This window comes from Gallinula chloropus (genome assembly GCF_964237585.1).
Source record: "Gallinula chloropus genome assembly, chromosome: 15".
NCBI classification, from domain to species: domain Eukaryota; kingdom Metazoa; phylum Chordata; class Aves; order Gruiformes; family Rallidae; genus Gallinula; species Gallinula chloropus.
The window spans coordinates 13,929,616-14,070,813 of record NC_140100.1 but is presented as its reverse complement, the minus strand read 5'-3'; the positions used below and the strand labels follow the sequence as shown (position 1 = coordinate 14,070,813).

General features: G+C 49.7%; 5 protein-coding genes across 5 annotated transcripts; 2 read left to right on the top strand and 3 right to left on the bottom strand.

Moving 5' to 3' along the window:
- Positions 1-99: 99 nt before the first annotated feature.
- LOC311197223 (lipopolysaccharide-induced tumor necrosis factor-alpha factor homolog) lies at positions 100-4,295 on the bottom strand (the record flags this gene model as incomplete). Its single annotated transcript, XM_084270952.1, has 4 exons — positions 100-208; positions 685-844; positions 2,004-2,069; positions 4,190-4,295. 4 exons carry the CDS (start codon positions 4,293-4,295, stop codon positions 100-102), a joined length of 441 nt encoding a protein of 146 aa, XP_084127078.1.
- Positions 4,296-54,501: 50,206 nt separating this feature from the next.
- CARHSP1 (calcium regulated heat stable protein 1) lies at positions 54,502-72,605 on the top strand. The gene is made up of 4 exons (XM_084270996.1): positions 54,502-54,549; positions 58,929-59,121; positions 61,729-61,851; positions 71,295-72,605. Exons 2-4 carry the CDS (start codon positions 58,949-58,951, stop codon positions 71,455-71,457), a joined length of 459 nt encoding a protein of 152 aa, XP_084127122.1. The 5' UTR covers positions 54,502-54,549; positions 58,929-58,948; the 3' UTR covers positions 71,458-72,605.
- A 1,438-nt stretch (positions 72,606-74,043) lies between these two features.
- On the bottom strand, positions 74,044-80,322 carry PMM2 (phosphomannomutase 2). Its single transcript, XM_084270869.1, has 8 exons — positions 80,246-80,322; positions 80,027-80,138; positions 79,499-79,575; positions 78,643-78,734; positions 77,297-77,396; positions 76,344-76,419; positions 75,328-75,443; positions 74,044-74,832 (listed from the first exon to the last, which is right to left on the bottom strand). The coding sequence occupies exons 1-8, from the start codon at positions 80,312-80,314 to the stop codon at positions 74,719-74,721; spliced, it is 756 nt and encodes a 251-aa protein (XP_084126995.1). The 5' UTR covers positions 80,315-80,322; the 3' UTR covers positions 74,044-74,718.
- Positions 80,313-81,841, top strand: TMEM186 (transmembrane protein 186; the record flags this gene model as incomplete). Its single annotated transcript, XM_084270951.1, has 3 exons — positions 80,313-80,425; positions 80,665-80,823; positions 80,968-81,841. 3 exons carry the CDS (start codon positions 80,313-80,315, stop codon positions 81,680-81,682), a joined length of 987 nt encoding a protein of 328 aa, XP_084127077.1. The 3' UTR covers positions 81,683-81,841.
- A 3,364-nt stretch (positions 81,842-85,205) lies between these two features.
- Positions 85,206-116,555, bottom strand: ABAT (4-aminobutyrate aminotransferase). Its single transcript, XM_084270843.1, has 15 exons — positions 116,426-116,555; positions 105,481-105,578; positions 104,698-104,727; positions 104,022-104,139; positions 99,264-99,313; positions 95,002-95,082; positions 94,105-94,197; positions 93,643-93,705; positions 92,808-92,871; positions 91,992-92,140; positions 89,399-89,536; positions 87,888-88,055; positions 87,073-87,219; positions 85,954-86,065; positions 85,206-85,496 (listed from the first exon to the last, which is right to left on the bottom strand). Exons 1-15 carry the CDS (start codon positions 116,493-116,495, stop codon positions 85,375-85,377), a joined length of 1,503 nt encoding a protein of 500 aa, XP_084126969.1. The 5' UTR covers positions 116,496-116,555; the 3' UTR covers positions 85,206-85,374.
- Positions 116,556-141,198: the final 24,643 nt, after the last annotated feature.

Sequence of the window (141,198 nt, the reverse complement as noted above, 5' to 3'; positions counted from 1 at the left end):
AAGCCTACTCTTACATGTTTTCTAGCAGTAGTTTTACATGTAGAATCTTACGTCATTAGCAGACAGACTTGATACCATCTGGTGACATGAGCTTTGTTTCTATAGTCTTTTGTATCTATAAATATGAAATTGGCAGCATGGGCAGTAGTGGTCTGCATCCTTGAACATCTTCACAAAGAAAGGTATGAAGCAGCATCCAAAACAGCACCTACAGCCAAAGAGGAGATGGACAGGCATGGAGTGATTTACTGACTCTTCTTCCTGCTGGCTGCCTCTGTGCTGTTTCTCTGCTTTATTCTCTCTGCCTTCTCACTGCATGGATCCACTTCTATCCCAAGTGTCTAAATGTTGAAGTCTCCCAAAGAGTTAATCATCTTCACTGCTAAAATCTGATTAGTATTAGTCTGATTCTGAGCCTGATTCTAAATTATGGTAGGGAAGTAGACAATGTTGCACTAATTTTTGCTTGTCTTACAAGAAGTAGTAACATACTTGGTTAAATTTAGCAGCTAGCTTGCATCCCCTGTAGCCACAATGGATGTATCTAGTGTGGACAGACTGACTGGATACCAAGTAGAAGAGAAGGACAAACTGCCTACGTAACCACAAGCTAGAATGTTATTTTTTAATGACTGTTTTAACCTTCTGCTATGAAGAACCCCTACAGAATATATGAAAGCTTACCCAACCATACACATGCTGGTGCACAGAAGGAAAGACAGCCTGCCCAGCCTGTAGGTGACCTGTGTGGTGATGTGCTGGCGGCAGGAAGGGCATATTGTGGATGTTGGTTTGCTTGAGAAGATTCCTGCTACGATGATCGGAGGCTGAGACACCAAGTAAACTGAGTTTTGAGAGGAAATGGGAAGCAGGGAAATTAGAAGCACAGGAAATCTTTTACAATTTATAAAGCTGTAATTGGAGAATGTGGCTCTTAATGTAGCTGAATGATCTGCTCTTAATGTGGCTGGTCTAGAGGCACTTACATGACTGTTAGTGATTTTGAGTCTGTTCTTGAGAAGCCCTGTACTGCTTTGCTCTGTGTATCCCAGTACACTGCTCTGCCCAGCAGCTGGCATTTACAGATGTATACAGGGAATTAAGTTGATGGGATAATCCCCACAGCCAGGCAGGCTCTGCCACATGCTGCTGGATGCACTCTGACATTGAGAACTTCTCTTCCAATATTTAAAATAATATGAAAATTCATCTTCTCCTCGAAGAAGAGATTTGGAGGATGTAGAGGAGCTTTCTGGGTCAACTTTTCAGTAGTTACTGAAATGGATGTTCCTTAATGTGTGTCACTAGATTCTAACAGGCAGATGCCAACAGTCAGACGGTGGTGCTGTCCCAGTAAAGGCTGTGGCTTCCCTCTTGTTTTTCAGCCCGGACCCGACTGTCATGCTGCCTGAGGGCTGTGCCCCTTGAAGGTACATGGAGGGTATTTTTCAGAAATATTTCCAGTGAAAAACACCATTTTAAGTATCCTAAAACAAGTTCAGAGAGCGTTCAAGTTGTAGCCTGCAGCAAAGCTCCTGGAGTGGGGAGGTACTGTCTGTTAGACAGGATATAGCATAGCTGGGTTTCATTGCCTCTGGTCCTAGAGGGTTTTAAAAATTAATGTCCCTGCTACTGTAAGAGATGTTACTTGACTTCTTTGAAGCCTTTGCTCAGTGTCTCCTTTGAGCATCTCTGCTGCTGTAAAGGTGGCTAGACCAGGAATAGCAAAACACACTAGACTTGGGTGATTTCTTTTGCAACTCCTACCTCCTGGCTGGTTTAAAAAGAAAAAAAAAAGCCTTCTGTAGATTGGCTAATGCTGGAAAAATGAGTCCCAGTCTCTGTGTTTATCTTCCAACATTTCTCAAGAAGTCTTTCAGCCCCTTAGAGTGGGGCTTTCTGACCCAATCACATCTTCTGTTGTTTTTAAAACTAAAACCATTTCACTCTTGTTGGCACATCAGCCAACACACGGATGTCAGGAGCAGAGTCCCAGCACTTACCTGGCTGCTCAATGGTGGTGGTTTCCGTGCAGGAGTATGGAGGGGGAGAAGGGTACTCGTAACCCCCTGTGTAAAGAAAAGCAGAGAGAAACATCCACGTGCTTACAGCTTGTGCCTCCTGAAAGCCCCGCTGGAGCCCAAAGAGAAGCTGCTGGGGAGGTGCCCCCCGGGGTGGGGGGGGGCTGGCATGGCTCAGTGATGTAAAGCACAGGGAAAAGTGCAGCTGGGTTGATTCATGGAGTTTTAAAGCCAGAAGAGCCCACAGTGCCTAGCTACTCTCACTTTCTGTACAACAGCAGAAGAGAAACCAGATTGTTGTTCCAACACAAAGGCAGGAACTGCATCTCTTCCAGCAAAACACTGGGACAATACTTGGTCTTAATGCAAGGACTCTGTTGGTGAAGGATCCACGGTGCCTCTAACTAGTTTCAGTAACTACTCTTGTTATTTATTATTCTAGTTTGAATTTTATCTGCCTTCAGCTTCCAGCCAAGGAATTCCATCCTACCCTTTATTCTAGACAATAGTTAAAGATCTTTTTCCTTTTATTGTAGATAAGGGAGAAGGGAAGCTGGTGACTAAGGCATCTCGTGCATTTTTAGTTCTTCTCCTGAGCTTGCAGGCTAAGAATGCAGGCAGCCTACCTGTGTGTGAAATAAGGCAGTGTGTTAGAAGTTACAGTCATGAATGCATTCAAAATAAATCCACATACAAAATTTTGCCACCAACTACCAGACTGGTCTGCAGCAAGAGGACAGTCCCTCTGGAAATCTTTGGTCAAGCCCAGTGTCAGAGCAGCCCTGACACGGAGTCCAGCCCGTACCGCTGAGCTTTTCAGAAACAACCTGAGTCCCAGCAGGGAATAAGCCCACAGGGATACAAAATGGGATGCAGAACTGGCGTTTTCTAGAGTGAGACAAAATGCAATGGCAAAGTTGAAAAGCTGGTAGTGCTGTTCCCTTGGCTGGAGTGCCAGAAGTGGGAGGTGTTGGCAGTGGCATCTGGGCTTAAGGGGGGCATGGGGATGGTGGGGTTTTGGTTGCTTTTTAATTCTATTTTTGGAGGGGAGTTATTTGTAGAAAAACAAATAGGTAAAAAAAAATAAAATAAAGAATTTGCTTTCTATCCAGGAGCAGAATGTGCTTAGGACAAGTGAGTTATCACACTGCTTTTGTGAAGGAGCTGCTTCCTGCACAAGGACAAGAAGCTGAAACGCAGCGTTACAGGTGTTGGGTGCCTGTCCCTTGGTTGAGCAGCTCACAGGTGAGACCTTTTTCTCCTCAACCTCTTCCAAGCTCTTCTGAGTTTAGAAGGAGGCCAGAGAGATCTTGGAATACAAAAATATTTATAGAGTGTGCTGTAAAAACATCAGAAAATGAGTTTAGAGACCCAGTACTGACATGTGCAGCCTTATCATCACCTCCTGACCTCCCAGTCTGCGTTCTGCTCCAGCACTGGCTGTTGAATGGTGATTTCCTCAATGGCAGGAAGGTGACAGAGGTGAAGTCACTGGTATCTCCATGTGTCTTTCAATGAGTGTGGGCTTAAACAGGTGGAAGACAATGGAGTGCTGTGAGGTACTTGAATATAGATGTATGCTCATGTGGGTGTGAGAGCAATGTCTCATTCCCAGGGGAAGAGTGAGCCCAGCAGAGCAGCAGCTGCTGGTACCTGCTCACAGTCCTTGAGCTGAATCACCAGCGCTTTGAATGTGGAGTTTCCCCATAAGACAGCAACAGGGAGGTGTGGCTGGTCCCTGTAGCACCTGGCTGCCTAACCCAGCAGCTCTGGGAAGGAGGAGCACTTGGGAAAAGGCCACTCTGCTGGAAAACTAAATTACAGTCAGAGCAAGACATAGCTCAGCCATGTACAAAGTTTGCTGGTTGAACATGTTCTCATTAAGAACTTGAGATTGTTGTAGAGACAGAACTGCAGTTCCCTTTCCAATGGAGCATGTGTACTTGGAAAAGCTATCAACTAAACCAACAAAAATACCTTTTTGCCATGTCAAGCAGTGTTTGTGCTAGGAGCTTGTACCCTTTGCCTACCCCAGCTCTGGGTTCCACCCATCTGGCAAAGCTGGGCCCCTTAGGACCTGGCTGGGGAGTGCTCTGGGAAACAACCATGGATGTTTACCACACCATGACCAAGAGGCTGCTCTCTGCACCCCTGTGAAGCTTGCTTACCCTGTTGGCTGCAGTACTCTGGTGCAGAGGGTTCTTGCATGTAGGATTCCTGATGTGGTTCGTACATGATCATAGGGATTTCCACACGCCCCTTCTCGTTCGCCATCTCAGCGCTCTGCCTGCCAAAGGTAGGGTGAAATAAAGTCAGCTGCCAGTGGCTTCCTGTGCCCTACATTTGCCAGCTCCTGCTTCTGTAACTCCTGGGTCTCAGATTTGACTTGAAGAAAAATTAGCTGTGCTCATAGTCAGTTCCTGTTACGCTTCATGATGAGGAAGATGGTCAGGGAGAGCAGAAAATGCCATGTTTACATATTTCTTCATGCTGGGAAGCTGAAACTGTTCACACAGCAAAGGCACTACTCAAAGTGTGTAAAGTCATGACTGGAAGTGTGACCTCTGCAGAAAAGCTAACCTAATTTTTTCCTAGGAATTGTCAAAATACTCAAGGCTGGGAAGAGCATACTTGGGAGCATCTGTGAAAAACCTTTTTGTGTCATTAAGCCAGAGCCTGCAACAGGGCAACCAGATCTGTCTTTCATCAGGTTGTTGTGCAACCTTACAATCATTACCATGACCAGTTCTGTGCCATGAAACTATTGTCTCATCCCTAGTGTGACAGGCTTTTGTTGGGCAAGATCATTATTAAATATGACTGCGCTGCCTGAGGCTCTGAACAAGACCAGGCCACGAGATACGTGTGTTTTGCAGGTGTTAGCATGAACTGTTCCTAGCAGTACAGGAGAGTGGGAGGAAGAGGATGCAGCTGGAGATGTTTGTGTTACTGTAAATGGAATGGGTTTAATTATCCCTAGCTGTCCCTTGAACCACTGTTAACTGGTTGATTTCCTCCTAACGTTAAGCATAGGTGCCCTTTGCAGAAGTTGGTCTTTCACCCAAGTCAGCAAGGAAGGGCAGTTTGGGAGAAAAAGGGAAAGAAAGTGTTTGTGAGGATCTGCAGGATGAGCCTGGTGCAGGTTTACTGGCTGCTCAGGTGACTCTACTTAGCTCCTCACAGTCCCACTGAACATCCTGCCTGTGTGCAGACACCTTGGTTAGGGTCAGGAGGACTCCTGTCTCACTGCTCACAGGTGATGCAGAAGTGAGGGGCTGTGTTGTTGGGAGACACTTGGATAAACAAATAGAGACTGAGAAATGCAACGTTCAGCAAGTCAGCACAAGCTGTCTGAGGTCAAACGAGAGGAGGGTAGAAACTGCTGAACAAGGCAAAGTGGTCTCAACAGGTCTGTTTGTGAGGTGTGTTGGAGGACAGTTTTGGGGGGGGCAAAAGAGGAGTAAGTAGTGCTGAAATAAAGCATCAGGCCTTTTAGGGAGCAAGAAAAGGAGTGATTAGAAAATATCACTGGGGGGGAAGTGATGTAAACTTCACAAACCTGGGTGAATGGGAAGTGATATGGAAAACAGTAGCAGAATGAATAATAAAGAGAAAAGATAGCATGGATGGTGTAAAGAGAAAACCCAGAAATACAGCACTGGCATTGGTCAGGGATGATGGAAACTGCTAATATAGGGGTTGTAGAGGAGGGGCCAGTGAAGGTGCATCTCCGTGTCTTTGCAGACAGAGAAGAAGCATGTCAGTAGTGCCTGTAGGTGCAGGAGTGTGATGATAGATGATACTGCATTAGCCAGTGTTGACCAAGTGCTGTTGTCCTGGGACAAAATTACAGGGAGCCTTCAAGTTTTTGGCTTACTGCTATCTTGGAGCCTAAACGCCACACACTAAATACTGGGTGGTGTCAGTTCTGGTGACATTTCTGCTGAATCCATCTCACTTACTGTGAAACTGATGAAATCCCAAAGCCTTTTCCTCGTTTTCCTGTTTGACAAGCAAAAGGCCTGTCATGAGGCACAGAGTAGGAGGGAATAATAATGGCTAATGTAGTGAGAGCATTGCAAGTTAACAGCTGAATGCCAGCAAACACTTACTAATCCTTGCTCCACCCAGTGAGGTATTGGTATATCACCAGTTAAGTGTATAGGACAGGAGATGCTGAAGTGAATCAGCAGCAGAGCCAGGAATAGTGTGTGAGCCCCACTGGATGCCAGATTTGTGTTTGATCTGCTAGAGCTGTCAGGCACAGAAGCTGTGGGCTGAAGGCTGTTGATAAAGTTGATGTTGTTTTGCTTTCAGTGTCTTTTTAGGTGCTTCCGAAAGTGCTGCTGGTAGTGCTGTGTTGTGATGGAGGATGTACCCCAGAGCAGGTGAGCTGGGACAACTGGATGGGCTGCAGCTTCTGTAAGGAGCTTCTTCAGCTTATCTCCTCCTTCAGGGCCCTTGATACCCTCTGGGCCTGAATGCTGCAGGTGCAGGAAAGGCATTCCCTAGGGCATTTTATGCAGCTCAGTAGACCCTTTCAAGTGGCATGTAACTGGTTACTCTCAGTTCTTGATTGCAACCATGCCTGTGATGCCTGAGAGCTTTCTGGGGCTGTGACCCTAAACCTGTGAGTGCTGTTGCCATAGATTAGTGCTAGACACTTTCCTCTATCAGATGTGATCATCTGCTGGAGAGGTGTAGGAGAGGACAGTGTTAGCAGCCCTGTGGGAAAAGTTCTAAAGAGAAGACAGTCATGAGTTCCTGAAGAGTAGAAAAATGTCCTATAAAGAACCAGTAACATCTAAGAGGCCCAAGCTTAATGTAAGTTGTCTTCTCTACAGTCATGTGGAACAAACCCAGCTCTCTGCAAGGGCAGAGCAGATCACACAATCAGAGAATATCCTGAGTTGGAAGAGACCCAGAGGGTCGTCAGGTCCAACCCCTGGCTCCACACAGACCCGGCCAAGTCAGAGCACGGGACTGAGGGCATCATCCAGGTGCTTCTTGACCTCAGTCATGCTGGGTGCTGTGACCCCTTCCCTGGGGAGCTGATCCTTGTGCACTCCTGAGCTGGGGGGTTGGTTTGTCTGAAGCCAAGTCAACTCTAGCAACTGCAAACTGCTTGATTTGCAGGCAGAAATGGATAGTTGCAGGGACATGGAAACAAGCCTGTGCCTTCTCTCCTCTGAAGTCTCAGTCTCCACTGCATAGAGTATAGTCACTTTGCAGTGGAAAACAAAGGTCCCTTCAAGTCCTGTGGAAACTAATATTTAAAAAAGCACAAAACCCAAATCACACCCTGAGGCACATACACAAAGAGCCAGGAAGGACATATCCCAGGGGAAAACGGGCATTGGCAGTTTCCATCATCTTCCTCTGGATTCAGTCCAGTCACTGGTGTTCTGGTATGGAGAGCAGCCATCCTGCAGCCAAGTAAAGTTGCTGAAATTCCAGGGCAGGGTCCATTTCTCTGGCTCCCATCCACACCTCTGCTGTACCTTCTCAATGTCTCTACTGGCTAAACCATGAGGATAGTTTGACATAGGCCTGCAGGGAGGCTCAGGTGTGGTCATTTGTGCTTTTAAAGGGGAAACTGAGACATGCAGCCCTTACAGAGTTGTCATTTGGCCTCCCAGATATGGTTCAAATAGTTGTGAAGAGAAGGATGACTTTCCTCCCTCTTTGTGGTATAATTTCAGGAAGGTTCTTGGGTGCTGCATGGCTGGAGTGGTGGGCAGAGAGACAGCCCTGTTATATGCAGATCACTCTTCACCTCTCAGAAATACTGTTTCCAGTTTGATTCTGAGGTGGTTGGAAGCCAGCCTTTCCCACCAACACTTCCTCACAGATGGCACTGTGGTATTTGACACAGAAGTGTTCATGAGCTGGGAGAGTTCTCTGGTGTTTGTGTCCGATTCAACCTCCATGTACAACTCAGCAGGACACAAATCAGGAGCTACCTGACAGTGATTTCAGGAATCTCATTACCTGAGTGCTGATGCATCTTTATTTTAGTCTTACAAGCCTATGGCAACAAAGTATTTGTGGTTTCATTTAAAAATGGAAACTCACTGCAGTACTAATTCTTCTCCATTCAGATGCAGAAATTACTCTCTGAAGAGGAGAGGAGGCCAGTAGGATTTGGCAGGGGCACGTGTGTGAGAGTCCAGGTAAGATTTCCTTTTGCTTGGTGTTTTGTTTTGTTGCAGTTCTTCCTCAGGAGCAGATTGACCCAGTTGAAAAACTTATGTAGAACTTCCTGGGAAAGCTGACCAAGATTTACTCACCTTTTAAAAATGTTTTTTATTTAACTGAGGCTTTTTTAGTGAGAAGGTGAATCATTGGTCTCCTACTGCAGACTCCAGATGAAGTTTCTAAAAGGCTTTCAGAAGTGCTTGGCTCTGGCCTGTCTCTACTGCACCTGAAGCAGTGGAGCAGCTCCCAGGGCCCAGGCATGGCTGGAACAGCACAAAATACTTAGTGCTTCTGGGAGTGGAGGAGAAAGGGGAGTGACATCTCTGATATGTGAGAGAGGGACTGAAGTTCCCAAGGGCTGTCTGTCTCTGTGCCCTGTCTCTGCTACAGCTGGCAGGAAGAGCTGGAGCAGTATCGTGGCATCAGCAGGAGGTTGTCATGTTTGCCCATCACATCATGTATCAGGATGGCACCCAGAATCAGGCAGGACAGGAGGCAGGGGCTGGGTAAGCAGAGTGTTTAATCTCAGTTCCAGCTCCAGCTGCTGTCAGTGTGGGATTTGCCATTGACTCTGGTGGGTTCAGAGACAAAACCCATGGAGTTTGGGAGGAAATACCACCTGATTTGTGCATTTGAAGAAGACAAGGCAATACATTCAAAAGTCTTGTATTTTGGAAGATTGACAATAAAACATTCTAGTTAAGTGATCTTTGGATTTCCTGGTCGTGTGGAGGTACAGCTGTTTTCACCAGTGATCTGTTGGATTGCAGGATGCTGGTTGGAAGGCTTTCAGTTTGCTGTAATGTTCTCCTGCCATAACTAGTTTAATGCTTTCTTGGGGTTTTAGCCCTTCCAGATGCATTTATGAGACAATATCAATTTTTGTTATTTTAAAGAGTGACCATTGCTGCTATGCAGTGGCATCTGTGGCTTCAAGAATACTGTGTGCCTCTGTTTTACTTTATTGAAACAGTTAATTTGAGTTTTCAGCTAGGAATGGGACACTGAATTCCTCAGTGGAGAGATCTTGTCCCTTTAGCCCAGACTTGGTCATTTATGGTAATATTCACTATGTGCTGAGGCTTTTCAGATGTTCAGGAAGGAATAGTTGCAGCTCTAATACAGATAAACAAAGAGTTCAGGAGCAGCACTCAGGTATTTGTTTATTCTTATTCTTAAAATAGAAGCTAAGAGAGAGGGGTTTTAATTTGCTGTTAAAAGTTGGACATGAAAAAGTATTGGGGATGTCTGAGGTAGACAAACTCCTTCAGTGAGATGAAGGATGCTCTGCCAATTCCTTGTTCTTTACTCACAACTATAATTTTTAATCTGAACAGTTTTGTCTTTTAAGCCTTTATTCAGCCACCAGCTTCCTCTCTCAAATGGAGGGAATGCAGCTGTGGGGAATTCAGCTGAATCTGACCTGTATTTCTTGTTGCAAACTCTTCACCTGGTTCTCTTGACTCACCAGGCAGTGAGGTGACTGCCTGTAGTGGTCAGGGGTAGAACTTGGTTGTTCCTTGTTGAAGTCACCAGGAGGTTTTTGGCATTGAGCCAGGGAGCTGGGCAGCACCCAGAAATTCACTGTGCAGTTAATGCTGCTCCCCCTCCCATGTGGAGATAGAATCAGAGAATATCCTGAGCTGGCAGGGACCCATAAGGGTCATTGAGTCCAACTCCTGGCTCCACACAGCCCCAGCCCAGCCAGAGCACGGCACTGAGGGCATCATCCAGATGCTTCTGGACCTCAGCCCAGCTCAGGGCTGTGACCACTTCCCTGGGGAGCCTGTCCCAGTGCCTGACCCCAGTCTCAGTACAGAACCTCTTCCTAATATCCAACCTAAACCTCCCCTGTCTCAGCTTCATGCCACTCCCTCAGGTTCTGTCCCTGGTCCCCCAAGAGAGGAGATCGGCGCCTGTCCCTTCTCTCCCCCTCATCAGGAAGCCACAGACCCCCATGAGGTCTCCCCTCAGCCTCCTTTTCTCCAGGCTGAACAAACCAAGGGACTTCAGCCTCTCCTCATAAGCCTTCCCCTCCAGACCCTTCCCCATCCTCACTGCCCTCCCCTGGACACTCTCCAACAGTTTCCTGTCCCTCTTGTCCTGTGGTGCCCAGAACTGCACCCAGGGCTCGAGGTGCGGCTGCACCAGCGCAGTGAGGAGCAGGACAGACCCCTCCCTGGACTGGCCATGCCGTGCTTGATGCACCCCAGGGTGCAGTTGGCACACATACTTATCTGTGATCCAAGTCCCCATGGGTTACATGGCACTTTGGAGTAAGATGAGAATAAACATTGTTCAGGAAATGGGGAAGCACAGAGCAAAGAGTGAGATGTTGGGGAACTGAGCTGTACTGGGAAAGAGCTTTTTCTGGTTATAGAGGACTTTTTCTCCTTCATGGTTTAAATGGTGACATGGACATGAAGATATTTGGAAGGGTTTGGAATTCTGTTTTGTTGTTTTAAAAAGCACAACCCCACGTTCTCTTGCTGTGCTGTGTGCCCAGAGGGCTGTTCACCTGTTACTGGGCTTGTGCAGGCAGCTGCAGCTTCTGCATGCAGATCTGCAGCCAAGTCCTGCCTACCTGGCCTCACAAGGCTGCAGGGTTGGCAGGGGCTCCCTGGATTTTTCAGTCCTGTCTTAGGTCTAAAACAAAGGAATAACCTAACCTATGTTAGGTTTTGGAATGGTAAGGAAATTTTATGGAAAGGAATAATCTACCATAGGTTATTGTGAAGCAAGCTTCGGTCTGTAATTTAGTACATCTACTGCTCCTGTTGCTGTCACCTATAAACCAGCTCAAAATCCTGTGAACTTTCACAAGCCATCTAGCCTAGAATTATTCACAGTAGTTTATTCCTGTTTGTTACTGTTCCAGGATTGTGCTTTTATAGAAACACTTTCTCCCCTTGATACAGCCCAGAGAATATCCCTGTCTCTGCAGCCTTTCCTTCACAGGGCTAACGCAGCTTTTGAGTTTTGCTTGTTTCTGTACAGTGGATTCATCCTTCTTGGCCATGAGTGGCCTCTCCTCACCCTGTACAATGGTACAAATGCCATCTTAGATTTAATGGAAATTCTGGCTTTAGAATAATCACAGAATCACCTGGTTGGAAAAGACCTTTAAGAGCATCAAGTCCAACCGTTCCCATCCTGAGCTAAACCAGATCCCTGAGCACCTCATCTCCCCTCTGTTAAACACACCCAGGGAAGGGGACTCAGCCCCTCCCTGGGCAGCCTGGGCCAGGCCCTGACAACTCTGCCAGGGAAGAACTTTTCCCTCCCATCTGCTCTGACCCTGCCCTGGCACAGCTTGAGCCCATTGCCCCTTGTCCCAGCTCCTGTCCCCTGGCTGAAGAGACCATCGCCCACCTCTCTGCACCCTCCTGGCAGGGCAGGGGAGGTGGGGAGAAGGTCTCCCCTCAGCCTCCTCTTCTCCAGGCTGAACACCCCCAGCTCCCTCAGCTGCTCCTCATGGGATTTGCCCTCCAGCCCCTTCCCCAGCCTGGTTGCCCTTCTCTGGGCTTGCTCCAGGACCTCAATGTCCTTCTTACGGTGAGGAGCCCAGAACTGGGCAGTACTTTTCGCTTTCCTACAGCTGCTGGTCTGTATTTATGCTGTCATTAACCAGCAGTGGGTTGTCCCTCCTCTGATGTCACTTTGTGCTGATGAACTCACAGTTTGTGGCTGAAATTCCTGGTATAATTTGCTAAATGCACTGTGTTGTAGCACTGTAATACCCAGGGATTCTGGCACAGCAGTTCTCTAGGGTTTCTCATTCTGTGTCATAGATTTTTCTGATTCCATAATTTGTTTCTTCATTCATACATTTTATTAGCCACTCCTATATTTCTGCCAAGGTTACTGAAATACTGAGCAAGATCCATCACTGATTTCTGCATTAACTGTTGATGAAACCAGATGCATCTCTTAAATCTTGTTCCTGAATTTACTATTTGAGAACAATCCCTTGCTTCCTTCAGGTGAGTACACTGACATTTAGGGGGCCCTTGTTCTGAAGGATGAGCAGAGCTGAGCCCTGGGATTGCCCTAGAACATGCCCCTCCCTAATTACCATTCCAAAAATAGAGTAGTAACCCCTGAAAGGAAGTATTGTGCAGTGGCTTGTGCATTAACCTGGGCTGAGGGAGAGGGGGAAGACAGGCACAGTTCCTGTTCTGCAACAGTGCTGAAGGGCAAAGCAGTTAGTCTTGGGTTTGCTTAGTTCTGTTCTCTGTGGTATTGGGGAGGCACTGTGACATGGTCCCCACTGTCCACGCTGGGGAGGACTGCAGTGGCACGGTCCACATTTGGCTATGCCTTGTCTTAAAACCTGGGCAAACAGCAGAAGAGAGGAAGTGCTGACTTCAGGTTCAGCCTCTGTCCCCTGTTGGCACAATTTTGTCTTTCACATTCCTTTCTTGCTGCCACAATTGATGGCAGCCTTACATAATTGTTTCCAGCACTTCACTGTTACCTTAAAACTTGATGTTTGCCATCTTTTAATTTAATTATTTTAATGATGAATATTAGTATTTCCTTACCCACAGCATTGAAAGATAGGCAGCCAGCACTGAATTTATGCCTACCTAAAAATAATGTCCATGGCTTGTCCTTCAACTGAAAGCTGATAGAACAGCTCAGCTGTGATGTAGCATCTGGACCTGGCTTAGGAACTCTTAGGAAGTTGTTATGAATAAACATACATTGGAAGAAGGCAGGTGTGTGCCCTGCTGTTACCAGTGAGCTAAGGCCTGTCTTATGGTGATTAGTTTGATTTTCCATTCTTATTATTGTTCTCTTCACCGTATCAGAAGGCTCATCATCCTCTTCACATCTCTGATCTGTTCTAGGAGAAAGCTAAAATACCCTGAGAAACATCTTTGCTGCCAGGAACGTGAGAGGGAGGGCTTGCTGATACTGAAAGCCTCACAATTTAATCACAAAGAGTTAATATTTACAAATGAGAGCTACAGGTGTTCCCCACCTTGAGCTCACTGCCTGTCTGAGTCCTTGCCCCCTCCTTTCCCTTGCTTCCTAAGGAGAACATGTAGCATTGATCCCAAGTGATCTGAAAGCTCTTACCTTTAGGCAGCTCTGGGAAATCCAGACAGCAGCAACACCTCAAGAGTTTATCTCTTAATCCATGTCTCTGCGATGCGACTGTGTCTAGGAAAGCCAGCAGCACCCATGACCAGTGTCAGGAGCTGCCCTCATGCCTCAGCAGGATATCCAGTTGAAGATGTGAGCTAGTCAGGCTGGTACACAGTATATAATTACTGCAGTTTGCCCACAGCCTCAGCCTACTGCTCACACCGGCTCTGCAGCACAAGGAATGTGGTGTGACAGGATTGCACCCCAGCTTTTTCACGGGTAGTTTTCTAATATCCCAGAAATGTTACTTTGTGCTACTCTGAAAGCTGGATGGAGACAATTCCAGGAGCAACACAGGAATAACCTGAGACCAGTGGAGAGAAAATCTATATCCTAACCCATAGCACTCCTATACAAAGCCTCACAGAGAATGATGAAAAGCCTAAAGTGTAATTTTATGAGACCCTCAGATGTTTTCATATTGAAGTCAGGGATCAGTGACTTTCTGACCAGTTCAGTGATTGTGCTTAGATTGGCAAAGATACCTGTGCTGGGTGGTAACCATTGCCTATATATATTCATATATAACCAAATATAACCATAGCTATATTTGGATTGGGATATTCTTGGTCACCAGGTTTGTGCCTGAACTGGACTTTCTGTTAAATGGATGTGTTGTCTCTCTGATGAGTTAGTCTTGGCTGTCAGATGCTTTTAGTCTCCTCAGCATGATGGGGGGTGAAAATAATGTGGCAGTGTTCTTTGAGATCAGTTCAGGGAAATCACTTACCAATCACCATCATAGGCAAAACAGACTCAAGTTGGCAATGTGGCTTTGCACAGGTGGGTTTTGGTGGAGGAGGGGGCTGCAGGGGTGGCTTCTGCAAGAAGCAGCCAGAAGCTTCCCCCAGGCCCCACAGAGTAAACACCAGCTGGGCTCAAGTCTGGACCCATCACTGGCCAAGGCTGAGCCCATCAGCCACAGTCACAGCACCTCTGGGAATCACATTTAGGAGGAAAAAAAAAATGCAGGCAGGGGCATTTTGCCCCCAGAGAAGGAGTGAGAAGATGTAAGAAACTGTGCAGACACCAAGGCCAGTGAAGAATGGGAGGAGCCTTGCTCCAGGCACCAGAGGAGAGAGATTTCCCTGCAGCTTGTGCATGGTGAAGCAGGTGTCACCCCACAGCCCATGGAAGATGATGGGGAGCAGAGACCCCACCTGCAGCCTGTGCAGAGGCCCCACGCTGGAGCAAGTGGAGATACATAGAAGATGCTGTGACCCGTGTTGGAGCAAGCTCCTGGCAGGACCTGCAGCCATGGAGAGAGACAGAGGGAGAAAGGCCCAGGCCAGAGCAGGTTTGTTGGGCCTAAGAGACATTCTGTGATTGATGGCTGCACCCATAGCAGTGACCCACGCTGGGGCAGCTGGGGAAGAGCTGAAGCCCTGTGGGAAAGGACTCAGGTTGGAGAAGTTCATGGAGGACTGGCTGCTGTGGGTGGGACCCCACGGTGCAGCAGGGGGAGGGGGGTGAGGAATTAATTCTGCCCCCTCACCCTCCAGCTAAGAAAGAAAAAACTCATGAGGAACCGACCAAAACCTCATCCCCCCCTTCCCAGCTGTGCCACCTTGTCGGGGAGAAGGGAGCGAAATCCTGACTGAAGTGCAGTCTGCTGAGAAGGGAGGGGTGGGGGGAGCTGCTTTAGGATCTGGTCACACTTCTCATCCCCGACTCTGGTGTCACTGGGGGTGCAGGGCAGGGCCATCAATCAGAGAGTTTCCTTTCCTTTCTTCTGTGCTGAGTCTGTTCTGCCCGTGACACTGATTGTGGAATGATCTCTCCCTGCCCTTATCTCACTCCTGAGCCTCTTGATATCTATTTTCTCCCCTGTTCTGCTGAAAAGGGGAGTGATAGGCCAACTTTGGTGGGTGTCTGGCCTCCAGCCAGGCTCAAATCACCACATTTGGGGACAATTAATTGAATTTATTGCCAATGAAAATGTATTTGGATTGTGGGAAACAAAGACAAAAACTAAAACACCTCCTTGGATGCCACAGATGTGACAGCTTGAGTATAATGGTGACTATGTGAAGTTCTTAGTAAGGATCACTCTTGCTTCATCCACACCCACTGCAAAGACTGTTCTCCACACAGGAGCCCATCCTCAGTGCTCCCACCAAGGCTGGAGTATGATGCATTTGTTTTGCTGGTGGAACTCACATTGCCAATCCAAAACATGCTGTTTGCTTAGCTCCTGGGCAGACAGAGCCTTATTCATGAAAGGGTTTCAGCAGTGCAGGAGGCCCCCCACCTTGACAGGTCAGGATTACAGAATAACGAGCAAAATAGTAAAGTATGGCTGAGAAACTGCCAATGGGGAGAGGAAGAGGACAGCAAAGAGTTAAGCACTTCGTTTTCATGCCCCTTTTGTCACCATAACTTGGGAACTATTTGAAGCAGATGTTTGTTGTTAATGCATGGATTGGGCTTACTGGTGGCAGCGCATCGCCTGCCTCTCACCCACGCTGGAAGGGCCAGGTACAGAGCACTGGCTCAGATTTGCCTCCCTGGCAGGAATGGAGGCTTAGTGCTTTGTACACTGCACACCAGCAGTGATTCACATTTGACAGCTGTTAAAGAAGTGAGGGGCTTCCCTGACAAGAGCCACATCTCCAGGCTGAACTAAAGGTAGGAAAGGATGGCTGCCAGTGACTGTGGCTGATCCTAATTTTTGCATTTCAAATCCTTGCTCTTTCACAGGTTCCCTGTGTGATGCTGGGCAAGTTATTCACTCCTCTGGAATCTCTTTGTGTAAAGGGGATAATAGACTGATCATATTATTATTACACAACCTAATTTCATTAGAGATGTTAAAATGCTGCTTTAATTGAAGCTGAAATGCTTTTAGGAGAAACATTATTTTGAACAACATTTTCTCTGGAAAGGTTTGATTTCTCAGGGTTCACTGGTCATTTCTAATGAGGGATGAAGAGGATCCCTCCCATGTGGATGTCTAGATTTGGTAGAGTATGAAGGATATTTAATGAGGTTAAAAATCAAAAGGGTATAGCTATGGTGTATAAATACAACAGGTAGTAAGAGGGTATTGAAGAAGGGGAAATATAGGATAAGTAAAAGGAATGAGACCAGATTGGGTAGTGTGAGGAGGAAGGAGTGGCAGAGGAGCTGTTATGGTCTGACCACAGCACCCCATCCCCCTGCACTGCTTGGAATACATAGAGGAGTCAGGAGAGGATGGGTGAAACAGAGCCTGGAAGATGGGGGAGGAAAGGTAGTGTGATCATTTTTGTCTTTTTGTTTCTCACTGCCTGGAATTATTTATTTTAACTAGCAAAAACTAAAGTTAATTCTCCTTGAGTCTGGTTTGCTCATGATGGCAGTCAGTAAGTGAGCCCCTGTCTGTATCTTGACCCATGAGCTTTCTCATTCCTGTTACTCCTGATTTCTCTCCCTGTCCTGCAGCCAGTGGCTGGGGGGAGTTTTGATTTAGGAAAGGTTAATGCACCCCAAACTCTGTGTCTTTATTCATTCTTGCAGATGCAGTCATTAACAATTCATGGTTTATGTGAGATACAAACATCATCACAGAATCACCTGGGTTGGAAGAGACCCAACCACAGCCTAACCCTGACTAGTCCACCTGTAGATCACATCCTTAAGGGCTTCATCTATAGGCCTTTTAAATACCTCCAGGGATGGTGACTCCCTGGGCAGCCTGTTCCAATGCCTGACAACCCTTCCAGTACAGAAATTCTTCCTGATATCTGACCTAAACCTCCCCTGGTGCAATTTCAAGCCATTCCCTCCCTGTCACACAGCGAGACAGCGATAAGGTCTCCCCTCAGCCTCCTTTTTCTCAATTCTAAACAGCCCCCAGTTCCCTCAGCCCTTCCTCACAGCACTTGTGCTCAAGACCCTTCCCCAGCTCTGTCACCCTCGTCTGGATGTGCTCCAGCATCTCAACATCCTTCCTGTGGTTTCAGTCAATAGTTGCCTCAAATTCTTCAACAAGCCTGTCTGTACAAATCTGCTGTTAGCATGTTAGAGATACTTGTCAGTTTTTCTTGGCAACATCTTACCTGTGTTCATTCATGACATGTTTGCACTGGTGAGAACCAAGGATGAAGAGCAATGTTGAAAATAACTGAATGAAGATGGAAAGGGTAGTGAGCCTGCTGTGAATGAACGTGGCACTCAGAGGAAGCCCCAGAACATGTCAGAATATCTCTCTGGGTGTTCTGACCTGTGCCAGTGAATCTTCTGCTGGCACTAGTGAAGCACATAATGGGCTCTGAATTTTTTTAGGGGTTCCATAGTAGGATGAAACTGTCACTATAGACAGAAGCTGGATCAGCTTTAGTCATTGCATGTTTGAAGGTCTAGTAAAGCATTCTGTGCTGAAGAAACATGAGAGAGAAGTGTGAAAACAGTAGCATCTGTAGAACAACATGAAGTCAAGGACAGTCTCCTTGTATTTCTATTATTTATCTATACATATGGTAGCTAAATGCTTGTGAGAGAGTCCCCTGGGGTCTGAACTCCAGCAGTAAGTTTCTGAGCATGTGTGTGTCTGTGGTGGACAAAAAAGCCACAGGTGCCACAAAGTGCCTGTGTTTCTGGTTTCAAATTAGGTGTCCATAGTGTGTGGACTGGGGAAGGGGGATGGCTCCCCAGGTGTGTGCTGTCTGCTCAGGACAGCCTCCCTCCCCGTCCTGCTCTCGCTGAGCTCTGCAGGGAACCAGCTGGATACTTGTCACAGGCTGGATTTTCTTTTGGTCATGGAAACATTTTATAAGACAGGTTAAAGACAGGATGGTTGTGGTTGCATAGTTAATTAATAGTTCTTTGTGGCAGGGTATTATGAGACTATAATGGGTTTTTTTCTGAATGTATAATGAACAATTTAGACTCTGCCACAGTTCCCCTTCCCACGTTGTCATATAAACATGTTAACTTAGTAATTATATATATTCTTTTTGTTTATGTTGTGATGCTGGTAATCCCTAGCACTGAAATCTTTCATGCCTTGCTTTTCAGTGACTGTAACTTGGCAATCAGAGGCACAAGGCAGGAGATGAATCTGTGAGAGAAAAGGCTCATTTGGCCAGGTTGGATGCAACCTTGTGTAGCTCCAGGCCTGGAGGTTGGTGGCCCTGCCTGTGGCAGGGGGTTGGAGCTCTGTGATCCTTGGGGTCCCTTCCAACCCAGACCATTTTATGAGTTTATGATTCTTTGGGCAGGGGTGTCACCACAAGTACAACCAAAAGTGCTCATGCACAAGAAATTCTTACTGTGATAGATGTGGCTTAAGGTGGTTTAAGTGCTTAAGTATTTAGAACAGCTTTAATGTGCTTAACATACCACCAGGCTGACGCTGGTGACAGAACCTGTGGCTGTTTGAGCTCCCAGGGCTGTGGGCAGGCATGCAGGAGCCAGGCACATGCTGGGGACCTGTTCACCTCTTCCAAGCGGCACCGGCTGGCACGACCGTGTTCTCACATCTGCAGCCTTTAGTGTAGGTGAGGTGAGAGGACACAAAGTTCCTCCTGTCTCCTGCCATAGATGCTCCCTTCCCTGCTGTGGTCATGCACCAGCTTTGCCAACTTGATTCCTCAGCCCACAGGGAGTGAGGGACTTTAAACTCTGTTTACCTGCGTATCGCTGGCTTTCTGTTGCAATCTTAATTATGCTGTTTGCTCTGAGAGGAATGGGGTGATACTTAGCAAAGAGAGAGATTATATCAATCCCTGGAATAATTATATCAATCCCTTGAATATCATTTATGCTATCAGAGACAAGGAAGGGTGTCATAATCATTGTGAATGAGCCCATCAGAGCTGATTGCTTTTCCCATCGTCACAAAAGACGTCCTCTTGTACGTAGGAGCTACACTGATGATTATTTGAGGGCTTCTCTCCTCTCACCTCATGTGATGGGATGGCTGGATTAAAGACTTTTCTTTCCCTTGTGTGTGGTGGATTGCCCTAGTTCTGACTGTGGATGTTGTAACCGTGGAGTGAAGGAAGGATCAGTGTGTATGATACAGGCTGTAAAACCTCACCCCAGGATTCCCGTATCTCTCCCGGTGGAACCAGAGCACTTGTGGGTATTGAGCCCATTGCAGGCCTGTATGTAAGGCAGTATCATGGGGAAGCTGCCCCAGTGAAAGCTCTGGGAGGTGTGGAGCCTGGCCCAGGATTAAGAGCATCCAGAGGAAGCACACAGGACAGAACAAGCTGCAGTGCAGCCAGCCCCTGCTAGGGCAGGCAGCCTTTGCCCTTGGCCAGGGCTTGTTCACACCACAGGGTGTGTGAGGGTGCAGTGAAGTGAGGTGGTTTTCTGTATCTCTCCACTGACTTTAGGAGAACCTCAGCCAACTGGCTTGTGCTGTGCTCATCACTTGGAGGTGAATGGAATCATGAGCTGTGTTCCTCCCTTTGTTCCCTTCTGAACAGTTTGTATGTTCTTTGAAGCACAATTGTCCCTTGCTTCTGTGTTCAGGGTCTAGCAGAGTTGACTGAAACCCTTCTTAAAGCATGACAAAAATTAAGCTGAATTTAGATCTTATTACAGATAGCCCATATTTTGATACAGCTCCTCTGCTACTGGAAAATGAACAACGAATAAAAGGTCCTTTCTTCATGAAGCTTGGAGAAAAATCTGAGCCATCTTTCCAGTTATAAAAAGCTTATGCATAGGATTCCCCTCCTGCTTACACCAGCAGGTATTTGTTTGCAGTCTGTGGTACCTGGAGCTGGAAGTGTTTTGTAATTCAAGGGATCTCAATGTCTGTGAATATCCCTACTGCTGCCTACCACAAATGTAGTGCAGGGAGAAGAAATTCCTCTTCCAATTAAAGTGGGGCTTCACTATTGCTGAGCATACATCCTATGGACTGAAAGCTTGTCTGTCCTGTTTGGGATCTGAGTGCAGCATATTTCTTAGAACACTGATTACACAAGAAGGATAAGAGTGACTCAAATATGAAACATAATTCTTTTCAGATGAGATCTAGAGATGAGTGGCTTTAATATGCAAAGTAAATATTTGAATAACATGTGGCATATAGCTCAAAACACAGCAGAAACCACTTAGATGCAATGGTTTCCACATGAAAAATTAATAAGAAAAAGTCTACACAGATGTTTTCTAGTAATTTGTCCATTAAAATAGAGAACAAACCACATGCCATGCAGGAATCTGAAACATCACTGTGTGCTCTGCAACTAATCCAGTCTGAAAACACAGCTCTAGCTGGATGGTGTGACTCGGCACAGTGGGCACCACTGTTTGGTCTTGGTAGTGCTGCAGAAGTACTGCTGTTACTTTCTTGTTTCTCTTCCTTTTGACATGATGGTTCTAAAAGCTCTGAGCATGGTGTCAAAAAATGGTTGTAGCATTCACATTGCTCATTTGATGGTGTGAGGCAGAAAAAGCCCAACAGTTTAATTCAGAGTGAACATTTGCCTTGGTTTGCAAGGAAAACCCATGTTTTGTTGTTTTATTTGGATGTTGAAAAATATCTACAACCCTAACTCGATATTTGAATATATTTTTTTAAACAATGCATGGAAAAAGCCACTGAGAATGTTTCAAAATTGATGGAGAAGTTAATTAAAGTTTATTGTTATCTTTTGCTCTTTTCAACCAGCTTGGCTGGTACTAGTTTTCAAGGGGAGACTCTGTCCTGTTAGCTGAGACATCACATCCTCACGTTCACAACAAATTCTACTTGGTGCTAATCCATCTCTGTGACCAACAGTAATATCTGTGCTTCCAGCCTGGCACCTCATGGTTTGGCTTAGACAAGGCAGGCAAGGCTCCAGGAAGCCAGCTGGGTGCTGCAAGATGACTATGGGGCTCTTCAAGCCTGGGAATAAAGGACCACAGCATGAAACACTACAACAGAGAAACCCTGCTATTGGAATGAAATTGCACCTGCTAGTTATTCTCACACCTTAACAACTGCTAGAGCCAGAACCACAAAGGAGCAGCTCACAGACTGGAGAAAATACAGAATGGAGACATTTCATGCAGGGAGGATGAAGCCCATTCTTCTGGCATGATCGTGGTGCTGACACCAGGATTCTACAACAGGAGCTGTGTTTGGCATGCCCAAGAGTTGTACAATTATCTCCTTGAATTAATAGTTTCTGACTTTTCTAGACAATGGGAATCAACAGGATCAGCATGCCTCTAGACCATCTATCTGCTGATAGATCACTGTGGGGTGACCTCTCCCTGCCCTTATCTCACTCCTGAGCCTCTCAATAGACACTTTCTCCCCTGTCCAGCTGAAAAGGGGAGAGATAGAGCAACTTGGTGGGCGTCTGGCCTCCAGCATCAAACCACCACAAGATCAAAACCTAAAAGACATACTAGTGATGCGTTAATCACAAGAATGTGTATCGAAAAGTCAGGCTGTGGTGGTGCAGGAACAAAGCTCTGCCGTGTAGGACACGGACTCACACCCAGCAAGGCCCATCCAGACTCTGGGGCTCGTCTGGGTTACTAGGTGCTGCCACCTGCCGCCCGCCGCAGGTGGACCCGCAGTCCTGCTTCGCTGACAGGGCAAGGGCAAACCTGGCAAGTGTCTGTAGGAGCCCCGGGTTTAACTGTATCCAGATTTGCAGTCCTGAAATGTCTGCTTTGACAGAATCACAGACTGATTTGGGGTGGAAGGGACCTCAAAGATCCTCTAGTTCCAAGCCCCTGTAATGGGCAGGGACACCCTCCACTAGTCCAGGTTGCCTAGATCCCATCAAACTTGGCCTTGGACACTTAGAGGGCTTCCACTGCCTCTCTGAGCATCCTATGCCAGGGCCTCACCACCCACATAGTAAAGAATTTCTTCCTAACATCTAATCCAAACCTGCCCTCTTTCAATTTGAAGCTATTCCCCCTTGTCCTGTCGCCCCCTGATGAACAGTCCCTCTCTCACTTTCTTGTAGGACTGTTTAAGTACTGTTAGGTCTCCCCAGAACCTTCTCCAGGCTGAACAATGCCAACTCTCACATCCTGTCTTCACAGGAGAGGTGCTCCAGCCCCCAATCAGCTTTGTGGTCTCCTCTGGACTTGCTCCAACAGTTCCATGTCTTTCCTGTACTGGGGACCCCAGAGCTGGAAGCAGCACTCCAGATGGGGTCTCACCAGAGCAGAGCAGAGGGGCAGAATCACCTCCCTTGACCTGCTGGCCATGCTGTTCTTGATGCAGCCCAGGACGCAGTTGGCTTTCTGAGTTGCTGGCACACACTCCTAGATCATGCTGAGCTTGTCATCGGTCAGTACTCCTGAATCCTTCTCCTCAGGGCTGCTCTCAATCTATTCTCCTCCCAGCCTGTAGTTGTGCTTGGGACTGCGCTGACCCACATGCAGTTCACTGCACTTGCTGTTGTTGAACTTCATGCAGTCACATGGGCCCATCTCTCCAGCCTGTCCAGGTCCCTCTGGATGGCATCCCTTCCCTCCACCGTGTCAACCTCACCACAGCTTGGTGTCAGTGGCAAACTTGCTGAGGGTGCACCTCATCACACTGCCTGTGTCGCTGACAAAGGTGTTGAACAGTGCTGGTCCCAGTACTGACCCCTGAGGAACACCACTTGTCAGGGATCTCCACGTAGACATTGAGCTGTTGACCTCAACTCTTTGAGTGCAACCATCCAGCCAGTTCCTTATCCACAGACTGTCCCATCTGTCAAATCCACATGTCTCCAATTCAGAGGCAAGGGGTCATGTGGGACAGTGTAAAATGCCTTGCACATGTCCAGGAAGATGATGTCTTTCACCTTTACCTTGTCCACCAGCTCTGTTACCTCATCATAGAAGGTGACATATGGAAACACTGCATCAGTCAGTGCCCAAACACCGACACTGGCTCCCCATGGATGTGCCGTGTCAGTGTCCAGGTCCTCAAAGCCCAAAACCTCTTCCAGCACGACCAGGTTGTGCAGAAGCAGCAGGACATCCCTTACCTACATGGCAGCCTCCACAGCACCACCTTCAGGCCCAGTGCCCACACACTTCGACAGCCCTGAGGCCACACTCCTGCCAGAGGAGCCCTGTGAGACCCTGGGCACACACATCCACACAGTGACAGCAGCCACACAGCAGCCACAAACTGAAATACAGGCAGCTCCACCTCAGGGTTGTACAAAGCTTCTTTATTTATAGGGAGGTCAGGCCCTCAAACAGGTTGCCTGGAGTGGTTCTGGAAACCAAGGCACCATTCCTCTTGTTGGCAGGTTGTGCTGCCAGGCCATGTACCTGCCAGGGCTGTGGGACTGGTGCCTGGATCAGCTCCTTGCTGCCAGGCCCTTGTTGGGAGGAATTGTGACCTCACCACTAATGATGTTCTCTTCTCACGGAAGAAGCTGGGATGTCCCATATTCCAGGCTGAGAGCTCAATCTTCATCCCACTTGCTCCTCTGCCACTTGTGCTCAGGCCCCAGAGCTGTGGGAGCTCTGCTGGGATTGGGTCCTTGCTGGGGAGGTCAGGACATCCCTCTGGGGCCTTAGAGCTTGGCCCTCAGTGCCATCCCTCCTCCTCTACTGCTGCTGTCTCACAAAGGAGTTGCAGGCCGGGGCCTGTGCAACTCCTGGCCTCGCCTGGGGAACCTGCTCTGTTGCCTGTCCTGGGCATGGGGACACTCCCTGGTCCTGCTCTGCTGAGTGCTGTAGTGGCCTGTGTGTGCTCTGAGTTGGCTTGGCCTTGTGTACCGTGGGACCTCTGCCAGGATCGACTCCCTGTCAGGAACTGGTCCCTGTAGGATTCTGGTAATGAACCAGAATGACAAAAACAAACAACTTCCTCCCCCACCCCCCCCCCCCGCCCCAACCCCTCCAAACCCCAGAGCTATCTACTCAAATCATCCCTTACCGTCCTTTCCACCAAGAATCACAGACTGTGTTACATTGGAAGGGACCTTTAGAGGTCATCCAGTCCAATGCCCTGCAGTGAACAGGGACACCTTTAACTAGATGAGATTGCTCAGAGCTTCATCAAGCCTGACCTTGAATATGAGGAGAAACAATATTGCCTGTTAGTGGCCACTCACAGTCAAATAGGGGCACAAAGCTATTGGAGAGTGTCCAGGGGAGGGCAGTGGGGCTGGTGAAGGGTCTGGAGCAGGAGTCCTACAAGGAGAGGCTGAAGGCCCTCGGTTTGTGCATCTGGAGAAAAGGAGGCTGAGGGTGAGACCTCATCACAGTCTGTGGCTTCCTGATGAGGGGAGCACAGGGGCAGGTGCCAATCCCCTCTCTTTAGTGGCCAGCAATAGAACATGAGGGAACAGCATGAAGCTGTGCCAGGGGAGGTTTAGATTGGGTGTTAGGAAGAGGTTCTGTTCTGAGAGGGGGTTCAGGCACTGGCACAAGCTCCCCAGGGAAGTGGTCACAGCCCTGAGCTGGGATTAGGGCAAGAAGCATCTAGATGATACCCTCAGTCTCATGCTCTGACTGGGCTGACCCTGTGTAGAGCTCAATGATCCTTACGGGTCCCTTCCAACTCAGCATATTCTATGATTCTATGATTCAATTCAGTATCTCTTTTTGCTGTGTGTCACATGAAGACTACCATGTAAAGGCTAGAGATCAAAACTGGCCATTTGAAGATCTGTATCGGGATAGGATGAGGGTTTTTTTCTGTAATTGACATTCAGGCCAGAACCTACAGTTCTTCATACTCCTGTTCCTCACAATTTAGGTAACTTTAAAGTTATTTTTGGACTTGCTCCCAGAGCCCTCTCACACCTGAATGACCCTATTGTTGAGCCTTGAGCTGTGGCTGAGGTATCAAGTTCTTGCTAATTAAAATGATCCCATCTACTTTATATGCAGTGCTTTTCTTGACAGAAACAGAAGACAGGCTAGGTCACTGTGGAGGAAGTTCAGTCCTCTGCCTGCAACCATTTCCTGAAGCTGTTGTCCAGCAATGACACAATGTTTATTGGTGTATCTGGAACTATGCCAAGAGGGACTTGGCAGAGAGTTAAAGGTCTGCAGTGGTTGTGTAGATCAGAGTGGAAATTACCCTAAAATCAGCTGTAAGTAGGCTGCTTGTTAAGGTGCTTACTGTCCTGCTTAATGCTCTCCTGTCAGGCTGTGAACACACATCCTGTTGGTATACTTCCCCTCTGAATTCACAAGTCATTTGTGCTCCTTGAAGTAGTTCAAAGCAATTTGCTGCTATTTTGGGTTTCAGTCCTATTTAACTATTGAAATTGTACCCTTTTTAATGCAGGCCTTATTCTGCAGGCACTGTGACATGGAAAAGCAGTCACATACCCTGGACAAGCTGCTAGCTCTGATCACTGTGGTCAAGTGAACACCAGTCTGAGCCACTTTGGTTTTAGTGGCACAAAGTTGGAAGTATTCTGTTTGTGCTTTATTTAGTTAATTATTTTTTTAAGACTTGTGTTTTGCAAGTTTAGTTTTAGGTAGTGCTGTGAGGAGCTGGGAGTTGGACTTGATCTTTATGGGTCCTTTCCAACTTGAGAGATGATTACTGACAGGGTGTGGTGGTTTGGCCCTGGCTGGAGGCCAGACACCCACCAAGGTGGCTCTATCACTGCCCTTTTCAGCTGGACAAGGGACACCCCCCTTCTCAGCATTCACTCAGGATTTTGCTCCCTTCTGCCCCCCATTGTGGCACAGGGAGGGGCAGGGACTGGGAAATGGGGGTTCAGTCAGTTCCTCATGAGTAGTTTTACTTCTTAGCTGGGGTGGGGGGGATTCATTTCACACCCCCTTCCCCTGCTGCACCATGGGGTCCCACCCACAGCAGCCAGTCCTTCATGAACTTCTCCAACCTGAGTCCTTTCCCACAGGGCTTCAGCTCTTCCCCAGCTGTCCCAGCGTGGGTCACTGCTATGGGTGCAGCCATCAATCACAGAATGCCTCTCAGTCTCTCAGGCCCAGACTGCTCCAGCCTGGTCCTCCATGGGGTCACAAGCCTCCTCAGCAAACCTGCTCTGGCCTGGGCCTCTCTCTCTCACTCATCTCTGTGTCTCTGTCTCTCCCCATGGGCTGTAAGTGCTGGCACAGGCTTGCTCCAATGTGGGTCACAGCATCATCTCCTGTCTGTCTCCCCCTGCTCCAGTGTGGGGCCTTTCCACGGGCTGCAGGTGGGGTTTCACCTTTCCCATGGGCTGCCAGGGGCCACCCGCTCCACCACGGGTTTCTCCAGGGGCTGAAGGGGCATCTTTCTCTCCAGCACCTGGGGTACCTCTCCCACCCCTCCCCAGCCTTGGTGTCTGCACAGTTTCTTACATCTTCTCACTCCCTTCTCTGGGGGCAAAAAGCAGCTGCTTGAGGTTTTTTCTCCTCACTCTGTCGGGTCTGCGGGGGCCTTCCAGCATCTTCTTGCAGAAGTCACCCCTGCAGCCCTTCCTTGCCATGCCCACTTACAACCACTGGGACAATAAACTGTTGTGGTTGCTGAGAGAGAGCCATTAAACTCCCTGTGTTTGGTGATGGTAAAATACTTGGAAACCACCACCCAAAGACCAGCAATTATACACCCTTAAACATTGACCAGGCTAGTTAGTCCAGTAAGTGCAGGAACTGGTGATCACCCTGGCTGTCTGGGTGAGTGTGTGCATTTGTATAGAAGGAAAAAGAGAAGACAAAAAATAGTCAGAGTATCTAAACTCCTTGGTTCTTTTCTGGAAGGTCCCTTGAACATTGGGCCCAGCAGATGGATATAATTCTGGCATAGCACAACGAAAGCTAATTGGTCTGTGTGAATGCTGTCAGGAGGCAGCACTGGAGAGATTAAGATGTCTTTGTGCCAGCACAGGGTATCTCAGACAAAAGCTGAATGCCCTGTTATGCAGTTCAGTTTACTTTTTAAGTCTCAGAAACTCTGTGATGCCATTTTTACTTTTTAAGTGGTTTTGAGTCATGTGAGGCTGGAGAAAGAAAATACAGGGCTTCATGCTTCAGCATGAACCTTAGATGTGAGTCAGCAGCAGCAAGGTGTGCTGTGCTGGAGGTTGAAGCTGTTGCTCAGCTTCAGGAGTGTTTTGAGTTGAAGCAGAGTCCTGAGAAGTGTTCCCTAGCTTTGTGCAACTGCTGAGCAGGTCAGTCCTACTCCCAGCACCTGTCTTTAGTGCACTTCTGATTCCTCATCACAGGAAGATAAACCTGCTTGTGATGGTCCCAGTAAATACACACTCCTCCTACTTTAACTGGGAAGTAGGTATGTGGTGGTTTGACCCTGGCTGGAGGCCAGACACCTATCCAAGTCACTCTCTCTCTCCCCTTCTCAGTTGGAAAGAAGAGAAAATACCTATTGAGAGGCTCAGGAGTGAGATAAGGGCAGGGAGAGATCATTCCACAATCAGTGTCATGGGCAGAACAGACTCAGCACAGAAGAAAGTAAAGGAAACTCTCTGATTGATGGCCCTGCCCTGCACCCCCAGTGACAGCAGAGTTGGGGGATGAGAAGTGTGACCAGATCTTAAAGCAGCTCCCCCCACCCCTCCCTTCTCAGCAGGCCTCACTTTGCAGGACTTACCCCTTCTTTCAAGGAGAAACCACAAGCACTCGGTCACCGTGTTGTTGCTGTGACATTGTGGCATCAAGTGTTCCCTGAGCACAGCCAGCCTCACCCCTCCCCAGCTCCTGCCTGGCTTTGGCACTGTTTTGAGGAGGATTTCCCTGCTGTACCTGAGGTGTTCTGTTCGCTGCTGAGGTACTTCTGACAGACAAGACACCCAGTGATTGTGTACTGAAGGGTCTGGTGCTCTTGCACCAGATGGTTCCACTGAGAGCATTGAGAAATTCATGCAAAAGACCTATCAGCGAGCCGGTCAGTATGAACACCACATGCTTCCCTCCAGCAGCCCTGGTGAGAGGAGGAATCAAATAATAATCACATAGGAGAGAGTTAGATAATGTACTTCTGGAAATTCTGCTTTGTGTCTCATTAACTCTTGCAAAAATACTGGTCAGAGCAATATTTTGGAGCACATCTGTTTCATGGCACCTCTATCAATTAGGAACAAAGACATAATGCAAGACACTGCAGAACCATGAAACCTTTCTTGGCTGAATCTAGTTTGTTTGCCCAACCTATTTGTCCCTGGCATCAAATTTCTTTTATTTCTTGTGAGAGGGTTAATTCTTAGAGATCAGCCCCTGTGGTGTTGTGCAATAGATACTTGTATTTGCTCTACAGAAAAGCCCTATTTCTCTCTCCTGCTGTTGTATCAGTGCTGCTCTCAGTGCCTTACAGCAAAGTGGCTGATTGTGGAGACTGGTGATGGGCAACACGCAATTCAATATGCATTTTAGGTGAAGCCATTTCTTGGGTGAAATCACACAGATTATAGACATTTGTTACTGCAAACGTGGCAAGCTAAAAACCTGCTAATTGGTTACACACACTGTTCACACCACACTGGTTAGTGATTATAATGAGCTCTGATAAACATATCTTATAGCTAAATATCCTTAGTTTACCTTTGATGCCTAAAAGCATCCACACACCAGCTGTTTTGACCATCTTATTATGGCTGGTTCTTAACATGTTCCGTTACTCCCAAGTACCTTCCCTTAACTACTTCTTGGTTTAGGGCAGTCTGTGCCCCTGTCATCAAGGCCGCTGTGTTTTGAGAATGTGATTATTAAAATCCTCTCAGCATGAGGAACTTTTCCTGTCTCAGGGGAACACGAGGACATTGTCAGGGCCTAAGTCTTGGGAGAAGAGAGCCAGGCTGCCAGCAGGGCTGCTGGCTTCCCCCACAGCTGATGGTTCCCAGCGGCACCCAGATCAGATCAGTGTTTTGGGAAGGGCAGAAATGCTACTTTTGTTTTATCCTCCCCCCCTCTGTCAGCTGAGTGACACTTTCCCATCTGCCCACCCAACCTGTGGTTGGGTTGTTCTAACAGCATTAGCCAGCAGAATTGACAAAGCCCACATTACCTGACTGACAGCAGAGAAAGACCCAGATGTTACCTCATCAGTTCCACATTCTGCCTGACCTCGTCAGCTCACCACCCTGCTCTCAGTGTCCCTGCACTGGGGCTGAGTGTGGGGCTTGGCTGACCCTGGAGAGCAGGAACAGGGAAAGAAGGACTGAGAAAACCAAGAGTAGCTTTACAGGTCCAAACAGCTTACTGTCACATCTCCCTCTGCATGGTTTAGGAAGGTGCTCTGGGTATTTCAGCTGCTGTGTGAGGGAGGAGACGCCTGAGCAGGAATCGGAGAGTTCAGATGTGGATCCTCCCTCTCATTGTGTCTTACAGAGAGGATGGAGTGACTTCAGTTGGAAGGAGATGTGTTTGTGGCATGTGTCCATCTCTGCAACATGCCCTTTGAGAGGAAGCAGGGAAACTGAAGTAACACATATTCACACAATGGTGAAAAATCCATATCCTTCTCAGTTAACCTGGATGGATAGTTCATCAGCATGCTGTCCTGCTGACATCCCCTACGGAGAGAGGCTGAGGGAGCTGGGTCAGCCTGGAGAAGAGAAGAGAAGGCTGTGGGGGGACCTCATTGCAGCCTTCCAGTCCCTGAAGGGAGCAGAGAAACAGGAGGGAATCAGCTTGTTCAAAGGGCAGAGACTGGCAGGACAAGGGGGATGGAGTGAAGCTGAAGGAGGGGAGGGTTAGATGAGATATTAGAGGGAAGTTCTTTCCAGAGAGAGTGGTGAGGGGCTGGAACAGGCTGCCCAGAGAGGGGATGGGTGCCCCATCCCTGGGGGTGTTCAGGGCCAGGTTGGATGGGGCCCTGGGCAACCTTGTGTAGCTCCAGGCCTGGAGGTTGGTGTCCCTGCCTGTGGCAGGGGGGTTGGAGCTCTGTGATCCTTGGGGTCCCTTCCAACCCAGATCAGTCTGGGATTCTATGATTCCTAGTGTTAAAGAACAGGTACTGCTGGGGTATCTGAACACTGCCAAGGTGAAAAACCTGTACTTGCAAGTCACTTTGTCAGCACATTTTCCTCTGTTATGAAAGCACCTGAGTAAATCATCTTAACCTTGAAAATGTAATTAATCTGTTGTGGGTTTTTTTTCTTTTTGACATAAACAGATTGTGAATAACTTCAAACAAGAGTGAGATCTGAGACTGGCCAATTTCTTCAAAAGAATAACCCAGTCTCTAGTCATTGCTGAACAGTTTGGTACCTGGCAACAGAGTGGGAAGGCTGAAGGATGTTTTTTACAATTGCATGGCCACAGTGAGAAGTTAAAAACAATTTAACTTTGAATCAGCTCAAAACATCAACTGATTTGAGAAATATGAATAGCACCAAGTGGCACCTTGCGTTTGGCATAAAGCATCCCTGCAGTGATGTGGAATTTAAGATGTTCACAAACAAATAAAAATAATTAAACTGAGCTGCCTCTATTCTGAGATAGTTTTGCCAGAGGCTGTTTAATTGGCAGAATTGCAGCAGCTTTAATGTCAGAGCAGGGAATCCCCTTGTAGCTCACTGGAAGGATGTCAGAGAGCACTTGTTTCTGTGTCAGAGAGCACTTGTTTCTATGTCAGCCTTAAGATTGTCTTTCTCTCATGCCCACTGAAACATTTCTGTGCCTGGGCTGAGTATTGCACCACGTAACAAAGATGGACAGGATTCACAGAAGCATCCTTCATGTGCAAATTCTGGTCTGTCTGTCTGGAGTTTGAGGCTGCAAGTGTAAAATGTAAATTAATGTAAAAACATTTGTATGCTGCTCTTATAGGAGGAGATTTTGAAAAGAGGCAAGGAGGGGTACACATCTGATCCATGGAGAAATCCTAGAGGAGAACCAGAGCCCTCTTCTTTCTTTGGTGCTTGTTACATGTGACGTCCATTGTCCTGGTTAGAACACTCCTACTTCCTTCAGCTGGAGCTGGAGTCAGTCCTGCCATCATCTTAATCTGTAGCTGAACTCAATACAGTCTCATTGTGCACAAATGACATCTGGTAAGTATTTCTGCTTTGTGTGTATTTCCTGTTTCCAAGAAGCTTAAGGATGTGAAGCATCTCTCACGCTGTCTTTGCTGTTAATATGTATAAAACTGAGTATGTGTGCCTGTGGGGTTATTGTTCTGGAGCGTGGGTGTACAGGAGGGGCTCTGTACTCTTACTGTGAAGCCTTTTCCAGACTGTCAAAAGATTTTTAGAGATGAACAGAAAGGAATTCCACACCTGAAGGCAGCTACATGGCTGTGAAGTGAGGGATGGATGAGGTGGGAACTGACCTGATGAACTAGTAGGAGTGACTCGATTTATTTCCTTTTGAAAAATAGAATTGAATTCAAACAATGTACCTGGGAATTTCTAATGCTTTCCTGCTTTCCCACTGTTCCCCCTGCCCCCACCCCAACAAAATATGACTGGTGGAGAATAAGGAGAATAAGCATAGAAAATTCCCTGATCACAACACTGTTACCTTGGCCTTTTCCTTGTCAGATGCTGTGATATTGGCATAAAAAAATTGCAGTATTTCCTAATACAACAAAGTGGCATTTCTGCACCACAGTTCCCAGCTTCCTGAAGCTCAAAATAAGCAGAAACCACAACCATTTTTTTTGGCTACCATCTCTATGCAGAGATCTTTCTTATACTCATTTTCTGTCTCATACAGTAGTGTGATACAAACACAAAATCCTTCCCATATCTTCCAAATTATCTGAAAACAACAGGAAATTGTTGGACTGCATAAAATTCTTGGATTCTTTGGGTTTAGGTTTTGTTTGTTTTTTTTTAAATACAGGCCCAGCAGTTAACTCTCCTGAAATAACTAATGGAATCAGACACCTGGAATTGTCAGTTTAATGAGGAAAAAAAAAAAAGATGCCTCTTTGTGCCCAGTTCCCACTGCCAAAGGATCCCAGGCTGTCGCTACAGAGAGAATATTCATGAACCTTTTCTCTGTGCTCTGAAAAGCAGCTACAATGAAGGAGGAAAGGTGGTATGGAAAAGCAGCAGCTGTAGGGAATGCTGCTGTTTTAACCCTCCTTTTGCTCCTGCCCTTTCCCCCACCATGAGAGTAGGAGGAGTCAGAAGCCAGTGAGGCCCTGAAGGCTCAAGCTGCCTGTGTCAGTGAAACTTGAACTTATAAAGCAGCAATTTTCTTACACTGTTCTCTCCCAAAATAGGCCAAGGCAGGAAGCAGTGATCTGGCTGGCAAAAGACTGGGAGCAAGGTAGCTCAGTATTTCCTGTTTGCTTTATCTGTTTGAACCCAAGGGCTTGGAAAGTATTTCCTCTTCTTGATGAGGTCACTGTTGGGAACTGTGGTATGTTCAACATCATCCCAAGGGCCTCTCTGGCTAATGGGAGTGGAGAAGCACTGCGAGCAGCCCACGCTGCTGGGAAGTATTCTAGGAGCTCAGTGGTGCTCTAAGAGCTTCTGCAGAGACAAGGTCACGCTAACATGGTGCAGCTTTGTGAGTATTGCCCTTAGCAGGCACCAATCCAAGGAGCTGGTTGTCTTCCTGGATGAACTACAGCATGCTCACAGTTGTTCTAGATCTTTCCTGCAGCAGTGACTACACAGCAGTCTCAATGCACATTCATCTCATGGGGATGGCACTGCCTGAGAAGTTCACATCTTATTTGCTTCTTGACTCAGCCCCTCCCTGGGCAGCCTGGGCCAGGCCCTGACAACTCTGACAGGGAAGAACTTTTCCCTCCCATCTGCTCTGACCCTGCCCTGGCACAGCTTGAGCCCATTGCCCCTTGTCCCAGCTCCTGTCCCCTGGCTGAAGAGACCATCGCCCACCTCTCTGCACCCTCCTTTCACAAGAACATGACTGCTAATGTCCCCATGCATCCTCTATTCCAGTAAACTAATGCCTACTTTCTTACCAGGCATCTGATAATAAAAGCACTTTCTGAGAACTGTACAATCATAGTTAAGCACATTCACCTTTATCAGCTCATCCTACTCATCTCACTGCTAGAAGATGACATCAGTTGTCACTGCCCTGGGCTTAACCCAAAGGACTGTCCAATAGTCTTTAGTGTACAGCCCTTTGAAATGAAGCACAGCTCCATGTTTTTCCTAGTCTGTTCTGTAGTGCAGTAGAGGAAAATAAAGTGCCATAAAAAGGACCTGTGAACATTGTGGAAAGTGTAAATGAGCTGCTTTCGTAAGGGCAAGCTGCAGCTGAAGAAACCCAACAGCATCACTGCTTATTGGGTGGGTACAATAAGCCAGATCAAGCCTGTTGTGCAGTCAGAACATCTGTCCTTGTGTACATCATTCCTCCTGCTGTAAACCGGGATTCTCACCGAATCTCTTTCAAACCATTTTGATGCCTTTTGAGTCATCCCGTAACAAATCCCTTCCCTTGTCTAGACAGGAGTATTTGCATCATGATCTAAGTGTCAAGTGCAGATTATAAAGCTCTGGGCCCAAAGGAGAGCTGTGCTAATGATCTTTCACCGTTACACTTACATCCACGGGGCCCATGAGAGAAGTGCAAGGGCAGGAGGCACTACTATCTGTTAACATCACCATCCCCACAATGCCTTTCTCCTGCTCCTGGATGCATCAGGAGCCTTGCTTGACTCGCACTGGGAGGCAATAGAGATTTTATTATTGGCTTCAGTTAGAGCAAAATCATTCCCTAGGAACCATTCTCTGCAATAAAAGATGTTGTAAAACTCAATCCTTCCCCAAAGATATGGGAGAAGTGGGGTTTGGTCTATTCTTCTGTCTGCATGGATTTAGGCTTACATCTGGCATGCCTGTCTCTTGTGGATATATGTGGTCTTCAGGCTTGGAGCTCTTTGTTGATGCAGTTCCTTCTGCTAAGAATAGCCCAATTTCTATTAGTCCAGAATGACAGTGTCATCTACTGGTGAGGGGTATCTTCTGAGTGAGGACAGTCCAGTACTCAAGACCCTCTCTTAGATGTTCTTCTGCATGTGTGGAATTTATACCTGCCCATCGCATTCTAAGAAAGGATGTTGCCTACTTCAACTTTGTAAAAGTTTCCATGTCATTTAATTCCATGTGAAAAAATGCAACCAACATGAAGGAGCAAAAGAAAAGACTTTATAAAAGACAATATTTCAAGGCAACCTACCCATTTTATGACTTTTCTGTGCCTCAAATGGAACAGGGCAGAGAACTCTGCCTCCCCTATTAATTTCCTAGCAACTGTAGCCATTTACTGTTTGGTGTGAGAAGCCTCTGCATGTCTCCAGCACTGCCTGATTGCACTTTCTGAGACTCTTCAGACTTGTATCTAAAAAAAAAAGGATTGTTTAGGAGCGTGAATGCCATGTCTGATCATCAAATATTTAAACCTGGCAGGCTTTCAGGAGAGTTTGCCAGCCTGTGGAAACACCCTTACTTTGCCAGATCTAACTTGCCATTGTTGGGTTTCAGAAGACTTGAAGTAATGTGTACATGGTATTTTATATTGTGTGTTTTAAGAGAAAATGAGAACAGAGATGCAAATAAGGAGCCTGCCTTAGATTGGAACAAGTGTCAAGAAATGTAGTTAGGAGAATGGCAGAAGGATGGATGCCTGTACTGGGCATTGGTGAGGCTGCACCTCGAGTGCTGGGTCCAGTTCTGGGCTCCTCATTGTAAGGAGGACTTCAAGGTCCTTGAAAGAGTCCAGAGAAGGGCAACCAGGCTGGGGAAGGGGCTGGAGGGTAAATCCTCTGAGGAGCAGCTGAGGGAGCTGGGGGTGTTCAGCCTGGAGAAGAGGAGGCTGAGGGGAGACCTTCTCCCCACCTCCCCTGCCCTGCCAGGAGGGTGCAGAGAGGTGGGCGATGGTCTCTTCAGCCAGGGGACAGGAGCTGGGACAAGGGGCAATGGGCTCAAGCTGTGCCAGGGCAGGGTCAGAGCAGATGGGAGGGAAAAGTTCTTCCCTGTCAGAGTTGTCAGGGCCTGGCCCAGGCTGCCCAGGGAGGGGCTGAGTCCCCTTCCCTGGGTGTGTTTAACAGACGGGGAGATGAGGTGCTCAGGGATCTGGTTTAGCTTAGGATGGGAATGGTTGGACTAGATGATCTTAAAGGTCTTTTCCAACCTGGTGATGCTGTGATTCTGTGATGCATTTTTATCTCCTTGGTGTGGGAGTAAAAATATTAATAGGATCAATGCTCCAAGTAAACCAAACAGAAATACTGTGACCCATATATAACCTCCACCACAAGCACAAGAATTTGTATCTTGTTACCTGGACTGTGAATACATTTTCTGCTGTGGAGCTCTGGACTCAGAATAAAGAGAATCCTCTGGATGCTTAGACACTGGAGCCTTGCAATGATTTCTCTTTATTGTTTTCTCTCACTTCATGGTTCTAGCACCATGGCAATTTTTATCTAATCTTTTTTTCAAGGAAGAAAATTCCAGTTGTTGATGGATGTTTCTTGCTGTGCAGGATGCTGCATTTACCAACAGTTTTGAAGAACGTAGCTGTCCAGTCACTGCATACTACTGGTAAGAGGCAGTCTTTTCCCAAAAGAGATAGTGATCCTAGCCCTGGGGCTGTAAAGATATTTATAGCAGTTTAACTGCAGCCATCACAAAGAATCAATGGATAATGAACAGAGCTCTTTGCAAGATGTAAAGCTTAAGCACAGAAGACATGACCTCTGTGTGTAGTTTGGGATCTAAACAGAATAGAAGAGGGAAAAGAGAGCATGGTACATACTCTAAACTAGCCAGATAGTGAGGGAGTGAGGAATGTCTTACTTTCTAGTGATGCTGCTCTCTACACACCTTGTGTTTGCAGTGTTCCTCCAGGCAGTTGCCATCTACTGAGGCAGGTCATAAACACAACCCAACCCACTTGTGTTGCAGGATTCTTTTGTATGCTCCTTTTCACAAGAAATACCTTGCTGTGCATTCGTTTGGACAGAGTGTGGCTTCCCTTTTGGGGATGTTTTGCTATAAGTTAACTATCAGCATGTCATCATTCTGAATTATTGGATCATTACCCAGCATTATTCACTGTTGTGAATTACAAGTGTTGCCATCCAATGTGTGGTAAGACACATGCATTTAAATAACTGCAGATAATATGACATATATGCTACATTTGTCAAAGACTCACTGAGTAGCCTGGATGGTTAACTAGAAGCCATCTTTTCATTGACATCTGTCAGAACGAGTAAAATATGAGTCAGTTTGATCTCTGTTCCAGTATAAAGTTGGAAATCTGTATAAAGGCCACAGTAATTGTCCTGGATTTGGCTAGCATAGGCTTTAATTTTCTTTCTAGCAGCAGGTGGGATGCTGTGTTTGGGAGTTGGGATGATCAGTGCTGAGAGCACACGGATGGGTTAGTTGTTGTCAGGGAATTCTCAGTTGTTCATCCTGCCCTGCTAAGGTGGGGGACACCCAGGAAGCTGGGGACACACAGCCAGGACAGGGTCTGGCCAAAGAGGGTATTCCATGACTGTCATATCATGCTCAGCATAAAGGGGGAGGAGGGGAGGAGGGCACAGCTCAGGACATGCAGTTTTTGGGACAGTCTAGCTTCAGGATGGCTCTGAGCTGTTGGTTCAGTGGGTAACTCCATTGCATATCACCAGCTTTGTATATTTTGCTATAAAGTCCTATTATTGTTACTTCTCTCTCCCTGCTGCCCCAGTAAACTCCCTTACCCCAACCCCTGAGGCTGACCTTTGCTTTTCTTTTCCCCTCTCCCCGCAGAGAGAGTGGCTGTGTGGTGCTCAGCTCCTGGCTGGGGCAAAACCAGGACAGTAATGTTTCTTGAGCAGATGCTTTTATATTCTGTATTCCAAAAGGTAGTCTCCTAACTTAATGCTATATACTAGTAAGGCATGGTATGGTAGCCTCTGGTGACGTGCTGGTTACACTCAGGAGGATAACTGATGTGCAGTGCCTAGTGATTGCTTGGTGCCCTGCTTTGCTCATGTTACTTCTCTGTAATACACCTTAGGAAGGAAACTTCAGCTGGGATGCTGCTCTTGTCTTCAAATGTTAATGTCCTTTGCCTATCAGCTCTTGGCCTGACTCTCCAGCATGCATAATGCAAAACTCAGTGGGAGTTCACCACAAAGGATGGAAATCAAACGGGCTTCCTGACTTCTTACAGAGAGTTCACAGCAAACAGCTCTGATGGTGAAGGCAATGCTGACTCTGCTTGGGCATCAGCTAATGGTGCAGGTGAAGCATTCAGCCAGCCCCTTCCCTGAGAAACACCAAGAACAGCTGGGCCGGTTCAGCCTGGAGAAGAGAAGGCTGTGGGGGGACCTCATTGCAGCCTGCCAGTCCCTGAAGGGAGCAGAGGAACAGGAGGGAATCAGCTTGTTCAAAGGGCAGAGACTGGCAGGACAAGGGGGATGGAGTGAAGCTAAAGGAAGGAAGGTTTAAATTAGGTTTAAGGGGAAGCTCTTTCCAGAGAGAGTGGTGAGGGGCTGGAACAGGCTGCCCAAAGAGGGGATGGATGCCCTGTCCCTGGGGATGTTCAAGGCCAGGTTGGATGGGGCCCTGGGCAACCTTGTGTAGCTCCAGGCCTGGAGGTTGGTGTCCCTGCCTGTGGCAGGGGGGTTGGAGCTCTGTGATCCTTGGGGTCCCTTCCAACCCAGACCAGTCTGGGATTCTATGATTCTATGATAAGGGCTGAGTGAGCTTGAGAATGTGAATCTCTACAAAGCAACGGGACGAAGAGACTGGCCAGTGAGGCCACTGGTGGTAATGATGGTGGGGAAATATAAGCAGCAGGAGGAAGGGATGGAAGATCACTGAAGAGGGAGCTGGGGAGAATATTTTATTCTGACAGGTAGTCAGCATTTACAAAATAAAAAGCAGATTGCAGAGTAAACAGTTCTTCTTTAAGGCTGTGTTTTGCTACTAGAATGGGGTGTAGGTTATTTTAAGGATGCCTGTTGCATGTGAAGTAAAAACATGGATAAGACAAGAAATACGATATTAAAACCCCATAATTTCCCTGGAGCTTACTTTGCTGAAAAATCTCAGCTTTACCGTGCTTCTACTTTAGCACAATCTGTTATTTTTCCTGATGTAAAAAACCCTGTGTCCTCCTGTCTGTGAAGAAAAGTGACCTGAAAGAGCAGGTTTGAGACCTAATCATGAAGGTCACTGCCTTGGGATGAATGGACAGGCAACCTGACTGATCCTAAAATATCTGATAGCTTTATAGATTCTGCCTGTTTTCATGCATTTTAAGTCTTCTGCTCATGGTAAACATAATCTCTCTTTAGAAGGAGTGGAGCCTGAAGACATGCTAGCCAAGAGGAAAGATGATCTGCAGCAACTGGATGGATTATGGCTCCTGCTGAGCTGTTTGCTGAGGACTCCTGCACTGGTATGAGGCCCCTTGCTTCCTAATAAATGCAACTGAATTCCACCTACATGCAAATCATGGGAGGAAGAGCATGGAGCTGTTTTAGTCTAAGAAAAGGAAGGAGAAGACAAGCCTGCTAAAGGCTAGCTCATACCAGCTCTCACCATTTCATAGCCAAGTGAAATAGCCAACTGGGTGCTTTGCGTAGCTGAGGCTGTTCTGCCTGTGATGCTGATTGTGGAATGCTCTCTCCCTGGCCTTATCTCCACTCCTCAGCCTCTCAATATTCCTCCCCTGTCCAGCTGAGAAGGGCAGTGATAGACCGACTTTGGTGGGTGTCTGGCCTCCAGGCAGGGTCAAACCACCACACTGGGAAATGAAGAGATAAGCAATACCTGTTTGGTAGGGTTTGGTACACTTCCCAGGGATACAAATGGGAGGTGATGACAGCTTGGAGCTCACTTACTCCTTGTCCGTGACATAGTGTCCTAAATTTGGCTGTGAGACTCTGGAACTTGTTTCTCACCCTGCATTAAGAATTCTCTGGATTTGGTAACTAAGTTTGGGGGATAAATCCCTCCCTGTGGGGGAAAGGTGGAAAGACGTTTGACTAAGTTCTTGCTGAGACAGTTGTGTTAAGGCTACTGCACTGTCATTGATGGCTCTACAGGGATTTGGGGCCTTGCTTGTGTTATTTCAAATATCTGTAAACAATTTACAAGGTTATTAACTGAATTCTAAGCCCTGACCATAGAGGGAGATGTGTTTCTGGCCCTTTGGTCTTGCTGCTGTGATTTATCTAGAAGAGCAAAGATGTCCCCAGTTCCTACACTTTGCAAATTGAACATAACTCATCTGAAGCATGATTCAAAGTTACAGATGATTAAGGCAGTAAGAGCACACAATAGCTTGTCAGATACCTGGTATGAAAAAAACCAGTGTTCTAAAATACCATTACTGTATCCTCCTGTATAGTAAACAGCTTTAAGTGAAAGGCTGATCATCTGCCTTTGGTTTGGCACATTGGTGTTGCATTGCTCAATATCCAGTCAGTATTGCAACTGGACATGAGACCATAAAGTGCAATGTAACACTTGACTGAAGCATATTTAACATATTCACAGAGTTAAGTGTATTTTTCCTCCTATTATTCTGTACTACGATCTAATCAATCATTAAGAGCCTGCTTCTGACTTCTAGGTACAATTCATTCACGTCCAGCCTACACTGTTTGTGCTTGTGCCATGTGTTTTAGATTAAATAGTTCCAAAAAACCAGCCCAGAAGCCAGAGCTGGAAATCAGGGTTGCCTTTGGGATGCATGGAGCTGTCCCACTTCATGCCTTTCTAACAGAGGTGGGCAGCATTCAACCTGTGTTGAGTGTCAGCACCCATCTAATTATTTGAGAGCTCTTGAAGCCACCTCATCCTTGCTGCTGTGCAGGGATGTATATCACCCACCTTTATAATGAATCACATTAGCTGATACATCTCCCCCTACACACTCCTTTCCTTGACTCAAAACTGTGAGGATGAATAGCTCCTTTGACTACTTCAAATGAATGAAAAGCAGTGTGGTGATGCTGTGCGATCAAGAAACCCTTCTGCTTTTTCCTGTTGCTGAGGGGAGAGCTCAGTCCCTGCAGCAGCCTAGAGCTGTGTCTCAATGAGCAGGAAAGGAGAGAGGCCAGAGAGCCCTGCAGCTCTGGACCACTTCCTGCCCTTTGGGCACCTCCCTAACTGGGAGGTGTCCCTTGCTGTCCCAGGCTGACAGTGGGACAGTGGCCTTTGGGGGGAAGGGGGGGTGCCAGCCCTGCCTGCATCCTGAGAAGGAGCCTGCACGTGCTGCCAGCCCCCTGTGCCAGGGACAGAGAACAAGGCAGGATGTTCTGAAGGTGATGTTAGTATGTGTACTGAGGGGAAAGAGAAGGGGAGAGAGACACATTAGAGTTTCTGGGCAAGCTGCAACCTCTCTTGTCTCCAGCAGCTGGTGGAAAAAGCAGGAGGCAGAAGCACATTTCCTAACTGAGAGCTGGGACTCATGTGCGCGCACACACACACACACACACACAGGCCCCCAAACCCCAGTCCAGTACTGGAACTCAAACTCATGGCTGTGGACATGCATCTCCCTCCCAGAGGTTGTGCATTTCTGCTGGGGAAGAGGAGGGGGAGAGGGGGAAGGAAGAGGGATGAGTCAGGAGTGCTCAGCTTCTGAGGAAAGCACAGCTGTAATCCCAGGCCATTTGGCACCGGAGATTGCTCTGTACAATGCTTACTTAGGTCACGCTTTCCCATCATCCTCCTCACCTCCAAAAAAACCCCAGTTTTGCCTCACAAAGCAACAGAGAAAAGATTTCCAGGAATAAAAAGAATGTGTAATGCAAGGGAAGTCACCAGTCACATTACTACGTATCTTACAAAGAGGTAAAATCTTGCATGGAACAGGAGTGAACAGAGAGGTAAGACAACCATGTGGTTGACGTAGGAAGCTGGTTACTTCATATTGTGCAGCCTCCTCTAAACTCCCTGTCTCAGATCACTGTATGGTGTAGGACTTCTGTTTGGTTTTCCTCATGAGAAAAAGCCCTGTTAAAATCTGTTTGTGGCAGTTTTATCAGAAGCTGCACACTCCTGTTTCTTAGGAGGTTGTTGTTGACTGAAAGAGTGCATGCTTCTATCTCCTGTAAATCTTACCTTTGCTAGGAGGATGTGCTTTGCCTGGGATCTCTAAGATCCAGAGAAGAATACAGTTCCTAAGCTATCTTTTTTTTTTAAAAAACCCAATTTCTAAAAGCCTGTGGCTTATTATCAGCTAGGAAGATTGTGCATGCATGAAAGCACAGCTGGATGCTGGGTGGAAATGTCTCTCTCCACCCAAATAAATGTCTTTCAGTGATTCTTGTGTTCTTGGCACTGTCTGTGACGAGTAGCTGAGAGTTTGTCCCAACTGCTGTTCTGCACCATCTCAGCAGCTGTCCTGCTGCAGCTTCCACCTCAGGGCCTGGTGTGGCAGCTCTGGTATGCAGGAGATGCCAGACACATGCAGATGATGCTGCCAGGGAGCACCTGTGTGAGCTGGCTCATCACCTCCTCCTTCCTCATTGTGTAATTCTGGACAGTTTACCGTGATTGTTATTCTGTACCTTCAGCTGGTTTCACTGATCTCTCTGGCCATCTCTCTTTAGCTCCATTTTCACTCCTGTCTCTTGCTTTGTGACACAGGGGCTCCGGGCTGAGTGTGGTGGTCTCAGCAGCTGTTACCAGAAAAAAGCCCCGGGTGTACCAAGGGGCACTGCACACCTGCCCACCCTGGGAATCACAGAACCTTAGGAGTTGGAAGGGACCTTGAAAGATCATCTAGTCCAACCCCCCTGCCAGAGCAGCATCACCTAGATTAGGTCATGGAGGAATGTGTCCAGGCCGGGTCTGAATGTCTCCAGAGGAGACTCCCCAACCTGTCTGGGCAGCCTGTCCCAGGGCTCTGTCACCCTCACAGGGAAAAAGTTTCTTCTTGTCTTCACGTGGAACTTCCTCTGCCCCAGCTTGCACCCATGGCCCTTTGTCCTGTCGCTGCCACCACTGACTCAGTCCTCCCGACTCTCACCCTTCACATATTTATAAACATTAATGAGGTCACCCCTCAGTCTCCTCCAGGCTAAAGAGCCCCAGCTCCCTCAGCCTCTCCTCATCAGGAAGGGGTTCCACTCCCTCCATCACCTTTGTGCCCCTGTGCTGTGCTCTTTCAAGGAGTTCTGTGTCCTTCTTGAGCTGAGGGGCCCAGAACTGGACACAATATTCCAGGTGGGGTCTCACCAGGGCAGAGCAGAGCGGGAGGAGACCCTCTCTCCAGCTGCTAACCACCCCCCTTCTAACACACCCCAAGATGCTATTGGCCTTCTTGGCCACGAGGGCACATTGTTGGTCATGGGCATCCTGCTGTCCCCCAGGACCCCCAGGACCCTCTCCCCTACGCTGCTCTCCAACAGGCCAGTCCCCAACCTAGACTGGTACCTGGGGCTGTTCTTCCCCAGGTGCCAGACCTGACACTTGCCCTTGCTCACTGTGGTTACTCTCCCAGCTCCCCAGCCAGCCCCCGTCCCGCTGGATGGAAGCGGCATTAATGGTTACACAGCAGAGCTCGGGGTCTGGCCAGACGCATCCGGGCACACCCCGCGCTGGCGGCGGGGCGGAGCGGGGCTGAGCGGGGCTGCTGGCCCGGCCCACCCGCCTTATAGCGCCGGTAGCGCCTGGCCCCTCGCGCCTGCCTTTCCTGCCTGAGGTGAGTGGGGCTTGGTCGGGGTCGCCTGCCAGCAGCTGGGGTGGGGGGCGAGCTGCGGGCAGGCTGCGGTGCTGTCGGGTAAGGGGAGGGGGCTTTCCTGAGCGGCGGGCGGGGCTGGGGTGAGGCCGGGAGGGTCCTTTCGCCGGGCGCGGGGCGGGCGGCTCTTCCCGGGCCGGCTCCGGCTGCCTCGGGTCTGTCAGCCGCGGGTCTGCCTCCCGCGGGGCTCCGGCCGCGGTCCCGTTCCAGGAGTCGGGGCTCGTTCGCCTTCAACTTGCGTGCGGGTTTCCTTTCGCGCTGCGGGGACGGGCCGTTGTTACCCTCAGGATTGCTTATTTTAATGCAGTTACGATAAAGACCGAGCCTGCGGAGCGAGGTCTCTTCCCCGCTGGGAAGCAGGCGGTCTGGCAGCGCCGGGGGTCGGTGGGATGGCGCTGGACTTCCCCAAGCCGCTGCTGGGGCGCGGCTGGGTCCCCCCGCAGCCAGCCCCTCTTTACACTGAGCCGGGAGGCGCAGCCCTCGCGTCGGGTTCTGTGCGCGCTGGGTGTGTGTTCGTGTCGCTTCTTGCCCTCGCAGAGAAGCCTCTGAGCTGGATTCTTGGATCTGTGCCTCCGGATTCGGCGTCCTGGGAGGGGATTGGAAGTTGTTTCCTGACGCTGTTTTTGCTGGAACTGCAGAGCTGCTTCTGAGGAACGATTGTAAAACCCCCTGTGATGCTGGGTTTGCTTTCTCGGAGCATCCCAGAAACTTTTAAGGCTGCTCTGGCGTGACATATCCCACCCCCACCCCCCGAGTTTTGTGAGGTTTTGCAAGGGCTTTTTTTGGTTGCTGTTCTTTATCTTCACCTTCTGATCGTTACTCTGTGCTTGGCAGAAGCAGCTTGTTCCTCTCGGTTATTAATAATGGAGCATAACGAGCCCCGTACGCGTCCCGCGAAGGGCTCGCACTTCCGTGCCTGCAGCTTGGTGCCTCGTCAAGCCCAAAGAGGTTTGGCTGACACAGAGCAAGGGTGCCGGAGGGGGTTTTTAAAGCTCTGTGTGCATGAAGACTCTTCGTGTTTATAGGAAAAAGTTGTGTCCGTGGAGGGAAGCCCAGGCCCCGTGTGGCTGTTGTCTGGCAGCGTGTTCACGTGCTGTGTAGGGGTGTGAAAGGGGTGAAAACACCCTCCTTGCAATCAGCCCTTTGCAGAGGCGAAGCTGGGGCTGGTGCTCATCCCGCAGCCCTGCACAGCTCACCCACGGGTGACACGACCTGCTGCGTGGCTGTGCTGCCTCCTTGTCCCTCCTTGTCCTTTGCGGTCACTTCTGGCCGCAGCTGCCCTCCCCGCTGCCCTGCGCTGCTGTGGTTTGCACAGGGCTCCTGCGAGTGTTTGGACCGGCACCACCCCCCCTGTACTCGGCTGCACGGAAGCACAGAAACATTTGCATACGAGTAACTCGACAGCAGCCGGATACCACCCGGTAGTGCTGACTTCTGCCTTCTCTTGCAGCTGTTGCTTTTTGGGTATGGTGTACGTGGGGTGAACCCAGCCTCCGTGCGCCTGTGAGGCGTTAGGTGCATCTTACACCAGGCTGTGTTGGTACCACACCACGCAAAATGTGTTTCTGTGGGTGAGATGTGTCATGGGGGTTGTTTCTGGGTGACAGAACTGGCAGGCAAAGGTCAGGGTTGTTCTTGGTGCTAAGCCTGGCATGGGAGATCCCACCCCTGCTTCGCTGGGAGCAGGCTGTGGGGTGCAGGAGTAGACAGGACCTTTTACTTATGGTAGGGTGGCTTTAGGGTGAAAGTTGTTACTGATTTCACCCTTTTGTCTACTTCTGTCTCAAGTTTCCATCAGGAGCCATTTTTGGATCCCTGGCCATGGGGTGGGCTCAGCACCCCATGATTAATAGTAACTGCTTAAAGCCTGGGAGAAGGCCGTTGAGAGTCATCATTAGCCAAACTTAATGAGGTTGTGACTGTGCCAGTCTGTGTTGATCAGTGTTCTGGTTGGTGGTGGTTAGGGTTGATGGTTCTTGTGCCCCTCATCTGGAAAGTTTTTGGCAGAGAATAAGAGGAATTGAGTTTGGAAAGTGCAAAAGCCCCACCTGCCTTGGAGCTGCATGGGCAGAGAGTCCCTGGGGCTGGGAGCTGCACGCTGCAGCGCTGTGGGCTTGGAGGAGGAAAAAGGAAATGGCATGTTTGGCTTTTATTCTGCACAGTGGTTTAAAACCAAACCAAGGCACCAGAATTCAAATCCTGCTTTTGTGGAGACCCAAACAGAAAGGCAGCTGAAGCTCTGTGTGGAGAGAAAAAGCAGGGACTTGGGTTTGCATGATGCAGCACTCCCCAGGGGAGTTCAGATAAAAGGGAAAACAGGTGGCATCCACCTGACTGCTTTCTCTTTCCTTTCAGCCTGGGGCGCAGGCTGTTGTTTGCTCCCTTTTATCACAGTCTGGTTTTGCCTTTCCCTGTGTCTGAGGCAGTGTGCTGCACAGAGCAGTGTCTGCCTCCTGTTTGGGGTCACTGCTGCCTCTGTAAGTGGTCTTGGGGGGCTGTGTGGACAGTTCTTTGCCCCAGCAAAGTAGCTGTAGCTCTTGCACTGCTCTTGGCTTCAGGAAGTTTGTTCCTCTGAGCCCCCCTCTGCTGGCTCGGTGGCAGTTCAGGGATTTTTCTTTGTTCCTGCTCTGCTTTCTCATGACATGGGTGCAGAGGCAGCTTGTGCAATGTCGCTGGGCTTACCAGGAAGAGCACCAAGTGAGGCAGTGGTGCCTGTGCTGCTGACAGGCAGTGTTGTGTACGTGGTGCTGAGCTCTCCTTGCTGCAGCGCTGTCCTGCACGCTCCCCCCTTTCTGAGACCAAACAGCTGCCCTGGTTTCCGCAAACAGGTGTGAGTGAGACCACCTTGGAGGAAGGCTTTGGGTTTTTTCCCCTCAGCAGGTACTAAGAACAGAGCAAGCTGCAGAGAAGGGGACTGCTCTGATATGGGGTGGCACCTCCAATCACCATCCCCACCTTGGTGGGAGCTGCAAAGTGCATCTGGAGAGAAGCCAAGCCAATGCTACCTTTGTCTCTGTGGTGCAGAGACACTTAGCTTTAATTTCTGTCATTTTGGGGGCATGTAGAACACACTGAAGTGATGCTTCTGTTGTTTACTCTCCCCCAAGGAAGCTGTAAAATGCCATGCGAGTCAAGTCACATCTTCCCTGTCCTGGCTGTTAAGGGTAAATGGGGTTCTGCTAATGGATGGGGCTGCTGTAGCCTGGAAAAAACCCTTCTGCTTTGGTTAAATCAGATTTCCTTTGTGTGATTCCTACAGTCTTAATGTCTGACTTCAAAGGTTGGCTGAATCTTTATTTGCCTTTAGTTTGAGGCTACTGCCTGGCTGCTTTTTTCACTGGGTCGATTGAAAATATAGATAAGTAATGAAACAGCCTACGGAAAGCTCTTCAAATAACAATTGAGCATGTTGGGGTAATGACACTCACATTAAGAGGTTCCTGCATTATTAATGCAATTTGGAAACCGAACAGTAGTTCAAGGGAAGGGGAGGTTAAATTTTTGACTCGTTATCAGTGGTGTGTGTGAGGCTCTGCAGGCTAATCAAGCAATGGCCTTGAATTGTGCATTCATCTGGAGAGGAGCTGGGGATCAGGCAAAGGTCTCAACAGATGTTTAAATATTGGGCTGTCTCAAGGATGGCAAATGCGAATGTAGCCTTCAGGATCCTGACAGGCTGTTGGGGTGATAGGGCTGTTCAGAGCCCTGTGCCAGCACCCTTCAGCTGGCAACAGGGTCTGAAAGGGTGAATGTGGGGTTGAGCTGCAGCCTTCCTCTGAGAGGTGATGAGAGGGTGGAGGGAAAAACAGCCCAAGTGTGTGTGTGCTGTGTGGCATGGCTGCATTCCCTACCCAGGTGGCTCTGTGCCTGATCTGATCACAGGCTGCTGTGTGTGGGACAAAGGGAAACTGAGAACCTTGACCCAGGAGTTTCTCTTGAATATTAAACCGTGCTGATCAGTCGCCATGCCTCATGAGCAGCGTATGGCTTCGAGTGGCAGAGCACCAGGAGCTATGGCTGATGCCAGGGGGGGAAGCAGAGTATGTGTTGGTGCTCCTTGGAGCAGGAGCTCATGGGTTGACATGGTGGGGACTGCTGCGGAGCCGGGCTGGGCCGAGCCCCGGTGCTGGGCCGCGGAGCCGGGCTGGGCCGAGCCCCGGTGCTGGGCTGCAGTGCCGGGCTGGGCCGAGCCCTGGTGCTGGGCCGCAGTGCCGGGCTGGGCCGAGCCCTGGTGCTGGGCCGCGGAGCCAGGCTGGGCCGAGCCCTGGTGCTGGGCCGCGGAGCCAGGCTGGGCCGAGCCCTGGTGCTGGGCCGCAGTGCCGGGCTGGGCCGAGCCCCGGTGCTGCTGTAGCCATGAGGAGCAGGTGAGCGGCAGGAGCGTGCAGCGATGGTGCTGTGCCTTGCCTGGCCGCAGGCAGCGTGCTGTGTGACGTACGGAAATAGACTCTATAACTCGAGAGTTATACAGTAGGTATGTTTATTGCACGCAGATGCACGGGGGATCGCTCCACCACAGACGTGCACACCTAGTGTAACAAACCCGTCCCATATTTATACAATGAAACAATGAATATTCAATTAACGTCAATACATATTCATTACCTAACCCCCGCCCACTCTCGCTTCTTATGCTAATTAGCTTATCAGTCCTTTGCGATTGCGCAGTTTCTTCCAAAAATTGTGGGCAAGGGTCTTTGGTGGTCCTTGGGAGGAAGGCCCCGAGTCCTCCTCATGATGTACTTTTCACCTCTCGCCTGGAATGTGCTGATCTTGCAAGCTTGCAGTGTTCTTATCAGTCTGAACTAATTTATGGCCTTGTTAACTATCCGCTTTCCTCCAGTACCGAGGTCTACGAACACAATTTGCATCCTTTATCAGCCACCTGTTTTCTTTAATAAGGAGGTAACGGGATGGACATTATTCCATCTTAGAGTTCTCACTCTTTTATCTTCTCCTCGAGATAGTACAAGGCCTTCAGAAGTAATCCCTTTGCTAAGGAAAAACAAAAAGACTCCCCTTCTTCACAAGCCATTCCACATAATTATCTAGCTGAGCAAGAGTTGCTCTCCATAATTATACTGCACACTACATATATGATCGTGATTCTATACCCTCAGATCAGTGTGGCACATGGCAGTGGTGTGTGCCCCACGCTGCAGGACAGGCTGTGGTTGGTGTGGAGACACGCTGCCTGCTGCAGTGGCAGCTTTCAGATGACTAACAGTGAGGAATAAAACCGCCCCACAACAAACCCTCTATGAATCAGAGGGTGAACTTCTGCTTTACAGAGGCTGCTTGCGCAGTGAGCTGTGCAGTAGACAGGCTTGTGGCAGGCCCAGCAGGCCTTCGCCCTGCCCTCCCCACGTGGGCTGGGGGGCAGGTGTGTTCTGCAGCGGATGCTGCTTGCATGGGCACAGCTCTGCTGCCTACAGCCCTGCACGAGCAACGCCTTTCCTGAGCTTTCAGGCTCTTTGCCACTTGCTTTTCAGAGGCTGTTGGACAGAAGTAGTCTGTGTGCAGGAAACAAGCTCTTCATTCTGCCTGCCCAGCTGGGAAGGTTTCTCTCTTTATGTTGGCACTTGTTCGTGCTGCACAGCCAGCTGACTGTGCCTGGTGATAGGCTTGATATTATTTTGAGCTCCTACCTTCTCAGTGATTAAGGTCTGGTGCCTTTCTCCTCGTGGTGGGATTTCAGAAGGCTGGTCAAAGACATTTACTTGTCTTCAGTTACATCAGTCACTTGATTAGAGCAAACCACAGTCATTGTTGTAAGCTCTTGACAATTACTTAGAGGTAAATGAAACTGCCAAAAAGTAAGGTGAAATAATTTCCTACTTACTCCTCAGCAGCTGTTGTATATAAATTATGTGGATTTTTCATCCAGCTCAGTAAGGCAGTGTGTGTCTGCAGTGACCTGTCCAGGCCAGGAACCCTGCTGATGGTACCCATGAGAGGCACAATTTACTTGCCTATGCAGACTGCCTCTTTCCTGCAGTGTTTAGAGAATATCTGCTTACAGGGATTGCAAAGCATGGTGATGGCCTCTTCCTAAAGGAAGAGGTGATGGAAACTGGTAGGAGGAGTTCTGAAGTATTTCAGAATATTTCACATAGTGAAATTTCAGTTTATTGATAGGGGAGAGAATGGCTATCTGTGTCACTTTCTGCTTTATGGTGCTATGGAAAGTGTGTCTGAAAAGTGATATCACGTGAGTCTCAGTTTCTGAATAAACATGTGTTGTGTTTCCATGCAGAAAGCTCCTTTCCCCCCCTGCCCCTCCTGTGGACTCTGGCAGGGATCCTAAAATCATTCTCACTGATGCATAGAATGCCAGTTCTGGAGGAGAAGGCCTGTCTCTGTGCATACTTGTGCAGCTACACTGTCTTCTGATACATTAATTTTAAAATATTTGTTTTTATTTTCCCTTGTCCCAGGGAAGAAAGGTCTCTTTCCTTGAGGGCATGTGCTGCAGTGTCTTTCCCCTGCAGTAGCAGGGACTTCAGGAGAGGAACTTGCTGCTGGAACAGTCCTGTTTCTGCTGGACACTTGCTAGGCTGGTCTAATTGTGGTCTGGGATGCTACTCAGATTTGTCCTTAAGCTTTTGAGAGTGGCTGAGCTGCAGAGCTGCACCGTGCTGGCACAGCTCCTAACGATGAGCCCTCTCTGGTCACTGCCCGTGTGAGCTGCGCAGCCTCAGCTCTCCTGGCTGCCAGACCAGGGCAAACCCCCGGGCACACAAGCACTGCTCCCTGTGCCCTGACATGACTTGTTCTGGGCTCAGGCCTTGCTTGTTGCTCTTGAATATCTCTGTTGTGAGTTGGTTCCAACTTGATGCTGCTGGTGGGCTGTGACCCTGGTGGCAGGACTGTCCCCGTGCTGTGTGCAGGGCTGTGTCAGGGAGGAGCATCCCCAGCGGGACTCCCGTCTGCCTTTGGCAGGGGAGGCTGGGGGTCCCAGCACGCAGGGATGGTGCTGGGCTGCGAGCCTTGGTTGAGTGAGTGTGCTTCCCCAGGGAGCCCTGTGTACTGTGCTGAAGATGTGCTGCCATCCTTGCAGCATCCCATGGCACAGTGTGGGCCTCATTCCCCCTGGGACTGTTTGCATTGCACTTCAAGAGTCTGTGGTGGGCAGAAGCTCAACTTGCTGCTGGGCTTCATCCATCCTGCCAAGGCAGCCAGCTGTCAGTGTCCCCCTGCCTGCACCCTGCCCTGCTGTGGACTGCTTTCTAGGCCTGGCCTGCTCTTTCCAGCAGGCTTGGTACAGGAGCCCTGCAGCTGGCAGGCCTGGTGACCCTGGTCTGCTGCACGTACCAGGGATGCTGCTGTTGGGTCCTGGCAAGCAAAGCTACCAGTTAAGGTTGTGTAACAACTAGTGCATAGCCAAATAGGTAAATTGAAACAGAATAATCTTCCAGGAAGGCATTTGCCACCATTGCTCTGTGTGATGGTCTCTGCTTCTGTGTTGTGTTTGCAGTTGAAGTGGATACAGGTGTTTACACAGTGATGCTGTAATCCAATGCTTCATATGATTTTCTATTAAACAGGTGCTTCTATACTGATTCTTAGTTTTATACCTGAAGATTGTATGTGCCTCAGGATTTGTCTGCTTTCCCCAGCTATCCTGGTGGATTTTACCTTCCCTGAACAGCTCCCCTTGCCTGCCTCTTTGCTCTGGTCTGTGTGGGCTTTTGAGCATTAGCACAGTGGACATAAATGACAATGACAGCATCTGCGCTTCTGGACTGCTCTGTCCTGTTCCCTGGGCTTCCAGCACACTGTGGGAGCCACAGCTCTCAATCACAGCCTGGTAAATAGCTTTGTTGCTGTGTAAGGAGACAGGAAATCCCAGCTGAGGGTGTGCCTGTGCTGGCACTGGCTCTGCAGGCACAGCACAGCACGGCTCCTTTTGCTGTTTGGCTGGTGGCAGAGGGAGGATGTGCTGGGCAAGGGAGACTGGTCTGTGTGTGTGGGGTCATTGAGGAAAGCAACCAAACTCCCTGATCATCTGTTTTCCTACCAGCTGGCTGAGACCGCTGCTGGCAGTGAGCTTGCTGTGATGTTGGCATTGTTAAGCCATTGCTGAGGTTAAAAAGTATTTTTTCCACCTCAAAGTCTAAAGTACATCATCAGAGAATGTTTTGTGAACTGGGAGATGGACCAGGATGATGTGATGAAGGGTTTGCATGGTGTGTAGCTCCTCTGGGGCTCAGTGTTCTCAGAGGAGGCTGTTTTCCTTGAAGTGGTTGTGGGGGCTGTGAGTGGCAGGGTGTGCTTTGGCTGTGTTATTGTTGCCAATGTGAGGACACTGTGTCATCAGCATTATCCACACAGGATACCATGTATATCTCCAGTGTGGTGGGGACAGCTGTGTGGCAGGGCTGAGCTGAGGAGGGGTCTGACCAGACCTGTGGTGGGACAGCAGCACCTTCTGTACCAGGTCATTTGGTGTTTGTAAGAGAGAATAGAGAACAGGGAGCCTGGTCATCTAAGGAAAACAGATTTCTGCAGTGTTTAGGCTTGCATAGTGCTCATCCTGTAGAGTTTAGTTTATTTGGGACAACTTCAGCTTGAGTTGAGAGCTGAGTGTTGCTTTATGGTGGTGTCAGTGCAGCCCTTGCCTGTGCAGCCTCCACGTGTGAGCTGTGCTCACAAACAGTGTGTGAGATCCGTTGTGTTGGGCTCTGTTCCTCCAAAAGCAGGTGGAACTCTTGGTGGGAGGGTTCAGGGTTGGCACCCACACCTTGGCAGCAGATGGGCAGTGTCCCTGGTGTGCTGGGTGTGGGATGGGCTTGGCAGTGATAAAGGCTGTAGACAAGGGCTGGGGAGTCACAGCGTGGCTGCCTGCTGGGGAGGAGGCCTGGGGGAGCATCACCCCCCTCAGTTAACAGGTGTGCAGGGAGTCTGTCTGCAGGTCTTGCTCCTCTCCAGCAGTGTGATGTGACTGGAGTGTGGCTGTCCTGGGCTCCAGCAGGATGCTCAGGCTGTTGTCAGCCAGGTGAATCTCCACACCCAAGGGCAGGGCTGAGGCTGGTTCTGGTAGTGCTGAGGAGCAGGAGGTTGTGATCTCTGCTCAGAGCTGAGGAGACCTCAGGGTTACAAGTGTGGGGCTGTACACAGCATGGTGAGATGCTGTGAATCGGACTGGGATGGGTGGTGAAAGGGATGGGAAGGGCAAAGGCAGCTGTTAGTGATCACCAGCCCACCCAAGTGTGTACATATAAAGGTGAATGCTCTCCATGAAGGTTCAGGTCTGCCACCCCATCTCCCATCTGAAGGGGGGGTGTGTGTAAGTGTTTGTTCCCTTTTGCTTGATTTCAGTGGTGTGTGTGGTCCTACACCAGAGTGCTCTGCCTGTTGCTGCAGCCTGGAGGGGTTTCAATGTGAAGCCTGTTGCAAACCTTCTGTAGCTTCAGAATTTCACTGTGGTAGAGAGACCTGCTGTGGGAGCAGCTGGTGTGGGGAGGGGCTCTACTGCTGGGTGGGGGACTGGGATGGGACGGGATGGAGAGGCTTTGATGGGAATCAAGGGCATGTCTTGGTTTTCTTCAGTCTTGTCAGATACAGAGGTTTTTCTGTTCCCTAAAGTATTTCAGTAAATTGTCTGTCTGTTGGTCATTAATTGATATTGCTGCAGGTTCCTAATGATGTTGGAACCATAAACACTTTGTTTACTGATCTCTGAGAGATCTAATTGAAATACACTCAGGTTGTTAGACTGGGATGCTTGAAAAGCATGTGCAGGAGGTGTTGGTTTGAGTGGGGGGTGGCCTGTGTGTTTGGGACAGCCAAAAAAGGGTCTGGGGATGCCAGTGAAGGAAGAAGTTAATTCTGAGTGGCTGCCAGCTCTGTACCTGCCCTCCCACTTGGGCTGCGGTGCTGGGGGATGGCTTTTGCCTTTGCCAGTGGGTGGAATTTCCATGGTGTTAGATCTTTGTCACAGGAACTGCTTTCCCCTCCTGAAAATGTTGACTGCAGAGGAGACACAGTGAGCAAATTGTCCTGAGTAGTGTCTGAGCCATGTAAATATGTTGGGGCCTTTCAGGAGCCTTAAAAGGGCCAAGGTTGTACATGAACAGACTTACCTGTAGTTGTGGCTGATGTTCTCTGGGATAGGAGACTGAAAATGGGAGAAAGTCTCCAAGGTGCCTGGGGATTTACATATCTATAACTCTTCTTTTTGGTGTTGTAACACTGTGGAAGCCATTTGCCTTGGAGGTGAGGACTAAGGTGTGAGGGCTAAAGTGCTCAGGCATGAGATACATGAGATTTCTCCTGTTTTGGTACAAATATTTCCTGCCAAAATGAAATAAATTCTGAGATTAAACTCAGGATGTGCCAGGATGGAGATGGGGGCAGAGGGAGAGCTCCAGATGTGCAAAAGCACCAAGGGAGGAGGGAAGAGTAATAGCAGCCAGTCAAGTGACAAATGGGACAGTGATTTAGAAATATGGTTTTAAAAAGTGTAAGGGTTTTCTTTTGTCCTTGGAAGTGTAAAAGGTGGGGACACACCAGAACAAACCTTGTAGCTCCTCTTGCTCCCTGTCCCACTTAGGTCACTTCTGGTGGAAAATGTAAGGTTTGATTTGTGAACAGGTTTGCACATCTCCCTGTGTCCCCTCCAAGATGCTGCTGCTTTACCATTCGGTCCCCTGCAGAATACACAGAATCAGAGAATGTTTGGGGTTGGCAGGGACCTCTGGAGATCATCCAGTCCAACCCCCTGCCAGGGCAGGATCACCTTGAGCAGCTGCACAGCACAGTGTCCAGGTGGGTTCTGAGTGTCTCCAGAGATGGAGACTCCCCAACCTCTCCAGGCAGCCTGTCCGAGGGCTCTGCCACTCTCCTAGTAAAGAAGTTTAGGAGGAACTTCCTGTGTTCCAGTCTGTGCCCATTGTCTCTTGTCCTGTCCCTGGGTGCCACTGAAAAGAGTGACCCAGGCATTGATAACATCCCACCCATCAGTCTTCTCTGCTCAAGGCTAAAAAGTCCCAAGTCCCTCAGCCTCTCTCCCTAAGAGAGATGGTCTATTCCCCTCAGCATCTCTGCAGATCTTTTTTGTACCCTCTCCAGTAGGTCCCTCTTGTCCTTGACCCTGGGAACCCAGCACTGCCCACAGTATCCCCAGTGAGACCTCCCCAGGGCAGAGCAGAGGGGCAGGAGAACCTCCCTTGACCTGCTGGCCAGGCTTTTCTTGATACACCCCAGGATGTTGTTAGTTTTCTTGTCCATGAGGGCACATTGCTGGTCATGGTCAACCTGTTGTCTACCAGGACTCCCAGTTCTTTTTCCACAGAGCTGCTTCCCAGCAGGTCACCCCTAACCTGTACTGGTGCTGGGTGTTATTCCTCCTGAGGTAAAGCTGCCCTTGTTGTGCAGACAAGCCATGGGAATGTCCCTTGTACTTCACTTTGTCATGAGGCTTTTACTGGGCCTGGGGACAGTCAGGTGATGCCCTGGCCACCACTAGCCTTGGTGTGTGGCCACTGCTCTGCAGGCTCTGGCAGCACGAGGGTTGTGCCATAACCCTTTGTGCTGATAACATCGTGTGTGTTGCAACTGCTCTGAGCTCCACTGGGAACTGCAGTGCCAGTGTTAGTTTGGGGTATTTAGTCCTGCAAGCTGAGCTGAAGAGCTGAGTGTCCTGAAGGAGCTGGTTTGTAATGGGGTGAGTTTTGTAAGCACTCCACTCTGTGACGTGGGGGAGGACCCAGGATGCTCTGTGGTGGTGTGGCCCTTGTGTGTGCTGGGGTCCAAACACCAGCAAACACTTGGAGGGAACCTGCATGTGGGGCCACTGCTCTGGCCTGATGCTTGGGGCAGGGAGGTGCTTGGGGGCCCCAGGGGGCTGGGACCTGCTGTGGAGCTGCTGGGGCAGCCTTGGGAGCTGAGCACCCCAGTGCCCTGTAAGGTACTGCAGGGAGTGGGGCTCTGGTGCCCTTGCTGTCTCAGCAGATGAGAGCAGGGGATGTGCTCTGGGAAGGGCTGGTCACTGTGCTATTGGCATCAGTGTGCCATTAACAACTTCTCCTGCTGACCAAAGCTGGGACCTGTCAGCAGAGCCAGCACAGCTTGGCTGCTCTGCACCTCAGAAGGAAAGGAGGAAACACAGCTGTGTGGAAACCAGGACGTTTACAAGTGAGTTAAAGTGCTCTTGGCATTGTTTCTAAAGCCAGGAAAGCTTTCAGATGTCCACATTTCTCCTGGAGACTGAAATGGAAGAGCTTCCAGCAAAGCCTGTCTGTGAGCAGTTGCCTCCAGGCTGCAGAGACCTGTCTGTATCTCTGGCAAGACTGAAACTCCAGACAGTGTGGCCAGAGGTGGTTCTGGGCTCAGGAGGCCAGGCAGGCTCTTCCTCTGTGCCCGAGCCCTGAGTGCTGCTCCTGGGATGCACTCTGAGCCTGCTGGAGCTGCTGGAGTGTCTCTTGTGTGGCACAGGAACTGTGCATGGGCAAAGAGGCTTCCTGGCCTCTCTCCCCCTGCCCTGTCTGCTTTGACTCCTTCCCAGGGGTTTCCCTCAGCTAGAAGGGAGCCTGGATTTCCATGGTGGTGCTGCACTTGTCAGGATGGGCATCTCCCAACACTGCTACTGGTAGATGTGTGGGCTAGACTTGACTAGAAGAGGAACATACAGAGAAATGATGGGGGTACTTACAGACCCCAAACCTTAATGGCTTCAACAGGTTTTTGGACAGTGTTTTGTGGAGAAGTTCAGGAACTCCTCCTGTAAGTATTGCACGCTGGCCTTTGTAGGTCACCTGTTACCAATAACATTTTTGGGGGCTCTTTGTCTACACACTTGCCAATTGTTCTGAAAACAAGTATGGAAAAAAAATACCTTTGCTTTGAAGTGTTAAATTAGTCTCCATGATGCTTCTGTGATCTCTGTCTTAGCTTGGTACCTATCAGCAGATTTAAAAAAATCATCATACTGGTGAAAGAGAACTGGTGCCTGTGGAAATATGGGCAGATTTAAGAGTAGTGTGGCCTGTGGTTGAAGTTTCCCAAAGAGCCTGAGAACATCACCATGCTGTGTGATGTTACATTCATTGTGTAATACCTGAAAGCTGATGTTTTGCTGACTTGAAGGGCAGTGCAGAGAGCATTTCTTCTGCTCCTCTGTGGGAGCTGTGACTCCCAGCTCCAGGGCAGTGCCTACCCTTGTGAGGTGCAGTGTGCTTGGGGAGCTTGGTGGGATGTCCTCATTGCCCCAGGGGAGTGGTGAGTGGTGGCTGGAGTGGGGAGTGGAGGGGTGGGATGATAGAATGCAGTGGGAGGTGGTGGGCCAGTGAGAGGTGGGAGGCTGGTACAGCCAGATGCAAGGAGGAGAAAGTATTTGTGGGAGGAGAAGGTATTTGGCTGCAGAGGGGTGGCTGGTGCACAACTGTCAGTCCTGGGGTGGCTCCTGGTGTGTAGGTCTCATCTTAGGGCCTAGGGTAACACCTAAAGCACCTCTGCAGGCTGCCAGTTACTGCATCTGTAGGGTGAAGCCTGTGCAAAGGGGAGGGCTGGGAGGGCCAGAGGTGCAGTGTTGGGTCGGGGGTCTGCTGGGTGCTTCCCACAGAAGCACTGTACTGGTCTCCCAGCTGGCATTGTGTCTGCCCCTTTGAGTGCTGTGGGGGGAGCAGTTAACCCCTGCAGCTGTGCCAGGACAGCAGCCATGCCCTGCAGACTGCATGGCTCTGCCCCCCCTTGTCTCCAGCAGGGAGGAAGCTGAGCTGCTGTGTGGGGTGGGCTGAGCAGAGCTCGCTGGGGGTGGGGGCTGCAGCTGTAGGAAGGGGGGTCCAGCATCCAGCACTTCTCACTGATTTTTCTGATTGCCAGAGAAGCCCAAGGGGCAAATGGACATTTGGGTGTACTTATGCATCCCCATGGACCTGCATACTTGTGGGTACCATGTACCTACAGAATATAGAGTGTTGCTGAGCCACTGTGCAGCCACAGGCTTCCCACTGCTGCTGGCTTGCACCCCATCCCCTCCCAAGCTGTGCTGGCTGCTGGGGTGGGTGTGACATGGAGTGTGGCTGTGCTGGCAGCATCCAGCTCTGGGCTTTCCTGTGCCAGGTCCTGCTGAGCTCTAGTCACTGGTGGGACCCACTCAGCAGACAGGAGGGAATGGGAAGCTGTGCATCTGCTTGGCTGGGGGGAGTGGAGAGGGTGTTTGTGTAGTGAAACATCCTGCATTACTGTTGGGTGTCTGCAGAGCAGAGGGCACAAAATAACATAAATGGCAACAATAACATACCTTGGCACATGTTTAGGCCTCTCAGTCAGTATTTTGTGGTCCATCTGTTTTGAAAGGAAGGAAAGAGTGATCCTGCCTCCTCCCTTCCCTGGTGGAGGGCTGGGTGGCATGCTGCAGGTGCCTGGGCTGTGTGCTGTGGGTGGATGAACAGCTCTGCTTCTTGCTCATCACCTGCCTGGCTGGTTTATATTCCTGTGGGGAGAGAAAGGGAGTGATGCCAGAGCCTGTGTTTTCACTGGTGTGGAGCTCAGACTGTGTGTGCAATTACCTGAATGAGGCTTTAATTGTTTGCTCTTATTTTTCCTGTGAGCTGTAATAGTCCTGCTGTGTCAAACACACATTCCTTGAGAGCAGGACACCCAAAGGAAACAGCTGACAAAATCCAAGGAGGCTTCCACAGCACCAGCCAGATTTGGTGGTGTCATCTCCGCCTTGGCTGAGTGCTGCTGTGATGCCAGGCAGGGCACTGGCTTGTGGATGGCAAACACGGTCTGTGCTTGGAACTCTGTGAGGCTGCGGTTCTGTTTTCAGCTGAGTTGTTCTGGAGAAGGGCTTGGAAAGCTCAAGGGAACCTGGCCATCCACTTCTGCCTTCCCAGCACCCTGAGCAATTAGACACACAAGTCTTTGTTCTGCGGTGACCTCATTCCTAAGAGGCCTTTTTAATTTTAGCCCTTAGTTTTGAGAAGAAATAATGGGCATTTATCACTGAGGAGAAAGCTGCATCTCATGTGTCACGTGCAGGATCTGCTCTGTAACCCATGGGTGGGGGAGCGTGGGTGTCAGCAGGGGTGTGTGTAATGGATGCAAGAGATGTCAGCTCATGGAAGTACTGGTCCTCAGGCAGCTTTTCTTGCCCTTGGGGTATTTTCTTGACACAGCTCATTACACTTTTCACTACCTTGTCTGGGTATTTTTAGATTTCCCCAAGCCAGACTGAGTTACTGGTTATTTTTCTGCAGCTTGTTCCCCTCCCAGCTTGGACAGGGACTAGCACAGCAATACCAGAGCAGTGCTGACTGATGCCTTGGCTGTTGGTCCCTGTTGCACTTATAAGCCATGTGCTCATGTACTGCTGTTCCTCCTCCTTCCAGGGCTTCTGAGAGACATTGTGTGATGAGACATGTTGCTGAGAAAGGGCCCTTCTCCCAGCTCTGCTGCAGGATGGGAATAATGGCAAATCTGGCTGATGGTGCTGGGGGTCTTGGTACACATATGGGCATCCTGGTCGCTAGGAAGTTGCAGCAGGCTGGGACCTATCAAAGGGGACTGATGGGTCTTCAGGTCTCCACAGGCTGGAGGAGGTGTCATCGTGCTGCTCCTGGCTTCATCTGTGTCCTGTCCTTGGAGAATAAACTACCTGCCTGAAGTTAATTTAGGAGCACTCGGATGACTTTCCTCTCATGGTCCAGCTGGAGGTGTTACCAACATCTGTGCTGGCAGCTGAGCAGCAGCAACAAAGTGTTGGTGACTGTGCCATGAGACCAACCTCTGGCACTGGGGTACCATCTTTGTTTCAGCACCTCTCCCCACTGTGCAGGAGGCTCCTCTGTGTGGCTGGTGAGCGAGCTGGTCTGCTCAGGAGCTGTGTGTGGCACTCTGGTACTGGTATTAGGGCAGGAGGAAGCGAGTGTGTGTGAACTGGGGTGTCGTCTGTTTGCTCTGGAGCTTCCTAGTGCAGTGTACAGAGTCTGTGAGGGATAAAGCCAGACAGACGTACAATGAACTGGCTGCCACAGCAGAATTTGTGACTCGCAGGACCGTTCCTGCTTTGGGCTAAGCCTCACCTCTTCCTCTCTCCAGGTTTTCCTCCAGCACTGGAAATGTCTGCGGAGCCCCCTTCCTCTGCCTCACAGCAGCCCCCCACCTCTCCGCCCTCACCCAGCTCTCTCCATCTGCCCGAGAGCCGCAGGGTGAGGGATCGCTCCCCGTCGCCCATGAGAGGGTACCTCATCCCCAGCCCGCTGCCCACCCGGCGCACCCGGACCTTCTCCGCGTGAGTACTGGGGCACAGCCCCGCGGCCGCTCGGCGCAGGGACGGGCCCCTGCCTGGGGGGGAGGGTGGTGGGGCGGTGCTGGCATCTGCCTTGTGTGTGGGCAGTTGTAGTTTCCTCTTCTGCAGCAGATTCTGGTGCCGCTGGAGCTGTGGGACAAACTGCCCGTGCTTTTTAGTGCATTTTTTGGTGTTTGAAGTCTCTTTCTCTCTGTAATACCAGAGTTCTACAGGGAGGGGAAAACACTGAGGCCTTTTCAAACAGAGTTTCTTGTCTGAAGCTTTGCTTCACCTCAGGTATTGGGTTGTGGCTCTCAGGACCAGTTCCTGTTGGTGTTCCTTCTTCAGATCCTCCTCCTCTTCTGGCTGGACCTTTCTCCTCACCAATGCTGGAGGCTTCATTCCTTTCACTCCTGACACTTCAGGACTTCAAGGTCCTTGAAAGAGTCCAGAGAAGGGCAAGCAGGCTGGGGAAGGGGCTGGAGGGCAGCCCGTCTGAGCTGAGGGAGCTGGGGGTGTTCAGCCTGGAGAAGAGGAGGCTGAGGGGAGACCTTCTCCCCACCTCCCCTGCCCTGCCAGGAGGGTGCAGAGAGGTGGGCGATGGTCTCTTCAGCCAGGGGACAGGAGCTGGGACAAGGGGCAATGGGCTCAAGCTGTGCCAGGGCAGGGTCAGAGCAGATGGGAGGGAAAAGTTCTTCCCTGGCAGAGTTGTCAGGGCCTGGCCCAGGCTGCCCAGGGAGGGGCTGAGTCCCCTTCCCTGGGTGTGTTTAACAGAGGGGAGATGAGGTGCTCAGGGATCTGGTTTCACTTAGGATGGGAACGGTTGGACTTGATGATCTTCAAGGTCTCTTCCAACCCAGTGAGTCTATGAGCAGCATCAGTCTCAGTGATGCTTTGTGTTATTACTTCTGTATTTGAAATGAGGTGGGAAAAAAAAACCCAGCAGCAGAAGAAAAATTTCTGTTGTCAGTTCCAAAGGCCTTTGAATGGCCTAAATTTCCTACTGGAAGCAGATTGCTAAGAGAAACATAATTGACTCGATAATTGGGGTTGCCCTTGAAGAGTAATTCCAAGCTAGCCTGCTTTGGTGCTGTGTTAGTAATGAACTCTTTGTGATTTTCCTCAGTCTGGTTCTTATAAAACTAAAGAATTTGGTGTTTGGCTTCCATGGCTCTTTATTTGTTAATTAGTGCAAGAATCCTGCTGTATTCATTTGCCCTGAAAATCAAAATGACTCCAAACTTTTGTTGTTGTTTTTTGTCCCCTTTAAACAAGGGGAGCTCTGGCCTCACAGTTCTTTTCAAAAGATGAATGTGGCAGGCAGTGGCTTGTGATTCAGTGGGATTATCTAATTTTGGTTCATTGCATGTGTGGGGCCTTATCCTGCACAGTACTTATCTCCTTGGTAGATGCACTTGACCTTTAATAGCTTATCTAGGGCAGCAAGTACTTCTCTGTGTAACAAGGACTTGAGGGGTCAGGTGTGTCAGCAGCTTTATAGAGCTGGAACTGCAGTGATTTAATGGAGATTTCTTCTTAACACTTTCAGCTGTATTTCTGTAGTGTGTGTTTGACTTAAAGAACCACATTTAATGTTACTTCATTTTTCAATGATTTTATTTAGACTTCAGTAGACTTTAGATGTTTAGGAAATTGATGTCAAGGTTGCTGCTGTACATGCAACCAAGTGGCAGCATGCTTGCTGACTGAGTTTGAATGACACCAAAATCCTCCCCTAATGTGGGAGAAATCCACTGGGTGCTCATGGCACAGGAAGGTCCTGATCTAGGAACTCTTCTGTGTGAGCCTGGGGAGGTGGCTGAAACAGTTGGCTTCATTAATCTAAGTACAGAGTGAGTTTGGATCCCAGAGACTCTGTGCCACCTTTGACTGGGGAAGGGATTGAATCCCATGCATTTCAGCATTAGCCATAGTGCATGCAGGTTGGTTTTCTTGATGGCAATAAGTAATCCTAAAGGCTTGTCTTCAAGTGTCTTGTTTTAAAATGCAGGTCCTGTGACAACAGAGGAGGAGGTCAGGTTCAAGCCTTGGTGCTAGGCGTGCCACTTAGGTTCTGTAGCATGCTGGAGTCACTTGGAGGTGACATACTGGCTTTACAGGACCCTAGTCTGGCAGGGTATCCACAGACACACAGGCAGCAGGGCTGTTTGCATAAGTATGTACATGCTTGTGTGTGTCTTCATGAGCTGTGTGACCTTGATGCTGCAGGCACACACCTGCTGCTAAACCTGGGAACACACACACTGGCTGTGTGCTGGTGCACCCAGCCCAGGAAGGGTGTGAGGTGCTTGCCTCTGGTGTGGCACCCAGCAGAACACATGGCAGGGCAGCGTGGCAGATAGATTCAGGATGGCAACTGATGGATTGTAATGCCTGCAGACACACAGCCATCACAGAATGTGTCAGACAACTTCCTCATCTTCCTCTGCCCCCAGAAAGGCTACAGGCAAAACATGCAGTGTACGAGCCTGATGGATAAGCAGTTGCAAAGGGTGCTGTGTACCCCAGGAGTGCATTGCTCCAGCTGGCATGCCTGGGAGTGGCTGCATCTGTGCATGGCAGTGAAGTGCTCTGTGCTGTGTCTTGCAGGACCGTGAGAGCCTCAGAGGGTCCCATCTACAAGGGCGTCTGTAAGTGCTTCTGTCGCTCCAAAGGCCATGGCTTCATCACCCCTGCAGATGGAGGGGCAGACATCTTCGTGCACATCTCTGAGTAAGTGGGCTGAGGGCTGAGGGAGGCTGGAGCTGGAGCTTGCCTTAATTACCAAACACTCTTGACGTTTCAGATACAGGTGTGGTTTACAATGCATCACCCTCCCCTCAGTGGTGCTATGCAGGTGTTACTGGTGGTGATGGATTATGCTGTTCTGTTCCTGTTTTGCTGTAAATCTCTTGCATTAAAAACCAGAAGCTGATCCTGTCAAACCTCTGCATATGTAGTGCAGTTTCACACAGACCCAGGCCTTTACCTGAAGCAAATCATCTATCAGTATTCAGTTTTAATTTAAAGCCTTATGACACTGAAAATTCACTACTCTTACTTTGCAGCAGTTGTGCCATTATTATACTAAAGGTTAATTACTGTTAAGGAAAGTCAGACTCTATTACTTCCTTGAATTTCAGGTTCAAGCTGTTTATAGCTAAAGCTTTCTCTGTTCCAAGGTTCATTGGTGCCTCTGCTTTCTTGCCTTGAACACAGAGAGCCATCACCTTTAGATAAAATAAAGAGATTAAGCTTTTCATGTCCCTTCTGAGGAGTTTTTTTCTCCAGCCCAGAAAAATCTCTCTAGTCTTTCCTAAGCATGCTATAGAGTGTAAGTATCACTTTAAAACTTTGCTCATCCTTGCAGTGTATAGAGATAAATCTCTTCCAGAGTCCTGCTCTGTGTCTCTTTCTGTACATCCCATAATGGCATTAGCCCTCTCACCATAGCTTTTTGCTGAGTTGCTTATCTGTGACCTGGGATCCTCTGTGGCGTCAGCAGTTGGTGCTGTGCCAGGCACGGGCTGTGTGACACCCCACACAGCAGTGTCTGCCTTCCAGATGCACAGCCTCACCTGTGGCTGGAGAGGTCCTGCCTCTCAGCCACCCTGCTCCCTGGCTCTCCTTCCCTTACTGCTGGGCTGGCCCACAAGCTTTTACAGGGCATTTGGTGTGTGTTTCTAGATGGGCATCTTGATTGGGTTGGAGCTGAACCTGATGTCCCTGTGCTGGGATTGCTCAGTGTTTATTCTCCAGTAACCCCTCCTAGGTCTGTCACCAGCTTTCAAACTGCATCTTGTTTACAGTGCCAAAGTTCTCTGACCTTTATTGTTCCAAGTTAAAAGCCTTCCTGAAGCTGTTCATGTTGCCCCAGCTCTTTCCTGCCTGTGTCCTTGGGGAAGGAGCATGTTGGCCTTCCTCCAGCTCTCCAAAATGCTGCTGCAGGGCGGGCTTTGGCAAGCCAGAGCTTATAAAGTCTGGGTGTAAATGGTCTGACTTGTGCTCCACCCAAGGAGATGTTGTGGAAGGTCATCTTCTTCATTTGTCTAATGCAAATGCACAATTTTGCCTTATTTCCTAAATAAAAGCAACATTTCTTATATCACAGTTTAAATTTTTTACTGTTAAACATCTAGTCTGACCAGCAAGGACTGAGTGAAGAGTCTCTCACAAACTCTCAGGCCTCTTTAAATCTCTTTAAATCCTCTTTAAAGAACTGTCTATTTTCAGTCCTGGTTTATATTTTTTCCCCTCACACTTTCTCTTCCACCTGGTGGAATTAGGTGAAATTAACCCTTTTCAAACTGTGGAGAGCTCTTTGATTGGGGCTGCCCTTTGTCTATACAACATGTGAACTGATGGCTTGGCTGTCTCCCCAGTACTGGATTCTGGGTGCCCACACTACTCTCCCCCAACCAGCCCTGACTTTTGGAAACCCCAGTACTGGCTTTCTGGTTTTGACTATTCTGTGCCTCCTATGCTAGAATCAGTGATGACACAAGGAATGATTTTGGTGGTCCATGCACACAGCCACCTCTCCAAGGAATCCCCTCCCCCAGGCTGTGCTGGTTGGCACCTCCATTTTCTGTGCTGTCACACTGCTGTGGCTGAGAGCCATCAATAACATAGGTTGGAGCACTGGTTACGTTGGGGTTGTAAATGTTCAACCCTGCTGCTTGATGCACCTTCAGCATGTTGACTCTGCATCTAATTTGTTACCCAATGAAAACAGAGTAGGGTAATATGAAATAAACCCAAATCTTACACACCTCCCCCACCCCTCATGTTTAGGAGGATCTTCCTATAGTCAAGTTGGTGTCCATCACCTCTTGTCCTGTCACTGGGCACCACTGGAAAAGAACTGACCCCATCCTCCTGACCCCCACCCCTCAAGGGTTTATCAGCATCATAAGTTCCGGTATCTGTGTGAGTTTAAGGTGACTGTGGGCATGTGGACGTGTTCTAGGGTGGAACTTACAGCTAAAATGTGTTACTGTGAAGTTGTACTTGTCAGGTGCAAGTAGATGGAGAGCAGGGAATGCTAGACTCAGACGCAGGCTGTGAAGGTGTTTCTTGTTTCTGTGGCTTTGGTTTAACGAGCAGCTCTGTAGGCTGTTGAGATCTCAGGGTTTTGGTAATGCCTGTGTGGAGCCAGCTCTTGTTTTGAACCCATGAGGTGCAGATACTCAGAGCTGTACCACTAACCAGGGCAGCCTGGGGCTCTCCCCACAGGCAGGCACTGGCTGCTGGCAGTGTTTCTCTCTGAGCTGTCCTCCTATGGCAGGTGTAGGCACAGTGGTAACTGGTGACTGTCACCACAGCTTCCTGCCACCACTTGTGCTGCCTTCCCAGGCTGCTGTGTGGGCAAGGCATCTGCACCCTGCACTGCAGCTGTGACAGGGAGGTAGATGGCTAGGAGCCAGCCTGTGCATGCTGACTGTCCCTGCCCTGGGGTGGGTGACCTGGCACAGTGTGCACACCCACTGCCCTCCCACGCTGTAGCCATGTGCTCACTGACGCTTCCCTTGCAGTCAGTCCCACTTCCTGGTGTTGGCTGGAGATGCCTCTCAGGGGGGTGTTACCAGTCACACTAGGAAGTGTTACAGCTCCCTGAGTGTGGTAAGATGGGGTTTTGTTTCATGCTTCACCCTTCTCCAGCACAGAACCCAAAATGTGCTCGGTAGCGAGTGTAAAGCCCTCACTGGCAGGTGTGGGGTGGAGGAGCTGCTGTGCTGGTGGCTCTGGATACTGTCTCTGGAACGCTGGGGCCAAAGACAAACTCATTTGCCTGGAGTGAAATTGTTAAAAAGCCCTTAATTGCATTTTAAACTGGAACATGCACTGTTAGTGCTTCTGCTTTTGCCAGCCTGTGCTGTGGTCAGCTGCTGCAGAATTGGTGGTGTAACTGGAGCCCCAGTGCTGAGACCTGCACCCTCTGTCCCCTACCTTGGCCATGTCTCATGGCATGAGTGTGCCCACGCTCTCCAGTGCCAGCCACTGATGGGTACTGAGGTGCAAAGCTCTGGCAGTGTTGCTCTCTTGCAGATGCAGTGTGTCTCCAGAGCACAGCCAGGGAGCCCTGCAGTGCTGCCCTCTGGGGTCCTCCCCTCAGGGGTGGCCGTTCCTGTCAGCTCCCTGGCTGTGGGGGTCCTTATGACCCAGGGCAGGGGTACCTGCTGTGCCAGGCTGAATGGGCACCGCAGAAGAATCCTGCTCTTGTGCCAGCTCCCAAATATGCCCAGGAGGCACAATGTGCACACTCATTTGCTGCCACGGTGTTGGTGCTTGGTGGGGACTTGGCTGAAGCCTGCATACCTGTGAGTTCACAGCAAGAAGGGGGTTCTCCAGAGGTCAGTGACAAAGGAGGGACCATGCTCCTGGGTTTTAGCAGGCTTTATTTTGCAAAAGCAGCTGGTTTAATGGAACAGCAAAAGCATGTGCTGTGCTTGTGGGCTGCTCAGCACAGCTCTGGGGGATGCTGCCCTCGGATGGTTCCTTACCCAGGCTGTGCAGAGCTGATGCTGTGCTTCCCCTGGGATGCTGGCCTGGCACCTTTGAGTCCCCAGGGAGATCCAGTTTGCTGGTGAGTCATGCTGTGATGTCAGGAGGTGGTGCTTGTCATGCCCATGGCTCAGGAGGGCTGGACAGAGGTGGGCTTCCATGGGGATACCATCTGACTCTACCAGAGGTGTCCTCTCAGCTGTGTCTGCCCTGCATCTCCACTGCTGCCCTGCCATGCTAGGGACCTGCCTCGAGCTCTTTGTGTCCCTGGAGGGATCACCTTTCCATGCTTCTTCCTTTCCTCTGTTTTTCTGTGAGATCACTATGTTTAACGTGATGGTTAATGCTACAGCTCTTCTTATGGCCCCTCTGTGATGCTGCTTTGGTGGAGTGTGACAGTATGGGCTGGACATCAATTGATATAATTATATGCAAACTGGGAGCTGAATCTGGGCTGCGAGACTGAACCCTCCTGGCCCCTCTGCCTCTCTGAGAGCTGGCACAAAGCAGGCTCTGTTGGCTGCCACTGACTGCTGGGTCTGCTGCGCAGTCAGACCTCAGCTTTCAGACTTCAATGTTGCCTGAAGGTATCAAGCACTATGCTCTGTCTGGATGTGCTCTGGGTGCCTTGCTGTTGGAGTGTCTGCAGCAAGTGGGTTATCTGGGGGGTGGGAGGAGAGGCAGCAGAATATCAGGTGGAGAGGCATTGGGAAATGAGCAGGACATGGACAGCCTTTTCCAAAGGGTTCCCACACCTCCCAGTCAGCTCAGGACATGTGTATTGTGCTGCTGCTTGCAGAAGACAGCCTGCTGCTGTCATGATTGCAGCAAAACCTTCCCCAAATATCTACCCCAGTGATAGGGTCTGTAATAGGTCAAAGCCCAGACTTGTGCTCAGCATGTAAGGCAGGTGCTGGGCATTGGAGAGGACTTTGGTCACCTGAGGACAGGGGCTCCTTGAGGCTAGCAAGGACAGAACACATCTGCCCTGGATTTGGTTTTGAGGATTTATTGTGGCTGGGATTTAGACTGAGCCCATGTGGGCATCCTTGGGAAACTGCCTTTGTGATGGCCAGACTCCTCTTGCTGTCTGGTGTGCTGCCCTGTGGTGAGCTGGTTGGAAGGAGATGTAGAGCTGTAACTACCCCTGAACCTGTGTTCAGAAACCACAAGTAGAGATCTTGGTGGGGAACTAGGCAAGAGGATGATGCATCATCTGCTGTGCTGGGAGGGAGGTGCAGCTTCTCTTCAAGAAGATCTCTGGGAAGATCTCTGCTGCTGCACAACTGAGCAGTCCTGTAGCAGAGCCCTGAGACACTGAACAGCTGGGATTCTGCAGTATCTGTACCTCTTCCACACTTGTCTGTCCTGGTTCCAGTGTGACTGGTGGGCACGAGGCCCCAATCTGCCTCCAGCTGCCTCGGCCTGTTCACAGCGGGCTTTGCTGCTGGCACTGCAGGGGAGGGCACATGGGGTGGGTGGCAGGGCTGAGCAGTGACTGTCCTGTCCTGCCAGGGTTCCTTCAGCTATGTGCAGTGTATTGTGAGTTTTAAGGAGCCCACGGGATGCTACAACCTGCAGAGTTGCGGGGAGTGGCTACGTGGCGGGCCGTGAGGCGGCGGGGCGGGCCGGCCGGGCCGTGAGGCGGTGGGCCGGGCCCGCCGGGGCCTGCGCCACCGAAAGCTCCTGTTGAAAACACGTTCCCGTGCAACTTTGTACAGAGAGGTCTAACTAGAGCCCTGGAATAGGAATAGCAGCTGTAAGAAGGAAGAACTAGAACATTCCTTACTTAAGTAATTTCCTAATAACCTCCCAGCTTCCTAAAAATAGTGCAGGATAAAACGCCTTCCCTGGCAGGGAGCTGGGAAATGGGAGTTGCTGGATAATCCAGAACTCGCCCTGTTGTGGCTCTGGCACTAACATCAGGAAAACATTTCCTATTGTAGTCTAATCTGTTCAAGTGTCTTAAAGTCCCTGGGCACCCAGAGATCCATTATTTTGAATAACAGATTTTGAAGGTCTCTTGAACAGCCCTGAAAATCTCCACCACCTTCTAGGTCAACATTTAGTGTGTAGCTAGGGGAAAATGAAATAAAATATTTAATCAAAATGTAACATCAGAGAAGTCCATGTTTAAGTTCCTCTGCTCCCCCTCCAGGCACCTTACGTTGTATGTCCAGTGGCTGCTGGATGCTGAATTGGTTTCAAGATCTCAATTTGTTTTCTCTGACCATTCCCAGTTCATTTCCCTGCCAGGATCTTCCTGCAGCTTTGGGCAGGGCTGTACCTCAGTGTAATCTCGCCACCTGTTGAATGCAGTTAGATGGGTCTTTCTTGTCATCTCCAGAATTAGTGTGATGTGGGTGGTGGTTGTTCCTGTGCCTGAACATCACACAGTGCTGGGGTAAGTCTGTGTCTCTCCCAGGAGCACTTGGTGGGCAAACGCTGTGCTGGGAGCACTGTTCACAAGCAGTTCATCAGGCTGCAGATGGATATCCTTGTCCTCTCACTTGGCATGTGCCCTGGGGGTAGTGAGTTATAATTCTATTACCAAGACTAATTGGTAATCAAAGCTGCAAGAAAGAACATCTGATCTGTGGGAGAAAAGTTCTGCTTCTGGCTGTGGGGGCTTTAGCCCTGGCTGGAGGCCAGACACCCACCAAACTCACTCTATCACTCCCAATTTCAGCTGGACAGAGGAGAAAATACTTACGAGGCTCAGGAGTGGAGATAAGGCCAGGGAGAGATCATTCCACAATCAGCATCACAGGCAGAACAGACTCAGCACAGAAGAAAGGAAACTCTGTAATCGATGGCCCAACCCTGCACCCCCAGTGACACCAGGGTTGGGGGATGTGTTTCAAGCTGCAGGCCTTGGGAATGCCTTCAGCTCTGTGTAGTAGGCTTTGTATCTGTAGTTAGTTATGGGAGTGTTTAATGTCACGTGAATACAGTTGCTTAGCAAATAGTGACTTTTCTTCTGACTGTCCCATGGGAGCAGTTCATGGGTCAGCTTTAGCTTCCCCTGCCCGTGCCTGCTTGTCCTGTCTCAGGCCTGGGGCCAGGCTGCCTCTGCTCAGCACAGCCTTGTGCACCCATGAGCAGCTCTGAGGGGAGCGAAGCTCAGGCACCCTGGAAGCAGGGAGAGGTGGGGAGAGGCAAAGCCAGAGATGAAGCTAAAGCTGTTTTGCAGGACTGCAGGGAGAAGTAGAATCTGATGCGAAGTTACAACTGGTACTAAGGCCCATGTATGGACTTCCTCTCAGTCCTTCCAGTCTCTCCTACAACATAAAATGATGGATTGCAAGATCAGAGGGGATCTGAGATCCCTGAAATGAACAGAAGGGGTGTATACCCCACCAGGGAATTCCAACCCACAACCCTTTCTGCCAGCTGCCAGCAAATCACAGACCCCATGATGTGTGCCAAATCTCTGACCTAGAAGACTTTGTTGGGTTGGGATTTTTTTTCCCTGAACACGAATCTTACCCACAGTGCAGCATGAGCACACAAGCACATCATGTCCATCAGGCTTTCACTGGGCTTTACAGGGAGTGTTTATCTGTTCACAAATACAAATGCTGCTGAGAAACACTGGGGAAAAACCCTCTCAGCCATGAAGGGGGCCTGGGCTGTGAGAGAAGGAGGCTGAGGCTTGGTTTGGTAAGCTTATTTAAAGAAAAGGGAAGTAGCATCCTACAGAGGGTCAGTGCAGGTTGGAGGCATCTCTGCCTGTCTGCATTGGTGTGTGCTGGGACACTCCTCAAGATGCTCTGATGTGGGATGCAGGGGCAGGAAGGCTGGTACTCTCTGCAGTGTCATCAGGGCATCATTCTGAATGGGAGACAGGCCTTGTGCTGCTCCCCACTGTTCCCAGGTAAGGGATGTGCAGGCAGTAACCACACCATGGTGTGAGTCCTCCAGCCCCCCAGCATCGTGCTGGTGGGGGCTGGGCAGGAGGGAGCAGCTCTTGAAAACCTCCCTGCGTGCTGGATGCTGGAGGAGTTTCTGTGGGGTAACAGGGTCAACAGGCAGCTTTTCTCAGACCAGTGCCTCTGAAGTACTGCACACTGCAGCTTCCTTGGGCGCTGGTCTGTTGGAGTGTGTCTGTACCTCAGAGGAACTGTATTATGGTGGAGTAGCTTTTGAAGGTGAAGTCAATGACTGGCTGTGCTGGGCTGACCCTGACTACAGGCCAGATGCCCCCCAAACCTACTCCTGTCACCCCTCCTCAGCTGAACAGGGGAGAAAATACCTGAGAGGCTTATGGGTTGGGATAAAGGTAGGGAGAGATCCCTCAGCAATCAATGTCATGGGCAAAGCAGGTTCAACTTAGAGAAAAAAATTAATCTCATTTATTACCCAATGAAAACAGAGAAGGATAATGAGATAAATCCAAATCTTAACCCCCCTTCCCCCGCTCTTCCCTTCTTCTAGGGCTCAACTTTATTCCTCATTTCTCTCCCTCATCCCACCAGGCAGCACAGAGGGATGAGGTTGTGGTAAGCACATCACATGCTGCCTGCTGCAGCTTCCTCCTCATGGGTGGACTCCTCACATTCCTCTTCTGCTCTTCAGCAGCTGCCCCATCATGGGTCCTTCCATGGGGTGCAGATCTTCAGGACCAGACTGGAGCAGACTTGTCACTTCATGGGGTGACAGGTCCCCACAGCAAACCTGCTCTGGTGCGGGCCCTTCTCTTCATGGGCTTTAGGTCCTGCCAGGAGTTTGCTCCAACATAGGCTTCTTGCCGGGTCACAGCACCCTTCATGTGTCTCCACCTGCTCTGTCACAGGGTCCTCCACAGGCTGCAGGGAAATCTCTGCTCCATCATCATCCTCTGTGGGCCATAGGGGGTCAACCTGCTTGGCCATGGTCTTCTGCACAGGCTATAGGAGAAGCTCCTCTCCAGCGCCTCCTGCACTGACCTGGGGCTCTGTGGGGTTTGTTACACCTCCTCACTCCTCCCTTTAGCTGCAGAACGTGTGGCTCTGGGTTTTTCACCTTTTCAGTAGGTTACCCCAGAGGCAGTGCCACTGTTGTGGATGGGTCCAGCCTTGAGCTGGCTGGTGTTGGCTCTGTGGGATCTGGGGGAGCTTCCAGCAGCTTCTCACAGAGGTCCCCCCCTGCAGCCTCCTGCTCCCAAAGCCTTGCCATGCAACCCCACAACGCTGGCATGGTACAATCCTGCTTTAAAAAAAGCAAATGGAAAAAAACCCCAAACCCCTCCCAAATGTGAGAGGAGGGAACCCCAAGAACCGAGTTCCTGCGTTGTAAACCCAGCCCTGAGGGAGGTGGGAGCAGCACCAGCCGTGCCCTCACGCTGCCAGCAGTCCTGTGGCTCACAGTGATACTGTCCCTGTGCCCACACAGCTGGTGGGTTGGTTTTTAATGTGTGTTAAGGGGGGAGGGTTTTTGTGTTTGTTTTCATTTGGCTGGTTCCTTTAGGCTGTGGTGGTGCTTACAGTGTTTGCACAGGACTCTGCTGCAAGACCTCCAGAATCAGCCAGAATCAGAGATGATCTGTTTTGTGAAAAAACCAAACCAAACCCCCAAAACCCCTGAAGTATCTTGTGCACTGAAGATAATGGTTATGATAAGAATTGAAAGGAGCTGCAGGAGAGTGGGGGGTGTTTGTGTCCTTCACCATTAACTGGGTGTCCCCTCCGCAGCATCGAAGGCGAGTACGTCCCTGTGGCGGGCGACGAGGTGACCTACAAGATGTGCACCATCCCCCCGAAGAACGAGAAGCTGCAGGCGGTGGAGGTGGTGATCACCCACCTGGCTCCTGGCACCAAGCACGAGACCTGGTCGGGACACGTCATCAGCTCCTGAGCGTCCCCAGGCAGCGCGGCTGCTGCCTGCGCCTCACCGCTCGGCACCTGGCTGCAGGGCTCCTGGCCTGAGCCTGTCTGTCTGCCTGTTGTGTGGGAGGGATGCTGCCTTGTCAATAAAGCAGAAGCAGCTGGGGTGACTGTTCATACAGCTGGCCTAGAAAAAAAAGGCAATTCAAATGCTAATGAAACAAATATAGTGTAATGTGTGTCCCAAACTGTATCTTAGAGACCGACTGCATGTGCTTGATGGAGCGGGAGGTTTGGCTTTTCCTTTACCTTGTGAGCCGACTGCAGGACCTGCCTGGGGAGCTGGGGAGAGGTTGAAAGGTGAGCAGAGCTCCCTGAGGCATGGCTTGAACCCCTGGAGATGTGTGAGCCCTCCTGCAAGGGTTGGAGCACACTTACTGCTGACAGTGGTGCTGTGGCTTGGGAGAGGTGGCTGTTGCTGCAGACTGATTACTCCTGGGGGTAGGGTACAGCTGCAGGGTGGGCAGTCTGGCTGTGGCTGGGTGTCCTCCTAGTGTGCCTGCTGCAAGCAGCACATCTGCACAGCTGGAGTCACCTGTGTTTAATGCCTGCATTGTCCTTGAACTCCAGGGAGTGCCTTGGTGGCTGATGAGCAACAGGTTTTATAGGCTGGTATTAAAAAGCAAACACAAAGCCCCAAGCTTAACAGACTTGCTTCAAGGTAAGTGGTAGAAAGCTGTGGAGCAGCAGTTCAGTTCCCTCACTGGCACCATGAAGACTGCCTTCTTGACTGCCAGATGTCTGCTGGGGCATTGCACCAGACAGGCACAACTGTCCTGCCCAGAAGCAGCTTATGTGCTCTTCACAAGCCTGTGTGTAAAATACTGTGTGAGTTACTTACTCAACAGGCTCAGCTGCTGCAGTGAAGTAGATTCTGTGGCTCATCCTCTGGAAAACTTGCTTGGTTAGACGTGAGACAGCTGCTCTTGCCTTGACTCCACTCTGTTGCACGCTTTCATGTAGCTGTAGTGCAGCTGCAGCAGGTGCTCCTGTTGGCCACCTACATCTTTTTATTTTTTCCTATGAAGTGTGGTTTTTTTTCTCCCTCTATTATGTTCCTAACAGTGAATTTCTATGGACTTTGCAAATAAAAAGAATTTAAAAGATAACCTGACCCTCCTCTGCTAGTCATGTCAAAGTTCAACTGTGGTTCCCTGACTGTGGTTTCACTTGCAGGAGCTGATCTGAAGGCTGACCTGGGGAGAGCATAGATATGTGGAGGTTAGGAACTGTGGTGAGGGCTTGTTTTTTTACCTTTGCTGGGCCTGTTTCACACCACTGTGTGTGAAACATGACCTGCCTGTGACTTTTGGGCTTTGTTTACTTCGTATTGACCGTTTGACTTCACAGTGGTGGGGTTAATGCTACCGAGCTTGTTGACATATCACACTGCTTCCTTTACAATAAATTAATTCAACTGTTACTGTGCTGTAACACACCTTTGGTCTGCTCTCTCTGTAGGCAGCAGAGGTGACAACGAGCTCTGAAGCCCCAGAAGGCAGGTCCCTGCAGCACACCTGCCTGGTGGGATTTGTTTATGAAAAAAGTGGCATAATCTGCAATGGCTGGTGTTACCAGAACAACTAAATAGCAAGTTTTCTAGCTGCATCATAGCTTAGTGTATGATCACAGAACTGTAGGGGTTGGAAGGGACCTCCAGAGACCATCAGGTCCAACCACCTGCCAAAGCAGGATCCCTAGGACAGGGCACAAGGTCGGCGTCCAGATGGGTCTGGAATATCCCCAGAGATGGAGACTCCACACCCCCTGGGCAGCCTGTCCCAGGGCTCCCTCACCCCCCACTGGGGAAAAGTTCTTCCACATACAATACACACTGCTGCTGCTGTAATATTGAATGTCCTGAGCTCTCACAGGGTGTAACAGGGATGGCAGCGCTTGGTCACTCTGGAGGGCCAGGACATGAGCCGGGGGCTCCCAGGGCAGAGCAGCCACTGGTGACTAATGTGGAAGCCAAGTGCTGGTGGGCCCAGGCCCAGAGGGGCAGGAGGTTTGGTGGAGGCAAGACACGGGGCAGTGTGTGGGGTTGTCCTGTTTCCCTTCCCCACCCTGAGAGAGTGACAGCTTGCTGGAGCATCAGGAGCCCACACTGAGCACTGGCAATGCCTGAGGCCGGCCCCCAGGCCTGACCCTGGACAGGTTGGAGGGGCCTGTGGGTGTCTGGGGCTCAGGCCAAACCTCAGCTTGGGCCTGCACAGGCTTCGCATAGGCAGCTTGCTCCACACACACAGGCAGGAGCTCTGCATTAAGCACCAGTGACCAGACACATGGCACACTGTGTGCCAAAAGCAGCAGCTACCAAACCCTGGCCCTGTTAGAGCCCTCCCGTGCTGTGATGGTTCTGGGCCAGAGGCCACTTGCCAACGTGCAGCTGTATGAGGGTGGCACAGCTCCTCCCTCACTATTTTGCAGATTTTTGGGTTGCAGGCAATGATTGACTTCTCCCCTTTTTTACTGCTTAGAGCATCACATAAACTTGGGACTCGGAAAGCTCTGAGTTGATCAGGGCTTCATACAGACAGGCCACATGCTAGAGCTCTGCTTTGCATGTTTTATTTGCCAAAATGACACATCAAAATTGATTATATTCTCCTCTACTGCATTAAACTGTCCATGTACTTATTACTTTCCCACTGGTAGATGAGGAAAGTGGTATTTACACTGATTGTCATGCTTCAGCTTGAATTTTAATAGAAACATTTTTCTTAGTACTAAAATTTCATCCAGACTTTATATCTTACCCAGGAAAATCAGAAATGGAGTTTTTCTGCTATGCTTAAATTATTTTAATTGATTTTTATATGTATTTGAAATTGCTTAGATTTAAAAACAGTCTAAAAAGCACAGGTACCAGCATTGGCACCACAACCGTAGCAAGGAGGTAACTGGAGCACCAGCCAGTCCAGGGGTGGTAGACTGGACGAGTCTTCTGCCCGTGCAGTGAGATGGGGGCTCAGCTCTACCTTCCCACCCCCAGAAATAAATAGAACCTGTCTGCTTCTTTTACCTATCTTCCAGTTTTAAACAAGAAAAATCTCAACTGATTTAATCCATGTCTTTATAGCATAAGGTAGTATATAAAAACACCTCTGCAACTGTTCATCTTTAAATCAGCAGCTTCCCTTCTGTCACAGCCAATTACAAAACCCAATACAGACTGAAGGAAGGTGGTTGGAGCTACTGAGCTGTCCTAGCTCTTTTCTAGGTTTGAAACCTAAAGATCTGATTTAAAAAACAGTTCTTCACAGATCCTTCTTGTGTCCTGAGGGGACGTGACGCTGTGACCTTCTGTTCTGGAGTCAGTGAAAATTTCGTAGTCATTCCCACCCTGGAAACAGCAGAGGAAAACAGCAGCTGGTTTGGTGGTGGTTGGCTTAAGGTGCAGTCACAGTCCTGGGGGGAGATGGGCTGGGGAAGGGACACCCAAAGGAAAGTCTGAAGAGGGAGAAGAGAACTTCCAGAAGGCTAAAACACTGGAAACCACTGCTGTTCTGTTAGATCTTTGCACACTGGTTGTAGTACACGTGCTGAAACGTCTACTGACCACCCAGACACTTGTGTGAGAACTTCCTGACCTGACTGAGGGAACTCAGACACGTTTTTTGTTCACCCCAGGAAACAGAATTAAAATGAAACCCAATCTCTGCTCAGGGCTGTGTCCCAGCTTTACTCAGGCCAGTAACACACAGTCAGTCAGTGCAGGGACACCCTCACATTCATCCTCCACCTTGGGGCCTTCTCAGGTGTAAGGACACTGATTGGGACCTGCAGTGCTTGTGGTCTAACAGGCTCTGCACTGTCACCTACAGAACAACATACTCACCGGCATGGTCTTATCTCCAAAGAAATAAACAGTCTCATATCCATCGTCAGCAACAATCCCTAAGCAGTACCGCTTGTCCCAGCCCTCTGGGAAGACATCAAAGCTTATCTGGCCTCCTAGAACAGACAGGAACCAAGCAAACTCTTTATTGTGAGAACAGGTTTCTGAGCAGAGAGCAAACAGGGTAGTTATGATCTCTGGTAGTGGGGGCTTTGCAGGACTCACAGAAACGTTACGAGACCCCAGGGCACCACTTGTCACAGCTGCAATTCACACATTACTCTTGAATACAGCCATAAAGCCTTTTGCAAGAGACTTTCTACAGCTTTCAGAACAGGAGGAGGAGGAAATCATCCTCTTTAACACAGCCTAACAGGCCAGCAGCTGTTCCAGTTCCAAATCCTTGCACCAGTACAGAAAAGTGTGATTCCCAGTTGCAGTGGGTGGCTAAAAGGTATTTACGCCACACTTCAGGAGCTGTACTGCAGCTCATCTGCCTTAACAGCACTACTGGCAACCACACTTCCTGACTGAGAAATTCCCAGGGGCCAGAATGAGGCAATGTATTGTGGGAGTGGGACAAGAAAGGGCCCAGAAAATGATTCCCCCACCCTTTTACCACCTCTTAGACTTGCACTTGGCTTCTGGAGTTTTCTTCCCACACAGCACAGCTGCAGACCTGAGCTGGGGGCTGCTGGAGCAGTGCTGAGGCACCATGATCAGAGCTGATGCCAGGAACAGCTCTGGCTGCTCAGCAGCAGGCAGATTTCAGAATGAGCAGCATCAGTCACACAACTGCCAGTAAGGGACAATGAACTGACAACAAGCAGTGAAATTCTCTTTGCTGATGGGTTTCAATTAAAACATTGCAAATGAAAGCCTAAGAGGGAGAAGAGAGTGCACAGTGCCTGCAGCCACCCCCACAGAGACAGCTGTCACCCACAGGAGATGGGATGTCACAGCCTTAAGAGTGGAATTTAAATGACATTTAAAATGAAATGATTTTAATGTGCTACCTATGGAAAACGTGAGGCCTTTCCCTGCAAATTCTCTTCGTAAATCCGCTACAAACTTCTCTCTTATATGCTCCTTCTGTTATAAAACAAACAAAACAAACCCAAACATCAGTGTGTTAATTCATCAATACAAAGAGAACCCAAAAATCCACCCCAAAACTCGCCAAAGGTCTGAGTACCAGGATGAGAGTGATTACTGAAACCACTTTAATGTTACAAGCTTGTAAAAACTGAGAGCAAAACTTCACCCACACACTGTGGTTTTTGCTCTTCCATCTCTGAATCCTGGAGGCTAAGGGAAGCATGCTTCAGCTCCCAACAGAAGTCAGTTCTACACGTGGGGAGACTGAGGCAGAGCCTCAAAACTGGCACTGAGTCCCTGATGTCATATGCTTCAAAAAAGAACTTGCAGAACTTCTTTGGCTTAGGTTTCTTTCAGCATCCATCAGCTGAGTCACAGGCAAAGGCTGCTTTTGGGGGATGGGACTCCAGGTTTTGCATCAGGTGAAACCCAGGCCTTGGGGTGCAGCAGAACGCTGACACCACAGCTCAGAGTCACTGCAGCCTCGTGAAAATAAACAGTGAACGACCTCAGCTTTTAAATTCCACTTTAAAGAGATGGCAAGAAAAGGAACAGTTCCTTGGATCATGGATATAGGCTGATACACTAAAGAGCACTGCAGGGAAGTATGGTCTTATTCAGGACTGGGTTTTTCAGGTACCCTGTGGTAAAGGCAGGATGGTTGGTACTCTGGATGCAGGGTTAGATAAACAGGAGCCAAACCCATCCCCCTTCTGCAACAAACCAATCTCACTGCTGGTTCCTGAAGCTTGGACCACGAAGGATTAAAGTGAAAAGATCGCATAAAGTCTGAAAGCTTTTTAAAAGTCCCAACCCAGCCCTAACTGCCTCTTCCAGAACAGCTGGGTGGTTTCCAAAAGCTGTAACTCACTTTATCAAGTTCATAGAACTCCAGTCGCTCCTCCTGGCTGCAGCTTCTTCCGATGGGCGACACGTTCAACATCCCATTTCGGAACTCGATAAACGTGCCCCTGAGGAACAGATTAACAGGACAGAAAACAGAGAGACTGCTCACAATGCCCTGCATCAAAAAGCACTTGTATTTACTTCTGAAGGCAATGGGAACCAGACATCTCCTTCAGCCTCTCCCCATACGCATAAACACCCATGCGGGAAAACCAATACCTCTGGCATCAAGGAGTCTTGGGCGCTTTGCTTTCAATCTGGCAACCTCTCCATCACCCCTACTGACTTTTAAAGGTGTGATTTGGCTTTAGAAGTATGATTTAGGGCCCACCTACAGTATTGTGCCCATTTCTGGGCTCCCTGGGATAAAAAAGACAGGGATCTCCTGGAGGGAGTCCAGAGGAGGCTACAGAGATGATGAAGGGCCTGGAGCATCTCCCCTGTGAGGAAAGGCTGAGTGAGCTGGGGCTGTTCAGCCTGGAGAAAAGAAGACTAAGGGGGGACCTTGTTAATGTTTATCAATATCTGAAGGATGGGATGCAGGGGGAAATGGGCAGCCCCTTTTCAGTGTCTGTGGGCACAGGACAAGGGGCAGTGGCTGCAAGTTGGAGCATAGGAAGTTCCACACCAACATGGGGAAGAACTTTTCCCCAGGGAGGGTGAGGGAGCCGTGGGACAGGCTGCCCAGGGGGTGTGGAGTCTCCATCTCTGGAGAGATTCCAGCCCCGTCTGGACGCCGCCCTGTGCAATATGAGCTGGGGAGCTCCTTTGGCAGGGGGTTGGACCCCATGGGCTCTCCAGGTCCCTTCCAACCCCTGTGATTCTGTGATTCTATGGGATCACCCCAACCACATGATTCTCAGACCCCGATGGATCAGCCTGCCAGCCTTGGAGTGAAGCAGCAAAGCCTGGAGCAATCTTGGAGGTGTTTCCTGCCAGCCTCTCATGCAGCAGTGTCAACATCCTGAGCAGCTGCAACCTCACTTGCCACATGGGAAGGATATTGCTGCACACTCTGATCTCTGGGAAACATCATGCTGCTCAATTCCACACACGTGAAGGAAACAATACTCCTGTTTCAAAGCTGACCCACCTGCCCTCTTCATGAAAATGCTCAATTGGTACTTCAAACCCCACGCTGCATTTGGGAGCTTGTCTCTGCACGAACAGATGGAGCTCTGCCCCACATACACCCTGCTCCTAAAACGCACATCAATCAGTCATGCTTTCCTGACCAGCCTGCTCCACATGCTGCTCTCAACACAACAACACACAGAACACGGTGATGCCAAGCTGGCTGCACACACGTACCTCTTCTTTGGCAGCTTAATCTTTGCAATATAACTCAGGCAGTAGTTGATGAGGTCTTGGAGTATGTCCTCACCCAGGTGACTCTGGATGTTCTGACAAAATAAACACATTCAGCCACAGCTCCTGAACTTGAGAGTCCAAAACCCAGAGACACAGGGAGCTGAGACACAGGCTCATCAGGCAGGGAGACACGGCCACAAGCAGCACCCTGCTGCTGAAGCACAGACCCTGCTCGCTAAAGGCTCGTGCTGTCCTTTTTGTTCACTCCAAACTCTTGAGTTCAGATGCTCCCTCTGAGTACCTGCTTCAGCAGGGCACGGGGTGGGCAGAGCTAAGCAGGTGTCAGAGTTCATGGCTGCTGTAGCCAAGTGTGGAGAAGCAGGGATCAGTACTGCACTGAGTGGGGAACGGCTGCTCACACCTGGCAGCTCAGGCAGGTGTTGTCTCCAGTACTCAGTGTAGTTACTTTCTAGCTTGTGCAGCACCCCAGAGCCCCCACTCTGAATTCACCCTGAAAAACAGCTACAAGGCACCTACAAGAAGCTTCCCACCCGATGCAGCCTGGCAGACATCAGCTGCAAAACGCTGCGGGGGCAGGGGCTGGGCGGCCCGTCCCAAGGCCCAGGCTGGGGCAGCGTTTCCCTCTTCCCACCCAGCCGGGCGCTCGGGGCTCTCACAGCCCCTAGAGAGCATCCGCACGGTGCAGCCCGTCATGCTACCCGCCCTCTGCGGCAGCAGCGCGCAGGGACAGCAGCAGCCCCAGCCCTCGCCGGAAGGGTGAGCGCCAGGGAAAGGGCTGTGGCGGCACCCCGCCCGGGAAGCGTCTCCTCCCCGGCCGCGGGAGCTGCCCGCTTACCTGCTTGCTGAGGAACTTCCCGTCTTTGTACGCCACGAGGCCGTTCTCGGGAAAGACGTAGTCAAATTTCTCAATCACTACAACAGAGAGGCGGCAGCTTACACCCCCCCGCTGGCCGGGGGGTCACGGCAAGCCCCGGGTCCCGCAGCAGCGCGCCACGGGCACCGGGCCAGACCCGCTCCCCTCCCGCAATAACGCACACCCCGTCCCTCCGCACCCCGCGGCCCCTCCGCCGGCGCTTGGCTTGGCGTCCCCTCCCCTCCCGCAGCTCCGCATCTCTGCGTGACCCAGCAGCCCGGCGCGCAGGGCCGGCTCAGACCCGCTCCCCCCCTCCCGTGGCGGCCGCCCAGAGCCGCGGGCATCTCGCTCTGCGGCCGGACGAGGCGGCTCCCGGCAGCGCTGCCGCCCGGGGGCCGGGAAGCCCCGAGTGAGCGGCCGGACGCCGCAGCCCCTGCGCGCCGCTCGAGCCAGGAGCGGGCAGCCCGCGAGAAGGGTGACGTGGCTCCGACCCGCGGCCGCGCCCCTCACCGTCGTCGCCCAGCTGCTCCTTGATCTTTTCCAGGTCGGACCCCCCCACGACGCCGACCTTCACCCTGCGGCGCAGCCTCTGCAGGAACGCGGCCATCTCCGCCGAGACCCTCTGCGGCGCGGACACAACACGGCTCAGCGCGGGGGGCGGCGGGGGGGGCGGCCCGGCGCGCGCCCCTTCCCGCGGCCCCGCGAGCTCCCGGCGCCGCGCGCACTCGCCTGGCGCGGGGCGGTGAGCGTGCCGTCCACGTCGAAGAGGCAGAGCGCGCCGGGCCGCGGCGGCGCCATGGCGGCGGAACCGGAGACACACGCCGGCGCCGCGGGGGACGCCGGGAAGCGGAAGGGGCCGCCCCTTCCCGCCCTGCCGCGCGGCGGGGACGCGGCACGGCCCGGGCAATGGTGAGCGGTGGGGCTGGGGGTTGAGCCTGTGAAACGCGCGGCCCGGCCCGGCCCGGGGGGGAGCGGGGGGAGAGGAGCTGCTGTGCTCAGCGCTGGTGGGGGCCCGGCGGCGGGGGGGGTGAGGCCGTGAGGCGCCTCCCTGTGCTCGCGCGCCGGCCGCCGCGGGGCGGGTTGCGGCGCCCCCGGGGCTCGGCGGCAGCTCGCCGGCAGCTCGGCGCTTCCCCGGCCTCCCCGGGCAGCGGCCCCGGGCTCTCCTGCCCGTTTGGCTCGGGAGCGACCTCCGCGCCGGTGTCTTCGCTCGGGCGTTGCTCAGGCGGCAGCGGGAGGCCGGGGGTGCCGCGGGGCCGCGCCCGCTCTCGGCTGGGTTGTCGGGAGCGCCTGAGCACCGCGCCCCCTGCGTGAGGCGGCTGCAGCGGGCACAGAGGGGCCGGCGCTTGCTGCCTGCGGGGCCTCGGGCGCGGGTGCCGGGCCGGCTGTGGCCGCGCTGCCAAGGCGGCGGGACTGATGGCCCGTGTCTCACTGCAGGCTTCTTGGCTCTGCAGAGCCGGGACTAGCGGCGGCGCGGCGCCGTCCTTTGGCAGATGGCTACGAAACCAGCTCTGGACACGGCCGCGGAACAAGGAAGGTGCTTGCCCGCCCTGTTGTTTCGGCACGTGGGAGCGTTTGCAGTCGCAGAACCGGCGAGTTAAAGGTGCCGATTGTCGTGGGAGACAGCGAGAGCCGCCCCTGTGCCTCTGCCATTCGGCCCCTGCAGCCGCCGCCCCACCAAAGGATGAGAAGAGGGAGGAGTTCAGACTGGTCTACAGGTTTTCTGGGATCAGGTACTGCCGGGTGCTGTCCCGGCTGAAGCTGCTGCAGACTGCCACCACCATGGTCATGCTGCCTCCAGTCTTCTATCTCTATCTGCATGACCAGGTTTCTCAGAGCATTCTCTTGTACACAACGGGCGTTGCACTCTTTGCTGGTGCAATGTTGTACAGCATGAGCTACTTTTTCAGACGAATTATTGGATTAATCTACTTAGATGAAACAGGCCATACTGTCAGAGTGGCACACTTGACCTTCTGGGGAAGACGGAATGACATTTACTGTCCCCTAGAGACAGTGGTGCCTTTGGATGAAGTGGGGGATAGCACGGGGGAGCTGCTTCTCCAGTTCAAGCAGTATAACAGTACAGATGTTTTATATTTTACAGTTAAGTATGGACAGATTGTAGACAGAGAGAAGTTTACCCAAATATTTGGAGAATTTAAATGATACAGCAGCTAATTTCCAGTCATTTGTCACATGTTCATTGTGCTTATTTGTTTGTTAAGTTTAATTACTTTACCAAACTGATGTACTTCTGTAATTTTCCTATGCAAAGCCTGCTGAGAAATAGTGAACAATCCCCTAGAGTAAATATCTTGGCAGCTTGTTGAAGGTGTGAGCAGTGAGTCTTCTGTGTGGGACACAAGATGTGCAGAGTGTGCTGTCACCCCCAGCTCTGAGTCTCAGCTGTCCTGCTTGGTATGTGCAGGAGGAGGCTGAGTTACAGGTGCTGACCCTGACTCTTCCTGCTGGCCTCTCAGGTAGCTCTGGAACAGGGAAACCAGGAAGAAAGTAAAATGCAGTCACTCTGCCAGAGCATCCTCACTTCAAAGCTGTTGTGTCCTTTAGCGAATTTTAGGTTGATGGGGGAGCCTCTTGTCCTTGAAAACTGCCTCACACATATGATGAGTAATGCTGGGTGTCAGAGACACGCTCGTATGTTAATGAAATGGAGGTGACTGGAAAGGGACAGTATAGAAGCTGTGCAGGGCTGCTGGCTGGGTTCTCCAGGCTGTGAATGTAACTGGGCTAAATGGGGTTGCATGCTGCAAGACACATGGACAGTTCAGCTGCCAGGGTAAGTTACAGCCTGGGACAGAATGTCAAGAGCCTCTCATAGAAATCGGCTTTTCCTTTGGAATAAAGGAGAGAGGCACCTGAGCTGTGATGCTTTGAGTTCCAGGGGCAGCCTGTGATCCTCTGTTCAGTTTGGATCCTGATCTGACTTGCAGCTGCTTGTCCTTCTGGCTTATCTTCGTGTCTGTGTGTGCCTTGGATGGATGGGTGACATGTGATCAGTGCTCTAACAGGTGAGGTGCAAGAATGCCAGCAAATGTTCCCAGACACTATGGCTGAAGGAAGCAGGCTGCTGCAGAGGTGACTGTGCAGTTGTCTGTAATCCCTTGATGTCTTTACTGATTTGGACATATTGCCTGTAACTTTCTACTCCCTACTCCCCCCAGTCTGTCTTGACCTAAAAAGAGAAGAAAAAAGACCAGACACCTAAAGGCTGGTCAAACTGAGGCTGAAAGTGTGTGTGCTTTGTATTCTGTTGAACGTGGAGGGTTGATGGCCTCTGCTCCTGTGTCCCTGAAGGGAGGTGGTCTTGCTGTCTGGTGGTGGTGTGATTCCTCCTCTTCCAAACCCAAAACCGCAGTAGGAATGAGCAGCAGGATTTAAATCTGAGTCAGTCCTGGTCACATGTAACATGGACAACTGCATTTGGACTGTCAGATGGCAGGTGTTTCCTTACACTGCTCACTGGGCACAATGGCAAATAAACAACCTCAGTGACAGAAGATGCTCCTGTGCCCTGTTCTGCCTCCACACACGGGAAGCGTTGGCTCTGGGCAGCTTAGCTGGTGCAGGTGGGTAACACTGCTGTGTGAGCACACAGCAAACCCTGATTTAATGTTTATTCTGCTGGATTTTCCTGCTGGGGGCTCCCACAGTTTAAACTCTGGCTGGTGCTGGGTGGTGCAGCCGTCTGGGAAGCAGAAGAAACGTTGCCCAGCTGAAGTGCTGCGGCCGCAGAACACGGTGGCCTGGATGCATACAGCATGTTCTGGGGAGGCTCTACAGCCCAAGAACAGTGTGGATGGTGGCTCAGCTGAGGCATGTGCTAGGTGTAAAATAACCCCCCCCGGGTAAGTTCAATTATAAATATTTTATTTAAGAATATTGATTACACATGAGATGTTGGGTTTTATGAATCTGTGTACAGTTACTAGTTACACCATGAAGTGCAGTTAAGTATTTGTTTCAACATTTATTTGGCACTGTCCACAGTATGCTGTAAACAATATTAAGTTTATATGCTCAGCTGCAGTGCTTTCTATGTGTACTCTAACATGATTTCATCCACGTGTTGTACACGATTATACAGTTACTGAGTGTCAGTAAAAATTATAAAAACACCTAGAGTATTCATAATAAAAGTGAAGATGTGGTAAGACTTCAAATTACTCAACCTTTGCTTCTGTAATAGTACAAGACTTGCTAGAGACATTTACTAAGACTACTGCACTGATATGTTGGACAAACCCATTCCCAAACTGCTGTGAAATACAGTTCTCATTCTACTCTCCTCTTGCTGATAAGATGCGTGCGAGGACAGCGATGACAGTGAGGTTTTGTTGAACACCGAGTCACCAGTCCTTCCCCCAGATTTCTCCAACCTCTGTTCAAAAACTTGCTCAGGTTCTGACCAGCTGGTACCTGAGTTCTGGTTTCTGCAGAGGTTTACAGAAATCCCATCGTTTTTAAGCTGGCAGAAGGGAGTATATGGGAGTTTCCCAATAGCAGCACTCAAAAGAGAAAAGGGGAGAACCATGACCAACACTTCTCAAAGCCAGTAAGAGACCTTTAATATTGTGATGGCTGTATGACACCTGTCAATCTTTTAACTGCTCTCTTACGTGCTTAAAAACTGTGGTCAGATCCTAATGGGGCAACTGGAAAGTCCACTGTGGTCCCTGTTTTGTGGTGCAGAACAGAAAGTTGGTAACGAAGAGCCAAGGAAAAAAGTCACCAGACCGAGCTCAGGTGAGCCTGAGGTGACCAGCAAAGGGTACAGAGCAAGGAGACATCCAAAGCCATGCTCCAAAAAGAAACATTAATGAGCCATTGATGCTTTTTGATCCCGTGACTTTCCAGATCTCTGAAGCATCCATGACTTAGAATCAACTGAGAGAGCAAAAATAGATTTACTGTGGGTTATAAATGTGCAGTTAGGACTAGGCCCTCACCATGGTGCTCTGATGTCAGGCAATGGCTGAGGTCAAGTGACCCCCCCTGTGGTTTTACAAAGTCCCTTAAGTTCATGTGGAACTTGTGACAAGTTAATGACTCTCGTGTGTTACAGTAAAATAACCTGCAAGCTGATTTGTGACCATGATGTGTGTCACACCATGTGCTAAGCTTTGCCAGGTCACCTCAGGGTAGAGCTTTCTCTGTACAGGTCTGATTGCAAGAGAAGGCAGAAGGTATAAAATGCAGGATGATGGAAACAGTTCTGGTGCTCCAGTTCTGCTCCAAGCGCTGCACGTGTGGCCGAGGGCGCTACAGCCCCTGAAGCAGCACAGTGCAGGCTGGCACAGGGCAGCTCCTGGAGTCCTCATCCAGCCAGCGTGGCTGGCAGCTGTACTCAGGGGGGTAGAGCTGGGAGTTGCTCTGTAAATACTGTGTGTGGCAGTGTGGAAAGCAGAGCCTTCTGTGAAACACCTCTCATTCCAGCTGCCGTTAGAGACCGGTGTGGTCTGCAGGCAGGTGTGTGGCTGTCGCTCAGTACACGTGCTGGGCTTGGCTACCTGTGAGCAGGACCTGCACCAGGTCACACTGGGTTACCAGTCGGGGCTGTGAAGGAGAGAGGATTCTGTGACTAACATGACCCAAGCCAGAAGGTGGGGGCCACAGCTGCTGCAAACACACAGTGTGTGGGACAGCTGAGTGTACCTGCCGGTGACCGGTACCGATGCTCTGCCTGTGGCGAGTGTGCACGGAGCAGCTTGCCTTGGGCAGGATTACAGCCAGAACACAAACCTCAGTTTATGACTTTACACTTAACTGGTAAGTAGAGAAGACATGAATTAATGCAAACTAATTTCATGACCAGCTGTTCGGTGCAAGGGAACTGCTTTTTACTTGAAGTTTGCTAAGATGTCACTGAAAATGTTCAGGAAGAGGTGTGCATGGTGATCCTTGAAGATGAGTGTTGGACGGAACCGAATTGATCTGTCGCCACAGCCTCCCAGCACAACACCTAGAACGAGAACACAGGAGTTCCTCCTGTCAGTGCCATCTCTGCCAACTGCTCAAAACAGCCGGGTCTCTGACTGAGGTTCCCCTCGCTGCAGAGGGCCAACAGAAGCTCCCCAAGCCCCCACAAACTGCACAGATACACCACGTAGTTGGGGGTGTCAGTGAGCTGTTCTGTAAAACACTGGGAAGGTTGGGGCTGATCCCACCATTGGTGGGATCCAGCGTGGGAGCTCCAACAACATCCTGGACTCAGAAGCTGCAGGACTCTGTGGCTGAGTTACCTCAAAGCTGGAACACGATGTGGCAGATTGAGCTTCACTCAGACATTCCCTTCTTCAGACACCGTACAAAGCAGGGGGAGAAGTTACAGCAGCAGGTATCCTGCTGGTTGTCATTTGAAGCGCACACACACACACACACACACACACACACACACACACACAGAGAGACATCCTTACCTTTGTTCCTGGCTATTGTAATTAGCTTGTTCCTAGTTGCATCATTTGGAGTGTCAAATGAGCAGAATGTTCCTCTTCCTCTCACTCTGCTGATGAGGTGGGGGTAGCGTGCCTGCAAAAAGAGGTAAAGGCTTAAAAAAAGCACTTCTGGGACAATGAAATGCTACCTGCTTGTGATAGCACAGGCTGCTTGTGATAGCACAGGCTGCCAGCAAAGTAGGGTAACAATGCAGCTTACACCCTCAGCTATTTTGGGGGTCACCCTTTATTTTGAATTAAGCCATACAAGCCCAGCATCCTAAGTCAGTAAAAGTTTACTTCAGTTCAGAATCACAGAATGTGAAGGGTTGGAAGGGACCTTGAAAGATCATCTAGTCCAACCCCCCTGCCAGAGCAGCATCACCCAGACTAAATCACACAGGAACACATCCACGTAGGGTTTGAATGTCTCCAGAGAAGGAGACTCCCCAGCCTCTCTGGGCAGCCTGTCCCAGAGCTCTGTCACCCTCACAGGGAAAAAGTTTCTCCTTATATTCCCATGGAACTTCCTCTGCCTCAGCTTGGATCTATGGCCCCTTGTCCTGTCACTGCCATCCCTGAGCAGAGCCTGGCTCTGGCCTCCTGACTCTCACCCTTCACATATTTATAAACATTAATGAGGTCACCCCTCAGCCTCCTCCAGGCTAAAGAGCCCCAGCTCCCTCAGCCTCGCCTCATCAGGAAAGGGTTCAACTCCCTCCATCACCTTTGTGCCCCTGTGCTGGGCTCTTTCAAGGTGTTCTGTGTCCTTGAGCTGAGGGGCCCAGAACTGGACACAATATTCCAGGTGGGGTCTCACCAGGGCAGAGCAGAGCGGGAGGAGACCCTTTCTCTAGCTACTAACCACCCCCCTTCTGATACCCCCCAAGTATTGGCCATCAGTCTTCTTAGCCACAAGGGCACTTTGCTGGCTCAAATGGGACAGTTACTGAAGCTTGCACTGAAGGGACTAAGCCAGTGAGCTGTGATGGTGGTCTGGTACCAAGCAGGAGTTCCTCAGTCCAAGTGTTTAAAGTGGATTAGGTCAGATCTACCTGGGCAGCACTTTCCTCCCTCCCTGTCCTCCTGACAGCTGCGTACCTGTAAATCCAGCAGCCCCGTGAGCAGCGCTTTCCCGGCGTGGGTTGCGTTGTTCAGAAGGTCTTCTCTCTTAATCACCTTGATGACTTCAGCAAGCATGAGGTTCTTGGATGGATCTCCCAGCCAAGTATTAAAAATCCGATAGGGCTTGGGAAAGGTGGGGGAGAGAGAGTCGTGGAACATGTTAACAGGTAGGGAACAGTACTGAAGAGGCTCCTGTTATCAAACCAGTAATTTAAACAACTGCTGCAGGAAAATGCCTGTGCTGATCTCCCTGACCAACCCCCCTTTTTTGGTTGTAAGAGCAAAATACATCTGCCCTGCTGAGCAGGAACAAAGGGCAAATACTTTATGCTCCAGCTGTAGTGCTGTCTTGCTGCTCTGACAGCACGCTGAAGCACAGCTACGGATGACACACACACACACACACACACACACACACACACACACACACACACACACACACACACACACACACACACACACACACACACACACACACACACACACACAGCATCATCTATAGGGGCTGCATACACAAGCTTCATGGTCTCCCTGACCGACCCCTCCACCCCCCATTTATTGTGGATTTGAAGCTCATGAGCTCCCCACTCCCTCCTGCCACCTTCATGACCTTTGTGACTGACAGCAACTGGAATAGAAGTGAAGAATGATGACAGCCTCTGTGTAAGCCCAGAGCAGTGTCTGAAACAGCAGCCAGACAGAGCTGAAGGAAAGCTTGTCTCTCTCAGACACTGAGTTACACAGGAACATGCCAGGAGCTGGCAGAGCCCAAGCTTCACCAAAGACCTTACAGCGTTTGGCCTGAACTCTTCTTTGTGGAAGAATCCTCCAGTCATCATCTTCTTGCTGAATGTCACCACGTCAGCTGGGTCATCCAGGCCCCAGTGTTCATGTGCCCAGAACTTCCCTGTGCAGCCACCTCCCGTCTGCACCTCATCCACCAGGAAGGCACAGCCATGCTGCAGAGAGGGATGCAGAGAGCAGGGAACGTGAGTCTGTGCTTCCCAACAGCAACGCCTCTGGCAGTGAGCAGGCAAACACAAGCCCATTGCTGGCAACACCCCTCCTTCCTCTCCTTTTGCTGCTCCATGTCTCCCCTCCCCAGCCCCCATTCCCATGCCGTGCTCTGTGCACTTGATTCCACAATTATAAATTCAGTTGTTTTTTCAGAGAGGCGCTAGAAACATATTTTCATACTTTCTACCCCAATTCACAAAGAAAAGACATGTTTTTATATAATCTATGCTTGGTTGGTTTTTTTAAAGTCTTGAACATTTCTAGAGGATACTTGAAAACATTGGGAGGGGCCTGGGTGGCACTTCCAAAGCTTTCAAGGGAAGCAGAGTATCCTTACTAGGAGTTTTGCTTGTTTCAGATAAGGAGTCTCTGAGTCAGGCACCTGTGGCACAAAGGCAACACCAGCAGCATGACCTGGTCGGTCTGGGGGCCTGCAGTGGGCCCAGAGGAGCTGCCACCTTGGGTGAGGCTGCTGAAAGTGCTGCTCATTTTGGCTGGAAACATGGGGGTGTTCATGTGAAGGACTAGTTAGCTGGATCTCTGGGACGGGGACATCAAGCTCTATCATGACACTGCCATTAGAGAGAACTGGTAAGTACCTCTGGCAGCATCTCCTTTGGGACAAGACAAACCTTTCTCTTCAGTGTATTTACTGTGTCTCCCTGCCAGGAACAGCTGGTAACAATGAGAAAAGCTTTCTGTTTTCTTTTGGCAGGACAGGATTTTCCACATTTCACCTAAGCTCTTCTCCATAAGCACTTATGTTTTGAGGGCAAAAAACCCAGAGAGTAGATCTTACTGAGGGAACTTCACATTCCAAGTATTGACCTATGCCCTTTTCATTGTTTTACTGGAGCATCAGCACTGTGGTTGCACTCAATTTGTGTTTAAACATCTTTCTGCAACTAAAAACACCTATGTCAACAACATGACCCTTTTCCAAACCTGCCTCTTCTGAAATTGTCTGAACCCCCTTAACAAATCATTCTCATTTAAAGAACACTGCTGTGAAATCCACAGTTAATGAACTGGACTAATTCATTAACTCAGCTGGACATCAGGAGAACAAGTATTGGACTGAGGAAAGCATGAGGTGCGCATCAAAGGGAAGAGAAATGCTGTGCTGACAAGGGGTTACTTGCATCTGAGTATAGAACTATCCCAGCTACTACTGAGGAGAACTGTGGAGCTTCTCAAAGTGCTGGTGGCAGGAGGGAGGTCCCTGGAGGCACCAAGCAGCATCTGTATGTTTACCCACCAAGCAAACAGGGCAACACTTGGTTACCTTGCGGGCAATATCTCGTAGCTTCCTGAAGAAGTCATCTGAAGCGTGGTTGTCCCCACCCTCTGACTGTATTGGTTCTATGATGATTCCAGCCACAACCTTCTTCTTTTTCCTGTACTTTACAATCAGGTCTTCCACCTGGAAATCAAACAGTTATGGCACATTGTCCTTTACAGGACACTCACACATTTCCTCCCAGACAGATTAAATCTCAGCAACAGAACTTTAACTTCTTATAGACACTCCTGGCTACAAAGGTATCAGGAATAGGAAGGAATTCACAAGTGGTTGCTCTGGGATTTAATGCTGCCCTCTTATTTCTGAATCTTATCCTAAATACACTGTCCCTAGCTGTACATTTCTCTACCATGGCAGGAAAGCTGTTCAGCAGGGTGGCCACAGCAGCTTGTCATGCTGTGCTGTGCTGTTGTTCCACTGAAGCAGGATGGAAGAAAACAGGTTTTCTGTCCCAAACCAAAACTCAGCTCATGTATCAAAGAAGGTAACGTGGGAAACTTGCTTCTTCTAGTTCACCCACTTCAGATACTTGAAAATTAATCAGATTCATTTGTGGATTCATTTTTCTGAATCACAGTTCACCCCTCCCCAAGCTATGGGGAAGCAGAAGTGGAGGAGCACTCTTCTACACTTGCTGTTTGCCTGAAGCTAGGCAGGGCTGAGCAAGCAGCTCTGCACAGCCCTCTGGAGTGGTGCTGAGCTCTGCCCAGCGCACCACAACCCGGCAGTCAGCTCAGAGGGCTCACACCATGTGCCTTCCTGGCTCCCGAAGCTGGGTGTGCTTCACCTTGCTCTCAGGGAAGCCCCCACATGCGGCAGACTGTGGACCCTGTAGTGTCCAGCAGCAGCTGCCATGGCTCTGGCTCCTGCAGGCAGTTTGCCTCCCCGTGACTGCTGGGTCAGCTTTCCCTCTCCTGCCACAGGCCGTGCCCACGCACTCCCTGGCGCTGAGGGAGGGCCAGAGCTTACAGAATCATGGAATTATGGAATTGTCCTGATTGCAAGGGACCTTTCAGATCATCAAGTCCAACCATCAGCCCAACTTGCCAAACACACCACTAAACCGTGACCCCAAGCACCACATTTACCTATCCTTAAATCCCTCCAGGGATGGTGACTCCACCCCCCTGAGCAGCCCATTCCAATGCCTAACGACTCTCTCTGGGAAGAAATTTTTCCTAAAATCCAATCTAAACCTCCCTTGAGGCTGTTTCTCCTCATCCTATCACTAGTCACAGGAAAAGGCCAACCCCTGCTTCACTACAACTTCTCTTCAGGTAGCTGTAGAGAGTGATCAGGTGTGCCCTCAGCTTCCTCTTCTCCAGGCTCAACAGCCCCAGCTCCCTCAGCTGCTCCTTGTAAGACTCATGCTCCAAATCCTTCCTGTTGCCTGTTTCTGGTCCCAGTCCAGCACCTCAATGTCCTTCCAGTAGTGAGGAGCCCAAACCTGAACACAGCACTGGAGGAGCAGCCTCAGTACAGGGGACGGTCACTGGCCTGGTCCTGCTGTTCACTGTTCCTGATACAGGCCAGGATGCTGTTGGCCTTCTTGGCCAGCCAGGAACACTGCTGGCTCATGTTCAGCTGTCAGTCACCAAGCCCAGGTCTCTCTCTTCCAGGCAGCTCTCCAACCACTTTGCCCCAAGTCTGTAGTGCTGCCAGGGGTGGTTGTGACCCAAATGCAAGATCCGGCCTCGGTGAGCCTCATGCCACTGGCTCCAGCCCATGATCCAGCCTGTCCAGGTCCATCTGTAGGGCCTTCCTATCCTCAAGCAGCTCAACACTCCCACCTAACTTAGTGCCTGTGAACTTACTGAGGGTGCATTTGATCCCTTTGCCCAGGTCATTAATAAAGATACTAAAGAGAACTGGCCCCAGGACAGAGTCCTGAGGAACACCACTAGTGACTGACCCCCAACTGGATTTAATTCCCTTCACCATCACTCTCTGGGCCTGGCCAGCCAGCCAGTTTTTTATCCAGCAAAGAGTACCCCTGTCCAAGCCATGAACCACTGGTTCCTCCAGGAGAATGCTGTGGGAAGCTGTGTCAAAAGCTCTAGAAGTCGAGGAACACAACATCCACAGCTTTCCCCTCCTCTCCTAATCGGGTCACCCTGTGTGACAGGGATACCAGGAGATCAGGCTGGTCAAGCAGGACCTGACCTTCATGACCCCTTGCTGACTGGGCTTTATGCCACGAGGCTGCGGCGGCGAAGCCCAGGATACAGGTTCCTACTCTCTTTGCAGTGGATTATGCACACCAGGCTCTTCTGAGGCCAGGTCCCTTTGTAAGACCTGTCAGACAGGCTTGCTGTGATGTAACAAACTCCTACTACATGTGAAATTTCACTTTGGGGATGCTTTCTGGAGACCTCCATCATTTCCAACAAGCTGCTTGTTCTTTAGAAAGGCAGGGACAGAATTCTGACTGTCAACACCAGTGAATGAACGCTGCTTTAATCACATTCTGTTCCAATTCCTGCAAACATTCTTGTGGTGAAAAGCAGCTAATCCTACCAACACTGTTTGTGACTTCAGAACAAAAGCAAGAGAAAGCTGCCAGTGGAATTTTTACCTCCTCCAAACAGCGGGCTTCTTCCTGTTGATTCTCTTTCACAAAGTCTTCCAGAGGATACTTTAGCCTTGGAAATGGAGCGATGGGCCAGTCCAGGGAGGGAATGTCCAATTTGTGAATTGCTTTAGAGTGAGTTGTAGCTAAGCAACCTAAACCCAGAAAAGCAAAAATTAAAATGATACCTGACTAGGAACAATACAGGAAAAAAGCTGCCAAGAGGTGAAAAACTGCCTGACAGCAGGACTGGAGAACTCTTCTAAGTGCTCTACTTTGTATTTTCTGAAACACTGGGCAATTGGATGTGGTGGAGCTCGAGTGGGTTGCTCTGGATTTTGAACAGCTGTTGCAGGAGAACAGGGGAACCTCTGTCGATACAAACAAGCTGCTTGGTTGCGATGGATTTCACCTCTCCAAACACAACCGATCACAAACGTCAGAACTAGGGCAGTCTGGGCAACATGTTCAGAACAGGGATTGAGCCAACAAAAAATGAGTGACATTTCATTTGTATGAAATGGAGTAATTTTACCCCAGGAATTCGATGTTTACTGGTACAGGCAGGGAGCCTTGGGTTCAGAGTAAAGGACCTTCTGAAAAGAAATTTTCCAAAAATATAAAAATTAATTCCCACTGTCACTCAAACAGTGTGTTTCTGTACTGGTGGGGCTTCCAAGGCAAAACTTCAGCTTCCCCACCGACACCATTTGAGGGAACAAGCCCACTTCTCAGAGACTGCAGTGAGGTGACAGCTGAGCGCAGCGGCGGGGAGGAGGCAAAGGGAAGGGGGGTGCTGCTGGCTGGCAGTGCTTTGCTTACCCAGGGTCCTTCCGTGGAAGCCGCCCATGAAGGAGAGCATGGTGTAGTCAGGGCAGCCGGGGGGCTGCAAGCGGAGCAGACAGCGGGCAGTCAGCGTGCGGTGCTGCTGGGGGCCCCGCCGCCACCCAGACCCATCCCTCGGCCACTGCTCAGCGGGGTGGCTGGATCCCCGCTGCCGCCTCTCGCGGCACAGGCACCGCATGCTGCTGTGCTCACCCATCCAAACAAATCCATCTGACACCCCCTAAAAACTGCCTGGCCTTCTAAAAGGCCCCATCAACACCCCTGAATGCTGCTTGGCACAAGGGCTGCCCCTGCTGTACCCACGGGGAGCACCCGTGCACGCAGCGGCCAGGCCCCGGGGCAGCACCGCGGGCGCTGCACACAGGCTGCCACGTGCCTTCCCAACAACGTGCTGAGAAGGAACCACAGCAAAAGACATGTAAGCTGTGTATCGTCTGGAGCGACCCCTTGATCAGCTTTAAGTCATAAAATCACAACTTCTGGAAAAAAATAACTCTAACTAGGTCTGTTTTTACATAAACTTCTGCATGTATTAAGGATCTCCAGGGAGCCATCCATCAGGTGAGCCCCTCTCTAGCGAAACACTATGTCATGAAACATGGGAGCTCTTCCCAGGATTCCCAGCTGGGGAGGATGCAGAGGAACATGGGCAGCATGTCTTGGTATTTATTTACAGCAGTTTGCATTTCACCATTTCCTAAATTTACAAACCCAAGATTCCACTTCAGAGGCAGTAAAGCCAAGTTTTCCCTCAACTCTTCCCTTATAAACCCAAGCAAATAGCATGTCTGTGCTAACGAGCAGATGTTACCTGGTTAATCATGCAAGACTCCAGCTCCTCTTTTGTGACGTTATTATGGCCCCTCTCCTTGTTCTGGAAAAAAAACAACAAAACAAACCACAAACCAACCAACCCAAACCTAACAGATGGTTTCACCTTCAGTTGTGACCAACACACTTCTGGCTGAACCCCAAACCTGGAGTGTTGACATTCCAAACTAGAGCCAGTGAAGCCACTGGCTGTGGCTCTGACACACTGACCACAATCTGCATTTTCTTTATTTACTTTTCTTCATAATTTCCCAGGATGGATCAATATAGACTGAAAGCTCAGATGTACTTTTTAATACAGCTTTTATACTAATTTCAATATAAATAATGAGCAAGACAACCTCCAAGCCTTACTTTGATTTACAGTAACAGTTCTGATGATGAATAAACACTCATTTCTACATCTGAACCCCCCCAAGACCCTCCATACTATTTTACTCACTCTGTACCACATAAATATTGCTTTAAAGGCATTTTCATTTGAGCAGGATCCACAAGACATGGTGATCACCTGTGGCAGGCCCTTAGGAGCTACCTGTCAATGAAGGAGGAAAATTACTGTAAAATATTAAGCACAAATGTAGGGAAAAGCACTGATAACACTGCTTGGGCCTAAACATTGGGAGCTCCGATGCAGTGGGCTACCAGTCAGGCCCAGGAAAAGCAATTTCACCTGCAGCTCAGAGGGCTTGACTCAGTTTCAGTCCCCAGGACCTTCAAACGTAAATCAAACAGAAGCCACTGAACTCCAGTCCCTCTCATGAAAGCAGAGTGAAGAAGCTGTGTCACCAGTTCCCGACTCCGGAGTGACACCGTGTCTGCACACAGCACACCCATCCCCATCACACCTTCAGCCATTAACCCCAGACAAGGGTTTGCCCTCTCTCCTTGCAGCAGGAAGGCAGGCAGACAGACAAACAGCCACCTGTAAGGTCCTGGGGGGGACCTTCTTAATGTTTATCAATATCTGAAGGATGGGATGCAGGGGGAAATGGGCAGCCCCTTTCCAGTGTCTGTGGGGACAGGACAAGGGGCAATGGCTGCAAGTTGGAGCAGAGGAAGTTCCACAGCAACATGGGGAAGAACTTTTCCCCAGTGAGGGTGAGGGAGCCCTGGGACAGGCTGCCCAGGGGGTGTGGAGTCTCCATCTCTGGAGAGATTCCAGCCCCGTCTGGACGCCGCCCTGTGCAATATGAGCTGGGGAGCTGCTTTGGCAGGGGGTTGGACCCCATGGGCTCTCCAGGTCCCTTCCAACCCCTGGGATTCTGTGAGTCTGTAACATCCCCTGACATCCCTGCACACAGAACATGGGAACTCATCACCGCTGCCTCAAACTTACTGATAACAAAGATTCCTTCAGTCTATCTGCAAAGTTCTCTGGAGGTAAAATCCCGAGGGCAGGTCTGTTGATAAAGGTGCTCTGCAAAGACAGAAGGAGGGAAACTGTCAGGGCTTCTTACTGCATGATCCCTTTGATAGACTGGCAGTTACATTTTATTCTAATGACAAGAAAGTTGTAGTCATGGCACAAGAAGTTTTAAAAGCAGGGAATAATTTTAATGCCTTAGAATATGTTTTTCTGTCTAATCCTTAATCCTTTATACTTGCAGGACACCTTCAAACCGATGCATGAGAACTGATACTGTCTTTTCCTCTTCAACACTGCCATTTCAATTGCTCTACCTCAATTTTCCTTACACAGAGGAAATACACTTTAAAATCTTCATTACTTACCTTTGGTTTGAGTAGCTAAAGCTAAGTTCAATGAAGATAGCAGCACCTCCTTCCCCACTGGGCTTCAAGACCGACCACTTCAGAGGGCTGGTTATAGCCATCCCCTGGACATTCTTACAATGGGATGGGTGAACAAGATCCAGGTACACCCAAAGTGGGGGGCTGCTTCTGAGAATGGCAACATACCCCCAAGGGTCAGCAACACACCACCACTACAGGAAACAGAGTCCTGACAAAACTGTGGGCACACACAGACACGCTGTCTCCTTTCCAGACTACCCTGGCAGGGCTGTGCAGTGAGAGCGGCGAGAGGCTGCCCTGCGTGTCACTGCCTCACTGCTCAGCAACACAAGCTCCATCCAGCTCCCAAGCATCAACCATGACACACCCAGTCACTCTGGTGCAATTCCTTCTCCAGGGTGCACTGCTTTCTTTGGGGCTTGCTGATTTGCAAGCAGACATTTCCTCCTCCCTCCTGCCCAGCCACCCTTCCCAGCGTTGCTTTCACCACAGGACCGTTCAGGCTGTGCATTCCCACAGCAGGTTTCTAGCTTCCCAGTTCTTCCCAGTTCTCTCCTTCCCATTTCTGGAGTGGACACAGAGCAGAAGACATGCTGAAGCAGTCTCCAAGGATGCAATGCCAGCTCTCCTGGAAGTGGATTTCCACAGCTGAACTCCCCTAGGGTCCAGGCAGCTCCCCTGTACCTGTGTGGGGTTACTGGGAAGATGGAGCCGGGCTCCAGGTTCCCCAGCAGGAAGGCAAAAAGCCCAAATCAGAAGAGGCAGGACAGATCTGGGTGTAAGGATGAGCTGCTTCATCAGGAGCTGAGTGAGGCGGTGGAACAGGCTGCCCGAAGCGGTTAAACAGTCTCCTGATAGAGCCCCGAGCATCCTGGTCTGCTCAGAGCTCACACACTTTGGGCAGGTGGGGCAAGAGACCTCCCCAGCCAGACTGTCCCACAGACTGACCACACTGGGGTTCACCCCTCTGAGGAAGGCACGTTAGGGGTGGGGGGCAGCAGCTGATGAGACAGCTGAGCCTGGTCCCACAGGGCTTTCTGAAGAGCAGCTCTGGAAAACCCCTCACCCTCCTCTGTCCACTGATGGAGATGGATTTGTCATGTTATGCAATTAATTTAATTTGTCACAGATTGAGATGGATTCATCACTGCTCTTAGTCTTTGTAGGTAATCTTATTTGATTCACAGTCTGCTGCTTTAAATTTGAAATTAGATTTGCTTAGAAAAGGACAAGCTCAGTAAATCTGCCAACTGCAAAGCAGCATTATTTGTCCTTGCTTGTTTGTTGGTTTTGTTGTTGTTGTAACAAATCATCATTGAAATTAACAGCTGAGCTTTGATGACCTAGGTCTCTGGGTCTCCAGAGGGGACAGCCTTCCTCCCTCAAAATATCTGACTTTTCAGCACAACCCAAACCTGAACGTTTATCAGCAACCTTCACTCTTCCTCCTCAACCCAGGTTCTCACTTAGATGTGCAGGTTGCAGAAGGAGGTCCTGCTGTACCTGGAACTCTGTAGGAAAACCAAGCATCACAGGAGATGTGGTAGGAGCTGGGAGCTAGGGCTTTGTCTGTGGCACAAATCAGTGTCTGTTTCAACAGACTCCAGCTTAAAAAAAAATCACAGGCAAGGATGTTGCTGACAGATTAACACCAAGGTTTTCCTGAGTAGGTAGGAAAAGTCCTGCTGGACTTTCCATCTCAGGCTAGAAGCAAATTTTCATGGAGAGTTAGAGGTACAAGACAATGCAATTTGTTGTGAATCTGATGATGTGCTGTCACACTCAGCTGACAGCACAGGCCATGAAGCTGAAAATTGTATTTTTCTTTTGTTGTTAATGAGCTGCTCAGTACTGAGAACAACAGAACATCAACGTCCAGCTGCTGCAGTCTCAGATGAACTGATGTGCATTCTGGTCTTTAATGGTGCCTGTAAAGAGGGTACGTGGTACCCACAAAAACCCCTCCAAGAAAACACCAATCCTGTTGTTAGCATTCACTGAGGGCTCTACCTCCACCTGCATGACTCAAACCCCATTCCTTCACAGTAACCCTGGAAACCCAGCAAATCTGCAGCCACACTCCAGTGCTCCATCTGCCTGCAGCAAGGTCTGCACACCTCCTGGCTTCGCAGCTCTCCAGCCCTGGTGCTGCTGAAGCTGGGTATGAAGCTGAGAGCCTGCCCACCCTGTGCCTGGGTGCCAGCCCACCCAAAATCCTGATGGGCTCAGCACTGCCCTCTCCACTCAGTTGGCACAGGTTTCACACCAGGGTACAGGTAACATCTTGTGTGCTCATGTGTGGGTCCTGGCTGCAGGGTTCAGCTTGGACATGGAGGAGTCCCTGTCCCCAGTGGGATGGCTCCTGGCTGCCTGCCTCTTCACTGCCTTCTCCAGTGGGAAAATGAGGAATAGCCACCAGACACCTGGGGTTTGGTGGGTTTTGTTGGCTTTGGTGGGTTTTTTTACAATCTGCCTACTGCTGCATTGTAGAGAAGGTGCTGCCCCTCAGAAAGAATTCCTATGAGTAAACACAAGAAATATTAGAAATATTAGTGCTTCCATGGTATCTGGATCTGCCTCTGTTAACTCTGGCATCTCTACCTCTGGTGGTTTTTTAAATACTTGATGTATTTTAGTCCTGAGGTTGGCAGAATTTTTCATCCTGAAGAAATGAGAACTTCCTGAAGCAAACCTGCTCAGGGAACTGCAATGTCTTCACCTCTTTGACATGCTGGCTCAGAACGGGTGCTCTGGAGTGAGCCAGGAGTGTGTGTTTCAGGACTAGAAACACAGGCATGAGAGGAACTGGTCCACACTTGAGCCTTGAGCCCTTGCAGGCTGCATGGACACCCATCACTGGTCTGCAGAAACAGGGACCATCAGTGCAACCAACAGACTTAGTGACGTGCAGCCAAAGCCAGGGAGCTCAGTGCCCCACATACTGGAGACATAAACTACTGTGCAAAAAGAGTTACATGTTGAAAACGGCACAAAATCAGTGTGGGATCCCAACCTTCTGTCCAAGAAGTGAAAATATGAAGCTAGAAATGGAATGCAATTTAATTCCAACCATTTCCATGGTTTAATCCAGGTTATTTCCAGCCACTAACAGCATCCTGTTAGGGGAAACAGGAAGATACTTCTTAAACCAAGTTCCTCTGCTGTGAAACCAGCCTGTTGCTCCAGTCTAATGACTCCTTGTCAGTGTTCAAGGCCAGGTTGGATGGGACTCTGGGCACCTTGGGCTAGTGAAGAGTGTCCTTCTCCATGGCAGGGAGGGCACTGGGGGGCTCTGAGGGCCCTTCTCACCCAAGCCAGGCTGGGGTTAAGTGAACATTTCAATTTTTCAAGGATACAGCAGTGGTTTAGTCAACTTGATACTTAGGAGATGGGGAACAAGTCCCTGCCCCACCCTGTTCACCCCCGAAAAACCACCCCAAACCACCCTCAGCATCCCAGATTTAGGGCACCATTTGCATATTTAAAATACTTTATTCCCTCTCAAGGGCTTGTGCTTGCTTTCAGGCTGAAAAATCTTCACTCAAAAATCTTGCTAAAACGATTCATTTGAAACATTATGCTTGAACTATGATTCAAAACTGGCTGGAGACACATGGAGCGCTTGCATCACCCACATGTTCACTTCTTGTAAAGCTTCACAGAGGTTTTGGTGTCTTCTAAAACACTACCAAGCTCTTTTCACACAGTGAGAAATAAAGAAAGCAGATCCTACCATACTTCAAGTCCGGTCATTAGGCATTCATTATCAGTTTAAATAAAAATAAGGAAGGCTGCCACAGGGAGGGACAAGATGCTTTCAAGTACTTAATGTTTTAATTCACTTACCAAGTTCTGTGGCTGCTGTAGAAGCTTTATCAGAGAGGGATGGCTGTAACCTAATTTAAAAAAAACAAAAGCAAAGCAAACAGTTCTTTCTCATTTCATTAAAGTAGCATAAAGAGTAACCTCAAGAATAACTTTATTCTGATGCTTAAACGTTCCTGTGTAACTTGTGTGTATCTTAATAACTTCTACTAGAACTTCTTTCAAAGTAAGGACCAACCTATCCTTTTATAAAGCATTATTAGCTGGAACTTTGGAATAAGTTTGGTGTCAGGCAATAGCAAGGTTACACAGGTTAGTACTGGCAGGTAAAACTACACAGCCTGATGGAAACACCAGGGTTTCTACTAAGTATCATGGGACTGACATTGCCAAACTCTTGCTCACTCTCCTTTGTAGGTTTCCCATGTGGATTTGGTTCCTCTCTGGTGCAACGTGCCAACTTCTGCTCTTCCTCAATTAAAAGCAGACATCACTTTCTGCCAAATCAGCCCACAAGCCACTGTTTGATTGTCAGCACTGATATGGTGTATAGGCACATCTCCAGTTTCTCCTGCCCAAAGCAGGCTGCTGAGCCTTCTCACTCACCCAACCCTGACCTGCTGGACTTTGGTGGCTCTCACAGAGCACTGACCACACAACATGCATGTCAGCAATGGCTTCTGACATGCTGAACCAGCCCAGAAAGCTCCCCTGGCAGCTGTGTCCAGTCACTGGAGTAGTTGTGGTGCTAGGCTTGTAGCTTTGGAGCAATTTTTCACCCTCCTTGAACATCAGACTCATTACTCCCAGCACAACAGAGCTATTTTTCCCACCCCACTGTGCTTTTTGATCACCAGGATTCTTCCTCATTGCAAAACCAACTCAGAAACATACACTCTCCCTTTATGCCTTTCTTCTGTGTAGCTCCCTGGTCTCTGTCAGCTGACTGTAGGAAGCAGACAAGCAAAAATCCACATATTTACTGATTTCCCACAGAGAGCTCGTTTAGCAACTGTCATTTCAGTGCATTATAATGCAGGAACAAACTACCAGCACGGGCTTTTTTCCCCTCAGCAGCTCCAGCCGGTGGCCTTGCCAGCACAGCAGTGCTCTTCTCAGAGATGGGTTTCGCTGCTGAAGCGTGCAGCAGGCACATGGCACAGCAGACCCAGGGGGAATAAACCCTGGGACTCCAGCAGAACTTTGCCAATGGCTTGACAGTGCTCGACTTCCATCAGAGCTGGACAGCATTGATCGCCACCATGTGCTGCGATGCTGCCTGGACACTGTCCTGCCCAATACACTGCCAAGCTTGTTTTGAGACATGTACATACCAGCCTCTGCATTACTCAGGCTTTCAATTCTGTACACATGAAGATGCACATTCCAGCCCTGTGGACCGCTGATGTTCATGCATGGTCATTAACAGCACACCAGAAGGAACAGACTGTCCTCAAAGACTCTGGGACTAACAAACACCCGAGTCTCTTACCTGCCACAAACCATTAGTTACTCCAAGATGTCTCTCTGTAAACCTTTCTTTCTCACACACCCCAGCTGTCCATCTCACTAGAAGCCCTGTTTGATAAACCTCTGTCTCCTAAGAAGGAGATTCTGAACTTTTCACTTCTCCCATGGCCATTTTTTTCGTTATTTGGACAAACTTCTAATTGGAAAAAGTTGCAACAATTTGTCCTTTTAATCCAGAAATCTCAAGATACGAAGGATATTTCACATTTAACATAGAAAAGGTGTTTCATTTATCCCCATTGGCATTCTATGGCATAACTTGCCTGCTTGCAGGTAAACTAACATATTTGATGTAAAAACAAACCAACAAAAAAACTCCAAAACAACCTTCACCAAAGGAGCCCAGGAAAACTCATTTTAAGCCTGACTTCTAATGTATGAAATGCCAAAGCCAGAAATTAAAATCATCTTTTATGTTTGCTTGTAGAAACAGTTGGAAACCTCATCTTCCCTACTGCTCAAGAAGTCAGATTGCTCTAATTTTATTACAAAAGCTTATCGTGCTGCTGAACTCCTCATTCTAGCTGAACAACAATAGCCCTGATTATCCTGTCTGAGCAATGGAGCATTAGGCTATTGCATTAAATCAATTATAAATTCTGTTTTGAACATTTTTGTTCAAAACAAGGAAATATCCAGATTGTTTTCACTGCGTGCCATGCTGCAAAGAATCTGCTGAAATTATTAGGAAGATTATACAAGTGGTTATTTGGGACACAGAGAGCTGAATCTGCATTGCGCCTGCTGTCAGGGGAAGAACTGCTGCTAGGCTAGAGGGGATGGCATGTCTGAAAGCTCTGCCACTGGCAGTGAGACTGCTGAGTCCCTTTGACAGTGTATATATTGCTTTAGACATCTCCAAACTCAGCCTTAGAGGACTTTGTTATAAACAGCCACCGCTGCTTAGGACATGGGACCATTAGCTCTGGTATCACTTGTAAAAACACTTAATTCTGTTGCTGGCATCAAGAAGCATGAAGAACACAGAGATTTTTGCATCTTCTCCTACATAAGACTAATTCAGGGCTTCTATCATCCAGAATGCCTCTCCCATTCTCTCCTCTTCAGGCCTGCTGATGTCCTCCTCACTCGGCCTATTCCGCTGGTGCATCCACAAGCAGGCCCCAGTGACGTGTGAGAGCCCTCAAGGCCCCACTCCTCCTGAGGAGCAGGTCTCCACATACCGAGATGCACAACTGGTTCAGTCACACAACTGACACCAGAAGAACAAACATCAGAAAGCTCCAGCCTGAGGCAGTGAGCAGACAGCAGCTTGTTTCATCTCCAAGGCTGCTGTGAGGGTTTGTAGCTTTATGAGGCCACCCCACAGATACCTGCAAGGAGTGACAGAGCTGACTCTTAGGAGAAGGGCACCCACTTCATCATGCTTGCTCTAGATCAATGCAACAATGGTCATGTCTTCCAGGCTGACAAACATGCCTGTCTGCAGGAGGAAAAGAACCTGGGGGCTGCTAAAACGATGAGATGGAGAAAGCTGAAAGAATCCATCCGCACCAAGCAGCTGGCTGCTGCCAGTGATCCCAAACCACATCTCTCTGCACCTCTCCATGCAAGAACCCACCTTCCCCGTGCTGACAAGCAGACTGTGGCAGCATGTTTGTGGGCAAACACTCACAGATACCTCCTGCACTTGGCTCCATGGGGTTTCCAACTCCGCCAGGCACATCAGATACAGGTGAAAGGACTACGTTGTGCTGCAAATTCCCAAAAAGTTTGTGGTAAATCTGTTCTAATTTTTGCTGCACGATGCAGCCCAGAACACCTTTACTTAGAGGGTTTTTACACTTCAATTCTTATCTCTCCACACAGGCACTTCCTACCTCTCAGCCACTGCTGGTAAATATGTTCTAGAGCAGCAGATGGTTATTAAATCTTAGGGAGTCCTGACACATTCACAAAAGGCTTTACTGGGTTTATTTGCAGAGAGATAAGCACAGATGATGAGCAAGCCCCTTGAGATCTTGTTTTGGTGTCCCAGTCTAAACCCTCACTCTGTCACCAAGAGGGACATTATTAGCAACCTCTGTAGCTTTGGATAGTCAGTCCTGCACTTCAGTACAACTTCAAAAAATGAATTAATGCTGTGTGTTCTATTAGACTGAGGGCAGCCTGTAGGTATTAAATTCCCATTTACTTCTTGTTGCTACATATGATGGAGCCATTATTGGAGCAACTCTATGAAGCACTGTGTTGTAGTTCCTTCATGCCTGAGGAATGTCCTCTGGGACAGTAACAAACCAGCTTATTTGCAAGAAGGCATTGCCATACACAAGGGAGGAACAAGACAGTTTGGCCACGGATCAGCCTTACATCTGTGTCACCAGTTTCAAGTCACCAGGGAAAGGGAAGTGGCAGGAGCCCCTGCAGCTACACCCCACGACTAGGTCTATCTCCAGAGAGTTCATAGAGCTTGGTTCAGTTACAGTCACACACAACATTATGAGCACATCTAATAGTGCTACAGATATGAACAATCAGGTTTTTAGACAATTTTAACCAAATCAGGAATTATTATAAATGGTTCCAAGAAACTAAGTGATCTCTTAGACCAACTGGAATTGATTTCAGGTTCAATTTAAACGTTTAGAGGTTATCTCAGTGCAGCCTCTAAAAATAAACTACAAACATTAAAGAGTTCTGGAATAATGTGACATATTTAGTGAGGTGCTACACAAGACTAAAAGTATTAACTGTCTGCACAGAAGACTGGGAGAACCCAAGATCTAATTCACAAAGTCTGAGATACCAAAACTTTGGTAATGACCTGAACATGACTAGATTCTGTTTCCTTTTTTCAGTTCTTTTGAGACAGAAGTTAACTACAGCACATCAATTCATGTTCAAATGTTTAAGTTCTGTTTGCTAATGTTTAAAACAGTAACCTACTGTTACAGAATCATTAAGCACACAATTCCAAGCAAACAAAGACCACCTGAATAATAGAACTTGCAGATTCAAGTCATTTCAGGTTAAGATTAATACTAGAGCTTCTTCCAGGTACCACTAAGTAGTTGAAGTGATCTCTGAGTATTGAATTTGTAGTTTTTTCAACCATGCAGAAACACCACTACATCAGACACAGCAGTGAGGTGACCCCTGAGCATAGCAAGGCACACATCCTGTCAGCTTTGGGTTTTTTTAAGTTAATCAACCTCTCTGGTAGTGGCTGAGACAAGGAAACAGCAGTCTCAAGACAAAGCAAAACATTTTGGTACAAATGTCTCCTACCTATTGGGATGGATGAAATCTGGGAGTAGAGATCCAGCATGCGATTGCCATCTACATCTACGAGGTAGTTCCCTCGGCTCTCTTCGTAATTGCAAAAGAAGTGCACAGCTTCTGCATTCTTAAAGGAAAAAACCCAATTTGTTTTAAAAAGAAGCAGTGGGTTGGAAAGTGCAACTAATGCTGGACAGCAAAATCCATTAAAATACATAATGGTAAGCTGCAAAGACACGTGACAGCCATTGTATGGGAATTAACTGCAGAGTTATTTTTATAAAGAGGGACCGTTATTAGGGCAGGCATGGACTTCTACAGAATGAAGCCCAGACTTGGGGGAATTGCTTATCTTGGGAAGGCAGTATGCACTTAGGCTGACATATTTAAGCTCAAATATGCCTCTGTTTTTACTGGTCATTTCATAACAACTGAAAAGGCACATATATTGTTCAAAGAAAAATCCCTGATCCCAGTAAAATGCTTCTGCAGTATCCAAACCTAATAAAAAAAGATTTTATTCAAATGCTCATAGACACAATATGTAATACAGTCAGCATGCAAACCCAGGCTCAGTGTTGCATCTTTTTTTGCTATGGAAATAAACATACAAACTGGGATTTTAAAACAAGGTCTCAAATCACAGTATTACCACTCCCCAAACTCAGAAAACTTGACAAATTACCTGAATTCCATTCAGCTGCTTCATTAATTCCTGTAGGGAAACAATCAGAGAGTTTCAGGTATGTAATTACTGAAGATAACCATATGGGGTTCTTTATGATGACACAAATCATAGGCAAAGCTTGCAGCCCTTTGTGCTCACCCAGCAACTCTACTAGTTTCACAGTGCATCCTGCAACCCTGAGTCAAACCCAGGAGCTGTGGCATGACAGCTACACGGGCTGCACACAGAGTTTAACTGTAAATCTCCAAAAAGGGAAAGCTGCCTCTTCTACATGCATCAGCTGAGCTGGGGAAGCATGAGAGACACCAGAAAAATGAGAGCAGCCAGAGGCACACAGATGGGACACTGGCCACTGGCCCTGGAAAGCCAGCTCCATAGACACTCTGCAGAGCAAAACAATGACCAGCAAATTGAAACTTGTTTCACTTCAGAACCAAAACATCGTATCTCAAATCATGAAAACCCAACATTTCTGTTTCAGCAGGAGCACAAGTAACCAAGTCTGATGAGATGTTTCCCCAAACTGATGCTCTTTTGCTTTCAATTACTTCTCAAGGGAAGTTGGCAGTTGAGATTCAGGTCTCTCTCTGATAGAGGCATTTCATTCATGAGCTTTTTATTCACAGCATCTTGCTAACAGTGGTGCCTAGGCTGATGTTGAAGATGTTCACTCATGAAACATTGAAGGTTTGGATTGAAATCTGTTTTCTAGCACAAGAAACACAGCTAAAGCAAAGAACCCCAAACCAACTGACAAGCCCCTGTACTTTCAGGACTTACTCTAGATCGTGGTCCAGGAACTTCTGTCTTCATTAGAGGTCCATCATAATCAAAATCCACATCAATTTTAGCTGCAGCTTGACTGATGTACCTGTGTCCTGTAAGAAATAAGGATTCTTTCTATACTCTTCTCTGAGAATACATACCCATACCTTACCTGGTTGAGAACACTTGGCAGATGAGACCAAATACATTGAACTGTCTGAAGTGAACTAAATATTTAATCTGTGACAAGAGTTACAATAAAACTGACACCAGTGAGGTGCCTTGAAAAAAAAAGCCTGAAATGAGAAGGTAACTGCAGAGAAACTGAGGCAAATCCTACAGTAAAGGACAGGAGGACCCAGAGTACATCTGTTTCCATCTGTGGTGTCAAGCCTGTCACTAAGCCTTGGGCAAGCCTTTGCATGAATTCCTCAGGTAAAGAACACTGGGATGTTCTGGACAGCCTGAAGAATGATATTTGGGAAAGACTGGTGTCTCAAAGGTAAAGGCTGTGTTTGAAATGAACTCCAAATCTCATGTGAATCCAGCATCACAGAATCACCAGGTTGGAAAAGACCTTTAAGATCATCAAGTCCAACCATTCCCATCCTAAGCTAAACCAGACCCCTGAGCACCTCATCTCCCCGTCTGTTAAACACACCCAGGGAAGGGGACTCAGCCCCTCCCTGGGCAGCCTGGGCCAGGCCCTGACAACTCTGCCAGGGAAGAACTTTTCCCTCCCATCTGCTCTGACCCTGCCCTGGCACAGCTTGAGCCCATTGCCCCTTGTCCCAGCTCCTGTCCCCTGGCTGAAGAGACCATCACCCACCTCTCTGCACCCTCCTGGCAGGGCAGGGGAGGTGGGGAGAAGGTCTCCCCTCAGCCTCCTCTTCTCCAGGCTGAACACCCCCAGCTCCCTCAGCTGCTCCTCAGAGGATTTGCCTTCCAGCCCCTTCCCCAGCCTGGTTGCCCTTCTCTGGACTCGCTCCAGGACCTCAATGTCCTTCTTATGGTGAGGAGCCCAGAACTGGACCCAGCACACACCGTGCATCCTGCACTGCAGCACTGAAACTGGGGTCAAGAATAGCGATAGCTTTTCCTCTGATCCTGCCTCCCATCTTGCTGGTCTTTATCCATGTGTGTGACTGAGAAGTCACAACACACTCCAAAACTTGGCAAAACTAAACCCCAAAATCTCCCATGCCTCATGAGTAAGAGGCTCCGCTCCTGTCTGAAGCAAGGGTTTCAAAGTGTAGGGTTAGGTGTATCTGGTAAGACAGAGAGTCCTGGTAAGCACCTATGCCAGGTATGTATATATTGACTTAAGAGGATCACCAGAGAACATGAGAGTTGTACCTTTACAACAAAGGAGCACCAGGAGCAGCATCATGGCAGGAGCCCCAGGCAGCACCATCACATAACCACAGAATTGTAGGGGTTGGAAGGGACCTCAAAAGATCATCAGGTCCAACCCCCTGCCAAAGCAGCTCCCCAGCTCATATTGCACAGGGCGGCGTCCAGACGGGGCTGGAATCTCTCCAGAGATGGAGACTCCACACCCCCTGGGCAGCCTGTCCCAGGGCTCCCTCACCCTCACTGGGGAAAAGTTCTTCCCCATGTTGCTGTGGAACTTCCTATGCTCCAACTTGCAGCCATTGCCCCTTGTCCTGTCTCCACAGACACTGAAAAGGGCCATTTCCCCCTACATCCCATCCTTCAGATATTGATAAACATTAACAAGGTCCCCCCTTAGTCTTCTCTCCAGGCTGAACAGCCCCAGCTCACTCAGCCTTTCCTCACAGGGGAGATGCTCCAGGCCCTTCATCATCTCCGTAGCCCTTCTCTGGACTCTCTCCAGGAGATCCCTGTCCTTTTTATACTAGGGATCCCATCCCCTCTGCACTTTCCCATAACCACCCCACTGCCAAAGGTGTGTTTCAGAAACAGGCTTTTTGTTTGGAAACAAAAGTTGTCTGACGAAACAGGTATTTACTGAGGCAAAGAGGAGGAACAATGTGACACCGCTCAGCTCTGGTCTGAATGCAGCAACTGTCAGTCCCAACTGAGATGCCTGAAGCCAGCCTGATTGTGAGAAACGTTACCTGAAAAACTGCAGCCTTTTGAAAGCGTCTCTGAGCACCTAAACTCACTGCTCATTTGGGGAGGACTCAGTCTGCAGAGGTGGGAACTCTGCTCAGCTTTAATTCCAAGCGTTGCGCCCGAGGTGCGTCAGTGCCTCTCTGCAAAGCTATTAATAGGCTTCATTACAGCAACGCCACTTCTTGTTGAGTGTTCATGCAAATTGGGGACCACATGAGAGCTGCTCCTCTGCAAAAAACACCCACTGCATAGAAAGGATCAAAAGCTACACAATTCCCAGGCAGTAAAGCTGCAGATTTAGTAGGCATGACATGAAGTCTAAAGGGGGAACGAGACCAAACTCTCCCTTTTGGAGAGCACGAGAAACCAGCAGCAGACATCCCTCCTCCTGCATCCTCTTCTCTCCCTGCTCCCAGGCTCCATTTGATACAAGAAGGGGAAGCACCAAGAGGGGCACAGAACATACAGAGAGCGCTGTGGCAGACAGCAGGAAAGATGCTGATCCCCAGCAGCTGATTTGAAGTCCTTTGACACAGCCATGAATTTAACAGGTGAACCATAACAGGCACACACCATCCTCCTCCTTCTCATCCCCACCCCTGCTGCCACAGACCTGTGCCACCATCCATCTCCTGCCCAGAGCAGCAGCTAGTGCAGGCACGTTGCCTCCCTTTGTGTTCAACCCAATTCTCATACAAATGTGCCTGCCTGGCACTGCTTGGAGATCTGCTCCCCTGCTAACAACCCAGCACACAGTGTGCCTGAGTCCAGGCTCTATAGCTCAGACCAATGGCCAAAGGTGTCCTGGCCATCACCTGGGAGGTGGGGGTAACTTCTTCCCTTTTCTGCTTCCCTGAAATACTCCACACATTGTCCTTTAACAGATGAACCTAAAAGTAAACACAAATCTAATTACTTCTCCCCTACAAAACCACAAATATTAACAGAGCTGTGCAACAGTGGGAGAACATCTTACTGCTACGCTAACCAAGCTGACTCCCCAGGGCAGAGGAGACTGCTCCCACCAGCTGGGCTGTGTAACAAGGACGGGTCAGCCTGCTGTATAGATCATCATCATCCTCCTGCTGCTGCCTATGCCTCAGCCTCTCCACACAGGTAAGCTGGGCTAGGTACCTGCTAAGGAAACAACTGAGCCATTACAAACGGCTCTGCTGTGCAGTGCCACACTGACCCACACTGCTACAGCTCCTGCTGATCAACACAGCAAAAGCTGGTCAAGTGAACCTAAAACATACAGGTCTTCCCAGGACAGGAGTTGCTTTAAACAGAATTTTTATCAAATTAATAATGTTGGTCAATTTGTCAAGACATGGTTTTTTAGACACCATCTTCATGAGCAGCTTATCCAGACCCCAATCACCTTCAGTAAGCCTGTGAAGCAGGGCTATCTAAAAAATGAGCAACACAAGTGATGGGTTTCATACAATCAGTCACCAAGGCTGGAAAAGACCTTAAGATTACCAAGTCCAACTGTCAGCCCTACACCACTGTAACCACTAAACTATCTCCCAAAGTGCCTCATCTTCTTGTTTTTTTGAACACCCCCAGGTACAGCAACTCCACCCCTCCCTGGGCAGCCTGTTCCAATGCATAACCACTCTTTCAGTGGAGACATTTTTCCTGATTGCCAAGCTGATACTCCCAGGCATAGCTTTAGACCATTTCCTCTTGTGCTACCACTAGTCACTAGGGAGAAGAGGCCAACGCTCCCCTCACTACAACCTCCTTGTTGTCGAGAGCGATCAGGTCTGCCCTTAGCCTCCTCCAGACCTGCTCTCCAGACCCCTCATCAGCCTAGTTTCCCTTTTCTGCACCCTGCCCAGCACCTTGATGTCCTTCCCATACTGCAGCCCCAGAACTGCACACAGTACTGGAGGTGTGGCCTCCCCAGTGCTCAGCACAGGGGCAAGGTCACCTCCCTGGTCCTGCTGGTCACTATCCCTGACACAGGCCAGGATGCTGTTGGCTTCCTCGCCCAGCCAGGAACACTGCTGGCTCATGTTCAGCTGGATGATGACCAACACACCCAGGTCCCTCTCTGTTGGGCAGCTCTCCAGCCACTCTGCCCCAGCCTGTAGCGCCGCTGGGGGTGGCTGTGGCCAAAGTGCAGGACCCAGCACTTGGCCTTGTGGAGACTCATCGATCCAGCCTGTCCAGGTCCCTCTGCAGACATATCCTACCTTCCAGCAGATCGACACAGCTTAGTGTCACTGGCAGACTTACTAAAGGTGCACTCTATCCCCTCATCTAGATCATCAATAAAGATGTTAAACAGGAGCAGCCCCAGCACCGAGCCCTGGGGAACACCACTCATGACTGACCACCAACTGGATTCAACTCCATTTAACACAACTCCTTGGACTTGGCCATCCAGTCAGTCTGTTATGCAGCCAAGTGTATCCGTGTCCAACCCATGAGAGCCAGCTTCAGGACCCTTTTCTCCCTTGGTAAACAAAGGTATCTCTTTGCACCATGGCAATAGTCAAGAAACATGATCTATGTGCTATTAATGAACCTAATTATCAGCCAGCACATCACGTGAACGATTTGCAGAGAATTAAGTGTGTGGGTACAAGTTAAATTCTCCCTTTCTTGCTTCTTGCAGACTCCCAAGGCTCTGTGCAACACACTGCAAACACCTCAGCAACACCAGCACATCCTTCCTTTTCATCCAGGACAGCATCACGAGCTAGTGGACAGGAAAGGGCATTTTCCAACCTCTTTCCTCTGCCATGCTCATCACTCACCAGGTCTCTCACAGCAATTTCCAAGGAGGTACCACATTGCTACAGCAACATAATTAACACAGCTTCACTCTTCTACCGCTCCTGGATGCGGCAGTGACATCAAGAGCAGTACTGAAAGCAGGTAGTGATCTCTGCTACCAAGGGTGAGGTTCAGTGCAGGCCTAGAAAGAAAGTGCTTAAACCTCTGTATGGCTCATGGGAAGTTTCTCATCCCCCACGACTCCCAGGTCCTGCTCAGCAGGGCTACTCTCCAGGAGCTCTTCTCCCAGCCTGTATCTGTGTCTGGGATTCTTCTGGCCCAAGTGCAACACCTGACACTTCCCAAAGGCAAGGGTTTGCAGAGGTGACACCTCCCCAGTGCCCAGGAGGGACACTGCTGCCAGTGCAGGTTCAGGAAGGCAATCTCCCATGCAGGCCCAACTTCTGCTCCACAATGTCTGTCAAACCACCTTCCAGACAGAACATTTAAAGTGTGGAAGCCCTGACAGCCGAAAGTGGGAGGACTGTGATTTCCCCCCAGTCCTCTGTTAGGTGCTGCAAGTAAAATCTGTTACTCAGGGATCCTGAAAAGGAATGGCAAAGGGCCAGGCTAGCTAGAGATGTTTGGAAAACTAACATTGCTATTGCATAATATTGTGAAAACTGAGACTGCTATTTGCAGAGTGCTTACTCTGAGGAATCAGAAGCTGCTCCACATGAGATTGTGTTTCAGCACTCCTACATACACACTGGAGGTTTTATTGGAATGGGATTCTCCAAAGACAAAAATCCACTACCAAACTGGCCATGCAGCGTGGAAGCTCCTGTAAGAAGGAGCAAGTACAGCTTCCCCTCCTCATTGCAGCACAGCCTCGAATCAGCTCCTCAGCAGAGCTACAGGAGCATCCAACTCCTGGTTTTCCGTAAATCTTGTGATCTGAATCAGTCACAACATCCTTCCTCATCTGCAGAGCAATAGAGTGACAGCAATGAGAGCTCTTTCTCTGCCTCTACAGAGGAGCAGCCTGGCGTGGGGTGGGAACAGCAGCCAGCATTGCTGGCTGTAACAAAACACCCAAAACCCCAAATCCTCAACACACCAACAGAGTGACCAGTGACAGGACAAGAGGAAATGGCCTCAAGTTGTGCCAGGGGAGGTTTAGATTGGATGTTAGGAAAAGTTTCTTCCCAGAGAGGGTTGTTAGGCATTGGAAGGGGCTGCCCAGGGAGGTGGAGTCGCCATCCCCAGAGGGTTTTAAAGACAGGTAAATGCTTGGGGACACAGTTTGGTGGTGAGTTTGGCAGGTTGGGCTGATGGTTGGACTTGATGATCTGGAAGGTTCCTTTCAACCAAGACAATTCCATGATTTGATGATTGCCACAGCCACCCTCTGTTGAACAGAACAGATGGACAGACCCAGACAGAAATGTCATGGGTCTTATATTCAGTCAAGGAACACAGGGCTTAGTCCAAACTTAGCCCTGTAGCAGAGACTCCTTCCAGCAACAGGCTTTTACACAAAGTTTGGTCAGAGAAGTAAAGGCTCCTCAGTCTGCAGGGAGAGGTGGCACTCCAGAGCCACCGAACGCCAGTTCCCAGGGCATCACCTGAAGCTACCTCAGGTCTGTGTTCTCTACAGTCTGGAGAAGGGAACTGCTGCTTCCACACATCCCTCACATACACCAGGTTGTTCTGATTTCCTAAGGACGCTCCTAATGTACAAACTGAATAAAAAAAGGTAAAAAGTCTGAACAAGGACCCTTTTCTCCCCCAGTAAACAAAGATATCTCTTTGTATTGAAGACAAAAGCAGGCCTGAAAGTCAATCTTTCTCATGGCTTTACAACCTCTTCCCAGTAACTCTGATAGGGAGAAGTGAGTACTAAATATGAACATCCCTCAGGCTTTACAGCAGCTTACCTGTGAGAGAAAACATTATTATCCTCTGTAGAGAGACAGACTGAGAGGTGAGGGACAGCCTCAACCAGGGTTAGTCCATCTAGGGCACTGCAATAAAGTGCAGAGAATCTGGAGGAGCAAAACTGAACCTCTAAGAATGGACTGGAAGAGTCGTTGGACTGGTCAAGAAAAAAAATGATGAGGCCTTGGGGAAGCAATAGGTTTCACATGTGTAAAAATATATTCCAGCTTCCAGGTCCTTTGAAGGCAGGACAGAGAGTAAGGGCTTGATGTCCTTTCCTGTTTTGAAACTTATGTTAAACATTATAAAACCCTTTCAAAGTTAGGGTCAGTTCAATACAGCAGCCTGCCTGGGGAGGCTGGAGCAGAGGCTTCCAAGAACAGCCAGTGTCCCAGGAGGGCATGCACTAACACAAGCTGGCACTGCCATAGGGCAGAGGACCAACCTTCTGGCATGCTCTCCAGTGCAAGAGCCTGTGTGCTCTCCAGTGCAAGAGCCTGCGTGCTCTCCAGTGCATGAGTCTCTATGCTCTCTAGTGCAAGAGTCTCTGTGCTCTCCAGTGCAAGAGCCTGTGTGCTCTCCAGTGCAAGAGCCTGTGTGCTCTCCGGTGCAAGAGCCTGTGTGCTCTCCAGTGCAAGAGCCTGTGTGCTCTCCAGTGCAAGAGTCTCTGTGCTCTCCAGTGCAAGAGCCTGTGTGCTCTCCTGTTCAAGAGTCTGTGTGCTCTCCAGTGCAAGAGTCTCTGTGCTCTCCAGTGCAAGAGACGAATTCATCCCTTTCAGGTCACAAGTAGGGAATTGCACCAGCATCTCTGGCAGCCCAGCCTGTCCTCACAGCTACAGCAGCATCCCACCCACTAACAACAGTGTGTCTTCAACTCCCTCTGAAGCAGAGCCCAGGCCCTGCCACCAGACAGAAAGAGGGGCAGGGAGGAAATGAGGCTTACTATAGATGAGGCTGGGGGAGCAGTGCCATGGCTGGGGGTGAGGGCAATGACCCAACTGAAGTGCATCTTCACTAATGCACACAGGATGGGCAACAGACAGGAAGAGCTGGAAGCCACTGTGCAGCAGGCAAACTATGACTTAGTTGCCACCACTGACATGTGGTAGGACCACTCCCATGACTGGAGTGCAGCCATGGACAGCTATAACTCTCCAGAAGGGACAGGCAGCATAGGAGGGGTGGCAGCATGGCTCTCTGTATTAGAGAGTGTTTTGATGTGTCAGAGTTTGGGGCTGGGAATGATAAGGTTAGAGTCACTAGGGGTAAGGATCAGGGGAAGGCCAGCGAGGTGGACATCCTGGTGGGGGTCTGTTACAGGCTGCTGAACCAGGATGAATGGACAAAGGAAGCATTCTACAAGCAACTGGTGGAAGTCACCCAATCGCCAGCACTTGTTCTCATGGAGGACTTAAACTTCCTGGACATTTGCTGGAAATATAATACACCCAGAAGAAGCTGTCTAGGAGGTTCCTGGGATGCGTGGAAGAGAACTTCCTGACACAGCCAGTTAGCAAGCTTATCAGGGCCAGTGCCCTGCCAGACCTTCTGTTTGCAAACAGAGAAGGACTGGTGGGAGATGTGGTGGTGGGGAGCTGTTCAGGGCAGAGTGACCCCTCCGACCACACTTAGAGATTCTCCAAAGCAGGGATGGATTAACAGACCCTGGAGCTGCCTTGCCTTCTCACTGAAGATCCACACCTCCTCATGAAGCAGTGAGAAAGGAAGAGCCTCCACCCACCAGTGACCTCAAGCATCTTGCACAACAGCAATGAACTCACCTCTCTGGCTGGGAAGAAGCATGGAAGTGTACAAAAGGCACTGGGAGGGATGGAGGGTACAGAGTGACACAGGGATGAGGTTAGTTCAAAGGACTGGCAGCTAATGATGGCCTGGTTGCTGCAAGCACTTTCCACTGTCCACTATTGACCAGGAGCTCGCTGGTGCTGCACAGGGCAGACACCAGTGCGTCAGCCCCATAAATAGAAGCGCCTCCTGTACTGACACACAGATCTAATACTTCTCCAACAGTTACAAGATCAGACCTTGTGTTCTTTAGCCAAAGGTCAGTTGCTCCCCAAAGTGTATTATTTGCAAGGAAATCAATCATGTTTAAGTTTCTAGGCAAAGGGAAGGGCTCTGTGTTTGCCTGTCAGCAGCAGGAGCACAGTGGCACTGCAGAAGGTCTGGAGAAGAGAAGAAACATTAATATTCACCTGGTCACAGAAACAGCATTGAAGCCATCCTATATTCAGTGTAAGAGCACATGAAACGGATGCTAGAACTTAGATTCTACACAGCTTTGTCCAGAAAAGGCAACAGAAGTTTAGTCTTCATATCTATTTCAGAGAGACTGCAAGCTTAATATGCACATGCATGTGCTAAATTACAGTCACAGAACCACAGAACATTCTGAGCTGGAAGGGATCCATAAGGATCATCAAGTCCAACTCCTGGCTCCACAAAGGCCCATCAAAGTCAGAGCATGGGACTGAAGGCATCATCCAGGTGCTTCTTGACCTCGGCCCAGCTCAGTGCTGTGACCCCTTCCCTGGAGAGTCTGGCCAGTGCCCGACCACCTCTCACTACAGAACCTCTTCCCAACACCCAACCTAAACCTCCCCTGTCTCAGCTGCATGCTGTTCCCTCAGGTTCTGTCCCTGGTCACCAAAGAGAGGAGATTGGCACCTGCCTCTTTGCTCCCCTCATCAGGAAGCCACAGACCATAATGAGGTCTCACCTCAGCCTCCTTTTCTCCAGGCTGAAAAAACCAAGGGACTTCAGCCTCTCCTCATAAGCCTTCCCCTCCACACTCTTCCCCATCCTCACTGCCCTCCTCTGGACACTCTCCAATAGTTTCCTGTCCCTCTTGTCCTGTGGTGCCCAAAACTACATCCAGGACTTGAGGCGAGTCTGCACCAGCGCAGTGCAGAGTGGGACAATCCCCTCCCTGGACTGGCCATGCCGTGCTTGATGCACCCCAGGGTACGGTTGGCCCTCCTGGCTGCCTGGGCACACAGCTGGCTCATGAGTAACCTGCTGTTAACCAAGACCCCCAAATCCCTCTCAGCATGGGCCTCCAGCACCTGATCCCCGCAGGCTGAATGCACAGCCAGAGCTGCCCCCCTCCCAGCTCTTGGCCTTGTTAAACTCCATGCAGTGGGTGCTCACCCAGCTCTCCCATCTGTCCAGCTCTCCCTACAAGCACCAACTTGCTGTTACACGTTTAGGCGAAGGCAGCCTGATGCTGTGTGCCAGATCTGGAGCAGCTCCTCTATGAAGAGAGGCTGAGGGAGCTGGGCTTGTTCAGCCTGGAGAAGAGAAGGCTGTGGGGGGACCTCATTACAGCCTTCCAGTCCCTGAAGGGAGCTTATAAGCAGGAGGGGATTCAGCTTTTTGAAAGGATAGACAATGGCAGGACAAGGGAGAATGAATTAAAACTAAAGGAAGGAAGGTTTAAATTGGATATTAGGGGGAAGTTCATTCCAGAGAGCATGGTGAGGGGCTGGAACAAGCTGCCCAGAGAGGGGGTGGATGCCCCGTCCTTGGGGGTGTTCAAGGCCAGGTTGGATGGGGCCCTGGGCAACCTTGTGTAGCTCCAGGCCTGGAGGTTGGTGTCCCTGCCTGTGGCAGGGGGTTGGAGCTCTGTGATCCTTGGGGTCCCTTCCAACCCAGATCAGTCTGGGATTCTGTGATCTTTATTTCCTACAGAGCTCCCCCCAGGCAGAAACACCCCTCACAGCAAGGGCAACCCCTTTGTGTCAGTCCCACACCACCTCTCAACAGGGAAATGGGCACAGCCATACTACACAGCACAAGGACAAAAAAGGCTGATTTTGATGGATGGTTGTTTCCTCTCTGCACCACGAAGCAGCAGAAAGGGCTGAAGAGCTTTCTCTCAGCGTATTCACAGTGCAGATTGTTAACTAAATGAGTCCTTGTTTGCAGGCTAAAAAAGGCCCCACAAAAACCACAAGAAAAACCAATAAAACCCCACAGCACTTCTCTGAGCCACAGCAGGAACACAACTACATCATGATTTTTGATGCAGGAAGTCAAAGTCTTCAAGGTTTGAAAGGTTCAATATCACCAGAGAAAACCCAGCAATGTTCACACTGGAATATTCTCCACCAGCAGCAATTGAGCACTTACCCAACACTAACCAAGAAAACACAACAAAATCCCAACTTACCAAACACAAGCAGCCTGGAGTTCTGCTGCAGGCAGCAGGTCAGCTGCCGACTAAGCAGCATGGATGCCATCTTCCCTTCTCTCTACTCAGGGGGACTCAGTCTTGGGGAATATCTTTCTGGCTGATGTTCTGGAATAAAAAGCAAAGCAAACAAACAGTTAGCAGGTCCCTGGGGCTGCACACTGTCACAGTGCCATTCCTTCCAGCTCCCCCTTCTACAAATTTCAGTCCACAGACACCGAGGGCACGCTTTGATGGATCACTGCTGGTGTTCAGAGCAGTCTCAGGATGGAGTGAGACCCAAGTCTTGCTGAAACAGATGACTTCTAGGCTAAATCTGCATCTGCCAGCTTTAGCTGGCCCTTGCTCTTCTCCTCTGCTTTCTCTATGTTCATGGACTACATTGAACTTCTTAAAAACCTGTTTCCAGTGAGTCTCTCCAGCCATTCTGTTATTTTGAGTTGACCTGAGTTTATGAACAAAATCTCTAATACAAAAAGACAACAGGATAAGCTTTAGGAAATAAAGGAAAATCAATCCCATGGAAAAACCCCAAACTGTTTCTACTCATTAGTCCCATCTCTACAAAGAGCGACTGTGTGAGCTGGGCTTGTTCAGGCTGCACAGCACCAATGGGTAAAGAAGCCTACGGATGTATAGAAGGAGCCAGGGACTTCTCAGTATTGTCCAGTGGCTGGGTAAGAGGCTATGGGAACAAAGTAGAGCAAGCTCCATCTAAACACTGAAAAACCCTGGACAGGTCAACCAGAGACAGTGTGGAATCACCACTCTTGGGATAATCAAAGCCCAACTGGATACAGTCCTAAGCAGCCTGCTGGAGGTGACCCTGCATGAGCAGTGTTGGACCAGATGACTTCCAGTGGTTCCTTCCCACCTCAACCATCTGTGACTCCACCTCAGCTGGTTACATAGAAATGCCCTTGTAAAGTCAAGCAGCGTGGATGGCTGTCACTCCTTGTGCAGAAAGCCTGGCTGGAGGTCTTAAAGAGACAAAACAGGTCACTAAACTATTATACAAGCTACAGGTGAAGTTCAAACTTCACCCTCAGGAGTTGAGTACCTTGTGCACTGTGCAGGGCACTAGAGCCTTTCTTGCCTGTAGAGGCATTTCTCACCTCCCCAGTTGCCTCCACCTGCCGTGGCTGTGGGCCATCACAGGCCCAAGGCTGGTGGTACTAATGAAAGGTCACTAGGACCTGCACACCTCCTGCTGGGGAGAAGAAATGCTCACTGAGAATGGAGCTGATCTCCCATCTGAAAGAGGCACAGCTGCTGCTTACATAATTTCTGTGACATCAATGAACTATGCAAACAGCTGCTGATGACTGGATGCAGGGCAGCAGCTGATCTATTGCTGCCATGTCAGTAAGTAGCTCACAACCAACGCTGATGTCTCAGAAGCTGAATTTCTGGTTTGTCTTTACCCATTTGCTTCTCTTCACACCGAAACGTTCTCAAAATTAGCCAGAGAAACCCAGAACCTCCTTGCCTATGGAGATTTATCGACTCACAGACCTTCTGCTGCTCAGGTCCAAAGGAAATGCCCCCTGCCCTCCCAGACAGCACTTGGCTTCACTTATTTTGCCCCCTGTTCAATCTAAAATTCAATGTATTTTGCAATCTGCCAAGGTGAGCAAACACTTGAGCAACAGTCGTGCGCACGCTGGAGAAGGTGAGATTAGCTTGGTGAGGTTGGGGTCAGAAGTGTAGAGGGAACTAGTTAATTTTTTTCAGAAAAGAGTAACCTCACTTACAAGATTAATTTCATTCATTAATGTTTCACTTTCAGCTTCCTTCTCAGTTGTACGAACTTCTGCATAATCAACATCTAAAGGAATATCCCAAGACCAGAAAGTTCTTATGACCACCTCATGACCACCTTCCAGCAAAATAAAGAAAAGTCAGACTAGCAGTGTGGCAAGAAGCTGGTCAGGGGGAACCAGCCCAGCACCTCTCGCAATGATTAACCACCCTGATTGATGTCTTCCACTCAGAGCTACTTAGTTTGTACTTCTGCAATCTAAAATAGCCTCAAGTTACCCCTGCAACATTAGTCTTTAAAAACCTCAAGGAGCCTTCTGAAAGCCACCACCACCAGCTCTGAGGAACAGACCATGGCAGCAGTGCAAATGCCTGTACAACCAAAGGCTGAGGTTTGCTTTCTCATCCTAGACCCCTTCAGTCATCTCCTGTGCCTGTTTCGCCACAACCTGACTCATCTGCCTTCCTCCCACTGACAAGATGCCTCTTCCCATCCCATTCAGCCACAGCTCCCAGTCAGGCCACCAGCATCCAGGCTCTCCTGCTCTGCCTTCCCTACAGGAACCACTCCTGAGGCTTTGCTCCCAGAATGTCATTCCATCTTTTCCTTACATTTGCTGTTTACCTGAAATCCTATAATTGTTAAAAATATTCACAGAATGCTCCAAAATATATTTGGAAATGTATTTGCTTTCTGAAATACTTGTTGAAAAAATATTTCAAAAGGTTTAAAAATAAAGCAGCTTAACCATAATTCTCCTTGACAGTTGTTACATAAAAAGTTTTACCAGTTTCTAGTCCAGAGTCAGAATAAATCATGTAATATTCTGTCTACAACCAACTTCTTTTCCACCCCCATTGCACACTCAGGTTCTTGCAGGTCAGCTGCTGTGACTGGGGTATTTGTCCAGGTGTATGTTGTCAGGGTATCACAACCACCAACTGAACAACCACTTTGCTGCAACCACAGCAAAGCCACAGTTGGTCGCCACAGCTGCCTCGGGGCGACAGCACCCTGTTCCAGACTCCTTAAAATCTAGGCAAAACACATCCATAGATTTCAGACAGCAAAGGGGATGTGAAGGACAATGTTTGGATTAGGTTTGTGACTAACAAACATTCAGGGATGCTTGGTCCAGGTCCAAGAGCAAACTGTACAAAGGAGTTCATACAGCATTCCCCCTTGCTAGCACAGCAGCTCATGCAGCATGATATCCATGTACCAAACTCCAGCTGGAAAATTGGGCTTTGGGAAGCATTCCTGGGATGGACCAAAGGTTAGAGGGGAAAAAGACACTGTGAGACAAAAATTCAGTGCTGCATCTCACTCTTGCAACTCATACCACAGACACAGAGCCTGCTTTAAATTCATGGTGGCACATTCATCTGTCCTCAGCCTCTCCAACCCTATTTAACCAGGTGTTGTTTTGAGTGGTGGGGATCTGGTGGAGAAGGGGGGCAGCAGGGGTGGTTTCTGCAAGAAGAAGCTAGAAGCTTCCCCCAGGCCAGACAGAACAAACACCAGCTGGGCTCAAAGCCGAACCTACTACTGACCAAGGCTGAAACTATCCACAACAGTCCCAGTGCCTCTGAGAATGACATTTAGGAGAAAAAAAACACAAGCAGCTGCTTTTTGCCCCAGAGAAGGGAGTGAGAAGATGTAAGAAACTGTGCAGACACCAAGGCTGGGGAGGGGCTGGGGGGGGAGGGCAAGGGGGGGAAGGAGACACTCCAGATGCTGGAGAGAGAGATTCCCCTGCAGCCCCTTGAGAAACCCATGGTGGAGCCCCACCTGCAGCCTGTGGAGAGGCCCCACCCTGGAGCAGGTGGAGACATATGGAAGATGCTGTGACCCCATTAGAGCAAGCTCCTGGCAACACTTGTAGCCCATGGAGAGAGACAGAGACACAGAGATGAGCAAGAGAGATCCATGCTGGAGCAGGTTTGCTGGGAGGGTTTGTGACTCCACCAGGGACCAGGCTGGAGCAGTGTGGGCCTGAGAGACATTCTGTGATTGATGGCTGCACCCATAGCAGTGACCCACACTGGGGCAGCTGGGGAAGAGCTGCAGCCCTGTGGGAAAGGACTCCTCATGGAGGACTGTCTGCTGTGGGTGGGACCCCACGGTGCAGCAGGGGAAGGGGGTGAGGAATGAATACCCCCGCCTGGGGCCAAGAAAGAAAACAACTCATGAGGAACTGACCCAAACCCCCATTCCCCAGTCCCTGCTCCTCTATGTGCCACAGTAGGGGGCAGAAGGGAGCGAAATCCTGACTGAAGTGCAGCCTGCTGAGAAGGGAGGGGTGGGGGGAGCTGCTTTAAGATCTGGTCACACTTCTCATCCCCCAACTCTGGTGTCACTGGGGGTGCAGGGCAGGGCCATCAATCAGAGAGTTTCCTTTCCTTTCTTCTGTGCTGAGTCTGTTCTGCCTGTGACACTGATTGTGGAATGATCTCTCCCTGCCCTTATCTCACTCCTGAGCCTCTCAATAGATATTTTCTCCTCTGTCCAGCTGAAAAGGGGAGAGATAGGGCAGCTTTGGTGGGGGTTTGGCCTCCAGCCAGGGTCAAACCACCACTCCAGGAACAATTAAGTAGTTTAGAAACAGCAGCATAAGATGCAAACTGCAATTACTCCACAAGCCTTCCCAATATGTATTTGGGGAGCCAGGAGAAGGCAGTAAATGAATGAATCCCCTTTGTGTTGTTTTCCCCTGCTTCCCCTTCCCGTGACACACGCAGCGTGGGGATCAGCACCCTGCACGTTCATTGTTGTGAAACGTAGAACACCTCAAGCTGTGCTTCAGTGCTGTTTGCTGGGGTCCCTGTGGATCCCCCACGGTCCCCTGCTCTGGGATGTGTGTGGGCTGTGCTGGCGGGTGCAGGGCAGCAGCTCAAGGACTGTAGCTCTGCCATGCTGCAGATCTTCCCCTCTGATGGGAGCCCCAGCAACCTGGTGTGAGCTGGTAGAGATGGTTTGCAAAGAGGGTGTTTCTCAAAGGCTCTTCAGGGCACAGGTCAGCATGCTCCCACACTGTGTTTTCTGCAGTTTTTCCTCCAACAGTGGAAGAAACTAAGAACTGAGTGGCTATGCCAGCTGTGGTTCCTGTGGCTGAACCAAAAGCCCAATGCTGGAAAGCCTGGCAGTACTCACACTGTGCTGGAAGTGGGGAAACATTGCCAAGCTGATCTTTGGGGATGAACAGTTAAAGTTTCCTTGGCTTCACTGGATGGAGACCGCAACTACCACTACAAAGATCCCCTGGGTTATAGTTAGTGGTCCACAAGCTCACATCCACTGTGGAGGGGGGCATTCCTCACCCCCTTCCCCTGCTGCACCGTGGGGTCCCACCCACAGCACACAGTCCTTCATGAACTTCTCCAACCTGAGTTCTTTCTGTTGGGGCATCATCTCCTCACCACTTGCCTCAGCACTGCTCCCTTCCATGGGGTACTGACCTTTGGGCCCAGACTGCTCCAGCCTGGTCCCCCACAGAGTCATGAGTCCCCCATCAAACCTGCTACACCTGGGTCGGTCTCTCCACAGGCTGTAGATGGTCTCTGCTCCCTGTCCTTACCCATGGGCTGCAGGGGGACAGCTGCTCCACCATGGGCTTCTCCACGGGCTGCAGGGGAATCTCTCTGGCACCTGGAGCGACTGATTATTCCCCCATCCAGCTCCTTCTTCCCTGGCCTTGGTGTCTGCACAGCTCCTTATATCTTCTCACTCCCTTCTCTGGTGACAAAATGCACCTCCCTGCAGTTACATTTCTCCTCACTGCGACTCCCAGAGGCGCTGTGACCATCACTGACGGGCTCGGCCTTGGTCAGCCGCAACTCCGGCCTTGAATCGGCCGACGTTGCTCTGTGGGGCCTGCAGAGAGCTTCTGGCTGCTTCTTGCAGCAGCCACCCCTGCAGCCCCCCTTCTCTACCAGTGCCCAGCCACACAAAACTACAACACTGAATCAGTTGTGATTTACAGGGTGACATCAGGAATCCTGCCTTACTGCTCTAGCCACTTAAGTGTAGCAAACAAAGTCAATAAATAAATAAATAAGCCTGCCAGCATGCTGCTGCATTTACCTGCCATTCACTTGGTCCCAGAAGGAGAGTGAAGAGTTCGATACACACTACATAGTTACAAAAGCCCACCTGCACACACTGGAGTGCAAGAGGTCTTTGTAGTACCACAGTTTATTTTGTTGTGTTTTTTTCCAAAGGTATATTTCTGAAAAAAAATTGTTATTAGTGTACAACAGCACTAATTGAATTTGTGTTTAACACCATGGATTTCTAGTGACAACTAGACTAAGGCTATCCAAATCATCACAGAGACAGGGAAGTCCTCTTAACAGGTAGTTACAAGAAAATTTACACCTTGTGTAAAGGCTGGCATTAGATTTTCCATCCAGCATCTCTATAAACCCAGAGCAAAATGGAGCCGAAACCCTTTCCTCGAGGAATCACAGAATCACCAAGTTGGAAAAGACCTTGAAGATCATCCAGTCCAACCATTCCCATCCTGAGCTAAACCAGATCCCTGAGCACCTCATCTCCCCGTCTGTTAAACACACCCAGGGAAGGGGACTCAGCCCCTCCCTGGGCAGCCTGGGCCAGGCCCTGACAACTCTGCCAGGGAAGAACTTTTCCCTCCCATCTGCTCTGACCCTGCCCTGGCACAGCTTGAGCCCATTGCCCCTTGTCCCAGCTCCTGTCCCCTGGCTGAAGAGACCATCGCCCACCTCTCTGCACCCTCCTGGCAGGGCAGGGGAGGTGGGGAGAAGGTCTCCCCTCAGCCTCCTCTTCTCCAGGCTGAACACCCCCAGCTCCCTCAGCTGCTCCTCATGGGATTTGCCCTCCAGCCCCTTCCCCAGCCTGGTTGCCCTTCTCTGGACTCGCTCCAGGACCTCAATGTCCTTCTGATGGTGAGGAGCCCAGAACTGGAACCAACACTTGAGGGTGGGACCAGCACTCACCAATGCCCAGTACAGGGGCACAATCCCCTCCCCAGACCTACTGGCCACACTATTTCTGACACAAGCCAGGGTGCCATTGGCTTTCCTGGCTGCCTGGGCACACTGCTGGCTCATATTCAGCCTGCAGCCACCCAACACTCCCAGGTCCTTCTCTGCCTGACACCTCTCCAGCCAGTCTCCCCCAAGCTTGGAGGAAGAGCAGTCCCCAGCAGCATCCTCATGATGGAAAGTAGAACAAGCTGCGGCTCACCAAGCCCAGCTGACCAAAGCTACAGCCCCATCTGGACATCAACAGCAGCCCACACCCCCAGCCAGGCAGCAGCCCAAAGGGCAGCACAGTGATTCCTGCCAGCAGCCAGCAAGCTTGTCCTCGGGCAGCACAGCTCTCCAGGACCCTTCCCACCAATCCATGACAGCGCAAACAGCGGCTGCAGTCTGCAAACAGAAGCACCCATCTACCACCAAAATGGATTTTGTCAGGAAACATTTCACAAGCTGGCAGCTGCTTTTGCTGGTGGTGTCTCCAGTATCCTCACTGGCTTTGTGCAGAGCAGGACGCAATGAGGAACTCCGGGATTGTACTGGAGTTGTCAAGGACACTGTTGTCATAGTTACAAGTCAAGCTCAAGCCTCTGTTATTCATGGCTCTTATTCATTTATTTATTGACCCCAACAGGATCAAACGCTCCCACCACTGTTCAGTGAGTGGTTTTGTCCTGCAGGTCTTGAGGAAACAGCAAACATTGCACACAACAGTGTAAGCCTCCCCTTACAAACAGGGTTGTGCACGGCTACCTTCTCGCCCCGGACACAGCTGGCAGTCAAGTCGTTGTGTTCTGAGGTCTGCAGCAAAAGCCCAAAGCAAGATGCAATGCAGGAGGCCAAACCCTCACATCTACAGCCTGGAAGTACTGCACAGCACACACCACGGTGTGGTGATACCTCCCAGCCTCATGAGACCAATGGGTCAGAACTGAGCCAGCAGCAAAGCTGGAACAGAAACCTTCAGACAGCTTGTCAAGTTCTAAAACTCATCTGCAGTCACGAGTGCCATCACGCTCTGGAGGTCGGGTTCTCATCCTCAGATGTCTTCTAAGCAGGGCTTGGTAGCTGGATATGAATACTTCTTTTTTCTTTTTAATAATAGAAATACCTCCTTTTGCCCTTGTCTCTTCCCTCTCTCTGACTAACACGGCCAAGAAAGGGCTGTTATCCCTAATCCAGTGAGGAAGCAGGGGGAAAGCTGTGATTACATCTCATGGGACTCCAGTGACCCACTACTGAGCAGCTCAGTTTTCACTCAAGAACTACTGGAACAGCTAAGCTGGGATGAGATGTGTCTACACCTTCCCTGTGAGAGAAACACATTGTCACAGGAAAAGAAAAGCTTGGTGTCTAAAAAGCTTCTGTTGGAAATTGGGGAAGCTGCAGATTCACAGATAAATAAACCTACATACACGGTGTAACTGTATGTAAATGTTGGTTAAAAACAAGCACAACTAAAGGAATAGTAGCCAGAAAATTTTGTGGGTTTTGGGGTTTTTTTAGTATGTCATTCCTTGACAGTCCCCACAGAAAAAAAAAGAGCACTTTGGTATTTCAGGGAGCTTTACTAGTGAGCTATGCAGAAGAACTTCTCTTCAAGCATTTATATTTTGAAGCCATTGTTTTAAATTCAGATGCCAAAACCATATCTAAACCATGCCTGCTCATCTCCACACATCTCCCACGCCCATAAGTCCAGCTCTCAATAGGTTAAACAGCTGGCATTATGGCACAGCCATGCTTTTCAAATTGGTTGCTCCACAAGTGTTCTGTAGCTTTGGGAAAATTGTATTGTATGCAAAAAAAAAATGTGTATGTAGAATACACCCAAGTGGAGTTTCCTCCAAGGAAATTCATGATATTCCTTTTAAGATTTTATTTCTCAGCCTCCTACAACTGCCTCCTCAGAGGTCATGAGGATGGATGGATGGATAGATAGATAGATAGATAGATAGATAGATAGATAGATAGATAGATAGCATCAAATACAATGTACTGGAAAAGCACCATTTATTCTTCTCACTTGGAGGCAGCCTGCACCAAACCAAGGGAACGCCTGAAACTGGAGCAAGTGCTCTGGTTTCTCAAGGTGACCCCCATTCCCGCTGGGAACACAGAGAAGCAGATGTACGCCAGAGATTTCTTTTGCCAGGGCTCCAGCACACAAACTGAGGAACAGCCAGCCCTGCATATGCACAGAAGGGACGTTTCAGCACTGCACATGTCTGCACGTAGCCCGTGACACGCATCCACCTCTGAACAGCACAGCCCGGGGTGCAGCCCTGTGCTGGGACCTACCGCAGGCAGGCACAAGGCAGAGCCCCTCACAGGCCATGGGTGTGAACTCCCTGCAGCCAGCTGGCTGGCAGGAAACCCCACGCTGCCCTTGGCTGTGGAGCAGGCTGCTGTGGGCTGCAGTGGGGAGAGCAACGCTGCTGCCAGCTCCCTCTGGCAGGCGGTCACTGCGCTGGCAGGGAGGACAGGCATCGCCCATGGGAAACCCTGAGCTGGGAGATGCCCCAGTTAACGAAGGTCAAGGAGTCCAGCTCCTGTGAGCTGCACCTCACTCAGCCAAACTAGCCAAGAGCAACACCAAACTCACCTCAGACAGACACAGATCATCTGGCTTTGCCTGTTGCTAGCCCTGTATTACCCCTGCATGGTGGCAGCCCATCAGCTCAGACCCCGGGGTCTGAGCTCACCCCAAGGAACCTTCTCAGCAGCTTTGTGAAAATGCAGAGCAAGACTACACTAACGTTTGAAATGACCCCTTGGTTTCCATAGGCTGTGGAAGCTGAAGAACAGGTTTTGTCCTTCGAACCCTTCATCTGACTCTGGTTTGGAAGGATCCTGAGTGTGACACCTGGGCACACGATGGTCATGAAATAACCTTGGTTCAGTTCTGCTCCTTCTGGTTGGGCACAGGCACAGGCAGTACAACGGCCAGTACAGAGCCCAGCAGGGCAAGAGATGGCAAACAGCCTAACGGCACAACAGCCATGCCCTGCTCCAGACAGGCTATGGGAAAGACAGGAGTATGCACACAACACCAGCACAGCTCAGCCACAGCATCCCTTCAGCCACAGCATTCCTTCAGGCCCAAGGACACCAGGACAGCAAGCACAGGGAGCGTTTCCAGGCAGGGATGCCATCACCAGGTTGCCATGGTGCTGGGGGTAAGAGCAAAGATGTGCCAGGGTGCAGGAAAAGGCTGAGCTGCTTCAGAGTTAAATCCCTGTGACAGCCTTTCAGCCCAGCCATCCCACGGTTGCTGTGGCAACCAAAGAGTGAAAATCACAGAGGAAATCGGTAATTATTACAAGCGAGATGGCGACTTACCCACTTCAGTAACCTGGGTGTGACAACCACTCGAGCAGAGGAGGGGGGGCTCTGTGCCCCCCACCAGGATGGCTGCACTGCAGCAGCAACCAGGAGCTGGACCCAGCTGTGGGACCTGCTTGATGTGCTGCCTGCCGCAGGCTCCAGCTACGGGATGCGATTCTTGGGCAGGATGGGCCTGAAGCCCGCCCAAGGGGCTGTGGCCAGTGCACCTGCACCCATGTGCTGCTGAGCCCTCAGGGAACCAGGGTGAGCCCGAGACTTGAGCTGTCTCAGCTCAGTCTGGTGTAAGGAAGGGTCTAAGAGAGGCAGAGGGAAGGACAGACGTTGGAAGCAAGTGGCAAGGACGTGATGCCTACAGGAAGAGGACAAGATCCCATGTGATTTATTCACTCCAGCCCATGCTGCTATTACAGCACCACAGTTTTTCTTCCACCCCTCTCAGTGCAGAAACAGCAGCAGTATTTCCTTGGCTGGAGTGGGTGTTGTGATGATTACTGTGGTGACAGAGGAAGGAGGAGGGACAAGAAGTCGTTCATGTAGAGCTAACAGGCTCTGCAGCCACTCTGCACTGTAACATTACCCTGACACTGCCAGATGTGTTGCCAGCATTTACATCCCTGGCAGGGGGACACTGCTCTCCAGGGCCTGTCCACACAAAGCTCACTGACAATCATGCAGACAAACTGCTAAGGAACAGGCTGTTCCCATCAAGGGGAAGGGAATCTGATGGGGCTCATCCTGCTTTGGTGCCCATCTGCCCCACCACAAGCATGGAGCCTGGGACTGGCAAAAGGGAGCCCAGACTGCAACCCTTTACAGGAGAGGTACCTCAGAACAAGCTATTGTTTGATCCACATTAAAGACTGAAGCTGGTCCCTCATCTTCTCCATAATCTGAAATCCTATTAATTACATACACAGACTGTAAATGACATATTTAAACTGGCCTGTCTCTGTTTTCCCTTGGTCACTCCAGGATGACCAAGGTATGGCAAGGGAACTGCTACCTGACAGGACGTGAGGCTAAACCCGTTCAACAAAGGACCCTGGATGAGAAGTGCTTCTTCCCATGTTAGCTGTTCATGACAACATCATCTGGAGGCTCCAGCTAGTCTCATGCCCCATCATGGTAAGCCACATCGTGTCCAACTGCTTGGAAACTCATCCTCCAGACAGTGAGTAAATCAGTAGTAGATTTTACTCATAGTATATTTTTTGGTATTAGCCAGCTTGATGCTGAACTGTCACTTCACAGGCAGGACATATGTCCTCATTGTTACCAGAGCTGCTTCAGCCCTGTCACTTGCAGCACAGCCCCCTCCATGCCTGTAAGGACCCTGCCTGGCAGCCAGGCTACACAGGGGACGACACTGACCCATCCAAGTCCTGATGGAGGGCAGAGGATGTGAAAGCCTCACTTGTTCTTACATCAGTGAATTGAGGCAGCTGTTCCTGCTGAATAATCATTTAAGATGTATTAAAAATGGGCAGTTCACGAATGTGTGGGCTGCAATACACCCGATTTAATCAGGAGCACGCTGGTAATGAGGTCTAGTAGAACAGCCTGTCATTGGAAAGGACATCACTGACCATATATGCATACAGCCCACGTGCACGCTGCTCTCCAAGGAAGACTCTTTACACCATCTTTCACTGTTAGAGAGTAATCTCCTGCTTCAGCAGAACCAAAAGTCTGTCTTTCCAGTGCTGAAACATTGTTAGGTACCAATGCCACATCGTCCTGGTTCAGCCCCACACGCTGCTGAGTCACCCCTGCACTGGATGGGAGAACAGACACAGCCCCATGGGTTGGGACAAGGACAGGTCACTGACCCAGCAGAAGGGGAACAACAGCTGAGCCCCAGGGCAGAATTCACACTCACCTGGTGACAACACCGAGCCCTTTACCGACCTGACATGGTGACAGAGCACAGACATGACAACCTACCTGACGCCCGCACTGGAACTGTCCCAGAGCCACACTGAACCACCCCCCTCCCCACACCAGCCCCTTCCCCTGGTGTGGAAAACAGCCCTGGGCAGCTTGTCTCACCTGTGCTGACTGCTTGGGAAGGTAACTGTCCTGGCCAGAACCAGGACACACATGCACCTTTCTGAAACATCATGATACAAGGCAAAACAGGGTCAGATTATGGCCTGACTGGTCCACGTGACCAAGTAAAAGCACATGGTTAATATAAAGAGTATTTTGGTTTTCTGGAAAATATTAGGTCTAACTATGTTATGACCAACTCCTCCAGAAGCAGCCATAGAGCCCTCCTTAACCCCTGTCTCACACTTGAGAAAGCATCTGCTGCAGTTTGTTATCAAACCCAAAGCATTTCAAACAACCCTGAGCTGCTGCACTTGAGAAAAACCCAGTACTCAGAAGCAGCAGCTCCAGGGTAGGGACAAGATATTAAAATCCTGTATTTCATATATACCTGCCAGAAACAGGAACAAAGCACATCAGCATCACAAAGCAGAGGGCAAGGCATGCCAGGAGACACAGCACCAACTCCTGGTCTTCCTTCAATAAACCAGAGCTGCCACAAGACTTAAAAGCAGGTCTCAAGGCTCCAGTCTTGCAATCATAGAATCCCAGACCACGTTATGTGGGAAGGGACCTTCACAGGTCATCTAGGCCAGTCCCCTGCAGTGAGCAGGGACACCTTTAACTAGATCAGATTGCTCAGAGCCCCATCAAGCCTGACCTTAGATGTCTCTAGGGATGGGGCCTCCACTACCTCTCTGGCAACCTGTGCCAGTGTCTCACCAACCTCAGAGTGAAGAACTTTGTCCTAAGGTCTAATCTAAACCTGCCCTGCTCTAGTTTAAACCATTGCCCCTTGTCCTGTTGCTCCATGCCCTTAAAAACAGTCCTTCCCAGCTTTCCTGTAGGGACTGGAAGGAGCTCTGAGGTCTCCCTGGATCCCCTTCCAGGCTGAACAAGCCCAGCTCTCTCAGCCTGTCTGCAGCCCTTGGATCATCCTCATGGAATCCTCTGGACCCACTCCATGAGGTCCATGTCCTTCTTGTGCTGAGGGCTCCAGAGCTGGACACAGCACTGCAGGTGGAATGAACCTCACCAGAGCAAAGGGGCAGAATCCCCTCTCTCCACCTGCTGGCCACACATCTTGAGATGGAGCTCAGGGTGCAGTTGGCCTTCTGGGCTGCAAGGGCACACTGTTGGCACTTTCTGTCCATCAGCACCTCCAAGTCCTTTTCTGCTGGGCTGATCACTATCATCCCCTGCTTGCAAGAAGAGGAAAAGCAGCAACCCTTCAGGGCTTGTCATGGTCAGAGAAGGAGCAAAGCACTACCTGGGGTGTTAGTGGTACAGTTAACAGTAACACCAATTACTAGGCTCACTTTTAAAATATATTTAAAAAATATTTTAATGCTGTTGAAAGAAAACAGAGTATGACTATGTAAATGTTGACCCCCAATTAATTATAAAGATCTGAGCAAATGGTTTGTGGATAGAAGGGTAAGAATCTCCTTTGGACAAAGACAGTTATCATGAAGGGCAAACCAGAAAATGCAGGGAAGGACTGGAATCCTTTGTGTAGCAGGAAACCCAACACACTGGCACTTCTCCAATGTGTCTCCTACCCTGGCACTTTTGGTAATGTTACACCAAAGGTACAGAGATGTTTTTCTTATTTGGAAGAGGTAAAAAGCCTCATGAACAGAGAGGAACTCAGGGCAATCCATACCACTAACATCCAGGGATTTCTTCTGGTGGACAGATGCTTGGCTTAAAACAGCCAGAGGGTGCACAGTGGAAGGGTACACCTGAGCAGCACCTCACTCCTTAGGGATCAAGGAGACACAGGGAGAGTGGGATGTCCCCTCTGTTCTTCAGATCACCACTACTTTAATTCCCATTAACATGAGAACTGCACATTCAGAAGAAGGAAAGGGATGTGGGAATGAAGCACCATTACTATGGCTTTCTAGTACTACAAAGTCCTATCATTGCCTGTTGAGAATCACAGAATCATTCAGATTGAGAAAGACCTTTAATATCACTAAGTCCAACCACAAAACTAGCACTGCCAAGTCCACTACACCATGTCCCTCAGCACTGCATCTAGACATCTTGTCATAGCTTTGCAGTGCCCCAGAACTGCACAGCACTTGAGGTGCAGCCTCACCAAGCCTGAGTAGAGGGACAAGGTCACCTCCCTGGTCCTGCTGGTCACTATCCCTGACACAGGCCAGGATGCTGTTGGCTTCCTCCCCCAGCCAGGAACACTGCTGGCTCATGTGCAGCTGGATGATGACCAACATCCACAGGTTGGGGATGCTGTTGGGCAGCACTCCAGCCACTCTGCCCCAGCCTGTAGCGCTGCTGGGGGTGGCTGTGGCCAAAGTGCAGGACCCAGCACTTGACCTTGTTGAACCTCACACCACTGGCTCCAGCCCATGATCCAGCCTGTCCAGGTCCCTCTGCAGAGCTGTCCTGCCTTCCAGCATGTCCACACCCCCACCCAACTGTGTGTCATCTGCAAGTGCCCTCAGTCCCTTGTCCAGACCATGGATAAGGGTATTAAACAGACCTGGCAGCAGTAGGAGCCCAGGGGAACACCACACCACCTGCTCATTCGGGCGCAGGGTTAAAGGGAATAGCAGTGCTCAGAGCATGCAGGGAGCAGGGAGCAGGCTGAGTTTTTGTCAGGCTCTGGGACTGAATTCCCTATTATTTTTGGGCTCCAGATGGACAGAGAAACTCCTGCCAAGCTGATTCAGCAAGACACATGTTTCTCAAGCAGCCCTTCTACATACATAGAGCTGTGCATGAGCCAAAGTACTTGCTACATTAAAAGGTGGAAAAACTGGCAACTGGAGAACTCACCAAAGGTCACCAAGATCTGAGAGTTACCCACTAGGCCAAAGAACCCCAAGGCACATGGCTACTGCACAGCCTGTGCTTGTCTTCTCCTTGTGTAGTGCCTGTTTGGCAAAATGAAGGAAGCTGTTGCATTGAAGCACTGGCCAGAAGAACTAAATACCTGGACACAGATCTGAGGAGGTAACTAGACCTGCCAAGCACACACAGCCCAGGAGGCTCCTGCAGTGTAGTGATGTCAAAGTTTTGACTCAGGTGGTAGAGGAGCCAACAAGGAGAGGTGTACTACTGGAAGTAGTGCTGACAAACAAAGGAGGACTGGTGGAGGGCATTAAGGTTAGGGGCAACCTTTGTTACAGTGATCATGAGAAGGGAGAGTTCAGGATCATGGGTACTAGGTACAAAACAAGTCAGACTGCCACCCTGGACTTCAGGAAGGCTCATTTTGACCTCTTTAAGAAACTGACTGGACAAATCCCATGGCCCAGGGCTCTGCACACCAGGGTGGTTCATGAGAGCTGGCTTGATGTTCAAGGACCACTTCTTCCAAGGTCAGGATTGGTGTATCCCTAAGAGCAAGAAGTCAGGGAAGGGAAGCAGGAGACCTGCTTGGTTGAACAGAGAGATTCTGAAAAAGCCCAAGTGGAAGAAGGAAGTCTTCATGGAAGAAGGGACTGACCACTGTGGAAGACCACAGGAATGCTGTCAGGCTATGCAGGGATGAAATGAGAAAAGACAAGTGCAATGGGATGGCAAAGACCCTCCATAGCGCTGTCCTCCGTCCTCCCCCAGGAGTACCCCCTCTCTCCCCAGAGATGCTGAGTCAGCACTGTCAGAGCAGCTCAAGGTGGGGGGGCGAAAGGGGGAGAAGCAAAAAAACCAAAAGCAAACGTTTCTTTTCCATAAACTCAGGGGTTCATCAAAGAGATGCAACCACAGGATTTATCAGTGATCAGGTAATTGTTCCCCAAAGCTACTAAAGCTTTGATCACTGATATGCTTCTTCAGCCTCCAGAGCATGTGTCAGCATTAGCTCCAGCTGCCCCCGTTCCTGGTGGCTGTTATGGAGTGAGAGGCACTGAATGAGACCATGGAGGTGTTTCCCAGCAGAGGGAAGGGCTGTGGCTGCAGGCCTGCAACGCTGGCTTCCTTGCCAGAGGAGCGGATCCGCTCAGCAAGGCTGCGCACGGAGTCTGACCAGATGTAACAAACAGGCCCTTTCTCCTTCCCTTTCCATTCAGAACAAGGAAACTGGGCCAGGGAGCTTTTTACCCTCAAATCACCCCAGAGCATGATTTTCCCTGGGTATTTGCTGCAAAAAACTCAACACCCTTTCTGCAAGAGTCGCATCCAGGAATCACACGCGGTGTCACTCAGCCAGCCCTGCATTTGCATGGGCAGCAGCACCTTCTCAGCCTCTTTTCTGATGAGCTCAGCTCTCCTCAAGCTCCCCTGTCACCAGTGTGGCTTCCAGGCTGCAGAAGAGACATCAACAAAGCCCTCATAGTGTAGTCACAAGTTCAGCTCAGAGAAAACAAGGTATACCAGTAAGGGGGAACTCCAGCAGCGCAAGCAGTGAGGGTCTCACTGTTGAAACACCACCTGCCCACAATCAGTCCCACCAGCCTCTAGCCAGGGCCAAACCAACACACATTTTTACCAAAACAAATTCCCAGTAAAAGAACAAACTCTGAACTTGTTTGTGATCATGCAATTTTTATGAATAAACACCAGGGATCTTACAAGGTGTATCAGAAGATGTATTCTCCAATCACCTTCTTGGCCAAGGAGAAATGAAGATTACTGATGAGAATTCAAGCAAGTCGTCCCTGATTTCCTGTTGCTGATCAAAGGCCCTTCTAAAAGAATTGCATTTTGGATTTCATAAATGTAAGAAAAAAAACCCAAAGCACAACAAGATTTTTTTAGCTGTAGTTACTGCAGCACACAGATGGCTGCTGGGATCAAAGCTCTTCTCAAAGGCCCTATAACATGCTGAGTCCAGCCCCTAATGCTGCTTCTCATGAGCTCCATTTGCTTTACTCCCCTGCTCCATACCACAGGCTAGCCCTTCTCCCTTCAGCTGCTTTCTCCTTCAGCCAGCAGCAGGGTGTCGCAGCAGCTACGCCAGCGCCTTACACTGCCCAAACCATGGGACAAGCTGCAGGTTTTCACCCCCTGTACATTTTACCTGGTAAAACTGCACCACAACTGAGGAGCAGGAAGCTGATCAGAGCAGAGCTCACCCTCTGCTGTCCTACCTCCCCCTGCACACTCGGGTTGTGTAATTCTCCTTCCCTCTCCAGGAAGCTGCATTGCACCAGTAGCTGTGGAGCAAAACACAGGAGTTGCTTTAGGCTGGAGCTGAGCTGACAGAGCACTGTGGATGGCTGCACAGGCTGCAGCAGTGGAACACATCCATCCCTCCTGCTCACTGGGGAGCGGTGCCAGCAGTGTGCCCGGCACAGTGATGCCGATGGGGATCCCCAAGTCACAGCTCCAGCCTGCCCACAGCACCAGGTGCTGGCAATATGCTCTGGCCTGATGCCAGGATGCATCTTCCACCTGAAACCTGTCCTGTCATGCCAAGGCAGTTTGTTTTGGTTACTAAACAGCTTTTTAAACTGCCATCTTCACGAATTCCCAGGGAGGCAATCACTCCTCTAACAGATTTATGTAGCAAGCTGTTAAAAACACTTCAATACAAACTTACTCCACTCTACTCCCTGGGTCCTGATTTTTTTGGGGTGTACATCACAACACCAATATCAAGCAAGAAATGCACCATTCATGCCAGAAGGGGCAAGGGAGGTGACAGAGAAGATGGTGGCTGACTTGCATTATTTGGCACCCAACATGAAGGAGGCCTGACAGGTTTGGAGGAAACAGAATGCAAACCAAAAATGTAACTGCTAATAAGTTACACCAAGCCTATTTAAAGCACTTAATTTTTATGTTATTTATGTCACTTACATTTTTGTATTCCTGCCAGACCAATTTAAACCATGTGAGTTGATTCCAGTTGTGTTTACTGTCAAGGGATGCTGCCAAGAGCCTCCTCCGTGGCTGAAGGAGGAAGCCCAAACTGGCACGCTGTTGTGACGTTCAAAGTCTTTAATCAAGACTGAGCCTGATGCTATACAAATACCAATGAGGGATATTATTCTTTCCTTTCCCTGCAAACTACTTCCCCCTCCTTTTCCTCAGGAGCGAGCCTATATTCTTTCATTACTTCATTCAGAAAGGAGAAGTGCTGGAAGAGCCAGAGGTGACATCTCTTGTGGAAAAAATCTGCAGGGGTGTTTGCTTGCTGGGTAGGGATGGAGGAAGAGAATGGGTTGATTTACCACTGAGATTTCAGGCTGGCTTTCTTGCTTGCAGTCACCCAGCACCAGGGCGCAGATTTTATGAAGGAGCTCACTGCCTCATGCTTTGCCTGGTGCAAGGCTTATAGACAGAGGCCAGATACTTTCAAATTGAGGCAAACATCAAAAATAGGACATAAGGAAAACATCATCACTAATGTCTTCTCCCAACACCCACTGTTCTGTTCTGTGAGAAACTAGTGATGAAACCAAAGCTACAAGGGGAAGATAAAAAAAAAATCCCCAGCAAACAACTAGAAAGAAAACCTTGTGGCAGAAATGCACACTCCTTGGTAAGGCCCTTCCACACCCACAAATACAGACCAGTGCTTCCCAGCCATCTGACCGACCCCCGAGGCAAACTGTGTGCTGAGGTGCCCACTGACTCAGCTGGCAGGACAGCACCTCTCCTCTCATTTCCCTTCAGTTCACCCTTCTGGCTTCCCTTTCCACACAAACAGGTCTTCTGCCCAAGAGGCTGCCATACCTCCTACAGAGCAATGGTGGTCTGCCAGCCAAAAGCATCTGTGGAAGAACATGGACCTCTTGGAGTGGGTCCAGAGGAGGCCACAAGGACGATTCAAGGGCTGAAGCACCTCTCCTATGAAGACAGGCTGAGGGAGTTGGGCTTGTTCAGCCTGGAAGGGGCTCCAGGGAGACCTCAGAGCCCCTTCCAGTGTCCGAAGGGACCTACAGGAAAGCTGGGAAGGACTGTTTTTAAGGGCATGGAGCAACAGGACAAGGGGCAATGGTTTAAACTAGAGCAGGGCAGGTTTAGATTAGACCTTAGGACAAAGTTCTTCACTCTGAGGGTGGTGAGACACTGGCAGAGGTTGCCAGAGAGGTAGTGGAGGCCCCATCCCTAGAGACATTTAAGGTCAGGCTTGATGGGGCTCTGATCTAGTTAAAGGTGTCCCTTCTCACTGCAGGGGGTTGGCCTAGATGGACTTTGAAGGTCCCTTCCCACCTAACGTGGTCTGGGATTCGATGACTCTATGTGTCCAGAGCTGGCAGGCAGGACTGGGAGCCCTTAACGCAGAGCTGTGGCAGTGCTATGGGGTGGAAAGCCACAGCAGAGACAGCAGAGATGGAGAGTGTGTGATGCTGACACTACAGGCAGGCTGAAAGGCTTCAGGAGGGAAAAGCTGGGGCTCATGTCATCAGACAGCGAAGGAGATGGAAGGAATGGCAGGGAGACATCCCAGTGCCAGGACGTGTGCTCACCGACAGTGACACGGCCTGACAGCCACAATCCAGACCTCCCAGAAACCTCTGGCTCCAGAAATGCACTGAGAGGGAGGAAGCAAAGAACACAAGCACCCCACAAACCCAGGCAGCACATCCAGGCTCCAGACATGAGTGATGAATTCCTGCACCATCACCCTTGCCCCCAGCCTCCCTGCAGCTCCCGGCTCCCTGAGCTGGGCTGGCAAAGGGCACGTGGCCATGGCCCAGGCAGGCCAAGGCTGAGCTGATTCCATGAGTGCATTTTAGCACGTGCCAGGCAGTAATTGCTCAAAAAGTGATTACTCAGTCCCTTTGCTGTTACCCCCCCCCCAGTTTTCTGACCAAACACCTAGCCAGGAATGCATTAAAAAAAAAAGAAGTACTTCAACTATGGCAGGTTTCAAACCCCAGGAGTTTTGAGGACATTGTTAAAAAATTCCTATGTGAAACAGAATTATTGCAAAGCAATTGCAAAGCAATGTAATTTCACCTGTAAAATTAATACTGAGCTTTGCTTGGGGGTGGCAAGGGAAATTCCATCTGGAATAAGGAATACTTTGAGGTATTTGAGAGAAGGAAAGCTGGAGACAGGTTCAGAAGTTGTTTTGCTCTCAGAAATACAGCTCTACAGCTAAACCAGTAGTTTGGCACCCTGAGCTCACATGAGACTTAACTGACTTCACAGTAACTCTTCAGCAAGCTGTACTCCTCTGAACTGCCCTCAGAAGCACCATTGGGATCACAGTTTCATTTTTAAACTGCTGAGATGCACAGGAGTCACGGGAAGATGAACCCTTCTGAGACACCTCTGCTCCCTGCCAAGGCCAAGTTGTATTTTAGTGAAATCATAAAACCTGAATGGGAAGCTCCCAGTCTGAAGCTTTATTGCCTTCCAAGAGCCTTACACCTTGCCTCAGGACTTCAGAGCACAGCCTTACAGCCAGGGGCCAAAACCAGAGTGTGACACGATGCCACAGAAGCACCTACACAAATCCTTCCTTCCTGTACTGAAACAGAGAGATTCAGTGAAATAATTGCAGTAGAAAACATAGAGGGGAATCACTAAAGCTTGAATAACTAAGCTCACATTCACAGAATCACCAGGTTGGAAAAGACCTTTAGGACCATCCAGTCCAACCATTCCCATCCTGAGCTAAACCAGATCCCTGAGCACCTCATCTCCCCATCTGTTAAACACACCCAGGGAAGGTGACTCAGCCCCTCCCTGGGCAGCCTGTGACATGCCCTGACAACCATTCCTAGCCCTTTCCTCCACTTACCAAAGGCAGCAGTGACAGCTCAGCAGGTTAGTGCTGTCTCCCATCAGCCAGCACAGTGTAGCTTTGTCTTTATCCCCAAAGTTCACCCCTGGGGCAGACCCGTGTCCTGGACACTGCAGGTGTCAGGCGTTCAGAAGCACAGCATCAGAAGTGACTGCAAGGTACCTGCACAGAGGCAGTGAGTGAGACCAGCTCCTTCCTGGGGCAGGGAAATAATTATAGGTGACTGCCCAGCCAGAGCACGCCCACCAAAACAGCACTCCTTTCCTCAGCATTTACAGCTGTAGAAGCACAAACCACAAAACTCCACAAGGTAGGACTGGAAGAACATAAACATCATGCTGCAAAAAGTGGGATTTCTTTTTGGAAGAATATCTTATGGAAAAATGTTCTCCCTGCTGCAAACAGACATACCTCCCCTGGACAGCAAGACAGACAACCACCTTCTTCCATAGAGCCAAGAACTGCAACACAAACCCAAGGTTCCTATCTGATTCTTCTGCTGAATTCCTAGAAGCTGGATGATCAAGAGATGGGAAACCAACAGTAAAATATTTTGCTGTTTGAAAGACAACCAGCCAAATGCAAGGATGCAGTACAGAACCCTACTCCCACAGATCTGAAGACAGTCTGAAAGCCACAAAACCAGTTTAGGACAATACTCTCTGATTTATACACTTTCCATGCTTTGGAAAACCTCCAGAACAGTTATTTTTGCACAAACACCATATGGATAAGAAAATACCACTTTCCCTGTTTCCCTGGCCCAGAGCCACCATGTGAGGAAACAGGACTGTTGTCACAGAACCACTGAATTGTTAAGGTTGGAAAAGACCTTTATGTTCATCAAGTCCAACTGCCAGTCCAACAGCACCATGCCAACTAAACCATGTCCTGGAATGAACACACCTACATGGTTTTTGAAACCCTTCAGGGATGGTGACTCCACCACCACCCTGGGCAGCCTGTTCCAATGCTTCACCACTCTTTCTGTGAAGAAATTTCTCCTGATATCCAATCTCAACCTCCCCTGACACAACTTGAGGCCATTTCCTCTCCCCCCATTGCAGGTTATTTGGGAGAAGGTACCAACCCTCCATCACTACGCTGTCCTTCCATGTAGTTGTAGAGAGTGATCAGGTGTGCCCTCAGCCTCCTCTTCTCCAGGCTGAACACCCCCAGCTCCCTCAGCAGCTCCTCAGAGGATTTGTGCTCCAAACCCTTCACCAGCTTCATTGCCCTCCTCTGGACTCGCTCCAGGACCTCAACGTCCTTCCTGTAGTGAGGGGCCCAAAACTGAACACAGTACTCTAGATGTAGCCTCACCAGAGCTGAGTATAGTGGAATTATCCCTTCCCTACTCCTGCTGGTTACACTATTCCTGATACAGGCCAGGATGCCCTTGGCCTTCTTGGCCACCTGGGCACACTGCTGGCTCCTGTTCAGCTGGATGTCAACCAACAGTAAATCAGATCACAAAATTCAGAGATAAAGAGGAGACAGAGATACATGGCTTCCAGCAGTGGCTGCCAGAATTAGCTACTCTAAGTTGGAGGCAGCTCTGACCCTGAGGCTTCCTTGTCTGTTCATCAAGAAAAGGAATCTGAAAGCAGATCAGCCTGGAAGGAGAGGCTGTTCCCAGCCTCCAGAAGATCAATCTGTTATGTTATATTTTAAAGCATTGCCATGCTTCCATAGGCGACAGGCCCACACTGACAATTATCCCTAGGACGTATTTGTGGTCTTGAAGCTGCAGTGCTCCTGAAGTGTCATTTCTGCAGTACTTACCTGTACTTTCCCAGCTCCTACACATCAGGGCTAGCAGCTCTGCTGATGGCATCCAGATCTTTTCTGTTACTTCCTCTTTCAAACAGGGTGAGATACCTCACTATTTGGTTCAGACTTGCAATTCTTTATAAGCTCTTAAGAGTTTTTCAGGCATAATTGTAAGAGAGAAGCAGGCACTAGTGGAAAAGCCTGGTACAACAGAAAAGGTGCACACAGACTGACAGCTTGCAACATAGGAGGAATCAAATGGTCTTTGACAACAGGAGAGGAGCAATGTCTTACATGAAGTCTGAGAATCACCCCCCATGATGTATTTCTTTTTCCTCCCTGCTTCCTCGTGCAAAGAGCAAGAGCAAAGGAGATTCATCCAAGGTCAAAGAGTCACCACCCTTTGATTAAGTTTCTGGCATACAGCCAGTACAGGAAGACTTTTTAACATCCAACAGGGCTGTACCTCAGCAGCTGGGGTGCACCACTACACTATGCTGTTCACACAGTGCATCCACGCACCGTCGCTGAACAGCCCTTTTCCCTGAGACACCAAAAGCTGTTTCCATCCAGATCAGAAAGGAAGGGAATCTTAATTTGTATTTGAAACAGGTAAAAAAAAAATATCCAAAGTTTTTCTGGAATGGACTCTCAATCCTGTAAGTCCCAGATTGATTTGGGAAGCCAAGAAGCAGGTCCAATCTCCCTTAGGGCCAGGCCCAATCTCCATTAGGGCAGCTGTGACACACTCCCAATTCTGTGAACATTGCAATCCCTGGAAGCCTGAAGTTAAACAGCACAGAGGTTTGTCGTGCCCAAACCAGGAGAAACACTCTGCAGTTGCAGCTACCCCCAGGCTCAGAGCTGTCCCTGGCAGGGGCTGGGATGGCTGCAGGCGCAGCCGAACACACAGGCTGCAGACTGGCACAGCCAGGGGGTAGAGAGGGCCTTGGACAAACAGCTTCACTGCGAAGCACCATGCAGCCAGACTGGGCAAGGGCAACCACCTGGAGATCTCTGAGTTGCTGGCAGGTGCAGCTTGAAGGGGTTTGGACATAAGTACACACGGCCTGTGAGCATCTTCGTTCTTCTCTGCTCCTGAAAGAACACAGATCAGGACATTCTCCTCTTCCAACAACAGCACAGCTCCCAGCAGGACACCTACCAATCTGCCTGCTGGTTATTTGCACGCTGTGCTTGCTCACTGCCTCCTGGGCACATACATCCAATTCCCTCCACCTAGTTCACTTCGTACCTGAACACAGAAGACTCATCACTGTACAGCACGCCTCTAAACCTGTTGTTCCTCAGAAGACTAACGGGCTGAGCTTTGGAGGGACCTGTGCTGTTGCATCTCTTTCCCCCCATGCATTTTACCAGTGGTCAGCCTGCCTAATAACATCATCAACCTACAGACTCAGATCTCCATTACCTGGGACATCTGCATCCCAGCCTGCTGCACCCCAGGCTCTCACAACACAGCGGAGCAGCAGAGCGCAGCCTGACTGCGGACACAGAGGACCCGAACTCCAGACAGCACAAAAGGCTACCCAGCAGGTTTCTTGCTGTAACAGCTCTCTTCCCCTGTATCTACCTCAGTTTTCTCATCTGTACAATCACTCCAGTGATGTTTGTCTTGTTTGTGAGGTGCTTTAAACATGGTGACATCCAGTTATTACCCTTTTTTTGCACATGCCGTGCTTCAGAAATGCATGATACGATCCAGCACTTGAGTCGCTGGCCTCCCAGTCAGCATTTCTCACTCCAGACAGAGATGAACCAACCCCAGACACAAATTCTCTAACCCAAGCACACAGAAACACCAGTTACAATAAAAAAACCCACCGCAATGCCACAAAAGCTGCAAAAAAACAAGTCCTCAATTTGATTTATAACACAATAATCGGACTATAATAGGATTCAATAGGGAATTTCCTTACTGTAGAGCTTCCAGAAGGCAACACCACTAGCACCATCCTTTTACACCAGTCAGCCTTCATCCTTCTCTGAATTCCTTGCCTCAAATCAGAGGAGCAAAGGCTCTCTCAGGAGCCCAGCCCCGTGAGCCATGACTTTGAACCGCTGGGCAAAATCCAGTTTTTCCAAGCCCGTTCACTGCCGATTA

Coding starts and splice junctions, on each gene's coding strand:
- CARHSP1 (XM_084270996.1), top strand. CDS start 58,949: ATGTCTGCGGAGCCCCCTTCCTCTGCCTCACAGCAGCCCCCCACCTCT. Junction 59,122..61,728: donor CGCACCCGGACCTTCTCCGC/GTGAGTACTGGG, acceptor TGTGTCTTGCAG/GACCGTGAGAGCCTCAGAGG. Junction 61,852..71,294: donor ATCTTCGTGCACATCTCTGA/GTAAGTGGGCTG, acceptor TCCCCTCCGCAG/CATCGAAGGCGAGTACGTCC.
- PMM2 (XM_084270869.1), bottom strand. CDS start 80,314: ATGGCGCCGCCGCGGCCCGGCGCGCTCTGCCTCTTCGACGTGGACGGC. Junction 76,420..77,296: donor AGTTCTATGAACTTGATAAA/GTGAGTTACAGC, acceptor GTTTTATAACAG/AAGGAGCATATAAGAGAGAA. Junction 75,444..76,343: donor AGGCCTCACGTTTTCCATAG/GTAGCACATTAA, acceptor TGTCTGTTCTAG/GAGGCCAGATAAGCTTTGAT.
- ABAT (XM_084270843.1), bottom strand. CDS start 116,495: ATGGCATCCATGCTGCTTAGTCGGCAGCTGACCTGCTGCCTGCAGCAG. Junction 104,140..104,697: donor AGCAGCTGAATGGAATTCAG/GTAATTTGTCAA, acceptor TTTTCCTTTAAG/AATGCAGAAGCTGTGCACTT. Junction 95,083..99,263: donor TACAGCAGCCACAGAACTTG/GTAAGTGAATTA, acceptor CTGTCTTTGCAG/AGCACCTTTATCAACAGACC.